The following is a 113,124-nucleotide window of genomic DNA, read 5'->3' on the forward strand; positions in this document are numbered from 1 at the left end:
GGAGTACAAAGATGGTAGACCTGGGGGCTTTTGTTTGGCCCCCCCAGGCTGCCATAGCAACCGGCCGATCTTGCCCCGCGATCAAGTATTTGAGGGGGTGCCCCCCTGATTCTAACACTTTAAATGCCGCGGTCTATTGATCGCAGCATTTAAGATGTTGTTAAAACAGGCAAAATCAAAGTGAACTTTGATTCCGCTCATTGCAGGGAGGTTTCGGCTGCGTGTAACATACTTCCCCTTAACCCTCATCACATGTGATTTTGCGTGATGGGGTTAATGACTAGGTACAAGATCAGAAAGAGATGACCTCACAATTGCTTTTTATCTATGTGATAGTAAACATTCTACACTTGTAAATAAATGTGCACATAATAAAAAACAAAATATTTATTTTAAATTAAATACATATATTTTAAAATTACATCTCTACTTTAGGAACACAAAAATCCAGGACAAAGAAACCTGATATTTGGTAAGAGGTTTTTTTTTTTTTTTTATGTTGCATACTTAAAAACAACCAAAAAGAGTCCCACATGCAGGCTAAAAAATAAAAATTACATATTTCTACAGTACATATTTAGAATGCAGAGCTCAGATGATTCTGGTTGGTGCAAATGCAGGAGTTAAGCACAGAGAATCAATCTCCCAGCCACAGGACATGGGTGCACAAATGGTTTCCTTCTCTTCAACTTGATGTAATCCTCCTTTCTGTAGCAGTTGAACAGCCTCCCTGAAAAAGAAAATATCAGGTTCAAGTTTTAGGTTCCTGTGGTGTTTTGTTTCAATAAAGGTGCACTAACACATTTGTATTTCCACAGTGTGAAGCTACACGAAGTCTGAGAAAAACATTCTGAACACACAGATTTCTCTAGTTCTTAGGTTGCAGAATTTTTTTTGCCCATAGGCACACATTGTAAAGTTTACAATATAACTACGCCTTGTGTGAGCGCACCTGCACCCTGTAACTTCATCTCTTCTAAAGGTAAATGTGATTTTGTGACTACATTACTCTGCAAACAACTCTACGCCAGCAGCAACAGGCTATTGAAATAGTGTAAGCTTCAGGGGGATTGAAAATGTATCAAAGATGGGGGAATATAGTTATAACAAAAGGCAAGTATAATTAATTTTTGCTAAGATACCTTTAATATCTACTAATGACACAAAAAAAAAAAAAAAAAAAAAAAGTTAACAGTTCTATTGTCTACTGTGGATGTCTTAACCTTACCAGGCAGCACGTGGCATTGCATAGTGTATGCGGGATTGCTGAAAGCCATTGAATGTAGAGGATGCTGCCACTGTGTAAGCCCCCATGTTATCAAACAGGAGCCAGTCACCAACTTGAAGCTCCGGTAGCTGAAGGTGCTCAGCAATCCGATCTAAGCCATCACATGTTGGTCCCCACAAGCTACTATCGTATAATGGCTGATCTGGGTGAAGTTTCTGAAGGGAAAAAAATTATTATTTTTTTTTTTTTTATTGGGCTATAACATCAGTCTGAAGAAACAGGTTCTCTCATGAACATAATATCCCCTTTTGAAATAGCCGATTGGCACAGATCTGGTTTGGGAAACAGGCCAGATGAAGCTACAGTAAGGCCGAATTCAGACTAGCGTACATCTTGTCTGTGTGATGGCCGTTACAACAACGGCTGTCACACGGGTGCATGTATTTCAATGGGGCCGTTCTTTTAACGGACCGTGTGAAGGGTCCACTGCGTAATAGAACAGGTCCTATTTTCATTCCTCGATAGACTCAAGTCTATGGGGATCAGTGAATCCTTCGGGTGAATCTGGCCTTAGCCAAACATTTTCCCTGCAGCATCCCTTCATGTAAAACTGGCACCATACTAACTTTTTTTTTTTTTTTTACTCATTCGAATAGGAATATCAATTTTAAAGAAGGGGCACGGTTAATGGCTCAGAATTATTGAGACATTGATAGTGGAAAGTAATCTTGATAGAAGTGGTAGCAATGTACATCAGTAAAACAGTCGTTATACATAGTGTTTATTTATAGGTTAACCATGTGCAAAAAAGATTTGTGACTATTTTGCATAGATGGGATTTCTACACCAACTGTACCTTATGAAGAATAGGTTTAGGATGAGCATGGTCAAAGAAGATACAGTTGAAGGACCCATAAACGCCATCATTAACATAATACATAACGTTCTTGTTAGGACAGGTTTCTTCATCTAAAAAGATAATACAAAAAAAAAAAAAAATGACAACTGCATTTTACATAAATCTTAAATTATCACACACAAAACACGTGAAAATATATAAGAGATGGGCAAAGGCAGGACCATGTGGTACGGTCAATTAGAAGACACGCAGTAAGAGAAGGACAAGAAAATTTGTTCTAGATGTATCTCATTGGCACTTTTCCAGAAGAATAGTGTTAGGCTCAAAGTTTCTTTTGTAAAACTTCAAGGAATTGTCCAGTTTCGGACCCCTAAGATAGCTAGAATTTTTTTTATTTTTTTTTACACTCCAGCTATTTTGAAACTACAACTCCTTGCATGCCCTGACAGCCAAAGGCTTTATTCCAGCCAAAGGCTGCCCAGGCATGCTGGGAATTGTAGTTCCACAACAGCTGAAGGTTGCCAACCACTGCACTACAATTTAAGCACTTTGCAAGGTATATTTTTGCAAGGGTATGGGTGCAATTCTATATCCGTGTATCAAGATTGTATAATCAAACTCCTAATATAAATAAAAAGGGTATTAAAAGTTGAGGTATTTACAAAAAAATAAAAACTATACACCATTAAGGCTCTCTTCACATCTGTATCATGGCTTCTGTTCATACCGGAAGCCACAACGCCGTACCAGATCCGTTGAATGACTGATAACACTGGCGCCTGACGGACTCCATTGTAGGTTTTGGGATTCTGTTTTGATGGAAAGAATAGCACTGCATACAGTGCTATTCCTTCTGTCAAATCTGATGGAATTTGCACAGAGCCTCCGACACAAGTGTGAACATAGCCTAACAGAGCAAGCATGGGTGCATGATGCCTCATAATATTTTACAATACAATCATACGTTTCTGCACATATTTAGAGGGCAATAATGCAGGTGTCCTATGCCTTCTATTTTATATATTAACAAGAGGAATGTAAAAGTGCTTAGCCATTTCCAGTTTGAAAGCTTTTGTATCAAGTCAATATTTGAAGATGGGACATACCATCTGATCCAGAGCTGTCCAAGTGCAATTCCTTCTTAGCAATGATGTTTACAGCCAGAGAGAAAGCAGATGCTACGTAGTATCTTCCAGGTTCAGCAATGATCTCCACAGCGGAGCCTTCTGGGAAATATAGGTCTAGTGCCGGGTTTATTACAGCTGAAATCTATATGACAAAAACCACGTTCAGTTAGTTCTCACCAAATTGGTTCATCTAGAGCTATAGCTAAACCACACGTAATATTTTTACCTCTTCAAAACGAATTCTTGTGTCATCTGTCCCAGGAAAGCCACCACCAATATCCAACAGCCACATCTTGTAGCCAAACTCTGAAGCCATTTCAAAAACCAGCCTGGCATCTGAAATGGATTGCAAATACGCCTTGGGATCGCTACAGCCACTCCCCACATGGAAACTGAAATAAAACATTCAAACTTTAGTTAGAGAACAAAAAAAAAACAAACAAAACAAAAAAACAATGGCACTTGTATTCAGGTGGTGTCTTCTACATAGAATTTTGCAATAGAAGCTAGTTATTGGTCAGAGTACAAGCCTAATGTACAGATCTTTAAGTTTTAAATGACACGATCACTGAAAATATATTCACAGCCTAGTTAGCAGTAGTAATATTAGTAGATCAAATACACAAACTGTTCTCCTGGAAATACAGCTTACCTAACACCTATAACATCCACGTTCAGATTCTTAGCCATTTCAAGAAGGCGCCTGCATGATTTTAAGGGAGCCCCAAATTTCACACTAAGTTGGGAAGAAGACTTGGAGTCATCTGTAGCTATGCGAAGTACCATCCTATGAACAGAAATCAGTTAGATGCCGGAAGTTTAACAGATTTCATATAAAATTAGGTAGCCTCTACATATAATCTCGGTCTCCATAGAAACAGGTACATACTTAGCATTTGGGTGGCTTCGAGACACCTTGGATAGCTCCACTTCATTGTCAAAAGTCATCATCTGGACTCCATTCTTGGCAGCAGACTTAATCTGGGATATCTGCTTACATGGGTTGGCATAAATTATATTTTCTGCCTTCACACCTATGCTTTGGACTAATTCAATTTCTGCCTGCAAAAAAACAAAGAATAGTGCGTTAAGCACACAGCTACAGATAGCTTTCCAGAATCATTCCAGATCACAGCACAGTAAAGAGATTGCATGTCTGCCATTACCTTGCTGGCACAGTCAAATCCTGCCCCTAGTTCTGCCAGGATCTGAACCACACCTCTGCTGCTATTACACTTCACGGCATAGAAAGGCTTTACACGTGGCAGAGCTTTGAGAAAACGCAGATGCTTCCTCACAACATCCCCCAAATCCGCAACAAAGAAAGCATCTCTTTCATCCTGAAAAAAACAAAAAAACACTTAAACAGGTATATTTTCCACACACATTTTACTTATTCTTTTAGCCATTCGTAGATTGAGAAATAGTAAAATAGGTTTTTCAAGAGGAATTACAAGCCAATGGGCTAATCAGGATCGAAAAGAGGTTCTCAGGGACTGTGGCTTGGTGAGGGGCAGCGGTGTCTGCGGATGTTGCCATCCCTCTACCTACTGTTTGACTGACAGTTGTAAAGGGAATTGTTAGATTATATAAATCACACATATGCCATGGGAAATTGCGCCAGGTATACTGGATAGAATACAGCTGGCTTCCTGCCAGCTGTCCAGTTTAACAGGCATGGAGTAACAGATGATCGATCGCCTTTGATCCGTCTCCTCCACAGCAAGGGAGCCACAGTATCGTCAGGAGAAATATCCTGTGCCGAAATCATACAGGCGCCTGGCCCCACGGGTGAGCTCAGTAACGTCATATCAACACGCCAACCTGTGGGAACCATGCACAGGCCGACACGATTGTACACGCAACTGGCTCGGAGCGAGTGCACCTGCTGGGCTTAAATAGCCAGTGAACTCAACAGATCACCGACACCATCAGAACACGGACCTCTCATCACCAGCCCCTCCACTTTGGACTCCCCTCTGCCTCTCTGCAATAATCTACTCGTCTGGTGAGCAGCTCATCTTGACAACGAGCATTTGTCTGGCTGAGTATACCTTCCCCTAGGCAACGAGCAGTATATATTGTATGCCATTAGCCCTTGGGTAAAACACCCTAGAAAACGAGATATAGATATATATATTCTCCTATGCACTCTTCCAGTTCCCCGCTATAAGCGATATATATGTTATAGACATATAGCATACCACCCCATACCCTATATTTTTCTTGCCCTACTCTTATAGCCCAGATCTTTGCTAATCACTCCTAACCCTATAAACCTCCAGCCATAGCCCACAACCTCCCATATCCCTAAAGCCCCTTTTAGACCTTATACAAAGCCCCCATTACACCAACCCTATATCCCCAAACAGCTCCCCTTACAAATAGACATTCCAGTGTCTATATCCCACGGCCCTTACCCTATACAAGCCTTTATCCCCTTGCAGGTCCCGTCTCATAGCCCCTATAGCCCTTTGATCCTTGTAACCACCTTGTTTAAACTATTACTGTCCCTTTTAACTGACTAAAATATTTGGTGTCAGCAGCACATCTCTCCGTGTAAACAAGGGAAGTACTGCCAACAGTGATGAAAACCGATGGGGACCGAACTATTGTATTAACGATAGTTCATCCCTATACAGTATAGAATCGGCCCATGTAAATAGCCTGTTAACAAGCGACTTGTTATATCAGAGATTGACGCTCATTATGGGCAGAAATCTGCCCATGTAAAACCACCTTTAGAGCCTGGTGGGGGCTGTTATAAGTGAGGGAGTATTTTATATGTAGGTACATGGGCTGGTAATATAGTGTACCAGTATTGGGATTGTTGGTGTGATGCCATGTATAGTATTCATAACCTTATTACATGTTGATGGTTATATGTATTGAAGTATACTGATACTATACGGGTTAAGGTTAGTGAATAAAAGTTATTTTTACCATACCATTGTGTCGTGAATCACTGAGTACACACAGAGTTATTAAGAGGTAATAGAAAGATAATACAAGGGAAAAAGGAGGAAAAAAAAAAAAGTCATGGAAACCATAGTGCAAAATGAGTTACTGATATTAACGTGACAGTATTCAGTGAATATTCGATTTTACAACAGTGTTAGCGCAGTACGGAAACGCTCAGTCTATTAATTTAAGATCCCTGAAGGTGAAATTCCGCATGGTGTTACAAGGTACTTACAGTCTGTGAGACGTCATTAATGATTTCCTCCATCAAGTCTCTGGCCACAAAGCCTTCCTCCACCATGATAAAGTCAGACTCCTGGATGTGCTTTGACATGGTTAGGTTTTATTGGGGTCCCTCTAACCGTTCCAAAATACGTTGTTTAAAAGTATGCAACAAGCTGAAATTAAAGAAGGCAAATATGATTAAAAATACAGGACATACACTAAATAATACATGAAAGTCCCATATCAGAGTCGCAATGGGAAATATTACACTTTCAACATTAAAACTTTATGTATATTCCTACACGCAGCAGATTAGTTACAAAAATGACTGCGCCTGTTCCATACATATGAACGTGCTTGCAGAAATCCACATGCATGCTGCAGAAACAACCCCATGAACGGTACAGATTTTTAATTGCAGAAATTTATGTAACTAATCTGACGTGTGAACAAACCATCACATTGAACTTTTTCAGCTGGAAACTTTGCCGCAAATACAATAGATGTGAAATCTGCTTCTTAAAACGCCATTCACACATCTGGTACTGCAAATCCACAGCTGTAAGCTCACTCTTAGGACTTATTCACACAGGCATGTCCGATTTGCATCAGCAGAAAACAGGCAGTTTGGCCTAGTTCACATCTGCATTGAAGGCTCGGTTAGGGGAAAACAATGGAAACCACAGACACCCTGATGGAAAACATCAAACTCAATAAGTTCCGTAGGCCGCTGGTGGTGTCCGAGATGCAACGGAAGTGGCGCTTCTGGTTATTGGCTTGTTCTGCTCCACTGAGAGCAGAAAAACTGAAAATCGAACGCAGACGTGAACATAGCCTTTCATTCATAAGAACGTCCTTGTTGTCATTCATTTTTCTCCTCCGCAAGCATTTCCTGTTTGTTCTTTTTTCCTTCTGCACGCCTTAGCAACTGATATAGATGTTGTCCGGTTCTTTTCCACGCACCCATAGACTATTACACAAATCTGGTCTGTAGAACAGAGAATGCTGTGAGATACCCACAACAGACACACGCTCCATGGGTTAAAAAAAATGAATACACACAAATGTGGGAATAACCCCATTGACTCATATAGGTCAGTGTGCAGTCAGTTGTTAAAACGAGAAATACGTTTGTGTGAAGGCCTCAGGGTTACAAAACACCACAATCAGAATTACACGTTGACCACAACAAAGTTAAAAGCAGGCAAAACAAACGAGGCGCACAGGCAGGTGAAGGCCCACTATGGCGCACAGGCAGGCGAGGACGCCGGCCAGAGGCGCACAGGCAGGTGAAGGCCCACTATGGCGCACAGCAGGCGAGGACGCCGGCCAGAGGCGCACAGGCAGGTGAAGGCCCACTATGGCGCACAGGCAGGCGAGGACGCCGGCCAGAGGCGCACAGGCAGGCGAGGACGCCGGCCAGAGGCGCACAGGCAGGCGAGGGCGCCGGCTTTAGGACGCAGCTGTAGCTCTTCCAGAGCAGATATTGGGTAAGTCACCCTCCAAGTGACTATATGTCAGTGCTAGTAGAAAACATCATGTCTACAGTAATACGGCCCACTGGCAGGCTCTATACACAGTCCTTACCTCTTATCAGAAGGCCCAGGGAGGCGCTGCTCTCAGCCCCGGACTTGCGTCGTCGCCGTTGCAGGCGTCTTGTAATATCTGCAGGAAGAACATACAGCAATGAGAATGAGCATTGCGGCTGAAGACAGCAACGTAGCATCCGCAGGCACAAGAGACTCCACCACCTCCTGTGAAGCGCGCCCTCACCTTAATAACACGCATTTACACGGCCGCTTCCCATGCGTGGTAAAAGTAAGAATGACCCGGACACAAGCCCTCACCGCAATGCGCTTCTAGCTCTCTACAACTTACAGCAGCGAACCTCCCTAATATAGTGGCCGAGCCTACCCGTGATGTCATGTTTCCAGGCAACACTGCATTCTTCGAATCCAGTCTTTTCCCCGCCCATAGCCACGGCCACGCCCAGCTTCATTACCTCATGACACAATGGAGTCCTGGGTTCTGGGAATATCCCTGTTCTCATAGAATGAGCTAAAGGTGGAGCACGTGATTATGACTAATGACGCCGGAAGCAATGAAATGTCTCGTGATTTTAGTATTGTGGTGTCATCCAGTGTATTAGGAAGCAGGGCGGAGATCCTTTACTGTAACATACTAGAGAATTGCGTCACTACCTATTACCAGATCCACTGATATATAACACAATAGCTTTGTCTGGTCAGACAGTAGAGGACATTTCAAAGTCTCTGTGGCCCCTTATTTGCAGAGTATGTATCACTGTAATTGCTAATCGGTAGCCTGCTGACAGAAAATTTTGATAGCAATGGGATATTTATGGACAAAACGTCACCACAGCGGCTTGTGATTGGCTACTGACGTCACGTGATGTTATGGACGTCATTCCGCTTATTACAAAACTGGACAGATGACCGTTAAAAAGTGGATTCTTTTTACGCTATCTGAAAACCATTGTTACAACCTGGAATATCCGTTAAACATCATCTTGCTTTTATCTACACCATGATATTTAAAGAGGCTCTGTCACGAGATTTTCAAACCCCTATCTCCTATTGCAGCAGATCGGCGCTGCAATATAGATTACAGTAACGTTTTTGTTTTTTTCAAAAACGAGCATTTTTGGCCAAGTTATGAGCATTTTTATATTTATGCAAATGAGCCTTTCTTAAGTACAACTGGGCGTGTTTAAAGTTATGTACAAGTGGGCGTGTATTGTGTGTGTAATATCTGGGCGTTTTTACTTGTTTTACTAGCTGGGCGTTGTGAATGGAAGTGTATGATGCTGATGAATCAGCATCATCCACTTCTCTTCGTTACCACCCAGCTTCTGGCAGTGCACAGACACACAGCGTGTCCTCGCGAGATCACGCTGTGACGTCACTTCCTGCCCCAGGTCCTGCATCGTGTCGGACGAGCGAGGACACATCGGCACCAGGCGACAGAGGCTACATCGACTTACCTGCAAACGCCGATGCTGCTGCAGAATCAACTGTAGCCTCTGTCGCCTGGTGCCGATGTGTCCTCGCTCGTCCGACACGATGCAGGACCTGGGGCAGGAAGTGACGTCACAGCGTGATCTCTGGAGAACACGCTGTGTGTCTGTGCACTCCCAGGAGCTGGGTGTTAACGAAGAGAAGTGGATGATGCTGATTCGTCAGCATCATACACTTCTATTCACAACGCCCAGCTAGTAAAACAAGTAAAAACGCCCAGATGTACACACACACAATACACGCCCACTTGTACTTAACTTTAAACACGCCCAGTTGTACTTAAGAAAGGCTCATTTGCATAAATATAAAAATGCTCATAACTTGGCCAAAAATGCTCGTTTTTGAAAAAAACAAAACGTTACTGTAATCTACATTGCAGCGCCGACCTGCTGCAATACGAGATAGGGGTTTGAAAATCTCGTGACAGAGCCTCTTTAAGGCAGGGACGTAGCTAGGGGGCGGGGCATGTGCTCCGGGCGCAACTAATAGGGAAGGTGGGGGGGCGCCAGGGCCACACCGTCCATGACGGTGACCTGCTGCCTCTCTAAGGGGGCGGTGGCGGCGCCACTGAAACCAGCCGCCACCACCCCCTCATGCACTTTAATTGCACCTGCGTATTTCAACGACGCAAGCGGCTTGATTACTTCTTTGCGACACTTGCATAGTTAAAAGGCGCTGATAGGACAAATTATTCTGCCCTGCCAATCAGCACCTTTCATAGACGCAAGCAGCGTGATGACGTCATTGCGCTGCTTGCGTCTATGAAAGGCGCTGATTGGCAGGGCAGAATGACTTGCCCTGTCAATCAGCGCCTTTCAACAACGCAAGCGGCACGATTACGTCATTGCGCCACTTGCGTCTTTCAACCCCAGCAGACCTGCTCAGAAGAGAGCAGATCTGCATTGCCACCAGACGGTGCAGGAACAGCAATAAGGTGAGTATGTTAAAAAATATATATATTTTAATCCTAATAAAAATGTGAGTGGCATTATCTACATGGGGGACTCTATCTACAGGGGGGCTATATGTGGAGCACTATAGGGGGAGCTATATATATGAGGCACTATATACAGGGTTGGGCTATATGTGGAGCACTATTTATAGGGGGAGATATATGTAAGGGCACTATCTACAGGGGTGGGCTATATGTGGGGCACTATATAAAGGGGTGGGCTATATCTACAGAGGGCTATATACAGGGGTGGGCAATATGTGGAGCACTATAGGGAGAGCTATATATGAGGCACTATATACAGGGTTGAGCTATATGTGGAGCACTATTTATAGGGGGAGATATATATAGGGCACTATCTACAGGGGTGGGCTATATGTGGGGCACTATATACAGGGGGAGCTACATGTGGGGTGCTATATACAGGGGGAGCTACATGTGAGGCACTATATATAGGGGTGGGCTATATGTGCAGCACTATCTACAGGGGGAGCTATATGTGGGGCACTATATACAGGAGGGCTATATGTAGAGCACTATAGGGAGAGCTATATGTAGGGCACTATCTACAGGGGTGGGCTATATGTTGGACACTACAGGGGTGGGCTATATGTGGGGCACTATATACAGGGGGAACTACATGTGGGGCACTATATACAGGGGGAGCTATATGTAGGGCACTATCTAAAGGGGTGGGCTGTATGTTGGACACTATATACGGGGTTGGGCTATATGTGGAGCACTATCTACAGGGGTGGGCTATATGTGGGGCACTATATACAGGGGGAGTAACATGTGGGGCACTATATACAGGGGGAGCTATATGTGGGGCACTATATACAGGGGTGGGCTATATGTGGAGCACTATTTATATGGGGAGATATATGTAGGGCACTATCTACAGGGGTGGGCTATATGTTGGACACTATATACAGGGGTGGGCTATATGTGGAGCACTATAGGGGGAGCTATATGTTAGACACTATCTACAGGGGTGGGCTGTATGTTGGACACTATATACGGGGGTGGGCTATATGTGGAGCACTATCTACATGGCTGGGCTATAAGTGGAGCACTATCTACAGGGGGAGCTATATGTGGGGCACTATATACAGGGGAGCTATATGTGGGGCACTATATACAGGGGGGCTATATGTGGAGCACTATCTACAGGGGTGGGCTATATGTGGGGCACTATCTACAGGGGGAGCTATATGTGGGGCAATATATATGTGGGGCACTATATACAGGGGGGCTATATGTAGGGCACTATCTACAGGGGGGCTATATGTGGGCACTATCTACAGGGGAAGCTATATGTGGGCACTATCTACAGGGGTGGCTATATGTGGGGCACTATCTACAGGGGGCTGTATGTGGGGCACTATCTACAGGAGCTCTATGGGGGTCACTATCTACAGGGGGATCTATGTGCGACACTACAGGGGGCACGGTGTGTGTGTGTGTGTGTGTGTGTGTGTGTGTGACACAGTGTATGGCGCTATTATATTTATGTCTGGCACCATGGGGTGGGCTATATGTGGGGCACTATATACAGGGGGAGGTACATGTGGGGCACTATATACAGGGGGGCTATATGTGGAGCACTATCTACAGGGGTGGGCTATATGTGGGGCACTATATACAGGGGGGCTATATGTAGGGCACTATCTACAGGGGGGCTATATGTGGGTACTATATACAGGGGGAGCTATATGTGGGGCACTATATACAGGGAGGCTATATGTGGAGCACTTTATATGGGGAGATATATGTAGGGCACTATCTACAGGTGTGGGCTATATTTTGGACACTATATACAGGGGTGGGCTATATGTGGAGCACTATAAGGGGAGCTATATGTAAGACACTATCTACAGGGGTGGGCTGTATGTTGGACACTATATACAGGGATGGGCTATATGTGGAGCACTATCTACAGGGCTGGGCTATATGTGGAGCACTATCTACAGGGGGAGCTATATGTGGGGCACTATATACAGGGGGGCTATATGTGGAGCACTATCTACAGGGGTGGGCTATATGTGGGGCACTATCTACAGGGGGAGCTATATGTGGGGCACTATATTTGTGGGGCACTATATACAAGGGGGCTATGTGTAGGGCACTATCTACAGCGGGGCTAGTTGTGGGCACTATCTACAGGGAAAGCTATATGTGGGCACTATCTACAGGGGTGGGTATATGTGGGGCACTATCTACAGGGGGCTGTATGTGGGGCACTATCTACAGGGGGATCTATGTGGTACACTAAAGGGGGCACGGTGTGTGTGTGTGTGTGTGTGTGTGTGTGTGTGTGTGTGTGTGTGTGTGACACAGTATATGGCGCTATTAATTTTAGGGGCACAGTGTCTGGCACCATGAGAACTTTTTCTGCGTTTATAGGTTCAGAAATGTTTGAAAAGTGAGCCGCTGAAGACATCTGAGTGGCAAACTGCAGAGATGGGCTGTGGCCGGGAGAAGTCGTCATAGAGGTCTGGACCAGATGGAGAAGAAAAGAATAACTAGAATCTGACGTCACCTGTGAGTCACTTAATGTAAAGGATAATTCTACCTCTAATCTAAAGTGTAGTCACTGTATGAGCTGCAGCAAGATGATGAGTGGTATGATTTTTTTTTTGTGAAACAGCATCGCCCAGCATATTCTTAACAGTGTTCGGGCCATGCTTGGAGCTGTATACAATTTATTGCAAACCTATATGGCAGGGGTTTCACTAAATTGAGCTGTATTTGTGCTGGTGTTGTATTTATGTACTGAGCTTGGTTCTGGTGTTGTATTTATGTACTGAGCTTGGTTCTGGTGTTGTATATATGTACTGAGCTTGGTTCTTGTGCAGTATTTATGTACTGAGCTTTGTTCTGGTGCTGTATATATGTAATGAGCTTGGCTCTGGTGTTGTATATAGAACTATATTGCTTGTAAAATGTACAAATGGTTTTATGCTCGAGTTACACAAAAAAAAATTGAAAGAAAAAATTACACCTCATTGATTGGTAGAGAAAGCAAACATGGCGAGGAGGGGGAAGGAGATGTCGGGAAAGACGTTCGGGGGGGGGGGGGCTCCAAACGGAATCTTTGCCCTGGGTGCTGGAAAACCTAGCTACGCTTCTCATACACCATAGATAGATGTTGACCGAACGCTCATTCGACTGACAGCTATTGCTCCCGATACCCTCGGCAGAGCATGCATGTGTTCTCAATGTGGAGAGGGGAGTAATTTGCTGCCAGATATTTTTGGCGGCTTATCTACCTTGAAAACAAAGGATTGGGCATGTTAAAATCCAACTGCCCTAGCCTCCTCTCTCTCTGACATCTGCCATCGAGGGAGAGTTGGGAAACCTCCCTACATATTAAATAGTTGTCCGCTCCTGCCAACTGGTTATGCCAACGTTCAACAAATGTGGTAGTCACACACACTCCCTGCATCTACGTACTACATACACCAAATCTTGCTCCATAACAGAGCATCTGACAGAGAATGCTGTGTTTTATTTCTGTCAGATTGGTAAGGAATCCAACAGACAAAACCTCTATATGTCTCTGAATGAAATTATAGGTATACGGAGTTACAGTGGAGCGCCATAGGTGCCGTATTATAGCCCCTTTGTGCGCGAGCTCTAATTGGAACGTTATTTCTGCTGCTAAGAAACAGATGTTAACATCCTTGGATTTAGTGTATATGTTTCCAAAATAATGCGAGACACTTTTTATTAAAGTTGACCTTTATTCACTTTATTGACCAACCACAGAAAACGTACTTCTTGGAGGAGTCTCTGATCCCGGCCCTTTAACATTTTGATCGCCGCAGTTAGTGACCGCGGTAGGATTAAAAAGGACTCCCCTCTTTGATTGCGTCACCAGATTTCCCTGTAATGCGATCAGAGACTGGGAAACCTCTGCAGTAAGCCCTGGGGACCTAGAAAGGACCCCAGGGCTGTCTGCTCGGTAAGCCTGCTGTTAGGGCATACTAATGTTGCCCTAATAGCAGCCTGTGTCATAGTGACGCAGTATAATGTATAAGCACATTAGTATGCTAACACATTATAAGTATAAAAAAAGTTATAAAATAGTGTTTTTTAATGGAATTTAAAAAATTAAATAAAAACATTAATAAAAAATAGTTTGCAACAATAAATTACTAAAAATTTTTGATTATTTAGTGTAAAATACATTTTATTGTGAATACCAGATATTAAAGTGTAAAAACCTACACAGATTAGGCATCCACATGACCGTAATAACCTAAGGAATTCATTTACCAGCTTATTTAGCGTTCAACGTGAACAGTGTAAAAAATAAATAAACAATGCCGAAAATAGCTTTTTTCTCTATTCACGCCGAAAAACAAATGATATAAATGACATAGTAGTTTATATGTACTCCCAAGCAGCGCCGAAAAAATGTATCCCGCATAAAACAAAGTGTTATACATCCACGTCAATAAAAAAATAAAAGCAAAAAAATTTAGCTGGACATTAAGGCCCTTCAGGCCTGGTCATTAAGAGGTTAAGAACAGCTTGATCTGATTTCCAAGCACACAAGCTCCAAACAAGTAGTAGGCTATGTCTAGACATGACAGGCTTTTGTCTGATCTGCAAGTCCTTTCTTACCATTACTGGTCACATCCAGTTCTGACAAGTGAAATCATCATGGCTGTCAACTTGTAAATGATCTTTATTACCATGCACTGAATGCAGGTATATTGACTGACATGTTTTTGTGTAATAACAGTACTTCTCTAAAAAGTCAGGTATGTATCATTCATACCCAAGGACAGACTGGACCCCAGGCAACAAGGCTCTTATATCACATTTGAGCAGGGTTTTTTTTTTATTGTAAAAGATAGAAAGGATCCCAGAGATAAGATACAGATTCTGCTCTGCTCCCAACATATATACCTCTGATGGAAGCAAGGTCGGACATGGGAGAACTAGAGGATCCTCCGCTGGGCCCAGGCTATAACACAATGATGGGTCTTAAAGGTCCAGCAGAAAACAACCCCATTTGGAGCTCTTTGGAGCCAATCCTTTGCCACTGGGATCTATGTTTTTACGGGATGATTCACAAATTACCTATTAGACCTTATTAATGATATGTACTCTGTGTACAATGATAACCACAAGGACTATGATGAAATGAAAAGTGGACAAGTACATGTTCTATATAGATGGATGGCGGGCCCTCAGAATCATCGTCTATGGTGGGCCCAAGGAACCCCAGTCCAACGCTGGATGGAAGCCTCCATTGACTCCTATTATATTATCTTTTGGTCTGTTATTGCTGAGGCAAACTGCTGATGCTTTACACCACATCCATTAAAGTTAAAGACGCACTCCAGTGTTTTTCTGCCCCTTTTCCCTCGTTTATATATGTGATAACATGTAGTTAAACATCGTGTAGCAACTTATTCACGAGCAGCCTCTCAGTTCCAAGCCTCCGCTGTGTTGTTAGAAAAAAAAGGGGACGGGAACATAAAAAATCTCCAGCAGCAAAAAAGAATACAGTATAAGTAATACGGTGCCACCAGGATATTGAATATATAGACAAAGGACCAACGATAAACCTGGTAAATAAAAAGCACTCGACTCTTTGCTTAAAAATATATATATCATTCTTTTTTCATACATAAATATAAAAAAGAGAGACAAATCGCGTCTAGGGTGATTCTATATCAGAATACAAAAACACACGCCTGGCCAGGAGACAGATACAAGTTAAAGAGGCTCTGTCACCAGATTTTGCAACCCCTATCTCCTATTGCAGCAGATAGGCGCTGCAATGTAGATTACAGTAACGTTTTTATTTTTTAAAAACGAGCATTTTTGGCCAAGTTATGACCATTTTTGTATTTATGCAAATGAGGCTTGCAAAAGTACAACTGGGCGTGTTGAAAAGTAAAAGTCCAACTGGGCGTGTATTATGTGCATACATCGGGCGTTTTTACTACTTTTACTAGCTGGGCGTTCTGACGAGAAGTATCATCCACTTCTCTTCAGAACGCCCAGCTTCTGGCAGTGCAGACACACAGCGTGTTCTCGAGAGATCACGCTGTGACGTCACTTCCCCAGGTCCTGCATCGTGTCAGACGAGCGAGGACACATCGGCACCAGAGGCTACAGATGATTCTGCAGCAGCATCAGCGTTTGCAGGTAAATCGATGTAGCTACTTACCTGCAAACGCTGATGCTGCTGCAGAATCAACTGTAGCCTCTTGTGCCGATGTGGCTGACACGATGCAGGACCTGTGAGTGACGTCACAGCGTGATCTCTCGAGAACACGCTGTGTGTCTGCACTGCCAGAAGCTGGGCGTTGTGAAGAGAAGTGGATGATACTTCTCGTCAGAACGCCCAGCTAGTAAAAGTAGTAAAAACGCCCCGATGTACGCACATAATACACGCCCACTTGGACTTTTACTTTTAAACACGCCCAGTTGTACTTTTGCAAGCCTCATTTGCATAAATACAAAAACGGCCATAACTTGGCCAAAAATGCTCGTTTTTTAAAAATAAAAACGTTACTGTAATCTACATTGCAGCGCCGATCTGCTGCAATAGCAGATAGGGGTTGCAAAATCTGGTGACAGAGCCTCTTTAAGTATAGTACAGAACTGAGTGGGAACAAAGTAAATGTGGTAGAACAAGACAGCCCAGTTGGACAGTTCAAATGAAGACGAGCATGTGTAGATGCAGTGTGACATAAATCAGTACGACAGCAATTAAATACTGTATAACCGTGGCTGAAATTACATAAGTCAATGACCACAAAATTTCTTTATAGCATAGAAAGGAAATGCATGCGGTAACATTCTTAATGAAGGTGATTTGCAAGAGACCATCCGCCCTGGTATAGGGTCCTAGTCAACACAATAGATTATGCGTGGAAATAATTCCCCATAGATTGAGGAGTAGATGATTCAATTAGATACCACGCTAGCATTTCAACATAGATAAGTAATATAAGTGGGTTGTTTGCTCATCCGTTGGATGTATATTCTGGTCAGGTATATATGTACCCAAGCATCAGTGTTCATCCACGTGGGCAATTAGAAAAGCTGTCATCAGTTTATGCTCAAATCCACGATATGTAAGGCCAGTTATGTCTTCTTATGTAGTGTAATCACTCGCTGGTTATCCGGATATGCTGGATTGGTGATTAATCACCTCCATGCTGTTCGCTATAATAAGCGGATAAAATGTCTCCAAAATTATGGATTTTTCTGCAAAGACGAGCAGGCACCTTTCCAGGCAGTGTTCATCCACATCCGGGGCAGCCCAGGTTAGCGCCTGGCATCCAATACCTGATGCGTGCTGGGTAGGCAGAGAGAGAAATGGCCAAACACACCAGTCCCGGGCGTGTGACGTCAAGACGTGTGCTACGCATGCTGACGCGTTTTGTCACTACGTGACTTCCTCAGAGCATTGCGTAACAAGACCAGGAAAGGGAAACTATTTAGTATATGGCCAATTAATCGGCTGCTTGGTACACAGCCAAGAATCCAATTAACTCTTACACAGATATTTTATGAATCCGGATCAACACATATAATAAAAACAAAGCATAAATCATCTCTGTCCCATTGGGCATTGCGTTTGCAAAGAAAAGAGGAAAATGTAAAGAAAACAAAAAAAAAAAAACAAGCAGAAAATAAAATAAGATGAAGCCAAGGAGTGAGCTGGGACCCAAGAGTCAGACCATGTACTGGATACAGTCGCATGGGCAGAGTCTCGGGACACAGCTCACGCCTAAAGAAACATATGCAATTTCAATTCACTGTTCAGACCGAGTGGATGAAGGGATTTCATAGTAGAGTATATATCCACATACTTTCTTTTTGAAGCAGTAGGCGGTCCAGATTGCCACCTCTATTGTGCCTCGGAAGTTGGTAGATAGCCATAAACGACAGACCATCAGGTGATTGTCCATGAAATTCTTCGAAATACATAGCAAGGGGACTTCTTTCGTCTGTGTTTTTTATGTCGCAAATTTGCTCATAAATATGCAAGTGTAGTTCTCTAATTGTTTTCCCCACATAATACTTCATACAGAAGACCAAGTATACCACCATTGTCGAACGGAATTGTTTTTTTATCAAGGGATCATAGAATATATTCGATTTCTTTACATATTGACATTGTGCGTATGTGCCACATCTAAACATCCCCTTTAGCTGATGACACAGCCAATTTGTTGTTTTTGATCACCAAAATACAGATTTCACCAGTAAGTCGTGCAGATTTGGTGCTCATCTAGATGTCATACTGGGGTAGTCACCTATCATGTCATGTATAGATTTGCATAAAGTTAGATGTGGGCAATTTTTTATTAGGATTGCCTTCATTTTGGCCAAAACGGGAAATTAATCTAACCTTACTCTTTGTATTAGATCGAATCGTGGGGTGATTGCGGTTTTAAGGGTTAATCATAATGTTTTTCTTTTTTAAGCAGAGATCTACGTTCTGCACGAAGGGCTTTGTTATATCCTGGCTTAATACTTTTGCCGGAATATCCTCTTTGTCTAAAACGGGCAACAAAATCGCGTGCTTCTTTTTTGAAGTTAGATATATCGGAACAGTTTCTGCGGAGTCGCAGGAACTGGCTCACAGGGATACTTTGTATCAAAGGCCAGGGATGATGGCTATTTGACAATAGTAGTGTGATTTACGAAATGTGCGGGTATCTATTTTACTACCATTTTTCTTTATTAATAAGTCAAGAAAGATAATTTTTTCATTACTGACTGTATAGGTAAAATGGATATTAACCCCTTCCCTCTTTAGCCACTTTTGACCTTCCTGACAGAGCCTCATTTTTCAAATCTGACGTGTCACTTTATGTGGTAATAACTCCGGAATGCTTTCACCTATCCAAGCGATTCTGAGATTGTTTTCTCGTGACACATTGGACTTTATGTTACTGGCAAAATTTGCTCGATATGTTCAGTATTTAATTGTGAAAAACACCAAAATTTAGCGAAAAATTGCAAAAATTAGCATTTTTCTCAATTTAAATGTATCTGCTTGTAAGACAGGCAGTTATAATACACAAAATTGTTGCTAATTAACATCCCCCATATGTCTACTTTAGATTGGCATCGTTTTTTGAACATCCTTTTATTTTTCTATGACCTCACAAGGCTTAGAACTTTAGCAGCAATTTCTCACATTTTCAAGAAAATTTCAAAAGGCTATTTTTACAGGGGCCAGTTCAGTTGTGAAGTGGTTTTGAGGGCCTTATATATTAGAAACCCCAAAAAAGTCACCCCATTTTAAAAACTTCACCCCTCAAAGTATTCAAAACAGCATTTAGAAAATGTCTTAACCCTTTAAACATTTCACAGGAATTAAAGCAAAGTAGAGGTGAAATTTACAAATTTCATATTTTTCTGCAGAAATACATTTTTAATACAATTTTTTTTATAACACAGAAGGTTTTACCAGAGAAATGCAACTCAATATTTGTTGCCCAGTTTTTGCAGTTTTAGGAAATATCCCACATGTGGCCGTAGCGTGCTACTGGACTGAAACACCGGCCTCAGAAGCAAAGGAGCACCTAGTGGATTTTGGGGCCTTATTTTTGTTAGAATATATTTTAGGCACCATGTCAGGTTTGAAGGGCTCTTGCGGTGCCAAAACAGTCAAAATCCCCCAAAAGTGACCCCATCTGGGAAACTAGACACCTCAAGGAAATTATCTAGGGGTGTAGTGAGCATTTTCACCGCACAGGTTTTTTACAGAAATTATTGGAAGTAGGCCGTGAAAATTAAAATCAACATTTCTTCAAAGAAAATGTAGGTTTAGCGATTTTTTTTCTCATTTCCACAAGGACTAAAGGAGAAAAAGCACCGCAAAATTTGTAAAGCAATTTCTCCCGAGTAAAACAATACCTCACATGTGGTAATAAACGGTTGTTTGGAGACACGGCGTGGCTGAGAAGGGAAAGAGCGCCATTTGGCTTTTGGAGTTCACATTTAGCAGGAATGGTTTGCGGAGGCCATGTCACATTTACAAAGCCCCTGAGGGGACAAAACAGTGAAAACCCCAAACAAGTGACCCCATTTTGGAAACTATACCCCTTGAGGAAATTATCTAGGGGTATAGTGAGCATTTTGACCCCACAGGTTTTTTGCAGAAATTTTTGCAAGTAGGCTGTGAAAATGAAAATCTACATTTTTTCAAATAAAATGTAGGTTTAGCTAATTTTTTTTCATTTCCACAAGGACTAAAGGAGAAAAATCACCATAAAATTTGTAAAGAAATTTCTCCCGAGTAAAACAATACCCCACATGTGGTAATAAACGGCTGTTTGGACACACGGCGAGGCTGAGAAGGGAAAGAGCGCCATTTGGCTTTTGGAACTCAAATTTAGCAGGAATGGTTTGCGGAGGCCATGTTACATTTACAAAGCCCCTGAGGGGACAAAACAGTGGAAACCCCCCACAAGTGACCCCATTTTGGAAACAACACCCATTGAGGAAATTATCTAGGGGTATAGTGAGCGATTTGACACCACAGTTTTTTTGCAGAAATTATTGGAAGTAGGCCCTGAAAATAATAATCTACATTTTTTCAAAGAAAATGTAGGTTTAGCTAATTTTTTCTCATTTCCAGAAGGACTAAAGGAGAAAAAGCACCACAAAATTTGTAAAGCAATTTCTCCCGAGTAAAACAATACCCCACATGTGGTAATAAACGGCTGTTTGGACACACGGCAGGGCTTAGAAGGGAAAGAGCACTATTTGACTTTTTGAGATCACATTTAGCAGGAATGATTTGCGGAGGCCAGGTCACATTTGCAAAGCCCCTGAGGGGACAAAACAATGAAAACGCCCAAAAAGGGACTCCATTTAGGAAACTACACCTCTTGAAGAATGCATCTAGGGGTGTAGTGAGCATTTTGACCCCACAGATGTTTCATAGAATTTATTAGAATTAGGCAGTGAAAATAAAAACAGTCCTTTTTCTTCAATAAGACGTAGCTTTAGCGCAAATTTTTTCATTTTCTCAACAAATAAAGGAAAAAAAGAACCCAACATTTGTAAAGCTATTTCTCCCGAGTACGGCAATACCCCATATGTGGTCATAAACTGCTGTTTGGGCAAACGGCAGGGCTCAGAAGGGAAGGACCGCCATTTGGAGTGCAGATGTTGCTGGATTGGTTTCTGGGCACCTGTGGGCCCAAAACAGTGGAAACCCCCCAGAAGTGACCCCATTTTGTAAACTACACCCCTCAATGCATTTACCAAGGGGTGTAGTAAGCATTTTAACCCTGCAGGTGTTTTGTAGAAATTAGTGTGCGCTCAATGTTGCAGAGTGAAAATGGGATTTTTTTCCATAGATATGCCAATATGTGGTGCCCGGCTTGTGCCACCATAACAAGACAGCTCTCTAATTATTATGCGGTGTTTCCCGGTTTTAGAAACACCCTACATGTGGCCCTAATCTTTTGTCTGGACATATGACAGGGCTCAGAAGTGAAGAGTACCATGCGGAGTGGAGGCCTAATTTGGCGATTTACAAAGTATTGGTTCACAACTGCAGAGGCTCAGATGTGAAATAATAAAAAGAAACCCCTGATAAGTGACCCCATTATGGAACTGCACCCCTCAAGGCATTTATTAAGGGGTGTAGTGAGCATTTTCACCCCACAGGTCTTTTCCATAAATGAATGCGCTGCGGATGGTGCAAATTAAAAATTTATATTTTTCCCTAGATATGCCATTCAGTGGCAAATATGTCATGCCCAGCTTATGACGCTGGAGACACACACCACAAAAATTGTTAAAAGGGTTCTCACGGGTATGACGGTGCCATATATGTTGAAGGAAACTGCTGTTTGGGCACGCTGTAGGGTTCAGGGCCGAGGGAGCACCATTTGGCTTTTGGAGAGCGGATTTTGCTTGGTACTATATTTGTTTGAGTATTGCTGGTGTTTTATAATGTGGGGGTACATGTAAGCGGGGCGGAGTATATAAGGGGCATAGTCAGGTGGTATAAAAAAATAAAAATAATCCATAGATGTGTGTTACGCTGTGAAGCAATCCTTTCTGCACAGGCCGGTGTCGCACTGATAAATGGTGTCATTTCTTATCCCCCTTTTGGTCCACACTCCGCGCCTTTGTAGTTTGGGGAATTTTGCTGGGAAAGTATTATCCTGGTATAATACGGGCACCGTCGCTTCCATCGGATATGATTGGGCCCTCCCTTCCTGGTTCCCTAATTTTAGGTCCTTGATAAATCGCCTCTTGAAACAGAAGAAATGTTCTCCTCGGGCACAACTGCATATTTTTTTATTTCCTGACTTATTGGAGCCATAACTAATTTTATTTTTCATAGACGTAGCGGTATGAGGGCTGGTTTGTTGCGGGACGAGCTGTAGTTATTATTGGTACCATTTTGGGGTACATGTGACTTTTTGATCACCTTTTATCCTATTTTTTGGGATGCCAGGTAAACCAAAAAACGCAATTCTGGCACAGCTTTTTTTGGTTTTTTTTTATACAGAGTTCACCACGCATTATAAACTACATGTTACCTTTATTCTGCGGGTCAGTACGATTCCGGCGATACCTCATTTATAGAACTTTTTTATGTTTTACAACTTTTTGCACAATAAAATTACTTTTGTAAAAAGAATGTATTTTTTCTGTCGCCAAGTTGTGAGAACCATAACGTTTTAATTTTTTTGTCGACGGAGTTGTATGAGGGCTTGTTTTTTGCGGGACGAGCTATAGTTTTTATAGGTACCATTTTTGGATACGTGCGACTTTTTGATCACTTTTTATTGTAATATTTGTAGGGCAAAGTGACTAAAAAACAGAAACTCTGGTAACGTTTTTTACGGGTTTTTTTTACGCTGTTCACCGCGTGCAATAAATAATATAATATTTTGATACCTCCGGTCGTTACGGTCGTGGCGATACCAAATACATATGGTTTATTATTATTTTTCAATAATAAAGGACTTGATAAGAGTAAAAGGGGGATTGTGTGTTATTTGATTACTTGAAACTTTTATTGTTTTCAAACTTTTATTTTTTGCACTTTTTTTTACACTTTTTTATACTTTTTTTACACTTTTTCTCAAGTCCCACTAGGGGACTTGAAGGTCCAACGGTCAGATTTTTTTTTTTCTAATACATTGCACTACCTATGTAGTGCAATGTATTAGATCTGTCAGTCATTCACTGACAGCAAGCCGTTTAGGCTTCGCCTCCCGGCGGGGCCTAAATCGGCTTCCGTAATGGCAGAGCAGGAGACCATTGTGTCTCCTGTTGCCATAACAGCAGTCGCCAGTCCCGATTGCCTGTCAGGGCTGGCGATCTGCTTGTAACCGCTACGATGCAGCAATCGCTTTCGATTGCTGCATCGAAGGGGTTAATGGCAGGGATCGGAGCTAGCTCCGGTTCCTGCCGTTACAGGTGGATGTCAGCTGTACAGTACAGCTGACTTCCACCGCTGATGACGCCGGATCAGCTCCTGACCCGGCGCCATCTTGCCGGCAGCTACGGAGGCCGATCAGGCTCCGCCGCCGGGCGGATCTTGACCGGCTTCGGTGCTAGGCAGACCGGGAGGCCAGTATTAGGCCTCCGGTTGCCATTGCAGCCACCGGAACCCCGGCAATTTCATTACTGGGGTTCCGATGAGCTGCAAACACCTTAAGTGCAGCGATCGCGTTTGAGCGCTGCACTTAAGGGGTTAATGGCGGGGATCGAAGCTAATTTCGGTCCCCGCCGTTACAGTCGGATGTCAGCTGTAAGATACAGCTGAGATCCGGTGATGATGGGACCGGCTCAGCTTCTGAGCCGGTGCCAAACGTTTGACGTACATGTACGGCAAGATGCGGGAAGTCAGTACTTTCCATGACGTACATGTACGTCAAATGTCGGGAAGGGGTTAAGTTCATTGCAATTAAGACAACATACAAATTCGTCTAGTTGGTTACCCGTACCATCGATATAGCAGAGCCAACAAGAGATGAATTTTTTAAATGATTCACAAGAATAGACAGCAGCCAACTCCCAGTATCCCAGATGGAGACAGGCATACTACAGAGTACAAGATGACCCCATGGCAGTACCCTTCAATTGCAAATAATATTTGCCATCAAAACAAAAACAGATATGGGTCAACACAAATTCCAACGTGTCTACAATGAATGATGTGCATAGTCAAATTGATATCTAGCCAAGTAGAAGGTTACTGCTCGTGTGCCTGCCCAATGCGTAATAGAGGTATAGAGTGATCCTACGTCTAGTCCCACAAGAAAACAATCAGAGGATATAGTAAGATCATATAGTTTAGACAACATGTCACCAGTGTCTAGGACAAATGACGGTTACAAAGGAACAAGGGACTTAAAGGGAATGTGTCGCAAATTAAACCTTTTTTTTTTAAGTAAGTTACTTATTTCTATTATATTTTTTACGTTTTTTGCTGTATTTTTTTTTTCTTCCACATAGTGTAAAGTATTAAAAATGAAATAATAATTTGACATGTTTTCCTATGTTGGCCACCAGAGGGAGCACTTCCCAGAATTACAGCAAGGTGAATAAGGCAAAGCAACATGACTCACAGCTTCCGTAAATGTGGGAGGGAATCTCACCCCCCCCCCCACCCTCGACAAACAAGGAAAAGGTGTCTTCAAATTGCTAAGCAGTGTCCGGCTGCCATTTTGGGTGTGATTGTTGAAATGCAGCTCGCAGAAGCTATAGGACACACCAAAAGGCTAAGGGTATGTTCACACGCTTACTAAACAAAGGGAAAACAGCTCCTGATTTTCAGCCATTTTTTAATCAAACGCGTTTTTGCCGGCGTTTTTTACGGCCGTTTTTGGAGCTGTTGTTCTATAGAGTCAATGAAAAACGGCTCCAAAGACGTCCCAAGAAGTGACATGCACTTCTTTTTGGCGGGCGTCTTTTTACGTGCCGTTTTTGGAAAATGCTTCCAATTTTTCAGCCATTTTTCGGGACGTTTACGGCCCAAAAAATGGCTGAAAACACTGCGAGTGAACATACCCTTAGATTGATGAAAGTGAAGTGAATGACTTTTCAGTTGACAGGTTCACACGGCATGTATTTGACACGTTTTTTTTGCGCATTTTACATGCCTCTCCTGCTAAATGTCTTTATCCCTCCATCCTGCTGACATTCTCCTCCAGGATCACCACCCAATACTGCTGACAGTTTCCTCCAGCGTCACCATACAATCCTGCTGACAGTCTCCTCCAGCATCACCGCCCAATACTGCAGACAGTCTCCTCCAGCGTCACCATACAATCCTGCTGACAGTCTCCTCCAGCATCACCGCCCAATCCTGCTGACAGTCTCCTCCAGCGTCACCATACAATCCTGCTGACTGTCTCCTCCAGCATTATCGCCCAATACTGCTGACAGTCTCCTCCAGCGTCACCATACAATCCTGCTGACAGTTTCCACCAGCATCACTGTCAGCAAGATTGTATGGTGACGCTGGAGGAGACTGTCAGCAGTATTGGGTGGTGATGCTGGAGGAGACTGTCAGCAAGATTGGGTGGTGATGATGGAGGAGACTGTCAGCAGGATTGTATGGTGACCCTGGAGGAGACTGTCAGCAGGATTGTATGGTGACGCTGGAGGAGACTGTGAGCAGGATTGTATGGTGGAGTTGGAGGAGACTGTCAGCAGGATTGTATGGTGATGCTGGAGGAGACTGTCAGCAGGATTGCCTGGTGATGTTGGAGGAGACTGTCAGCAGGATTTTATGGTGATGTTGGGGGAGACTGTCAGCAGGATTGTATGTTGACGCTGGAGGAGACTGTCAGCAAGATTGGGTGGTGATGATGGAGGAGACTGTCTTCAGGAATGTATGGTGACGCTGGAGGAGACTGTCAGCAGGATTGTTTGGTGAAGATGGAGGAGACTGTCAGCAAGATTGGGTGGGGAAGCATCACCATACAATCTTGCTCTCAGTCTCCTCCAGCATCACCACCCAATACTGCTGACAGTCTCCTCTGCAGTAGAGGCTGTAATCGGGAGTGTGGGGGATACTGTTGAATGAAGGGGTCAGATTCTGATGGGTAATGTAAAGGTGGGGCAATGGCAAGGAGTCAGATTAGGTAATGTGTTTTCAGGGCATGCTTAAAATGTGAATGTTTGGTACTAATCTGATTGTCTGGGGTAGCGCATTCCAGAGGACTGGTGCAGCACGAGAAAAATCTTGGAGACGGGACTAGGACGTTCCGTCTATGGATGATGTTAAACTAAGGTCGTTGGCAGAACATAGAGCATGGGTAGGGTGGTACACCACACTTTATGAGCCGTAACACGCCTGCCCCGGCCTGCCTACGCAAACCGACCGAGCCTGTCTGCCATCTGCCAGGCTGACCTTCGTAGCTACCCAGGCCGAGATCTTACCTGGGAACCTGCCGTATGGCTCATGTTCCGCCACTAGCAAAGGTTGCCCTGTCATACAGCTCGTGGCTTGCTCTTTGTGGCCAACCAAATCAATCCGCCCTTCTCAAAGCATAATGTCGCGATCCACCATCAAAAAGTAGAGCTCCCCCCCACTGCATCCTACTTTTTTTCCCCCATTGTAGACCTTGCTTGTCTCCATATTCTCCAGTGTATGATTTCCGCCCAAAACCCTCCATATCCAGCCACTGTGCTGACAGTCCACCACCACCACTTTCTGTACCAAATCCAACGTCTTTGCTTGTGATGTAGCTGCTGCCTGCCTGCATGTAATACAATGGCAACTGGGATATTGCCACCTTTTGTCATCTCCTCGATGTGAGGCCTCATCTGTGACCACCGCAAATATCCTTTTTCTGTGCCACCTTGTTTTAATCCTGTTGGTCAAACATTCCTAGCTACAGACCGTATGGTCTCCTTTTGTGCCCTCTCAGCATATCCTTATACAAAAGAATGACCGAGGATCTAGGCATTCTTACACCCTGCAGTAAACAAACTATCATTGTTAATACTGGTTTGGTATTGGTCACACATACCTCTGAAATGCCTTGGACTTCCACTTCCCTAACCTCATTATTGCCTTCTGCTCCCTGCCCCATTGCTGCTGCCCCTGATTCTCACCGTCTTGCTTTCAAAACCGCACAAACTGGAACCGGGATAAAGCTCTCCTGTTTAAAAAAAATAAATCCCTGACGCTGTTCTTCTGTCAACTATGTACCTCTGTACGCATTCAACTCGGCTCGAGTCCCCTTCCCTTAACTTTACTGTTACCCAGGTACCAACTTACCGATCTATGTTAGGGCCCATTCACACGAGTGTGAATAACGTCTGTGTGCAGCGCATGGAAATCATGCACAACACACAAACCCATTGATTTGAATGGGGCTATTCACACATGCGTGAGCGAGAGTCCGCTGCGTGAAACTCACTGCATGTCCTATATTAGCGCGTTTTCACGCACCTACACGCCCCCCGAAAAGGCTCCAAATACCCACCGATCCCGCTGCAAGTGTAAATAACCTCAACACTTGAATAGAACACGGCTCTTCCGTCCACCCTTTTACACCATTAAAACCCCTCAGGAACCTCTCCCATGTTGCCAGGTCCTCCCTCAACACCTGTATCGCTCTCACCTTGTGGTGCGGTACTCCTCTGCCGTCTCCTCCTAGACACCTTGCCCATAGGTATCACCCTACATGCCGAAACGAACACAGTAACGACTGCGATTCCTTAACCACACCTTCCTAGCCTAACCTACCCTCCCTGCCTACAAGTAAGGTTACTTCTCCTCTGTTAACTTGCCCACTCCTTCTTAAAGAGGCTCTGTCACCAGATTTTGCAACCCCTATCTGCTATTGCAGCAGATCGGCGCTGCAATGTAGATAAGAGTAACGTTTTTATTTTTAAAAAACGAGCATTTTTGGCCAAGTTATGACCATTTTTGTATTTATGCAAATGAGGCTTGCTAAAGTCCAACTGGGCGTGTTTAAAGTAAAAGTCCAACTGGGCGTGTATTATGTGTGTTACATCTGGGCGTGTTTACTACTTTTACTAGCTGGGCGTTCTGACGAGAAGTATCATCCACTTCTCTTCAGAACGCCCAGCTTCTGGCAGTGCAGACACAGCGTGTTCTCGAGAGATCACGCTGTGTCGTCACTCACTTCCTGCCCCAGGTCCTGCATCGTGTCGGCCACATCGGCACCAGAGGCTACAGTTGATTCTGACAGCTGACACTCCACTGTTGCCGATCAGTGGCTCATTGCCGCTGATTTTGTCAATTAACCTGTTAACTGTGGAGCTCAATTGCGATCTCCGCATGTAGGGGGTTTGTAGCACATCAGCAGCCCCCATGCAATTGTGGGGGCTGCTGATGCTTGTGATGGCACCCGGGGGAAATTCCCCTCCTCCCAATCATCTGATGAATTAGCTCTGACTCATCCAATTCCTGAACTCCCGCCTCCTCCGCTTGTGCAGCTTGATCCCATTCAGCTGAAATCCCACTGTTTGCTTGGTCCCCGTCACGCACAACTCTATTTCCATCCGCTGTTGGTCCACTGCTTGTTCCGATTGACCCATACCCCCAGCTTCTTTGTTCCTGAAATAGGACACACTAGGTGAGTATCCGTAATTAGACAATTACCCCTGAGGGGCTGAAATGGTACACACCCAAGCTTGCCCAGGGTGAGTGTAGCAAAATTGCCACTTTGTGGGTAGACCCGAAACTAGGCCCCCCTAACTAGATATGCGGTGGGGGGAGGCATGAAGTATGCTGTGCCAGGATACCCCCTGGGGCATGAGGGAATAGGGGCTGGCGCTGGGTGTTAATATACTGCAAGGGGGGGAATGAGGAGAGTAAGGGATACTGAGACAGTACATTGGTGGCAGGGGTAATGACCTCTCGAGCCCGGGGCTATGCTGGCTGGGGGATAAGTGGGCTGGGGCTTAGGAAATAACTTAAAAAATGAACATTGGTGGCAGTGTGATAGGGTTCCGGGTTGGGGACGGCGGGGGTCCTAGGAAGGCACCCTTAGTGGAGGGAGCTGAGGCGTAATGCATATTTGTATGCACCGTGTTGGGATATCTCACTATCCCAGCGCGATGCACTAAGTATATAACTTCTGGGCGCCACCGGAAATGACTCACGGAGACCGGAAGTGACCAGGGAGTGCGTGCGCCACATGCATGGTCCAGCATACACCTGAGCTCCCCGTCGGGGGAAGGATGCAAACGGTGGGAGAAAGGAAAGGAGGGCTGCTGGGAATGATTAAAACCCCACTATCGCTGCGGGGGGACCCTGGAAATAGGATGGAAACTGGTTGGGGGACACACACCACCCCCCCATAAAAGCTTACCGGGCTTGCCTCCGAAACGGTCTTCCGCCTGGGCCGCTCCACTTCGCCTGCCTCTGCTCCGGACTGGATCTACTGCTGGATCGTCTGCTGCTGCTGCTACATCTTCAGGTGAGTACAGTCCAGTATCTTTGCTTTCTTTCAGTATCTTTTTTTCCTTTCTTCCAGTATCTTTGCTTTCTTTCAGCAACTGACTAGCCTCTTACCTGGCCGCACCTTATCTACCACTCTTTCCCCCCCCCACACACAATTTACCTAGCCAACTAATCAATCGGCGTGCCTTTCCTGCCGAAACGCCCCTTTTTCACTACAGGTGGGCTTCCTAACCAGCCCACCTTAGACTTGTCGGCGCCACGAAATGCGGCCGCCACCATTTTAAACCCCCTAAGGACAGCTAAGGGACACGCATGGCATCCCTTATGCCTCCTTGCTCGGATTTGTTCCGAGCTCGTCGCTCTAAATAACCCCAAGACAGTGGGCAAGCTGCCTAGAAGTTATGGTAGTGCCACACACTGAGATGGAGTCATCAGGTTTAGGTAGGTTAGTAGAGGGTGGATACATAAGGAGCTCAGTTTTTGAAAGATTCAGTTTCAGATAGAGAGAGGACATGATGTTATAGACAGCGGTAAGACAATCACTAGTGTTTTGTATTAGAGCGGAGGTTATGTCACAGGAAAAGGTATATAATTGGATGTCATCAGCGTAGAGATGTTACTGGAAGCCAAATCTGCTGATGGTTTATCAAATAGGCGTTGTGTAGAGAGAAAAGAGGAGCGGACCTAGGACTGATCCCAGAGGAACACTGACAGCAAGGGGAAGAGGAGAAGAAGAAGCAAAACCAGCAAATGATACACTGAACACCGAGGTTGGAAGAAAACCAAGAGAGTCCTTAAAGGGGTTTTCCTATGGGAGACATAAATGTCAGATAGATGCGGGTTCCACATCTGGGACCCGCACCTATCTCCAGAACGAGGCCCCCCTAAATCCCGTTCTACCGCTGTGTTGCGGCTGAATTCCAACCATGGTCGAGAGTTACGAAAACAGCATATCTCGCTGAGCTACACTCATTCCGTAAGTCCCATAGAACTGAATGGTAGTTACGGAAACAGCGTAGCTCGCATGCTGCGCTGCTTCCGTAACTGCCATTCACTACTATGGGAGTTTCAGAAACAGCATAGCTCAGCGAGATACGCTGTTTTCGTAACTCCCGAGCATATAACCAGGAAGTGGTTGGGAGGCAGCGAGAACAGACAAGGGTAGAACAGGGTTTAGGGGACCCCGTTCTAGAGATAGGTGCGGGTCCCAAAGTTGGGACCCGCATCTATCTGACATTTATGACATATCCGGTGGATATGAAGCAAAGTAAAAGGTTTTGAAACAGCACAAGTCCCGAGTCTGGTGCGGTGCACGCTGTCAAGCCAGGCAAACCCACTCCGGCATGATGCAAAATTCCAAGAAAGATAGTTGAACAACAGCACACGTCTCCAGATGATCAAAGTGGTTTTATTGTCAGAACATCCACGACAAACAGGCAACGTTTCGACCCATAGTGAATGTGGGGTCTTTGTCAAGCCTAACATTATATCTAAAAACATCATCTTAAATAGGTGAATACAAATAATCACATGGTACATTTCAACGAGTGAAAATCGTGATCCCGGTCTCGCAGGTGAAACATACATTAGTCTTAATAACAACCAACAACTTGTTGCATAATAATACAAAAGTGTATAAATACGACATATAATACATCTTCAATCCACAGTTAATATTAATACATCAATCGTTACTCTTAAAGTAAAAAACGAAGAAGGAACGTTCACCACACTCCAGGTTCCAGCTCCGATCCTAGGACGTTACTGCGCATGCTCTGCAATCAGTGTATCGTAACGGCACAATGAAAGCAGGGATTTTACCAAGACGTATATTTCAATCAAGTGCCTATAGAAGACATAATATCCTCAATCTCACATTTTGTGGCTCAGATATGTCAATCCACACATTGTAATTGCAACCATATAGAAAGACGCTATAGGATATAATCTATTATGTTGTCAAGGGCGCCATTACTATGTGACGATGTGTCCAGGTGTCCAATGAGTCCATGAGAAAGGGAAAAGGTGAGTTTAACCTGCCTCTTACTGATTGTACGGATCAAAAAGTGGTGAGATCTTCAAGTCATCTACTGTGTTAGATCGCCTATATAAATTAGATCACTGAAAGTGGTCAAAAAGTAATTGCAGGGAATGCTCGTAATATGTGTCCAATGGAATAAATGGAAATTTTCCGTTTAAATTGTTGCAACTGCAACAAAATTTTGAAGGGGAATAAATTCCAGCACCAATACACTGGGAAGGTTTTTAATATCAGACATAGGTTTACATGCAACTCAGATTTCGTCGTGTATATGATCACATGTCCCTGCTCATTAATCTACATAGGAGAGACGACTATGCCCATTAAATTGAGAATCAATAAACATAAGAGCACAATCAGGAAGAAAATGACCGGTGGTATGTCATAAATGTCTCTCATGGGAAAATCCCTTTAACCCCTTAGTGACCACTAATACGCCTTTTTACGTCGGTCACTAATGGGCTTTAGGCTAGGCTGACGCCTTTTCACGTCAGCCTAGTCTAAGTCCTGCACGGGTCTCCCGTGCAGGCAGGAGCCGTGGCTCTGCTGTCTGATGACAGCTGAGCTCCTGCTCCAACGCCCGCGATCGAAGTTTACTTCGATCACGGCCGTTTAACCCGTTAAATGCCGCCGTCAATAGCGACCGCGGCATTTAACTTTGTTTACAGAGGGAGTGAGCTCCCTCTGTCACCCATCGGCGGCCTGCGAATGCAATCGCGGGTCTCCGATGGGGTGTCATGGCAGCCGGGGGCTTGATAAAAGCCCCCAGGTCTGCCCTGGACATATGCCTGTTAGGACGCGCCGGAGGCACATCCTAACAGATTGCCTGTCAGATTTACACTGACAGGCAATAATGCTCTAGTATACGAAGTATACCAGAGCATTATAGCAGCGATCGGAATATCGCACAGTAAAGTCCCCTAGTGGGACTAATAAAATAAGTAATCAAAGTGAAATAAAGATTATTAATAAAAAGTACAGTAAAAAAATAAATAAAACCATTTTTTTCCATAAAAAGTGGTTTTATTTAGTAAAAGTGTAAAAAAAAAAAAAAGTACACATATGTGGTATCGCCGCGACCGTAATGACTCCATTAATAAAGTTAATATGTCATTTAAACCGCAAAGTGAACACCGTAAAAAAAAAACGCAAAAAACCATGGCGAAATTGCAATTTTTTCCCATTGCCCCCCAAAACAGTACCATTCAAAACTACGTCTTGTCCCGCAGAAAACAAGCCTAAAAAATCACTACATTGATGGAAAAATAAAAAAATTACGGCTCTTGGAAAGCGACGATGTAAAAGCAAATAATTTTAGTTCAAAAGAGTTTTTATTGTGCAAAAGTCGTAAAACATAAAAAAACCTCTACATATGTGGTATCGCCGTAATCGTACCGACCCATAGAATAAAGGTAACCTGTTATTTACGTCGCATAATGAACGGCGTCAATTTAAAAACGCATAGAACAATGGCGGAATTTCAGGTTTTTTTTATAATCCCCCCCAAAAAGGTTAATAAAAGTTAATATAAAAATTATATGTACCCAAAAATGGTGCTATTAAAAAGCACAACTAATCCCACAAAAAACAAGTCCTCATACAGCTATGTAGACGAAAAAATAAAAAAGTTATAGCTCTTTGAATGTGACTATAGAAAAACGAATAAAATAGCTTGGTCATTAGGGCCTAAAATGGGCTGGTCACTAATAGAGTGAAGCATATTGAGTAGGAGTTGGTGGTCTACAGTAGTTTACTGTTATTTACACTTTTTTAGTCCCCTTGACTTGAACAAGCAATCGTTTGATTTCTGGTACCATAAACTGCAATACTTATACTGCAGTACTTTTAACCGACTCTTATTAAAGGGGTTTTCCAGTCATAAGAAATTGATGGCCTATCCTCAGGATAGGCCATAAATATCTGATTGTTGGGTGTCTGACTACCGACACTCATACAAGCACCGCTTTTCCTTAAAGGGAATGTGTTGCCAGAAAAACATGTTTTTTTTTTAAAAATTAAACATTTAGTGTGTGGGTGATTAAACATTGTTCAAATTTTTTTTATTTTTTTCGCGAGTCAGGAAATATTATAAATTTTTTCTAATTTATAATACTACCCATTTTTGGTCACTAGATGGAGCTAGTTCCCAAAATTGCAGCATTGCAACATTGGGTTAAAAGCCCTCGCTCTAGTGAGCTCTCAGCATCCCCCCCTCCTTTATCCTGGCTAGTGCCGGGATAAACGAGGGGTTTGAAAGGTTTAACCTCCTACACTGTGTGTCGCCATTTTTTGAGGTAACTCACAGTGTAGTAGGTTTACATACAGTAGTAAACACACACAAACACTAACATACATTGAAATCTCTTACCTGCTCCTGCCGCCGCGGCTCCCTCCGGCCCGTCCGCTCCCTTTGCTGCCGCTGTTCCATGTGCACAAGTCCGGAAGCCGCGACCGGAAGTAGTAATATTACTGTCCGGCCGCGACTTCCGGTCCACAGGAAAATGGCGCCGGACGGCGCCAATTTCGAATAGGACTGTGTAGGAGCGGCGCATGCGCAGTTCCCACACAGACGCCGTACACGGCAGTCAATGGGACGGGAGCCGTTCGCAGTCCCTATGGGACTGTGGCTGCCGTATTCCATGTCTGTGTGTGTCGTTAATCGACACACACAGAAATGGAACAAAAAATGGCAGCCCCCATAGGGAAGAAAAAGTGTAAAAATAAGAAACAGTAAAACACAAACACACAAATGAAAATAAACGTTTTTATTAAAGCACTAACATCTTTAACATATAAAAAAATTATTTGTGATGACACTGTTCCTTTAACTCCTTACCTGCTCGTTTTGTGAATAGGCGACACACATATAGCGATGGTATTACAGCTTTCTCCTGCTCAAGTAAACAGGCGGTGCAAAGTCATGCAAATTGCAGCCAAATACTACGCTGGTGCTAAACTAACGTGTCTGAACACACAACTCGTTGTTCCCAACACGAATGGCCAATAACAGCAGACGACCAGTTTGAGTGCCATGTCTAAGGGAAACAGAAAAGCAAGAGTCCAGTGGCCAAAAGAGCGTAAAAATCGGATCATAGAGCAGTGGAAAAACATTGCTTGGTCAGATGAATCCAGATTTCTGTGGCATCATGTTGATGGGAGGAACAGAATTTGACACAAGCAGCATGAATCGATGAACCCTTTCTTTCAGGTATTAACAGTTCAGGCTGGTGGAGTAATGGTGTGAGAAATGTTTTTTTGGCAGAACCTGGGTCCTCTGATACCTGTGGACGGACGTTTTAACAGTAGGGCTTACCTAAGCATTGTGGCCGGCCAAGTTCATCTCTTCTTGGCAGCTGTTTACCCTATGGCAGAAGGACACGTTAATGGCATATGCGAAAATCTAAGCTGTGTAAATGGGCCAATAGTCCTGCAGAACAAGTTTAACACCAAGTGGAATCTATGCCATCACTGCAGTTCTGAAGGCCAAAGGCGATCCCACTCGCTACTAGATGCGCGTCTCTAATAAGTCAGATGAAGTTAATCCCAGAGCGCACCACGACGCAACTTTACGTCCTGGTGGCCAGTGTCTTAGCGCACCAGGGCGTACAGCTGACACTCCACTGTTGCCGATCAGCGGCTTATCGCCACTGATTTTAGCAATTAACCCCTTAAATGCATTTTAGGGGTTTCTAGCACATTGTCAGACCCTGCGATTTCGGGTTTGCCGACAGTTGGCGTGGCACACCTATGGCTGGTCCTCATAGGCTTACTGTTAGAGTGATTGTGACGTCACACTGACAGTTGGAATACATTACACTACCTAGGTAGTGTAATGTATTCTAGCAGCGATCAGTGCTGCAGATAAAAAAAGTTAATAGAAATGTTTTATAAAAGTGTAAAAACAAAAGTTATTTTTTTTCCTAAAATAAGTATTTTATTCTAGAAAAAAAATGAAAAGGTAAAAAAAAAAGTACACATATTTGGCCCGCATTCGTAATGACCCAAACCATAAAACTACAATGTTATTTTTCCCACACGGTGAACACCGCAAAAAAATAAACGAAAAACAACGCCAGAATCACTCTTTTTTGGTCACCAACCCTCCCAAAATATACAATAACAAGTGATCAAAAATTGTCGCATGTACCCCAAAATAGTACCAATAAAAACTACAACCCGTCCCGCAAAATCAAGTCCTTAACACAGCTTTTTTGACTGAAAAATAAAAAAGTTATGGCTCTCAGAATATGGTAACGCAAAAAATTTATTATTTTATAAACAAGTGATTATATTGTGCAAACGCTGCAAAACATAAAAAAAACTATATGCATATGGTATCTCCGTAATCGTACCAACCCGCAGAATAAAGTAAAATTAAATTTATAGCGTACGGTGAACGCCGTAAGAAATAAAGAATTTGAAACACCAAAATCACTGTTTTTGGTCATCTTAGCCCTAGATAAAATGTAATAAAAAGTGATCAAAAAGTTGTATCTACCAAAAAATGGTACCAATAAAAACTACACCTCCTCCCGCCAAAAATAAGCCCTCACACTGCTCAATCGACCAAAAAATAAAAAAGTTATGGCTCACAGGATGTGTTGATACAAAACAATTTTGTTTTAAATAGTTCTTTCTTTGTAAAAGTAGTAAAATATAAAAAAAAACTATATAAATTTGGTATGAGCGTAATTGGATTGAGACGCAAAATAAAATTAAGTTGTCTTTTTTCCCGCACCGTGAAAGCGGTAAAAACAAAACCCAAAAAGCAATGGCAGAATCGCAGTTTTTTCCAATTTCACCCCACAAAGAATTTTATTTTCAGTTTTCCAGTAAATTATATGGTACTTTAAATGGTGTCAATAGAAACTACAACTCCTCCTGCAAAAAATAATCCCTTATAAGCCACTCTATTGATGGAAATTAAAAAAAGTTATGGCTCTTTGGAAGGCTGGGAGTGAAAAACTAACATAAAGGGGCGTGGCTTGGCTGCCAGACTGAATGGCCGCTTGATAACTCAACTCTGCATTGCATTAGCGACTACCAGCAACTCCTACCTCACCTGAACTCCAAATTTGTCCTACCGGACGATAACACCGCCTAGCATGCCTAGGAGATGGAAATCGGTGGCCAGACCAGCAAAATTGCTGGATTTTTACTTCCCGCATAACCGCTTGACGGACCAAGATGGCGCCTATGACTGCTCTCAAGCAGGTTCCCTTACTTCGGATCCGGGGTCTCCTCTCAGGCATGGTATTGTACCGCCTCGCAGAAGTAGCTCTGTCCCGCCATTATCACCTCATGCGCCGGCTGTCACTTATCCTTCCTCAGACCAGCATGCAACTCCGACCCTGGTGCTGCCGGAGCTTAGAGGCCGCCATCTTGTGGAACGAACACGCGGCCCTTCTTCCTCCTCACCTTCATCCCCTGACTTCAGGAGCCCTGCTAAGCAGAAACAACGCCTGCAAACTGATCAACAGTTATTGGGGACGGTAGGAGACGTTGCAAGTGCTGAATGTATGGTTTCTGTGCAAACAGACGTTTTTGCTGCTCTGCCATCTACATTTAATCCTGTCACAGAACTTACCCTTAAAACCATGCTGCAGGCTCTGCAACACTCCTTATACTCTGGGTTCGACCAATTACTCAAACCCATGTCTGAAGCAATGCACGCTGTGGAAGACAGGGTACAACATGTAGAATCCAAAATGGGTGTCTTTGCATCTTCCCATAATGTTCTCATTGATGCTCATTATGAACTTGAATCCGACCTGACACAGGTGAAAGCAAAAATCGCTGATTTAGAAGACAGATCCCGACGGAATAACGTAAAATTCCGGGGTATTCCTGAAGACATAGCGCCTAAAGATTTGACCCCCTTCATTCAAGGATTCATTAAGATCTTACTTCCTAAATGCTCTCCTAGAGATCTGATCATAGATAGAGCCCATAGGGTTCCAAGACCAAAACGCCTATCTGCAGAAATTGCGAAGGATGTATTGGCTCGCTTCCATTTCTTCCACATTAAAGATCTCTTCATGAACGCCGCCAGGCATAAAGATGCAATTCCTGCGCAATATAACATGGTTTCCGTCTATGTGGACCTCTCTGCCGTTACTCTACAACTCCGGAGACAACTATCCCCCATCACTACAGCACTCAGAGATAACAAGATCCTATACAATTGGGGTTTTCCAGTTCGTTTACTGATCACAAAGGATAATTCACTGCACATGATCAGATCTGTTCAGGATGGATCTTTATTACTACAACAATGGGGCATTTCGGTTACTTCTTCAGAGCCGGAAAAGAGAGCTCCCCCGCAATCCATCAGAGATGACTGGAGATTGAACAAACTTCGTAACTGTCCGCGACGTTGAGGTAACTCCAATGGTATATGCACTGCTGTTTTTGAGGCCTAAAATTCCGGTTCCCAAACTGACTGTTTCCCCTCACATATATCTGAACATCCCCCGTGTTCAGATCTTTTTTGTACGAAAGTATGCTTTTGTTTTGTTGTTCTCAGTTTTATTCCCGTTTTGTGCAGCTTTCTTTACATAACATCTCTCTGTACCGTAGTCATAATGTATATCTGACATTTATTTTCACATTGTATGTTCTCTTGTATGTTCTCTTAAATGATGTAGTCAACAGCACACTCTCTTTTACCAGGGCCCTTAAAATTGGATCTCTGAATGTGAATGGCCTTAATAGCCCACACAAACGTGCACATACGTGGGAAGAAGCGCAACAATTATCATGTGATGTATTTTGTATACAAGAAACACATCTTTTGAAGAAAGATGCACATCGCATGAAACATCCTCAATTTCCCCATGTTTTCCAGTCGCATCATTCCACAAAAACCCGAGGCGTGCTGGTGGCTGTAAAAAATACAGTTGCCTTTCAATTAATTGAACTGTTTGCTGATCCCAACGGTAGATATGTCCTTTTGGTGTGTTTAATTAATAATGTACGATACTCCATATTGACGCTTTATGCCCCCAATACCCACCAGCTGAAGTTCTTACATAAAATCCTCAGACTGATTTCCAAACATAAACAAGGCAAGTTAATTTTATGTGGGGATTTTTATTCTATTATGGATGTTGACATGGACACCTCTTCACATTCTCGCCACTTACACACTAACCTTGGTGACTTGTTTTGGAGGGAAGAGATGCACGATGTTTGGCGTATGCAACATGGTTCAGAGAGAGATTTTTCATTTCATTCTCAGGTGCATAACAGCTATTCGAGGATTGATATGTTCCTTGTATATAGGGAAACACTTTTTCTGTCACAATCCATGACTATCGGAAGTATTCATTGGTCTGATCATGCTCCAATTACTCTGACGATTGCAGAAACGTACAATACTCCTCCAGATTATCTTTGGAGATGCAACTCTTTTCTTTTATCCCATCCTACTTATAAAAAAGATATAGAAAGGGACCTTCATGAAGATTTTCAACATAATGATACGCCGGATGTCGGCATCTCCTCCTTGTGGAACGCTCCTAAGGCATATATTAGGGGTACTTTCATCCGTCTGAGTCACACACTTCGAAAAAAGAGATTAGCTGAGGTTTCTTTATTGACAAACGAGATCCACCTTTTAGATAACAAAAATAAATTGTCGCCTTCGAACGAATGGGCCTCACAGTTGCTCCTCCTGAGACAACGTCTCCGTCTCTGTTTGTTGTCTGATTATGAGAAAAATCTTAGGAAAACCAAAGGTCGATACTATTCACCAAATAATAAGGCTTGGAAATTATTAGCGGCTCGTCTAAAATCTCAACACCAGAAATCTAGGATTCCGTATTTGATAGATCCTACTAATCAAAAGAAGATTCTTGACCCTAGAGCCATAGCAGATCAGTTTCGCAAATACTACTCCTCCCTATATAATTTAAAAGATGACCCCTTTACAGATTGCCCTAATCCTCCTGCCATACTGGAATTTTTCCAGAAAGCTTCTCTGCCTAAATTATCCTCGTAACAACTGGAATCTTTAAATGCCCCTGTTACAGCACAAGAACGCCGATGCTGCTGCAGAATCAACTGTAGCCTCTGTCGCCTGGTGCCGATGTGTCCTCGCTCGTCCGACACGATGCAGGACCTGGGGCAGGAAGTGACGGCACAGCGTGATCTCTCGAGAACACGCTGTGCCTATGCACTGCCAGATGTCACGGGCACAGGGTATGTGGACCCACTAGGCCGCTCCGCCATAGCGGGGAGGCAGCTGACCAGGTCACAGTCTAAGCAGAAGTAAATGGCAGACAGTATGCTTGGGTACCTGAAATAGTCCGGGCGGTGGCTGTGGCTTCAGCACGGATGGAGGCAGGTGCGGCAAGTGGCGCCAGACGTGGCGGGCAGTATTCGATGATACTTGGCGTGGCAGATGGCACTTGACGTGGCAGATGGCACTTGACGTGGCAGAAGACTCTTGACGTGGCAGATGGCACTTGACGTGGCAGATGGCACTTGACGTGGCAGAAGACACTTGACGTGGCAGATGGCACTTGACGTGGCAGATGACACTTGAACGCGGGTAGGCACAGGAACAACACGGAATACAGGAACGGTAACAGGGCACGGGTAACAGCTGGAACGGGAGACACTACGGAACCATTTGCGAGACAGACTGGGAAAGACTAACAACGCTCAGGCAAGGATTAGAAGGCCAGGGGCCTTCTTATAGACCAGGAAATCGTGGCATTTGATGGTGATGACGATTTCCTAATTGCGCGCGCTGGTCCTTTAAGGCCGGGCGCGAGCGTGCACGCGCACCCTACGGGATCCAGCCGAACGGAGCGGAAGTGAGCGCTGGCATCTCCTAGGAGGGAGACGGAGGCCAGCGCTCACAGATCCATGGCTGCGGGCGGCGGGAGGTGAGTAAACCCGACGGCCCGCGGCCATGGGCGCTACAGTATCCCCCCTCTTATGCCCCCTCTTCTTGGGGCCAGAGTGAGAGAGGAACATTTTAATAAGAGCAGGAGCACTGAGGTTCTCTTCTGGCTCCCAGGACCTCTCCTCAGGACCAAACCCTCTCCAGTTCACCAAATAGAAAGTCCTTCCTCCTACTCTCTTGCGGTCCAGGATCTCCTTTACCTCAAATACATCAGAAGGACCGCTGGGAGCAACTGTGGAACTAGAGGTCTTGCTGTAGCGGTTCAGGACCACTGGTTTCAAGAGGGACACATGGAAGGAGTTAGGGATTCAGAGGGTAGGAGGCAGCCGCAGCTTATAGGAGACAGGGTTAATTTGTTGCAGGACCTTGAAAGGACCAAGGAACCTGGGAGCGAACTTGTATGAGGGCACCCTCAAGCGAATGTTCCGAGAGGACAGCCAGACTTTAGTCCCCGGAAGATACTGAGGCGGCTCTCTTCTCCTAGTATCTGCCTTTCGCTTCATGCGTTCGACCGCCAGCAAAATAGAGGACCGGGTCTGTTGCCAGATTTGCAGGAAGTCCCCATATGCAGAGTCAGCAGCGGGTACCTGAGATGAAGTCGACACAGGAAGAGGGACTCTGGGATGTTGACTGTACACGATGTGAAACGGAGTGGAAGTGGTGGACTCACTTGTGTGGTTGTATGAAAACTCCGCCCATGGAAGAAGCTGTACCCAGTTATCGTGCTGTGAAGAGATGAAGTGGCGGAGGTAATTTTCCATGACCTGGTTGATCCTCTCAACTTGCCCATTGGACTGGGGGTGATAGGCAGAGGAAAAGTCCAAACTCACATCCAGGAGTTTACAGAGGGCTCTCCAGAACTTGGAGGTAAACTGAACCCCCCGGTCGGACACAATGTGAAGAGGCAAGCCATGCAAGCGGAAGATGTGCAGAATGAAGAGACTTGCCAGTCGAGGAGCAGAGGGTAGGCCGGTCAGCGGGATAAAATGTGCCATCTTAGAGAACCGGTCCACCACCACCCAGATGGTGTTGCATCCTGCTGAGAGAGGAAGGTCCGTGACGAAGTCCATAGCAATGTGCTGCCAGGGGGCACTGGGTACAGGCAGGGGTTGAAGCAGGCCGGCAGGCTTGCTGTGAGTCACTTTGTTGGAGGCACACACCGTGCAAGCAGAGACAAAGTCCAGAACATCCTTAGGTAGCGTGGGCCACCAGAAGTGACGAGCGACCAGGTCTTGGGTTTTACGGACACCAGCGTGCCCAGCCAGTTTAGAACAGTGTCCCCAGCGGAGAATTCTTTTTCGGTCTGCCAACCGAACAAAAGTTCTCCCCGGAGGGATATCTCTAAGCTGCAGAGGATTGGCAGTGACAACGCAGGATGGGTCTATGATCGTCTGAAGGGACTCCACCGTGTCTTCCGTCTCAAATGATCTGGACAGGGCATCGGCCCTCACATTCTTGTCAGCGGGACGGTAGTGGAGCAGAAATTGGAAACGGGTGAAGAACAGTGACCACCTGGCTTGACGGGGATTCAGTCGTTGAGCAGACTGAAGGTAAGTAAGATTCTTGTGGTCGGTGAAGATCAGGATGGGGTGAGCAGCGCCCTCCAGAAGGTGTCTCCACTCCTCCAGGGCCAATTTGATAGCCAGTAGCTCCCGATCTCCAATGGAATAGTTGCGCTCAGCAGAGGAAAACAGTCTTGAGTAGTAGCCACATACTACTGTCTTTCCTTTGGAGCTCCTCTGGAACAGAAGTGCGCCTGCACCAACAGAGGAAGCGTCCACTTCCAGTGAAAACTGCCGAGATACGTCAGGGTGATGGAGGATTGAAGCTGAGGTGAAGGCTTTCTTGAGGCTAATGAATGCGGACTCTGCCTCTGGAGTCCACACCTTGGCGTTCACGCCCTTCTTGGTAAGGGTAGAGATGGGGGCCGTCAGAGAACAAAAGTTCGGAATAAACTGCCGGTAGAAGTTGGCGAAACCCAGGAACCGCTGTATGGCCCTTAGGCCTTGAGGACGTGGCCATTCCAGGACAGACTTTAGCTTCTCAGGGTCCATCTTAAGGCCTTGATCCGAGATGACCTCTTTTCAAAGGTGCATTTCTCTAACTTGGCATACAAGCGATTCTCTCTTAGTCGCAGAAGAACTTGACGAACATGCCTCCGATGGGTCATCAGATCTGGGGAGAAAATTAGAATATCATCGAGATAAACTACAACACACGTATAGAGGAGATCTCGGAAGATGTCATTAACGAACTCCTGAAATACTGCGGGAGCGTTACACAGTCCGAAGGGCATCACTAGGTATTCGTAGTGCCCATCGCGGGTGTTAAATGTCGTCTTCCATTCGTCACCCCGGCGAATCCGGATTAGATTATAGGCCCCCCGCAGATCTAGCTTGGAAAAAATTTTGGCTTCTCGTATGCGATCAAACAGCTCGGAAATGAGTGGCAACGGGTACTTGTTCTTGACCGTGATCTGATTGAGACCACGGTAATCAATGCAGGGTCGGAGAGATCCATCTCTCTTTTTAACGAAGAAGAATCCTGCCCCGGCCGGGGAGGAAGATTTTCGAATAAAACCCCTCTCCAAGTTCTCCTTGATATAGGCTGACATCGATAAAGTCTCGGGCAAGGAGAGAGGATATACTCGTCCACGGGGAAGAGAAGCATTGGGAACCAGTTCAATGGGACAGTCGTAATTCCGATGTGGAGGCAACGTCTCAGCCTCTCGTTTGCAAAAGACATCCGCAAAACTGGCATACTGAGAAGGTAGATCGGAGAGTGACTGAGGCAGAGGAGGCACAACAGGACGGACTTGTGACAGGCAATGGCTATGGCATCTGGAACCCCATTGAAGAACTTCTCCAGAACTCCAGTCGAGTGTCGGGGCGTGTAGACGGAGCCATGGCAGACCCAGCAGGATAGGATTGATAGCCTTGGGTAGTACCAGGAAGGAGATCTGTTCTGAGTGAAGAGCTCCGACCCGTAGTGTCAACGGCTCAGTGATGAGCATGATCGGATCAGGCAACGGTAGACCATTCACAGAAGCAACTGCCAGGGGTCTCTCCAGAGGGACTGTGGGTAGGTGAAACCGGTCCACTAGATCCTGGTGGATAAAATTAGCAGCCGCTCCAGAGTCAAGATAGGCGGAGGAAGGATGTGATGCCTGTCCGGTGACGATGGCCACAGGTATCGACAATTTGGAAGAGGTTTTAACGTTTGGAGACGTTCCACCTAGAGTTGCCTCTCCAATCAACCCTAGGTACTGGAGTTTCCCGGTTTCTGTGAGCATTGGCGCACAAAATGACCCTTGGGGCCACAATACATACAAAGTCCAGAGGAGCGTCTGCGCTGCTTCTCCTGTTCAGATAACCGGACTCTGTCTACCTGCATGGGTTCCTCAGGTAGCGCACTAGGAGTGGACAATAGTGGTCTCTGGGCAGAGGGTGCTGGTCTGTGGGCCCGGCTCTCCTGACGAACCTCTTGAGAGCGCTCCCGGATTCTCATGTCAACCCGGGTGGCTAACAGGATGAGGGCATCCAAGGTAGAAGGAAGGTCGCGGGCTGCCAGTTCGTCCTTGATGTGAGAGGACAGTCCCTGCCAGAAGGTCGCCACCAGTGCCTCATTGTTCCATGCCAGCTCGGCTGCTAAGGTACGGAAGGAGATAGCATACTCCCCTACTGTGGAGCCCTCTTGCTTGAGGGTCAGCAGAGTGGCTGCGGCAGAGGATGTTCGACCTGGCTCCTCGAACACGGCACGAAAGGACTGCAGGAACAAGGATAGGTCCGCGGATACAGGTCCTTGTTGCTCCAAAATTGGGTTTGCCCATGCGAGGGCCTTGCCAGCGAGGAGGGAGATAATAAATGCCACTTTGGCCTCCTCGGAGGGGAAGAGATGAGGCCGTAGCCTAAAATGCACTGTGCATTGGTTGAGAAATCCTCTACATGCTCTGGGATCACCGTCGTAGAGAGCAGGAAGAGGCAGAGGAACTGAGGATCCGGAACAAACAGGGGGAGCAACAGGCAGTGGCACGGCAACAGCTTCAGGGGGAAGAACCGGGGGTGGAACAGCGAGTAGATCCAGGCGGACCAGGATAGAATTCACCGCCTCAAGGAGTTGATCCTGACGTGTGCGGAGGTCCTGCATCTCTGTCTAAATCTTCTGTACTGGGGTCTTGGGCTGGCCAGCGGGTTCCATGGCCTGAGCGTACTGTCACGGGCACAGGGTATGTGGACCCACTAGGCCGCTCCGCCGTAGCGGGGAGGCAGCTGACCAGGTCACAGTCTAAGCAGAAGTAAATGGCAGACAGTATGCTTGGGTACCTGAAATAGTCCGGGCGGAGGCTGTGGCTTCAGCACGGATGGAGGCAGGTGCGGCAAGTGGCGGGCAGTATCCGATGACACTTGGCGTGGCAGATGGCACTTGACGTGGCAGATGGCACTTGACGTGGCAGATGGCACTTGACGTGGCAGAAGACACTTAACGTGGCAGATGGCACTTGACGTGGCAGATGGCACTTGACGTAGCAGAAGACACTTTACGTGGCAGATGGCACTTGACGTGGCAGATGACACTTGAACGCGGGTAGGCACAGGAACAACACGGAATACAGGAACGGTAACAGGGCACGGGTAACAGCTGGAACGGGAGACACTACGGAACCATTTGCGAGACAGACTGGGAAAGACTAACAACGCTCAGGCAAGGCAGGGGCCTTCTTATAGACCAGGAAATCGTGGCAGTTGATGGTGATGACGATTTCCTAATTGATCCTACGGGATCCAGCCGAACGGAGCGGAAGTGAGCGCTGGAATCTCATAGGAGGGAGACGGAGGCCAGCGCTCACAGATCCATGGCTGCGGGCGTCGGGAGGTGAGTAAACCCGACGGCCCGCGGCCATGGGCGCTACACCAGAAGCTGGGTGTTAACGAAGAGAAGTGGATGATGCTGATTCGTCAGCATCATACACTTCTATTCACAACGCCCAGCTAGTAAAACAAGTAAAAACGCCCAGATGTACACACACAATACACGCCCACTTGGACTTAACTTTAAACACGCCCAGTTGTACTTAAGAAAGGCTCATTTGCATAACTATAAAAATGCTCATAACTTGGCTAAAAATGCTCGTTTTTGAAAAAAAAAAAACGTTACTCTAATCTACATTGCAGCGCCGATCTGCTGCAATACGAGATAGGGGTTTGAAAATCTGGTGACAGAGCCTCTTTAACACAACTTATGCTTATGAAAGACTCTTAGTCTTAGGTAATTCCTCGTTCTCTAAATTTAACCTCCTGTGGGACCCTTGTTCTCAAAGTGTTTTCTATAAAAATGAATGTGTCTGCTTTCTGTCATTATGATCTACATTATCATATTTTACATGTACTGCCCTACGGTATGTGTATGTATACCATATGTTGTATCCATATCTATGTATAGATTAAGTGTGTACTTTCTACTTTTGCTGCACCAATTGTTGGTATTTGTTTGTTTTTGTTTCTCAGATCTTTACTGTGATTTCTACGAGTTCATAATGTAGTCGCTTCTTCTGCGTTAAGGAGACGTGTGTGATTGTACTTCGTGTATTCCATGCATACTATATTTGTACCTCCCTTATATATAAAAACTCAATAAAAAAACTAAAAATACTATTGAAACGAAAAACTAACATAAAAAAGCAAAAAAAAGGATCAGTCCTGAAAGGGTTACCGTAATTAATTTCTAATAAAAAAAAAACATTTATGACAACATGTGGGGTATTGCCGTATTCGAAAGAAATTACTTTACAAATGTTGGGTGGCTTTTTTTCCTTTATCCCTTGTGAAAATGAAAAAATTAAACATTTTAGTGGGCAAAAATTTTGATATTCATTTTCACGGCCTAATTCCACTAAATTCTGCAAAAAACCTGTGGGGTCAAAATGCTAACTATACCCTAGAAAATTCCTTGAGGGGTGTAGTTTCCAAAATGGGGTCACTTTTGGGGAGCTTCCACTGTTTTGGTCCCTCCAGTGCATTGCAAACGCGACACGGCACTGAAAACCGTTCCAGCAAAATCTGCTCTCCAAAATCCAAATGGCACTCCTTCCCTTCTGAAATCTGTTGTGGGTCCAAACAGCAGTTTGTTACCACATATTGGGTATTTCAGCTTTACAAATGTTGTGGTGCATTTTCTTCTTTAATCCTTGTAAATATTAAAAATGTCTATGTTTTTTCAGAAAAAAAGTAGATTGTCACTTTCACAGACTAACTTCAATAAATATAGCAAAAGACCTTTGGGGTCAAAATGTTAAGTATCCCCCTTTATAACTTCCTTGAGGGGTGTAGTTTCCAAAATGGAGTCACTTTTGGGGGTTTCCACTGTTTTGGCACCACAAGACCTCTTCAAACCTGACATGTATTAAAATACATTCTAAAAAAAGAAGGCCCCAAAATCCACTAGGTGCTCCTTTGCTTCTGAGGCCTGTGTTTCAGTCCATTAGCAAACTAGGACCACATGTAGGATATTTCTAAAAACTGCAGAATCTGTGCAATAATTATTGAGTTGTGTTTCTCTGGTAAAACCTTCTGTGTTACAGAAAAAAATGTATTGCAAATGAATTTCGGGAAAAAAATTAAATTAGTAAATTTCCTCTCTACTTTACTTTATTTCCTGTGGAACGCCTGAAGGGTTTAAAAAACTTTCTGAATGCTGTTTTGAATACTTTGAGGGGTGCAGTTATTAAAGGGGTGATTTATTGGGGGTTTCTAATATATAAGACCCTCAAAACCACTTCAGAAGTGAAGTGGTCCCTGTAAACATAGCCTTTTGAAATTTTCTTGAAAATATGAGAAATTGCTGCTAAAGTTCTAAACCTTGTAAGTAGACATATGGTAAATGTTAACTAGTAACTATTTTGCGTGGTATTACTGACTGTGTGCATGCCATCATTGTATGATCGGGCTAGGGTGGATTATGACACTATTAATGTAAATAACATAACCGACAACTAAATAGAATTTTAAATGTGGGTTGACACGAGTGTCGGACACAGCTTTATTAATATTTATTTATTTGTATATTTTCAAATAAACCAATTAAACCATAACAATTTGTTTACCATTATTACCCGAATGTCAGCCCGTCTAAGGAAGGGCATGTGGGTCATACCTTTTACCAGACAATACCGCCACGAGGAGGGTGGGCATCCTCAACTGCACACACCTCCTCCCCCCCGAACCCCGGTCAACCGAAACAAAGCCTCCTCCATACCATCCTTGAATCCTGATAAAAATATGTACAAACCAATGTCCATGAGGTGCACACCATCCTGCAGAAGCAAACACCTGTTCTCACACTCCAACTGCCTGTGCCTGATAACCACACCGCCACCAGCCCTGACGTACCTGGAGAAGACGCCTGCCCCTTTCAATTGCATTTACATCACGGGCCCCTTGCCATACTGCCCTAGGAATCACCTCGGACCAAACGAGAACTAACTCATGCAAAAAAAGAAGTAAACCTTTCCAGGTCGGACTGAATTAATGCAATCAGTTCACCTAAACGAACGGAACATAGGTCGTTCCCCCAACATGGATCACCAGCACCATGGGAGTGACTCGATGCCTACTGATGGCAACTACCTCGGGCGATACCTCTATTCATCTCAGGCCTCGAAGACCGCGCCAGTGAACATCAGCTCCCAACAGACCCAGCGGGAGACCTCCCAGTCGTATGGCTGCTCTTCGTTCTCCCCTAAAAACGTACGAGTGCTCGAGGATCCATATCACGGGCGTGAACCTGGAATGAACAAAACAAAATAAATGTAAAATCAAATCTGGGCGGATATATCCAGCGAAACAATCAGATCGCCAGCGCCCGATACGGCGAACATCATCATCAGATAGGCCCAATCCACTAGCCGTAGTAGCAGCCCCAATGCGGAATGAGTGGGTTCCAAATTCCTTTGGGGGAAAACCAGCGCAAGCTAGAGCTGACCTAAAGACTGCCGAAAATTGAAACCTAGTGAGTGGTTAACCGTCCACATGGGTAAAAAATTGGGCACCCGACACACGAACCCGTGAATATAGTGTGATAGCCTGAACACGGCAGGCAGGCCCGGGTACAGGCCTTAAGGATACCCAACAACCTTTACCAAATACGTCTGTTTTGGATTTCCGTATATGGAATCGGACCCCCGAGCTGGATAATTCAACATCATTAACTAACAAACCGCCCGGATGTGCCGCGGACATGGCGATCAATTTGGAAATGCGTAAGGCTCTGAAAAACGCCAAAACAAAGGCCGCTATGAACAAGGAGACTTCAAACATGGAAGAACAAACATCCACAAGGAGCTGTAACAACTTTATGAGAATGGGAAAGGAAACTAGGCGTCTGGCTTCGCGTCTAACCGCGGATTTCTTCCATCCCTTTAATGCCTGGGCAATGAAAAAGGACTTGGTGACATCCGGCCATGCGCGTAACTTAAAGAAAAAGGCCAGACCTTAAAGACAGCGCTGCTCAACTGCCCCCGAAACCCCGCGTTCCCATAACCTAAACAGATATTCCAATACGTAAGACCGGAGGGTGGTTTCATCGGGACCCAGGGGGGTTTCATCGGGACCCAGGGGACGGACACCAACAACATCCAGCCACTCATTCCAAGCCTTACCGTACGTAGCCCAGGTGGATGGAGCAAGGGATGATCTGACGACGGGGACCAGCTGAGATCCAGCACCCTCCACAGTGCATCCGGGCAGTGCATCGTGGGCAGAGCGAACGGAAAACCTGCCAATTAAAACGTGATAATGCATCAGCCACTTTATTTTGAATACCTGGAATATGGTGAGCCCTAAACTGTATGTTGTATTGTAGGCATCTTAATACCAAATGTCTAATCAATACAACAACCGGCACTGAGGAACAAGTTAAATGGTTAATGGCATGAAAAACACTGTAGTTATCTGACGAAAACACAACAGATGAATTAGATAACCTCTCCCCCCACAGCTCGATGGCAACTATAATTGGAAATAACTCAAGGTGCGTCAAATTTTCGCACCAGCCCCGATGGCGCCAAACCTGGGGCTAGAGGGCCGCGCTCCAGAAAGAGCCCAATATTGCTCCAAAACCAGCGCTGCCCGCTGCATCTGTGAATAGCTGTATCTCCTGATTGGACACCGTTGTTGACCTCCAGGACGTGCGCCCATTGTAGTCCGTGATGAAATTTAACCACACCTGAAAGTCACTCCTGAAATCAGAAGTTATACGTACATAATTTGTTCGTGACCGGGCGCCAGCCGTAGACAGGGACAAACGGTGTGAGAAAAAGCGGCCCATAGGCATCACTCTACTCGAAATACCAACAAGCCCAAAAGTGGTTGTACCTGGCGGAGCTGTAACTTTTTTTCAGATATGGCCGCGGACAAGTGCGACCTTAATTTTATAACTTTGTCGACCGTTAAACGGAACACCATTTCTATAGAGTCAATTTCGACAATACCGTGGTAGGGCCTTCTGTTCTTTCTTCTGAAAGGGGCACCCCAAAACGGGTGGCTAAACTACGAAAAGAATTAAGCAAAATTTGACAACGTGATGATAAAGTGGGGCCTATGAAAAGGAAATCATCCAAATAGTGTGTCGTGGAAGAACAACCCATTATTTCCCTCAACACCCACTCCAGGAAAGAACTAAAGACCTCAAAGTAAAAACAAGAAATGGAACAACCATTGGGAAGGCACATATCATAATAAAACTGTCCGGCCACCTGGCAACCGAGCAGGTGGAAGCAATCAGGATGCCCAGGCAATAACCGAAAAGCAGACTCAACATCTGACTTAACCATAAGGGCTCCAGGTCCCGCCTAACGTACTAAGTCAACCGCTTTATCAAAAGAGACGTACGAAACAGCGGATAGGTCTTTATCTATCTCGTCGTTAACCGAACCGCCTTTTGGGTAGGACAGGTGAGGAATTAATCCAAATTTGCCAGGCTCCTTTTTGGGCACTACCCCTAGGGGGGATACGCGCAGGTTAGGGAACGGTAAATCAGAAAAGGGGCCAGCCATTCGGCCAAGCTCCAATCCTTTCCCCAACTTTTCTGCAATAACAGACGGGAATTCCCTGGCTGATTTCAAGTTACCGGAAAATATGGGTGAAAGGTTATAAACGAAAGGAATAAAGAAACCGAACGAAAAACCTGTTCTAAGCAGGGCGGCTTCCCCCATCTTGGAGTACCAGTCTAGCCAAGTTAACATCTCTAGGATGCGTATTGGGGTCCTCGATCCTACCTGTATTATTGGGGCGCGGGGCCTGGGTAGCCATGGTGAGACGACCCAGTGCGTGAGCTCGCTGACCTTGAAGTCGACCTCCTATGTCGCGTGCGACGTCCACTTGACTGGCGAGATGAGCGTCGTCTAGATGAGCGCCGAGAACGGGAACGGCGTGTATGGTTGGTATCCCTGGAGCTGACTGACGAGGCCCTCTCAGTATTTCCAGCCAGCAGGTAAGCTGGGCCCAAACCTGCAGGTATGACGAGCGCAGCACTTGGAGGGGGAGCGGGGGTGGTTGCTTCACCCCGGGTATCTCCTGCTCACATGGGAAGAAGTCCTCGTCGCTGTCTCTCAACGAACAATCACCCCCATCATTCAGCAGGGGGGGTGAGGTTTCATGCCATCCCCCTGTGACGGTACCTGGGGGGAGGTGCTGTGTAGCTATGCCCCCTGCTGCATTATCTGCATTCCTCCGGAAGGCTGGTGGGAGGGGAGCCCCACTTAGAAGATCCACTGTGTGGGACGCAGCAATGGCCACCTGTGCAGTAGCGCGGATGGCTGTGCTCCTCGCGGCCCCTGGGCGAAGCCTAGCGTGACCCAGGCCGGTGGGAGACATCAGGCCAGGTGATGGAGGAATGACATCCTCGTCCAGTCCCGTAGCCGCGTCTCGCGATAGTTGCGGCGGAACTGCGCTTTGCGCATGCGCGGCTTGTCTAGCCGATGCTGAGCGAACTCTACTGTCGCTGGAAGGGGACAGAGGCACTGAAGGCCTGGAGCGCGCGAGCGGATCAGGGAGTGTGCTGGGTAAGGAAGACGCCAGTGCCACAGTCTCGTGAAGGAGAGACTGCAGCCATATGGAGCCCTCATCCTGGAGGCGGAGACAAATAATCTCCTTAAGCTCTTGCCGGTTCATCACTAAATCAGGTAAGTATACTCACGGTAAGGTAACTGACAAATCCCTGACAAGCAACGGCCAAAAGAGGAAGATGTCTTTCCGCCCTCCCCTTATAAACCCAAAATGGGGAGGGTGGGTAAGACCGCCCCAGATCACCCCAAAAACGCCCCTGTAGGTGGGTACCCTATGTCCTATAGGCCCTCTTATGTCAAATAAATCTGGAACACTGGCAAAAAAATTAGCAAAAATACAAAATGAAAGGCAGGTGGCCAAGGATAGTAAAACAAATCCCAAAAAATTCTTCAAGTATATAAATGCTAAAAAGCCAAGGTCTGAACATGTAGGACCCCTAGATAATGGTAATGGGGAGTTGATCACAGGGGATCAAGAGAAGGCAGAGTTACTAAATGGGTTCTTTAGCTCTGTATATACAACTGAAGAAAGAGCAGCTGATGTAGCCGCTGCCAGTGCTGTTAATATATCAGTTGATATACTGAATTGGATGAATGTAGATATGGTCCAAGCTAAATTAAATAAAATAAATGTGCACAAGGCCCCAGGACCAGATGGGTTACACCCTAGAATTCTTAAAGAGCTTAGTTCAGTTATTTCTGTCCCCCTTTTCATAATATTCAGAGAATCTCTAGTGACTGGTATAGTGCCAAGGGACTGGCGCAGGGCAAATGTGGTGCCTATTTTCAAAAAGGGCTCTAGGTCTTCCCCAGGTAATTATAGACCAGCAAGCTTAACATCCATCGTGGGGAAAATGTTTGAAGGGCTATTGAGGGACTATATACAGGATTATGTGACAATAAATAGCATTATAAGTGACAGCCAGCACGGTTTTACTAAGGACAGAAGTTGTCAAACTAACCTAATCTGTTTTTATGAAGAGGTGAGCAGAAGTCTAGACAGAGGGGCCGCTGTGGATTTAGTGTTTTTGGACTTTGCAAAGGCATTTGACACTGTCCCCCATAGACGCCTAATGGGTAAATTAAGGACTATAGGTTTAGAAAATATAGTTTGTAATTGGATTGAGAATTGGCTCAAGGACCGTATCCAGAGAGTTGTGGTCAATGATTCCTACTCTGAATGGTCCCCAGTTATAAGTGCTGTACCCCAGGGTTCAGTGCTGGGACCACTATTATTCAACTTATTTATTAATGATATAGAGGATGGGATTAATAGCACTATTTCTATTTTTGCAGATGACACCAAGCTATGTAATATAGTTCAGTCTATGGAAGATGTTCATGAATTACAGGCAGATTTAAACAAACTAAGTGTTTGGGCGTCCACTTGGCAGATGAAGTTTAATGTAGATAAATGTAAAGTTAGGCATCTGGGTACCAACAACCTGCATGCATCATATGTCCTAGGGGGAGCTACACTGGCGGATTCACTTGTTGAGAAGGATCTGGGTGTACTTGTAAATCATAAACTCAATAACAGCATGCAGTGTCAATCAGCTGCTTCAAAGGCCAGCAGGATATTGTCGTGTATTAAAAGAGGCATGGACTCGCGGGACAGGGATGTAATATTACCACTTTACAAAGCATTAGTGAGGCCTCATCTAGAATATGCAGTTCAGTTCTGGGCTCCAGTTCATAGAAAGGATTCCCTGGAGTTGGAAAAAATACAAAGAAGAGCAACGAAGCTAATTAGGCGCATGGAGAATTTAAGTTATGAGGAAAGATTGAAACAATTAAACCTATTTAGCCTTGAAAAAAGACGACTAAGGGGGGACATGATTAACTTATATAAATATATTAATGGCACATACAAAAAATATGGTGAAATCCTGTTCCTTGTAAAACCCCCTCAAAAAACAAGGGGGCACTCCCTCCGTCTGGAGAAAAAAAGGTTCAAGCTGCAGAGGCGACAAGGCTTCTTTACAGTGAGAACTGTGAATCTATGGAATAGCCTACCGCAGGAGCTGGTCACAGCAGGGACAGTAGATGGCTTTAAAAAAGGGTTAGATAATTTCCTAGAACAAAAAAATATTAGCTCCTATGTGTAGAAATTTTTCCTTCCCTTTTCCCTTCCCTTGGTTGAACTTGATGGACATGTGTCTTTTTTCAGCCGTACTAACTATGTAACTATGTAACAGTCCCCCTAGCAAAACATGGCTCCGTTAACCCCTTAAATGCCCCCCAGTCATGGGCACAACGGCTAATAAGCCTGAGTGCCTTCAAATCACTAATAAATATTACATTTATCGACCAAATTTTTCCACTAACATAAAGTACAATATGTCACGAGAAAATAATCTCAGAATCGCTTTGATAGGTAAAAGCATTCCCAAGTTATTACCACATAAAGCTATACACCTCAGATTTTAAAAAATCGGCTGTGTCACAAGGCCAAAACAGGCTGTGTCCTGAAGGGGTTAAGAAACCTGTTCTGTCTCACGTGATACATTTATCTTCCTTGTAACTCATATCAGTTTTCTAAATAGTAAAGTACTTGCATGTGATACAAAGCTGCCATTTACTAGCTCACAGCAGTATCTTCCCTTTGTAATGGGCTTATTGTGTCCTCATCACACAGATAAGAAATGGTGTACGTCACAGCATGTCAGTAAAAATTATTGCGTAAAGTGTACAGCTCCAGGCAGTTCCTGCTAGAAGAAATCGGCTGTACATTGTTGTTTATAACATCACAATAATCCGCTCTGTGCTGGTTTAAACTTGCTAGCTTTCAGGAACAGTGATTACGACATTTAACGTACTACACACAGAAAACACAGAACAAAAGGTTTCCATCACAACAGCCAGAATAGAGTTTAAGTACAGAGGGTGTAAAATTTGATGAAAAGTCAGAGAATTAGTTAGGCTGAGTCCACATCTGCATCGTTATTTCAGTTTTTCTGTTCCATCATAAGAGCAGAAAACCAGAATTAAAATTGAGACGGATCCGACAGACAAACTGCACCCGACGAATCCCAATGGCATGGGATTTGTCAGGTGCCAATGACAATGGGATTTGTCAAGTTCTGTTGTCGTGTCGGTCGTTTGTCCGGAAAGAAAAATGCTGCATGCTGCGCTATTTTTTCCAATCAAAGCCTCCAATGCAGATGTCAACAGAAATCTCACGACGTATTCACCAAACGGAAAGGCCCAACATATTCCACTGTATGCCCTACAGTGGCATACGTGATACATAGGCTCTCATGTTAAAAAAATATGTAAATCGTGAAGTAGATGTTTTTTTCTATGGGGGGAACAGGAGCCCATATAGTTTTTTCTAAAAAAAAACAACAACTTTTTTTAAATGACGTGGGGTCCCCCCCATTTTTTAAAACCAGCCATATACAACATAGCACCAGCAGGCTAGTATTACCAGGATAGGAAGGCCCACTTGTTTGGGCTTTCCCAGCCTAATAATACCAGCCTGCAGCCGCTTCAGTGCCCGACCATCACTAAAGATGGTCGGGTACTGGATCGCACCCGGCTCTTCCCAGTACCTCCTGGTGGTGGTGGGTATTGGGGTATTAATGGGGGTTAGTGTTAGCCTCTGCACCACCTAACACTAAGGCCGGATTCACACGAGCGTGTGCGTTTTGCACGCGCAAAAAAACGCTGCATTTTGCGCGTGCAAAAGGCACTTGACAGCTCCGTGTCAGCCCCATATGATGCGCGGCTGCGTGCTTTTCACGCAGCCTCCATCTTTATAACACTCCGTTTGGATGTTTGTAAACAGAAAAGCATGTGGTGCTTTTCTGTTTTCATTCATCCTTTTCACAGCTGTTGCGCGAATCACGCTTGTCCCACGGAAGTGCTTCCGTGGGGCATGGGTGATTTTCACGCACCCATTGACTTCAATAGGTGCGTGATGCGCGAAATACGCCCAAAGAACGGACATGTAGTGACTTTTTCGCAGCGGACTCACGCTGCGGAAAAATCCCACAACTGTCTGTACTGCCCCATAGGCTAATATAGGTCCGTTCAACGCGCGTGAGAATCGTATATCCCGTTTGCCTGAATAAGCCCTAACAATGGGCACTATCAATCAGCCAGCAGCCATTACTAAGGCGGTAGTAATAAAGTTTTAAAAAACACAGAGATAGAAAAAATATTTTATTGAAATAAAAAACCCCCACACAACCCTCGTAACCATTTTATTGAAAATGAAAAAAGACGTCATTAAAGTATTCCTCGAATCCGACGTAGTTCAACGACCGAACCTATAAAAAAAAAGCACAAACACAAAAAAACAACATTAGTAACACATGTGGTAGGCTACTGTCCGTTGGACCCCATATGTAAGCCAGGGTTGCCAACCTCCACTTCAGAAATTTCTGGACAACTGAGCTAAAATTCACGGACAGCCAACATTTTTACGGACACATTACAAAATAGTTGCCTTTGCACTGTGCAGTGTTCTAGAAGTAACTCACCAGTCACAGCTCCGCTTGTATCTTTCTTCCCGCTAAAATAGGTGATGTTTTCTCTGATTAGAGCAATTCACTTTCCCTTTTTTTCTCCATCCGGCCCAGACCACTGTGATGACTTATTCCAGCCACGACTCGTCTCTGCAGAATTTGACACACAGACATGTTGGTTTCTCGCTTTTCCAGCACCCTCCACACCTATACCCCATCCTCTAAACAAACACGTAATCCCCAGTGTCCCAGATGGTAATAATTATCTCTCAGTGCTCAACACAATAAAAGTGCCCCCTCAGTAACCGAGCCCCCTGCAGATAACACCACACACAGCTCCCCCTTGCAGACAGCCACACAGATCCCTCTTGTAAATAGACACACAGCGCCCCCTCGTAGATAGCGCCACACAGCGCCCCCTCGTAGATAGCCCACACAGCTCCCCCTTGTAGATAGCCAAACAGTGCCCCCTTGTAGATAGCCAAACAGCCCACCCTTGTAGATAGCCACACAGCTCCCCCTTGTAGATAGCCAAACAGCTCCACCTTGAAGATAGCAACACAGTTCCCCCTTGTAAATAGCCACACAGCTCCCCCTTGTAGATAGCCAAACAGCACCCCCTTGTAGATAGCCACACATCCCCTCCTTTGACACTGTAGACCACAAACTCCTACTTAAAGGAACAGTGTCATCACAAATAATTTTTTTATATGTTAAAGATGTTAGTGCTTTAATAAAAACGTTTATATTCATTTGTGTGTTTGTGTTTTACTGTTTCTTATTTTTACACTTTTTCTTCCCTATGGGGGCTGCCATTTTTTGTTCCATTTCTGTGTGTGTCGATTAACGACACACACAGACATGGAATACGGCAGCCACAGTCCCATAGGGACTGCGAACGGCTCCCGTCCCATTGACTGCCGTGTACGGCGTCTGTGTGGGAACTGCGCATGCGCCGCTCCCACACAGTCCTATTCGAAATTGGCGCCGTCCGGCGCCATTTTCCTGTGGACCTGAAGTCGCGGCCGGACAGTAATATTACTACTTCCGGTCGCGGCTTCCGGACTTGTGCACATGGAACAGCGGCAGCAAACGGAGCGGACGGGCCGGAGGGAGCCGCGGCGGCAGGAGCAGGTAAGAGATTTCAATGTATGTTAGTGTTTGTGTGTGTTTACTACTGTATGTAAACCTACTACACTGTGGGTTACCTCAAAAAATGGCGACACACAGTGTAGGAGGTTAAACCTTTCAAACCCCTCGTTTACCCCGGCACTAGCCAGGATAAAGGAGGGGGGGATGCTGAGAGCTCACTAGAGCGAGGGCTTTTAACCCAATGTTGCAATGCTGCAATTTTGGGAACTAGCTCCATCTAGTGACCAAAAATGGGTAGTATTATAAATTAGAAATAATTTATAATATTTCCTGACTCGCGAAAAAAATAAAAAAAATTTGAACAATGTTTAATCACCCACACACTAAATGTTTAATTTTTAAAAAAAAAACATGTTTTTCTGGCAACACATTCCCTTTAACATGCTCCACTCTATTGGCCTCAAGGACGCGGCTCTCTCTTGGTTTTCCTCCTATCTCTCTGACCGCTCATTCAGTGTGTCATTTGTTGGTTCCACTTCTTCTCCTCTTCCCCTTGCTATCGGGGTTCCTCAGGGATCAGTCCTAGGTCCGCTGCTCTTTTCTCTCTACACAGCTCCTATTGGACAAACCATCAGCAGATTTGGCTTCCAGTACCATCTCTACGCTGATGACACCCAATTATATACCTCTTCCCGTGACATCACCCCTGCTCTAATACAGAACACCAGTGATTGTCTGTCCGCTGTCTCTAACATCATGTCCTCTCTCTATCTGAAACTGAATCTTTCTAAAACTGAGCTCCTTGTGTTCCCACCATCTACTAACCTCCCAAAACCTGATGTCTCCATCTCAGTGTGTGGCACTATCATCACTCCTAAGCAGCACGCCCGCTGTCTCGGGGCTATTTTTGACTCAGATCTTTCCTTTACTCCTCACATACAATCACTTTCACGCTCCTGTCATTTTCACCTCAAAAACGTCTCCAGAATCCGCTCTTTTCTTACGGAGGAAACCGCCAAAACTCTCATTGTTGCTCTGATTCGCTCTCGTCTTGACTACTGTAACTCATTACTAGTCGGTCTTCCCCTCACTAAACTCTCCCCGCTCCAATCTATCCTCAATGCAGCAGCCAGGCTCATCTTTATGACCAACCGCTACACCAACGCCTCTAATCTGTGCCAGTCACTGCACTGGTTGCCCACCCCCTTCCGAATAAAATTCAAACTTATTACTCTCACCCACAAAGCTTTCCACAGTGCTGCACCTCCTTACATCTCCTCCCTCATCTCTGTCTACCACCCTACTCGAGCTCTACGTTCTGCCAACGACCTTAGATTAAAATCCTCCATAATCCGAACCTCCCACTCCCGTCTCCAGGATTTCTCTCGTGCTGCACCCGTCCTCTGGAATGTGCTACCCCAGACAATCCGATTAATTCCCAATATCCACAGTTTTAAACGTGCCCTGAAAACACATCTATTTAGACAGGCCTATAACATTCCCTAATCTGACTCCTTTCCATGGGGTACACAGTTCCCCCTTGTAAATAGGCACACAGCTCCCCCTTGTAGATAGCCAAACAGCACCCCCTTGTAGATAGCCACACATCCCCTCCTTGTATATAGTGCCACACACAGCCCCCTGTATATAGCGCCACACAGCCCCCCATGTAGATAGCCACACACAGTCCCACCCTTGTAGATAGCCACACACAGTCCCACCCTTGTAGATAGCCACACACAGTCCCACCCTTGAAGATAGCCACACAGCACCCCCTTGCAGATAGCCACACACAGCCCCCCCTTGAAGATAGCCACAGCCCTCCTGGTACATACCCAAACAGCGCTCCCCCTTCCCTTGTAAATAGCGCCCCCTTCCCTTGTAAGTAGCGCCCCCCTTCCCTTGTAAGTAGCGCCCTCCTCCTTCCCTTGTAAGTAGCGCCCCCCTTCCCTTGTAAGTAGCGCCCTCCTCCTTCCCTTGTAAGTAGTGCCCCCCTTCCCTTGTAAGTAGTGCCCCCCAGTGCAAACAGAGCGGAGAGCGGTAGTCTACCGCTACTACTCTCCGCTCTGCCTAACACAACGCACCGTCAGAAGGAGGAATTGGTCATGCGGCAAAGCGGCGGAGGATCACTTTTGAATGGGGTCGGTGATGGCAAAGGACTGGACCAGTCCAGTCATCTTACCTGAGACACCTGACCTCATGTCAGGTGACTGGATTGGTTCCCTTCCCGGCACCCATATTTGCGGACTGTTCATAAATTTATGGACGGTTGGCAACCCTGATCTAAGCCTATGTGTTATAGGCTTAGAACCGATGTGTGATCCTGTCTGCTGGGGCCCTGTATCTAAGCCTACCACATGGTAGGCTTAGATACAGGGAGTATGTGTAATACAGTCAGTTGGACCCTGTATCTAAACCTACCACAAGGTAGGCTTAGATACAGGGCCCAGCAGAGAGGATCACACATGTGTGATCCTGTCTGATGGGTTCTGTATCAAAGCCTACCCCATGGTAGGCTTAGATATAGGGACCCAGCAGGCAGTAATGTTATACTTACCCTCCTCTTCGGAGGTCCTAACGCCACCCAGTGTCACGACGTTGTGCGCGGCACACAGCGTCGTGACATCATGACGTCAAAAACATCAGGACCACCACTCCTCGGGAACGAGGAGGGTAAATATACTGTTACTATAGTAACAGGGGCCCATGTATTTTATTACGTAGCTTACAGTTACTATGAGCTCTCCTGGCTTCAGGGCCTGGTCGCAATTGCGACCGCTGCGACCCCTATATCTATGCCACTGCCTTTGCCACGGTTTATAGTACAACATAAGCAGAAGGAGCAGAGTGGGACAGTGGCAGCAGGGAAACAGACTGTTAGGGTATGTGCACACGATAACGACCATTGCGGCTGAAATTACGGAGCTGTTTTCAGGAGAAATCAGCTCCTGCATTTCAGACCTAATTGCTCGTACTCGCGTTTTGCGAGTCGTCAATTTCGGACGTAATTTGGAGCTGTTCTTCATTGGAATCAATGAAAAACGTCTCCAATTACGTACCAAGAAGTGTCCTGCACTTCTTTGCCGAGGCTGTTATTTTACGCGCCGTCTTTAGACAGCGATGCGTAACATTACAGGTCGTCGGCACAGTACATCAGCAAACCCATTCAAATAAATGGGCAGATGTTTGCCGACGTATTGGAGCCGTGTTTTCAGGCGTAAATCGAGGCGTAAAACGCCTCGTTTACGCCTGAAACTAGGTCGTGTGAACCCAGCCTTATGGTCATGACAAGTATATGATGAAGTTTATTATTGTTCTATTTTAGTCAGCTTGGTAACCAATTTCTATATCCCCCAAAAACTATTTAAATAGCTCTGCAGTGCAGGGAAAAACATTGGAAGTGGCCGCAACGCTAAACTTACGCTGTGGCCCTTACATTCTCAGGATCAGTGGGGATCCTGCTATGATAAGAAACCCCTTTAAATCTATGATTCTCAGATCAGCCAAGCATGTACAATTACTGCCATAGAAAGACACCTTTATATAATATATAGGACCTTAACCCCTTCCCTCTTTGGCCGCTTTTGACCTTTGGCCGCTTTTGAGCCTCGTTTTTCAAATCTGACATGTTTCACTTTATGTGGTAATAACTCCGGAATGCTTTTACCTATCCAAGCGATTCTGAGATTGTTTTCTCGTGACACATTGGACTTTATGATACTGGCAAAATTTGCCCGATACATTCAGTATTTAATTGTGAAAAACACCAAAATTTAGCGAAAAATTTCAAAAATTAGCATTTTTCTCAATTTAAATGTATCTGCTTGTAAGACAGGCAGTTATATCACACAAAAATGTTGCTAACTAACATCCCCCATATGTCTACTTTAGATTGGCATCGTTTTTTTATCATCATTTTATTTTTCTATGACCTCACAAGGCTTAGAACTTTAGCAGCAATTTCTCACATTTTCAAGAAAATTTCAAAATGCTATTTTTACAGGGGCCAGTTCAGTTGTGAAGTGGCTTTGAGGTCCTTAGATATTAGAAACCCCCAATAAGTCACCCTATTTTAAAAACTGCACCCCTCAAAGTATTCAAAACAGCATTTAGAAAGTTTCTTAACCCTTTAGACATTGCGCAGGAATTAAGGCAAAGTAGAGGTGAAATTTAAAAAGTTCATTATTTTTTTCCAGAAATTCATTTTGAATCCATTTTTTTTGTACCACAGAATGTTTTACCCAAGAAATGCAACTCAATATTTATTGCCCAGGTTCTGCAGTTTTAGGAAATATCCCACATATGGCCCTAGTGTGCTACTGGACTGAAGCACCGGCCTCAGAAGCAAAGGAGCACCTGGTGGATTTTGGGCCTCCTTTTTATTAGAATATATTTTAGGCACCATGTCAGCTTTGAACAGGTCTAGTGGAACTAAAACAGTGGAAACCCCCCAAAAGTGACCCCATTTGGGAAACTACACCCCTCGAGGAATTTATCTAGGGGTGTAGCAAGCATTTTGACCCCACAGTTTTTTTGCAAACATTTTTGGAACTAGGCCATGAAAATGAAAATCTAAATTTTTTCAAATAAAATGTAGGTTTAGCTAATTGTTTTTCATTTCCAAAAGAACTAAAGTAGAAAAAGCACCACAACATTTGTAGAGCAATTTCTCCCGAGTAAAACAATACCCCACATGTGGTAATAAACGGTTGTTTGGACACACGGCAGAGCTTAGAATGGAAAGTGCGCCATTTGGCTCTTGGAGCTCAAATTTAGCAGGAATGGTTTGCGGAGGCCATGTCGCATTTGCAAAGCCCCTGAGGTGACAAAACAGTGGAAACCCCCAACAAGTGACCCCATTTTGGAAACTATACCCCTCGAGGAATTTATCTAGGGGTACAATGAGCATTTTGACCGGCCAGTTTTTTTGCAAAAATTTTTGGAACTAGGTCATGAAAATGAAAATCTTAATTTTTTCAAATAAAATGTAGGTTTAGCTAATTTTTTTTCATTTCCAAGAGAACTAAAGTACAAAAAGCACCACAACATTTGTATAGCAATTTCTCCCGAGTAAAACATTACCCCACATGTGGTAATAAACGGTTGTTTGAACACACGGCAGGGCTTAGAAGGGAAAGAGCGCCATTTGGCTCTTGGAGCTCAAATTTAGCAGGAATGGTTTGCGGAGGCCATGTCACATTTGCAAAGCCCCTGAGGTGACAAAACAGTGGAAACCCCCAACAAGTGACCCCATTTTGGAAACTATACCCCTTGAGGAAATTATCTAGGGGTATAGTGAGCATTTTGACCCCACAGGTTTTTTGCAGAAATTTTTGCAAGTAGACTGTGAAAATAAAAATCTACATTTTTTCAAATAAAATGTAGGTTTAGCTAATTTTTTTTCATTTCCACAAGGACTAAAGGAGAAAAAGCACCATAAAATTTGTAAAGAAATTTCTCCCGAGTAAAACAATACCCCACATGTGGTAATAAACGGCTGTTTGGACACACGGCGAGGCTGAGAAGGGAAAGAGCGCCATTTGGCTTTTGAAACTCAAATTTAGCAGGAATGGTTTGCGGAGGCCATGTCGCATTTGCAAAGCTCCTGAGGGGACAAAACAGTGGAAACCCCCAACAAGTGACCCCATTTTGGAAACTACATCCCATGTGGAAATTATCTAGGGGTACAGTGAGCAGTTTGACCCCACAGGTGTTTTACAGAACTTATTGTAAGTAGGCCATAAAAATGAAAATCTACATTTTTTCAAAGAAAATGTAGGTTTAGGTTTTTTTTTTTTCATTTCCACAAGGACTGAAGGAGAAAAAGCACCACAACATTTGTAAAGCAACTTCTCCCGAGTAAAACAATACCCCACATGTGGTCACAAACATCTGTTTGGACACACGGTAGGGCTCAGAATGGAAGGAGCACCATTTGGATTTTGGAATGGTTTCTGGGTGTCATGTCATATTTGCTGAGCCCCTGTAGTACTAGTACAGTGGAAACACCCCAAAAGTGACTCCATTTGGGAAACTGCACCCCCTGAGGAATCATCTAGGGGTATAGTGATCCCAAAGGTTTTTTGCTGAATTAATTAGAATTAAGCCATGAAAATGAAAAATCATTTTTTTTTCCAACAAGATGTAGTTTTAGATACACATTTTTCATTTTTACAAGGAATAGAGAAGAAAAAGCATGCCAACATTTGTAAAGTAATTTCTCCCGAGTACGGTAACACCCCATATGTGGTTATAATCAGCTGTTTACGTATATGGGAGCATTCAGAAGAAAAGGAGCGGTATTTATCTTTTGGAGCGTAGATTTTGCTGGAATGGTTTGCGGACGCCATGTTGCATTTGCAAAACCCCTGATGTACCAAAGAAAAGTGACCCCGTTTTAGAAACTACACCCCTAAAGGCATTTATCAAGGGATGTAGTGAGAATTTAGACTCCACAGGTGTTTTTCAGAAATGAATACGCAGTGGATTGTGCAAAGTGAAAATTGCAATTTCTCCACTGATATGCCCATTCACCGCACAAGATGTTGTGCCCCTAGAGAATCTTACCACATAAATTGTTAAGCGGGTTCTCCCGGGTATGGTAATGCCTTACTTGTGGCCATAAATTGCTGTTTGGGCACACTGTAGGGCTAAGAAGGGAAAGACCGCCATTTTGAGCATGGATTTTGCTTGGTAATAGTTCTGTTTGGGGTTTTACTGGTATTTCCGTTTATGATGTGGTGGCATATGTAATCTGTGCGGAGTATATCAGGGGTATATGTAATCTGTGCGGAGTATATCAGGGGTATATGTAATCTGTGTGGAGTACATCAGGGCATAATAAGAGGGTATAATAATGGGGTAAATAATACAATTATCCATAGATGTGTGTTACGCTGTGAAGCGATCTGTTATGCGCAGGCCGGTGTCACACTGATAAACGGTTTTCTTTCTTATCCCCCTTTTGTAACGCTCTGCACCTTTTGGGGACTTTTTCTCCTTCATAGTTTGGGAAATATTGCTGGGAAAGTTTTGCGCTGGTATAATACGGGCACCCTCGCTTCCAGCGGATGTGCTATATCCCTTCCCTTTCCTAGTTCCTAAATACTAGGGCCCTGAAACTGAAGGAATGTTCCCCTCCGGCCTGCGCTTTGAGATGTTTTTTCATCACCGCATTACTAGTGCCGTAACTTTTTTATTTTTCAGTTGATTGAGCGGTGTGCGTGCTTGTTTTTTGCGAGATGGGCTGTAGATTTTATTGGTACCATTTTAGGACACATACGACTTTTTGATCACTTTTTATTTCATTTTTTGGTAAAGGAAATTACCAAAAACAAGCAATTCTGGAATAGATTTTTATTGTTTTTTTTATCGGCATCCACAGTGCGCCCTAAATTACATGTTAGCTTTATTCTGCGGGTCACTACGATTACGGCGATACCAAATTTATATAGTTTTTTTTATGTATTGCAGCTTTTGCACAATAAAATCACTTTTTTTATAAAATCATTTGTTTTCTGTGTCGACATTCTAAGACCCATAACTTTATTATTTTTGCGTGCACAAAGCGGTGTCAGGGATTATTTTTTGCGGCACGGATTGTCATTTTTTATTAGTTCTATTTTGGAGTAAATGTGACTTTTTGATCACTTTTTATAGCATTTTTTGGAAGGAAATGTCACCTAAAAACAAAGATTCTGGCGTTGTTTTTCATGTTTTTTTTTACGCCGTTCACCGTGCGGGATAAATTACACAATTGTTTTGTAGTTTGGGTCGTTACGTACGCGGCGATACCAATTATGTATAGGTTTTTTTATGTATTGCGGCTTTTGCACAATAAAATCACTTTTTTTATAAAATCATTTGTTTTCTGTGTCGCCATTGTCTAAGACCCATAACTTTTTTATTTTTGCGTGCACGAAATGGTGTCAGGGATTATTTTTTGCGGGACGGATTGTCGTTTTTATTAGTACTATTTTGGAGTAAATGTGACTTTTTGATCACTTTTTATAGCATTTTTTGGAAGGAGATGTGACCTAAAAACAAAGATTCTGGCGCTGTTTTTCATGTTTTTTTTTTACCGCCTTCACCGTGCGGGATAAATTACATAATAGTTTTGTAGTTTGGGTCATTACGGACGCGGCGATACCAATTATGTATAGTTTTTTTTATTTTTACGGTTTTTCCCATAATAAAAGACTTACTATGGGAAAAAAGTCAGTTTAGCTTTATTTTTATTTGAAATGTGTGTGTTTTTATTGTTTTACCACATTTTTATTTACTTTTTTTTACTTTTTTTACTTGTCCCACTAGGGGACATGAGGGCCTGATGCCCCGATCGCTACTCTAATACACTGCACTACATACGTAGTGCAGTGTATTAGCGCTGTCAGTTATTCACTGACAGCAAGCCTATGAGGACACGCCGCAGGCGGGTCCTCATCGGCTCCCGTACAAGGCAGACTCGGACGCCATTTTCTGGCGTCCGATTGCCACAGCAACCCAGCGATTGCATCACTGGGTTGCCGATCGGGTGAAAAGCTCTATTGAGCGCAGCATCTGAGGGGTTAATCTGCCGGATCGGAGAATAGCTCCGGTCATGGCAGTTGCAGGAGGGTGCCAGCTGTTTAATTCAGCTGTCACCCCTGCTTTTGAGCCCGCACCATCAATGCGCCGTACATATGCGGCGCTTTGCGGGAAGCACCTCCCGACAGCGCCGTATATATACGGCGGATGTCGGGAAGGGGTTAAAGAGTTATTCTCAACTTAGACATTTATGGCATATTCACAGGATATGCTTTAAAGCGAACCTGTCACCAGCATTTCACCTGCGAAACCAGCAATACCTGGTGGTAGTGGGTGAAAAATTATTTCTATATAACGTATAATTGTCTTCTTAGTCGGCTCTGTAGCTTTAGTATTCAGTTTTTTTAGTGTTCCCACACCGTAGGCTAATGAGCATAAAAGAGTAAAATCCTCATTTGAAAAGAGTCATATCTTCATTCCTCAAGCCTTTCCGGGTTCACCCCGCAACCTTACTTTTGATTGACAGCTCCTTGCCTTCCCCCAGCACACAAAATCCAGCGCTTGTGCATTGATGTCCTCTTCTGGGGTGTGCACACAAAGGGACACCGGATTATTACGATAAAAGGCACAAAATGTTTGCAGACCGTTATTTACAGTCGGAGGAGGAGTTTAGGAGAGGGGATAACGGCAATGAACTTTTGATAGCAGCGACCAGTGAGGGATAAGTAAAGTTCAATAGGTGAAATGCTGGTGACAGGTTCTCTTTAAATATCTATTAGAGGCGGGTCCCAGCTCTGGGACTTGCACCTACACTACCGTTCAAAAGTTTAGGGTCACTTAGAAATTTCCTTATTTTTGAAAGAAAAGCACAGTTTTTTTCAATGAAGATAACATTAAATTAATCAGAAATACACTCTATGCATTGTGAATGTGCTAAATGACTATTCTAGCTGCAAACGTCTGGTTTTTAATGCAATATCTACATAGGTGTATAGAGGCCCATTTCCAGCAACCATCACTCCAGTATTCTAATGGTACATTGTGTTTGCTTACTGTGTTAGAAGGCTAATGGATGATTAGAAAACACTTGAAAACCCTTGTGCAATTATGTTAGCACCGCTGTAAACAGTTTTTCTGTTTAGAGGAGCTATAAAACTGACCTTCCTTTGAGCTAGTTGAGAATCTGGAGCATTACATTTGTGGGTTTGATTAAACTCTCAAAATGGCTAGAAAAAGAGAGCTTTCATGTGAAACTCGACAGTCTATTCTTGTTCTTAGAAATTAAGGCTATTCCATGCGAGAAATTGCCAAGAAACTGAAGATTTCCTACAACGGTGTGTACTACTCCCTTCAGAGGACAGCACAAACAGCTCTAACCAGAGTAGAAAGAGAAGTGGGAGGCCCCGTTGCACAACTGAGCAACAAGACAAGGACATTAGAGTCTCTAGTTTGAGAAATAGACGCCTCACAGGTCCTCAACTGGCAGCTTCATTAAATAGTACCCGCAAAACGCCAGTGTCAACGTCTACAGTGAGGAGTTGACTTCGGGATGCTGGCCTTCAGGGCAGAGTGGCAAAGAAAAAGCCATATCTGAGACTGGCTAATAAAAGGAAAAGATTAATATGGGCAAAAGCACACAGACATTGGACAGAGGAAGATTGGAAAAAAAGTGTTATGGACAGACGAATCGAAGTTTGAGGTGTTTGGATCACACAGAAGAACATTTGTGAGACGCAGAACAACTGAAAAGATGCTGGAAGAGTGCCTGACGCCATCTGTCAAGCATGGTGGAGGTAATGTGATGGTCTGGGGTTGCTTTGGTGCTGGTAAAGTGGGAGATTTGTACAAGGTAAAAGGGATTTTGAATAAGGAAGGCTATCACTCCATTTTGCAACGCCATGCCATACCCTGTGGACAGCGCTTGATTGGAGCCAATTTCATCCTAGAACAGGACAATGACCCAAAGCACACCTCCAAATTATGCAAGAACTATTTAGGGAAGAAGCAGGTAGCTTGTATTCTATCTGTAATGGAGTGGCCAGCGCAGTCACCAGATCTCAACCCCATAGAGCTGTTGTGGGAGCAGCTTGACCGTATGGTACGCAAGAAGTGCCCATCAAGCCAATCCAACTTGTGGGAGGGGCTTCTGGAAGCATGGGGTGAAATTTCTCCCGATTACCTCAGCAAATTAACAGCTAGAATGCCAAAGGTCTGCAATGCTGTAATTGCTGCAAATGGAGCATTCTTTGACGAAAGCAAAGTTTGAAGGAGAAAATTATTATTTCAAATAAAAATCATTATTTCTAACCTTGTCTATGTCTTGACTATATTTTCTAGTCATTTTGCAACTCATTTGATAAATATAAGTGTGAGTTTTCATGGAAAACACAAAATTGTCTGGGTGACCCCAAACTTTTGAACGGTAGTGTATATCGAGAACAAGGGTCATTCGACCTCCACATTGCCAGCTGAGGCGGCTGCTGGCTGCAAATTCCAGGTGGGGATTAGTGGAGAGGGGGCCGCGCATGCTCTTGGCTCTTTCCACTCTGTGCTATAGGAGATACGGAAACAGACAAGCAATTGCAAAAATGCCCCTACTATCCATATGCCAAGTCAGAATTTTGCAAATGTCTCAGCCATTTACAACAGTGGGACATATATTCAATGAGTTACTGGTACCTAAAACAAAAAATTTTTGTATTTCAAAAAGGGCTTCAGGTTTAGGTAGGTTATGTAATACCCATGGAAGCAGACCGTCAGGTTTAGTCACCTCCTGACGGCCGCAGCTATGGATCAGTGATATCCACATGAGGAGATGCCAGCGCTCACTTCTGCTTCACTCTGCTGTGTCCAGTAGGGCGCGCGCACACGCTCGTGCCCGCTCTTAAAGGGCCAGCATGTGCACCTGAATTAAATAACCAAATTAGCCCATGAGCACCTTGGACTATAAGAAGGGCCCTGCCCCTTCCTGCATTGCCTGAGCATTGTTGTCGTTTACCTATGTTTGTCTCTGCAAATGGTCCCTTAGTGTTTCCTAGTTCCCAGTGTTCCCGTTCCTGCTACCTGTATCCTGTGTCCCGTGCTATCCTAGATCAAGTGTTATTTAGAGTTGGAGTCGTGTCGTGCTGTGTACTACGCCTTCCTGGTAACACCACGCCTGGTGTCCGGCTGCTGCCAAGGTCACATCCGAGCCTGTGTTCGCTACTGTTAGAGGTTACCACAGGTACACCTATCCGATCTATTGACTTTGACTTGTACCCTGTTGGCCAGCTGCTATACCGTCAAGGTGGCATGGCCCAATGGGTCCACACAGTACGCTCAGGCCATGGACCCCGCTGGTCAATCCAAGACCATGACGATGTCACACGTGATGCGGGCAGATATGCTAGATCTCCGGTCTCAACAGGACCAACTCCTCCAGGCATTGAACATTATTGCACATCGGCTGGACATGCAAGCGGCCGTTCCTCCTACTACACCTCCTGGCAGTACAGACCCTCTGACTACACCTCCTGGCAGTGCTGATCCCCGATTTTCTCTGCCGCTACCTCATCGCTATGATGGAGACGCAAAGACCTGCAGAGGATTTTTGAACCAGTGCCAGATCCAATTCGTCTGTATGCAAGAGCATTTTCTACTAATGGCGCAAGGGTCGCTTTGATCGTCTCTCTCCTCACTGGCAGGGCCCTAGCATGGGCGAACCCTATTTGGGAGAGACAAGGACCAGAGACCCGTGACTTCCAGGGGTTCCTACGGACATTTCGCACAGTGAAACCCCCTTTTTTTTCAGGAGCCTAGACGAGTCTCGTCGGCAGCTGCCTCCTTGCTGAACCTTCGGCAGGGAGACACTTCCGTGGGCGAGTACACCATCCACTTCCGCACCCTGGCGGGAGAGTTGTTGTGGAACAATGAGGCCTTGGTGGCTACATTCTGGCCGGGACTGTCTCCTGAGATTAAGGATGAGCTTGCTGCCCGAGATCTGCCACCTACCCTGAATGACCCCATCCTTCTGGCTGCCTGGAATGACATAAGGATCCGACAGCGGTTCCAAGAGGCCCGTTGTGAGGGAGGACTCCCTAGCCCGGCTCCTATTTTGCAGCAACCCCTTCTTTCCTCATCAGCTGTTCCCCCAAATGAGTCTTTGTGGATGGACCATTTCAAGCTGTCTACCCAGGAGAGACAACGCAGGCGCACTTCGGGACTCTGTCTGTATTGCGGCCTCGGAGGCCATCTTGTGCATCTGTCCCCCCAAAAGCTCCAGAGCCTAGGGTTGGTTGGAGAGACAACCCTGGGTGAAGAAGGACTGCCCTGGCTCTGACTACATGCCCCAGTTCTGGACAGGAATTCTGGAGAAGTCCTCCAGTGGGGTCCCTAGTGTCTCAACCGCTGCCTGGTACAAATTCATCCTGCTCAGCCTCCTCTGCCTCAGACCTTGGCAGGATTGCCTTGTCATTATTCTACGTTCTCAGATGTCTTCAACAATCCATTGAGAGAGCGTGGGGACTTGCATCGATCTCCAGTTTGGGGGGATGAGAAGTTTGGCCCCCGATAAGAGGTGTTTAACGAGAGTGTTTGTGGATTTACTTATTTTTGCCAATGGCAGGTTAAGAAAAATGGTAGCCGGGGGTATTTGGATTGAGATGTCACAAATTCTCGCTATATGATCTAATACAGGTATCCAATAACGTTGGATCTTAGCGCATGACCACCAGATATGGATGAAAGATCCGGTTTCCCCCAAACATCTCCAACATGTGTCTGGAATGGAAGGGTACCAGAGATGTGTTTTATCCGGTGTGGTATACCATCGTGACACTATCTTATAAGAGTTTTCTTGTGTTTTGATACACTGGGAGGGACCATGGGAATTCCTGTAAAGGATATTTGTATCTTTTTTATTTAAGGTAATGGAGAGATCCTTTTCCCAGAGTGCGATATATGATCTTTTGAAAGGGACGTTCCTATTAATTAACAATTTATAAATCTGAGAAACACATTTCCGTGGCTATTTTACTTGTCCCAGGAAGGATTCAAAGATAGTCAAGGGTCTTTCCAAGGAACCTGCTGTAAGGTATTGTAGGATTGCTTGTTTTAGGGACATATAGTGCATTAAATGGAGATTCGGAAGATTTGGATTTTCAGTCCAAGTCTGTAAGGATATGATCGTCCCATCATCTAGTATGGAGTCTAGAGTATCAGTCAATCTGACCGAAGGGTTACTAGTGTGACTTCCCAAACCCTCTTGGCATAAATCCACCAAGTCTGAGATATGTGCCAGTGGGGATGGTGTGGGAACCAGCAGGTCCCTAAAGAGAGAGAGTGATTTTATTGTTATCTTGGTCAGAACATTTTTAAATGAAAGGTTTGTTATGCTGTCTGGGTGTGCAAGTAGCAATGCTCTGATAGGAACAGGGGCTAGGAGTTCCTCAATTGAGACCCATAATTTATTCTCCGGTTTCCGAAACCAGTCTACAGTCCTGGATATCGAAGCCATGTGGTAATAGTTCTTAAAATCAGGAGCCCCAATTCCTCCCAGGGATTTAGGCAGTGAAAGCGTCTCTGCACTAATTTTGGGGTGCCTGCCATTCCAAATATATTGAAATACCATTGAGCGAAGTTTCGTGAAGTAAGATTGTGGAATGTGAATAGGTAACATTTGGAATAGGTAGTTAAATTTGGGGAGGATTAACCCCTTAATCAAGTTTTTCCTGCCCATCCAGGAAATAAAGGGAGCTAACCAGGATTCTATAATGACTTTAGTGCCGGTCAGGAGAGGAAGATAGTTTAAGGCAAAGTGGTCAGGCCAATGTTTACACAATTTGACTCCCAAGTACGTAATGCATTTTGGAGGCCACTTAATTGGATATCGGGATTCTAGTAATCGTGTCGTAGAGTTAGAAACATTGATCCCTAAGGCTTCGGATTTTTCTGCGTTGATTTTGAAATTGGACAGAGCACTAAATTTAGAAAAAATTTCGAGGACTGCCGGTATTTCTGAAATCGGGTCAGACATGATTATGAGTAAATCATCTGCAAATACTGCTGTCTTATGATGTGTAGCTTGAGTTGTGATACCTTTTATATCTGGGTGTTGTCTGATAGTTTGGATTAATGATTCCATCACAAGGACAAACAGAAGTGGCGAGAGCGGGCAGCCTTGTCTAGTTCCATTTAGGATTTGAAAGCTAGATGCATGTCTCCCTTCTGAAGCCTGTGGTCCTGAACCGCTACTCCAAGATTCCTAGTCCTGCAGTGGCTCCCAGTGGTTCATCAGATACATTTGAGGTTAAGGAGATCCTGGACACCAAGAGAGTGGGTGGAAGAACCTTTTATTTGGTGGTTTGGAATGGGTTTGGTGGTGAAGAGGGGTCCTGGGAGCCAGATGAGAACCTCAATGCTCCTACTTTCCTAAAGAAGTTTCTCTCTTGCTCTTGTCCCAAGAGGAGGGGGCGTAAGAGGGGGGATACTGTAATAACCATGGCGGCAGGCCATCAGGTTTCCTCACCTCCTGATGGCCGCAGCCAAGTATCAGTAAGCGCTGGCCCGCATTTCCTCAGGAGACACCAGCGCTCACTTCCGCTTCACTCTGCTGTGTCCTGTAGATGACCAAATTAGCCCATGAGCATGCTGGACTATAAGAAGGGCCCTGCCCCTTCCTGCATTGCCTGAGCGTTGTTGTCGTTTACCTACGTTCGTCTCTGCAAATGGTCCCTTAAGTGTTTCCTAGTTCCCAGGGTTCCCATTCCTGCTACCTCTATCCTGTGTCCCGTGCTATCCTGGATCAAGTGTTGTTTAGAGTTGGAGTCGTGTCATGCTGTGTACTACGCCTTCCTGGTCCCATCTTAGCCTGTCTTCGCTACTGTCAGAGGTTACCACAGGTACACCTATCTGAACTATTGACTTTGACTTGTACCCCGTTGGCCAGCTGCTATACCGTCAAGGCGGTACGGCCCAGTGGGTCCACGCACCCAACGTGACAGGTTAGCTGTTTTGCAATTTATTGCAATTTTAGACATCAAACGAAAATTGTTTTCTTGTGACATATTGTACTATCTGTTAGTGAAAAAAATTTGGTCGATAAATTCAATATTTATTTTTTAAAAACACCAAGATTTAGAGAAAATTAGCAAAAATTCGCATTTTTCTAGATTTAAATCTGCTTGTAAAACAGATAGTAATGCCACAAAAAATAGTTACTAGTTTACATTTCTGATATGTCTACTTTATGTTTTCATCGTTTTTTGAACATTCTTTTATTTTTCTAGGACGTTACAAGGCTTAGAACTTTAGCAGCAATTTCTCATATTTTCAAGAAAATTTCAAAAGCCTTTTTTTTCACAGACCAGTTCAGTTCTGAAGTGGCTTTGAGGGCCTTATATATTAGAAAGTCCCTATAAATCACCCCATTTTAATAACTTCACCCCTCAAAGTATTCAAAACAGCATTCAGAAAGTGTTTTAACCTGTTAGGTATTTCACAGGAATTAAAGCAAAGTAGAGGTGAAATTTACAAATTTCATTTTTGCCAAAATTAAGATTTATTGCCCAGATTCTGTAGTTTTTAGAAATATCCCACATATGGCCCTAGTGTGCTAATGGACTGAAACACAGCGCCTAGTGGATTTTGGGGCCTCTTTTTTTTTAGAATATATTTTAGGCACCATGTCAGGTTTGTGATGCCAAAACAGTAAAGACCCCCAAAAAGTGACCCCATTTTGGAAACTACACCCCTCAAGGAATTTATCTAGGGGTATAGTTAGCATTTTGAAAACACAGTTTTTTTTGCTAAAGTTATTTGAATTAGTATGTGAAGATGAAAATCTACTTTTTTTCTGAAAAAAACCTATACATTTTTAATTTTACAAGGAATAAAGGAGAAAAAAACACCCCAACATTTGTAAAGCAATTTCTTCCGATTATAGCAAACCCAGAGCAGGGCTCAGCAGAGAAGGAGCACCATTTGGATTTTGGATTTCTGATTTTGCTGGAATAGTTTTCAGTGCCGTGTCGCATTTGCAATGCACTGGAGGGACCAAAACAGTGGAAACCCCCCAAAAGTCACCCCATTTTGGAAACTACACCCCCTCAAGGAATTTTTCTAGCGGTAAAGTTAGCATTTTGACCCCACATTTGTTTTGCTGAATTTATTGGAATTAGTCTGTAAAGGTAAACTTTCTTCTGAAAAAATACATTTTTAATTTTTACAAGGAATAAAGGAGAAAAAACACCCCAACATTTGTAAAACAATTTCTCCCGATTACGTAAATACGTCATATGTGGTAATAAACTGCTGTTTGGACCCACAGCAGGGCTTAGAAGGGAAGGAGCGCTATTTGGCTTTTGGAGCTCAAATTTAGCTGAAATGGTTTTCGGGTGTCATGTCGAATTTGCAAAGCCCCCGAGGGACCAAAACAGTGGAAGCCCCCCAAAAGTAACCCCATTTTGGAAACTACACCACTTAAGGAATTTATCTAGGGGTATAGTGAGCATTTAGACCCCACAGGTCTTTTGCAGAATTTATTAGAATTAGGCCGTGAAAATTAATATACACATTATTTCCACTAAAATGTTGCATTTTTTCAATTTCACAACGGATAAAAGAGAAAAAAGCACCCCAACATTTGTAAAGCAATTTCTCCCGAGTACGGCTATACCCCACATGTGGTCATAAATGTTTTTTTCATTGAAAAGTAGTTAACCCTTTCCGGACTGATCCATGTTTTACTTTTTCTTTTTTCCCTCCCCGCGTTCCGAGAGCCATAACTTTTTCTTTTTTCGTCAATAGAGCGGTGTGAGGGCTTATTTTTTGCGGAACGAGCTGTAGTTTTTAGTGGTACAATTTTTTTGGTACATACAACTTTTTGAGCACTTTTAATAAATTTTTTGGTAGAGCCAAGGTGACCAAAAAACAGCGATTTTGCCGTTTTAAATTCTTTCTTTTTCACAGCGTTCACCGTGCGAGTTAAATAATGGTATATTGTAATAGTTTGGACTTTTTGAGACACAGCGATACCAATTTTGTGTATTTTTTACATTACTTTAGAGAAAAAAATGTGAAAAGGTTTTTTTTTGGACTTTAAATATTTATTTACATTTTTCCACTAATAATAAACTATTTGCTTTTGTTTTTACACATTTTATTAGTCCCCTCTATGGGACTTGAACCAGCAATCATTAGATCGCTGGTACAATATACTGCAATACCAATGTATTGCAGTATATTGTCATTTTTACAGGTTCCTGTAACAGCGCGATCGCTGTCCTGTCCGTTAGTCCCAGGTGTCAGCTGTAATACACAGCTGACACCCGAAGCGTATGGCGCGGGCTCAGTGCTAAGCCCGCTCCATACATCACGCCCCACACCACGACATGCTATTAAGTCGTGGTGCGCAAAGGGTTAATGCGCAGCGGATGGTGCAGAGTGAAAATTTGTCCCATTTTAGTGCACTATATGTTATGCCCAGTTTGTGCCACTGAAGACAAATACCTCATAAAATATTAACCGGAGATGAGGTGAGGGTGGATGTGGGCCTGCTACGCTAGGACCTCCAAAATTTGAGGGAGCGGATGACAGAGGTAGAGGGCCGAGTTTCCTCTTTGGAGGATCGTACTGAGAGCACGCCGGCTGCTATCCAAGACCTACACCGAAAGGTGGATTTGTGGGGACAGAAGGCAGATGACCTAGAAAATAGGTCGCAACGAAATAATCTCAGGATTGTGGGATTACCGGAGAGAGCAGAGGGGCAATGACCAGGGGAATTTGTGGAGAAATGGCTTCGGTACACCTTCCCTGAAGCCTCATTTTCGCTAGCCTTTGCGGTGGAGAGGGCACATCGTGTCCCAGCTAGACCCCCCCCCCCCCCCCCGAGACCCCTGCTAGCTCGTTTGCTGAATTGCAAGGAAGGACCGGGATACAGTTCTCCTGGAGGCCCGCAAAGGTGGAGGGATACGGTTTGACAATGCTTCGGTGTCCACGACGACTTCAGGATCTGTAGATTCCATATTCAATGGCTTACCCTGCTAGACTTCGGATTGTGGACGGAGATCGTGCATTATTCTTCATTGATCCGTCTGATGCGGATGACTGGCTCACTAAAAACAGACGCTCTCCTCGTCGCTGATCTGTATGGCTGTCCAGGTTGGGTGAATATAGCTGTCATATGGAACTCATGGATATCCCATATTGTTTGACATAATTGTACCTTCTGTTGGGTGCAAACTTATGTGCTGCTGATACTGACATGTATATTGTTATTTAATGCAGTAGGTCACGTGGAAGACCTGGTATTGGTTGCTTTGTTAGGATATCTATATTCCTCATCTTATTACTGTGGCGGAAATGTCAATAACAAATGTGGGTTGCTAATTGGGGATCAGTTATCAATATATGTCTGGCTTTTTCTGTGTAAAAGGTGCTAGCCGGGAGAGGCGTTGCGGTACTTGGATACTTTTGAGTCTTTACGGCAGAATTCCGCTAGCTGTAGAGACTACCCCCCTAAATTCTAGGCAGCGAAAAGTTCGCTCCTGTTGAGCAATGGGTCTTAAAAGATACGTTATGTGAGTTTATGGGTCAATTCAGATTACTGCAGACATGTATGCATACACATTACATTTATTGAAGATACTAAGTCATATATGCTGGATCAGAAATTTTTATGCTCAGGTGTTAGTTATTAGGGTTTTGGGATGTGATTCTCAGAGATGTAACAATACTGGGGAATGGCGGGGTTACAGTTAATGTCCTGGAATGTGCGAGGTATGGGTTCTTCTGAAAAGAGACATATGATATTTGCTGCTCTGAGGCGACACCAGCCTCATTTGACTTGTCTGCAAGAAACGCACTTGACTGCTGACACGGTACAGGCTCTGAATAAACCCTGGTTGCAATGGGTTAGTCATGCTTCTCACACATCTTACTCTAGAGTGGCTATTTTGGTGCATTCTGGGCTCAGATTCAAACTGCTCCAGTCCAACATTGATCCTAATGGGAGATTTATTTTTCTACATGCAGTAATTGATGAGTGCCCCATGTGATAATGAGTATCTACAACCCTCCACCGGCCACATTGGAGATTATTCAGGATGCAATGCGATTTGCGTCATCATATCCGGGCTCCTGTATTATATTGATGGGGGATTGGAACCTTCTCATGGATCCCTGTATGGACTGTCTTCATAGACCCATGTGTCACGAAGGGTCTGTGGACCCACTGGCCCGTACCGCCTTGGCGGTATGGCAGCTGGCCAACAGGATGCTGGACAATGTATATAGTTCAGATAGGTACCTGTGGCAGCTCGGACAGCAGTAAGGCAGGTACGGCTGGGACTAGGCAGCAGGTAGATATCAGGCGAGGTGAAGTAGGTCAGACGTGGGATACAGCACGACACGACTTTGGCACAGCGCAGTGCTCGACAAGGATGGTATGGAAAGCAAGGAACAGGAAACAGGAACACACTAGGAGGCCATCACATAGACAAACTTAGGAAACATCAACAACGCTCAGGCATAGAAGCCGTCCCAATTGAGCCTACTTATGTTAGAAATGGGCTGGATAGATTTATGGAGAGCTTCCCATATTGGTATTAGAGAGTTTACGTGTCATACTCCACAACACAATGCGTTATCTAGAATAGATTATATTATTGGCTCTCCTGACGTTCTCCGTGAAGTAGACACTATATTGCATTTACCGAGGGGGATTTCGTACCATAGTCCGGTACTGGTGAAATTGAAAAAGACGCAGGTTGGTCGAAAGGGGGGGGGGGGGTGTAAAATTCATCCTTTCTGGCTCCAACTCATCCAGCAGAATGACCGAATACCTGATCAATTGGCGGTTTTTATAGACACCCATTCTCGAATAGAGAATTGCATACTTGTGTGGGATACACTTAAGGTCTATTTGAGGGGATGTCTCCGGTCTTCCATATCGTATGTTAAACGTTCTTTGGCCCTTCAGGGGAGGACTTAGCGCACAGGTGTACACAAGCAGAGGATCCATCCCCGTCTAATAGACATGAATGGTTAGGCTTGGGAAGACAGTACCTTCAGGTTCTTAAAGATAAATCCTCACGTAGTTTGTTTTTTAGCAAGCAATCCCACTTTGCGGGTAAGATTCTTGCTCATATAGTTAGAAACAACTCTAGATCTCCACTTGTACTTGGCATTGTTGGAACGAATGATAGGTTATGTACCTCGCTGGAAGACATTCTTACTCAATTTGCACTATTTTATGATCAATTATATTCCTCTCGGGTCGACTATGAATTGGATGAGTTGAACTCGTATTTGGATGGAGTCTCTTTTCCTACTTTGACATCTGAGCAGGTGGGGATGTTGGATTCCCCTTTCACTGTGGAGGAAATATTGGGGGGGGGGTTGGCATCTATGTCTAAGGGGGAAACCTCTGGGCCGGATGGGATCCCTCTTGAAGTCTATTTACAATATGGGGAACTGCTGGCTCCTCAACTGTTGACCCTGTTTGAGTATAGTTTTTGGGAATCTGCTCTCCCGGATTCGATGTGTGATGCAACCATAGTAGTGTTATTAAAATCTGAGAAAAATTCTGAAGATTGTGGGTCTTATAGGCCAATATCGCTGTTAACAGTGGCTTACAAAATATTGACCAAGTTGTTAGCTAATCGCTTATGTACGGTGATACAGGATGTCATTCACCCGGATCAGTGCGAGTTTATACCTGGCAAATCCACTTCTGAGAATGTACGACGAGTACAGGTTGTGTCGCAGGTCGGATGGGGGGAGCAGCAGGACTGGGCCTTGGCTTCTCTAGATGCAGCCAATGCATTTGATTCGGTTGAATGGCCTTATTTACTGGCAGTGTTGCGCAGATTTGGTTTCGGGGAGAGTTTTATTAAATGGGTCTCTATGTTGTACCGGTTTCCTAGGGCTCAGTAGTTGGTGAATGGGGTGCTGTCCCCTTCTTTTTGCCTCCATAGGGGCACAAGGCAGGGGTGTCCCCTTTCGCCTCTTTGCATTGGCCATAGAACCATTAGCTATTCGAATTAGACAAGATTCCGCATATATGGGAATTAGAATAGGCCCTAGAGAGGACCGTATAGGTCTTTATGTGGACAACATGGCACTTTTTATGGCTAACCCTAATGCTACTCTTCCTAGAGCTTCAAATATTTGGGGATTAATATTGCTAGGGACAGTTCTCGATCTTATGATCTAAACATCACACCCTTGTTGCAGTATCTTAGGGATAAATTTCAAGTGTGGAAACTTCTGCCTCTGTCGGTGGCGGGACGCATACATTTATTGAAAATTATTGTTTTGCACAAGTTCTTGTACGTCCTGGAAACGTAGATGTGATTGTGCCTAAACGTTTTTTCAAAATAGTGAACTCACTGTTTGAGCCGTTTGTATGGGGGGGGGGGGATCTAAACTTAAACTTTCTACTCTTCAGAGACCTAAGGATGAGACTGGAGCTGCGTTGCCGGATGTATTTTTGTATTATCTGGAGGGCCAGCTTCGATACCTGGTGTCTTGGGTCTCTCCCCCTTGAATTCTAATGCTGAATTTCATTTGGCTCATGTCCAGGGATTGAAAACTTTGTGGCCAGTACTGGAGCCACATGACTTTAGCAACCGCTCTTTGTTACCCTTGCACAAGTTGGCCAGACATGTTTGGCAGCAAGCTAAATCTATAATGGGATTTGAGGGGGTGGTAGCTGACGTCCCACTATGGAATAATCCGAGTTTTTCCCACCTTTTTGGATTACCGGGGAAGAGTTACTGGATTTCTATGGATGTACATACCTTGTTACAAATTCTTACGGCAGATAATTCTGTAATGTCGGTGAGTGAGATTCGAGAGGCCTTTAATATACCTCTTGGAGTTACATTATATTGTATGCAATTTCATCATGCAGTAGTTACTCCGTTTCCACCGGCGTCCACCACATTTTCTAGTTATCCCCTGGTGACACTTTTGGGTACCCAGACAACGAGGGGGTACGTATCTCTTATTTACTCTCATTTACTGGATGCTAAATTGCGATTAGAACCCATGGTGATAGAGGGTAGATGGCGGGAATTAATTCCATTGATATCTGATGAGGATTGGAAGGAGGCCCGGAGATCTCATTTGTTGGTTTCTCCTGCTGCAAATAATAAATTGGTGCAATTACATATAATACATCAATGTTACTTAACGCCGATAAGACTACGACACATGGGGAGGATGGCATCATCTCATTGCCATAGATGTGGGGAGGATAGAGCTGATTTTATACATTTAATGTGGGAATGTAGGTGGATTTCTAGATTTTGGGAGGATGTAGTGGCCTTACTGAATGCAGTATTGGGGAAAGAGATTCCACACAAGCCTGAAGTGTGTGTCTGCTGGGGTTGGTATCGGAGGAACAGTGGTCGGTACATGTGAGCATTTTTCTCAGGGAATCACTCTTTATGGCAAGAAAGGCAGTGGCTATACGATGGATGGCTGATAGGAGGCCGACGATAGCTAAATGGCGTAAACTGATAAATGATATCCTTCCATTTGAGAGAATTGTATATAAACACCGTGGTCGTCCGGCTAAATTTACCTTGATCTGGGGTGGTTGGTGCTCCTCGAGTCTCACTCACTGTACGGTTCAAGGTTTAACCGATTATTTGACGCATGCTGTGATTGGGCATAGCTAGGGTGGGATGGAACATATTCACATGATTACATACTTCTAGGCCAGTACATGGGGTGTGTGTTTCATGTCTGATTTTATTTTTGTTTATATAATTTTGCTACATTTGCCTAACTTTCCTTTAACCCCTTCCCGACATTTGCCGTATGGGTATGCCATGGAAAGCCATGACTTCCCGCAAATTGCCGTATCCATACGCCAAATGTTTAGAAGCTGAGCCAGTGCCATCATCGCCGGGATCTCAGCAGTATCTTACAGCTGACATCCAGCTATAATGGGGGGGTACCAAAATTAGCTTCAATCTCCGCCATTAACCCCTTAAGTGCAGCGCTCAAACGCGATCGATGCACTTAAGGTGTTTGCAGCTCATTGGAACCGGTGGCTGCAATGCCAACCGGAGGCCTAATACTGGCCTCCAGGTCTGCCTAGCAGGGAAGCCGGTTAAGGACCCGTCCGGCGGCGGAACCTGACCGGCTTCTGTAGCCGCCGGCAAGATGGCGCCGGCTCAGGAGGCGAACCCTAATCGGCTTGCTGTCAGTGAATAACTAACAAATCTAATACATTGCACTAGTATTAGTAGTATTACTACTAGTAGTAGGTAGTGCAATGTATTAGAAAAAAACATCAGACAGTTGGACCTTCAAGTCCCCTAGTGTAAAAAAGTGTAAAAAAAGTATAGAAAAAGTGGAAAAAATAAAAGTTTGAAAACAATAAAAGTTTCAAGTAATAAAATAAAACACAGTTGCCCTTTTTCTCTTATCAAGTCCTTTATTATTGAAAAAAAATAATAAACCATACGTATTTGGTATTGCCGCGACCGCAACGCCCTGAGGTATCAAAATATTAGATTATTTATTGCACGTGGTGGACAGCGTAAAAAAACCTGTAAAAACTATACCAGAGTTTGTTTTTTGGTCACTTTGCCCTACAAATATTGGAATAAAAAGTGATCAAAAAGTCACACGTATCCAAAAATGGTACCTAGAAAAACTATAGCTTGTCTCACAAAAAACAAGTCCTCATACAGCTCCGTCGAAAAAAAAAGTTAAAAAGTTATGGTTCTCACAACTTGGCGACAGAAAAAATACATTCTTTTTACAAAAGTAATTTTAATGTGCAAAAAGTTGTAAAACATAAAAAGTTCTATAAATTTGGTATCGCCGGAACCGTACTCACCCGCAGAATAAAGTTAACATGTAATTTACAACGCATTGTGAACGCTGTATAAGAAAAAAAAAAAACTATGCCAGAATTGCGTTTTTTTGTTTACCTGGCCTCCCAAAAAATAAGATAAAAGGTGATCAAAAAGTCGCATGTACCCCAAAATGGTACCAATAATAACTACAACTCGTCCCGCAAAAAAACAGCCCTCATACCACTACGTCTATGAAAAAATAAAATTAGTTATGGCTCCAATAAGTCAGGAAATAAAAAATATGCAGTTGTGCCGGCCCGAGGGGAACATTTCTTCTGTTTCAAGAGGCGATTTATCAAGGACCTAAAATTAGGAAACCAGGAAGGGGAGGGCCCAAACATATCCGCTGGAAGCAATGGTGCCCGTATTATACCTGGACAACACTTTCCCAGCAAAATTCCCCACACTGCAAAGGTGCGGAGTGTGGACCAAAAGAGGCATAAGAAAGGACACCATATATCAGTGCGACTCCGGCCTGTGCAGAAAGGATTGCTTCACAGCGTAACACACATCTATGGATAATTTTATTGTTTTTTTTACCCCATTATTATACCACCTGACTATGCCTGTGATGTACTCTACCCGGCTTACATGTACCCCCACATTATAAATGGAAACACCAGCAATACTTAAACAAATCTACTACCAAGCAAAATCCGCTCTCCAAAAGCCAAATGGCGCTCCCTCCGCTCTGAACCCTGCAGTGTGCCCAAACAACAGTTTCCTTCCACATATATGGCATCGTCATACCCGGGAGAACCCTTTTAACAATTTTTGGGTTGTGTGTCTCCAGTGGCATAAGCTGGGCACAACATATTTGCCACTGAAATGGCATATCTAGGGAAAAATATACATTTTTAATTTGCACCATCCGCAGCGCATTCATTTATGGAAAAGACCTGTAGGGTGAAAATGCTCACTACACCCCTTAATAAATGCCTTGAGGGGTGTAGTTTTCAAATGGGGTCACTTCTCAGGGGTTTCTTTTATTATTTCACATTAAAGCCTCTGCAATTGTGAACCAATACTTTGTAAATCGCCAAATTAGGCCTCATTTTTACATGGTACGCTTTCACTCCTGAGTCTGGTCGAATGTCCGGGCAAAAGATTAGGGTCACATGTAGGGTGTTTCTAAAACCGAGAAACACTGCCTAATAATTAGAGAGCTGTCTTGTTATGGTGGCACAAGCTGGGCACCACATATTGGCATATCTATGGAAAAAAATCACTCTGCAACATCGAGTGCACACTAATTTCTACAAAACACCTGCAGGGTTAACATGCTTACTACACCACTAGGTAAATGCATTGAGGGGTGTAGTTTCCAAAATGGCGTCACTTCTGGGGGGTTTCCACTGTTTTGGTCCCACAGGCGCCCAGAAACCAATCCAGCAAAATCTGCACTCCAAATGGCGCTCCTTCCCTTCTGAGCTCTGCCGTGTGCCCAAACAGCCGTTTATGACCACATATGGGGTATTGCCGTACTCGGGATAAATTGCTTTACAAATGTTGGGTTCTTTTTTTCCTTTATTTGTTGAGAAAATGAAAAATTTTGCGCTAAAGCTGTGTCTTATTGAAGAAAAAGGATTGTTTTTATTTTCACTGCCGAATTCTAATAAATTCTATGAAACATCTATGGGGTCTAAATGCTTACTACATCCCTAGATGAATTCCTCAAGGGGTGTAGTTTCCTAAATGGAGTCACTTTTTTGGCGTTTTCATTGTTTTGTCCCCTCAGGGGCTTTGCAAATGCGACATGGCCTCCGCAAACCATTCCTGCTAAATGTGATCTCCAAAAGCCAAATAGCGCTCTTTCCCTTCTAAGCCCTGCCGTGTGTCCAAACAGCTGTTTATTACCACATGTGGGGTATTGTTTTACTCGGGAGAAATTGCTGTACAAATTTTGCTGTGCATTTTCTCCTTCAGTCCTTGTGGAAATGAGAAAAAAATTTCTAAATCTAAATTTTCTTTGAAAAAATGGAGATTTTTATATTCAGGGCCTATTTCCAATAATTTCTTCAAAAAACCTGTGTGGTCAAAACGCTCACTATACCCCTAGATAATTTCCTCAATGGGTGTAGTCTCCAAAATGGGATCACTTGTGGGGGGTTTCCACTGTTTTATCCCCTCAGGGGCTTTGTAAATGTGACATGGCCTCCGCAAACCTTTCCTGCTAAATGTGAACTCCAAAAGCCAAATGGTTCTCCATCCCTTCTAAGCCCTGCCGTGTGTCCAAACAACCGTTTATTACCACATGTGGGGTATTATTTTACTCGGGAGAAATTGCTTTACAAATTTTGTGGTGCTTTTTCTCCTTCAGTCCTTGTGCAAATGAGAAAAAATTAGCTAAACCTACATTTTCTTGGAAAAAATGTAGATTTTCATTTTCACGGCCTACTTGTGCGGTCAAAATGCTCACTATACCCCTAGATCATTTCCTTGAGGTGTGTAGCTTCCCAAATGGGGTCACTTTTGGGGGATTTCCACTGTTTAGGCACCACAAGAGCCCTTCAAACCTGAGATGGTGCCTAAAATATATTGTAATAAAAATAAGGCCCCAAAATCCTCTAGGTACTCCTTTGCTTCTAAGGCCGGTACCTCAGTCCAGTAGCACGCTACGGCCACATGTGGGATATTTTCTAAAACTGCAGAACCTGGGCAATAAATATTGAGTTGCATTTCTCTGGTAAAACTTTCTGTGTTATAAAGAAAATGGATTAAAAATAAATTTCTGCAAAAAAATATGAAATTTGTAAATTTCACCTCTACTTTGCTTTAATTAAAGGGTTAGGAAATTTTATAAATGCTGTATTGAATACTTTGAGGGGTGAAGTTTTTAAAATGGGGTGACTTATTGGGGGTTTCTAATATATAAGGCCCTCAAAGCCACTTCACAACTGAACTGGCCCCTGTAAAAATAGCCTTTTGAAATTTTCTTGAAAATGTGAGAAATTGCTGCTAAAGTTCAAAGCCTTGTAACGTCCTAGAAAAATAAAACGATGTTCAAAAAACGATGCCAATCTAAAGTAGACATATGGCGGATGTTAGTTAGCAACAATTTTGTGTGTTATAACTACCTATCTTACAAGCAGATACATTTAAGTTGAGAAAAATGCAAATTTTTGCAATTTTTTGCTAAATTTTGGTGTTTTCACAATTAAATACTGAACATATCGAGCAAATTTAGCCAGTAACATAAAGTCCAATGTGTCACGAGAAAACAATCTCAGAATCGCTTGGATAGGTAAAAGCATTCCGATGTTATTACCACATAAAGAGAAACATGTCAGATTTGAAAAATGAGGCTCTGTCACGAAGGTCAAAAGTGGCTAAAGAGGGAAGGGGTTAATTTGTATTTTTCTGTACTGATATGTGGTTTGCGTACCACTACTCTGCATTGTGTGGTTTTGTGTGCATAATAGCTGTTGTTCCTTACTGTTTTATGGAATGTTTGCTGCATATTCTTATTCTGATGTATCTGTACAATTGACTCTGTTATTTTATTTTCAATAAAACGAGTTTAAAAAAAAAAAAAATATTAACCAGGTTCTCCTGGGTCTGGCGATGACATATCGGTGCACATAAATTGCTGTTCTGGGAACGCTGTAGGGCTCAGACGGGAGGGAGCGGCATTTGGCTTCTGGAGCGCAGATTTTGGTTTCAACTGTGTTTTCATTGAAAATTGTCAAAATATACATATGGCTTAGAGCTGCATGGGAGGCCATGCAATTCACATGGCAAAACAGTAAATTTCAATAGACAAACAAGACATCAGAGAGAAGACACAGGGGAATAAAGGGGGGGAGGGATAGTCGGAGCTCAACCAACAACCTAATCTAGAGATTCCTGTATCCAATACTTGTCCCACGGGTCCCACAACACTTTGAACCTGTCCAGTTCATTGTCAATAGAGGCCGTCATATGTTCCATTGTACGTATTTCCCTAATTCTAGTTACTAAGTCGATGTGAGAGGGAGGGGTTGTCTGTCTCCATTTCCAGGCTATCAACGTCTTAGCGGCAGTGAGAAAGTGTTGAAAGAGTCGAGGTAGTGATTTCCCCAAAGAACTAGGGGGAACGTTCAGAAGGTAATGAAGAGGGTCTAGGGGAATATCCTGCTGCAACACCGCCAATGCCAAGTTCTTAACTTCCAACCAATACTGTTGTACCAATGAGCAGCTCCAGAAAATATGGAACAGATCCCCTCTCTGACTTCTACATCGCCAGCAATCCGACGGAATACCCGGATTGAAGCTATGCAGAAAGGCAGGGGTATGGTACCAAAACATAAGGATTTTATATTGGTTTTCCTTATATGCAGTGCAGATGGAGGTTTTAGCTGCTTGCGACCAGATAATCTGCTACAATGAGAGAGGGATGGATTTATTCAGTAAGGCCTCCCACTTCAACATGTATCTATGCCCAGGCGGAGGGGAACCCTCCGGGGATAGCAGTATTGCATAAATGGCTGAAATAAGCCCCCCAGTGGTGGTAGCATACCGACATAACCTTTCGAAGCTTGTAGGTGCAGTGACCCGCGTGGATCTGAAAGTTTGCTGCATGTAATGTCTGATCTGAAGATAGTGAAAAAATGCAGAGGAGGGAACATTATGGTGTCTTTGAAAGTATGAGAACGGGTGAAGCTCTTGCGTGTGGGGATCAACCATATCAGCCAAGTGAAATACCTCAATGCCCCCCGGAATAGTGGGAGTGTAGAGTACCGAAGTCAAGGGCGGGCAACCCGACGCCAAATGAAAGCGGTTTTTACAGGTTTCCCACACCTCTCTTTGAAATCTCATGGGACCCAATAAAGATGCAGTCGGCATTACCAGTGGGTCGCCCCATAACAAGGAGTTTGGGTGAACCGGGGCCATCCATAGCTTCTCTATTTCGGTCCATTTATTGTACGCCCTTAAAGACACCCAACTGGGTATGCGACGAAGATGTGCCGCCCAGTAGTACTTCACCACATCAGGGACCGATAGCCCACCCGCAGATCGACCCGATAATAAAACTGACTTCGGAATTCGATGTCTGCCGGAGTGCCATATGAACCTGAAGATAGAAGACTGCATGGCCCGCAATTCCCTCATAGGTACTGCTACCGGCAGAGTCTCAAAGTAGTACAGTAATTTAGGGAGCAAGGTCATTTTGACCGCTGCTATGCGCCCAAAAAATGACATGGGAAGAGGATCCCACCTGGCAATTAGCTGACGTAGTTCCACAAACAAAGAGGGTAAATTAGCCTTGTAAGCCGACGTATAGGAGGGAGTGAGTTGAACTCCTAAGTAGGTCAGGGAGGTTTCCTTCCAGTTGTAGGTGTAGTTGTGTTTGAGGAGCAGGAGCTCCTGGTGTGGGACATTAAGAGGGAGTGCTTCTGTTTTAGATGTATTATATAGATGTATGTCTATATCCGCCCCCTGAAGCGAACGGAGGGCAGGGACATTACCAAAGAAGTAATCTAGGCGCGTGTGAGTGTTGTGCGTATGGGAGAAGAAGGTATAGGACCTATCACCTGGATGATCCACTCGCCACAAATCATAGAGCTGGTGCTCCCTAATTAGTTGCCTAAAACGTAGAAAGTCCTGTAAGGGTGGGTGTCGGAGTAGCGTGTGTGAGAGAGACCCTGTCCATGGACGTGGAGAACGGGACATTAAAATCTCCTCCCATCAGCCATGCACCCCTAGAAAGCTTCTGGAGCTTGGAGAGGAGTCTACGTAGGAATGGAATCTGCGCGGTATTAGGGGAGTAAACGTTACATAAAACAATGGGCTGTCCAAACAAAGTCCCATCTACAATAACATATCTGCCTTTCGGATCTAAATGTGAGGTGTGAACTTGTATGGGGCAGGTTGCTGCTATCAAAATGGCCACCCCCTCCCTTTTACGACCTGACGAGGCAGAGTACACAGCAGGATACGCCCCTCGGGCAAATTGGAAAGTTCCGGAGGAATCTAAGTGTGTTTCCTGCAGAAAAGCGACCTCTGCTCCAAGCGATTTCAGCTCCCTGAGAAGTAAGCGTCTCTTCACATTGGAGTTGAGACCCTTGACATTAAAGAGGCTCTGTCACCAGATTTTGCAACCCCTATCTGCTATTGCAGCAGATAGGCGCTGCAATGTAGATTACAGTAACATTTTTATTTTTAAAAAACGAGCATTTTTGGCCAAGTTATGACCATTTTTGTATTTATGCAAATGAGGCTTGCAAAAGTCCAAGTGGGCGTGTTTAAAGTAAAAGTCCAAGTGGGCGTGTATTATGTGCGTACATCGGGGCGTTTTTACTACTTTTACTAGCTGGGCGTTCTGACGAGAAGTATCATCCACTTCTCTTCAGAACGCCCAGCTTCTGGCAGTGCAGACACAGCGTGTTCTCGAGAGATCACGCTGTGACGTCACTCACAGGTCCTGCATCGTGTCGGACGAGCGAGGACACATCGGCACCAGAGGCTACAGTTGATTCTGCAGCAGCATCAGCGTTTGCAGGTAAGTAGCTACATCGACTTACCTGCAAACGCTGATGCTGCTGCAGAATCAAATGTAGCCTCTGGTGCCGATGTGGCCGACACGATGCAGGACCTGGGGCAGGAAGTGAGTGACGTCACAGCGTGATCTCTCGAGAACACGCTGTGTGTCTGTGCACTGCCAGAAGCTGGGCGTTCTGAAGAGAAGTGGATGATACTTCTCGTCAGAACGCCCAGCTAGTAAAAGTAGTAAAAACGCCCCGATGTACGCACATAATACACGCCCACTTGGACTTTTACTTTAAACACGCCCACTTGGACTTTTGCAAGCCTCATTTGCATAAATACAAAAATGGTCATAACTTGGCCAAAAATGCTTGTTTTTTAAAAATAAAAACGTTACTGTAATCTACATTGTAGCGCCTATCTGCTGCAATAGCAGATAGGGGTTGAAAAATCTGGTTACAGAGCCTCTCTAAGCGTGACAAATTTAACCATGGTCAAAGATGTATGAAAGAGCAAAGAAGGATGTGGAAAGTGCGGATGTGTACAGCTCACATTTATGTCGGGGCCAGTCCCATGTCGGTTTCAAAGCAAGCAGTGTTCTACGGCGTCCTTCTACCTTGGAGGTTCTTGGAGGATTCACTGTCATCTCAGGTGTTATTTCGGATGAAAGTAGGAGGGAAGGGAAAGACACTGGGGTAAAGACGTACCAGGGAGAAAATACACATATCTGCAGTGAGAACAAAGAGAAATGCATGAGATCAATGTATTTCTAACAAACTCAGAAAGTACTACCAGGGAGAATACTATACCCTGGGGCGGGTGATATTAAAGCAAAAGAAAACTGGTAATACAATATTACCCTTTGCAACTCTCTCTAAAAACAGAGGGAGAACTGCAAAACAAATTACCCCTATCAAAAGAGGAGGTCGGGTCTCAACAGTCGAGGAACCTAGTACAAAAGTACATATAAATACGTACAGGGCGAAAAAACAAAAAGGGGGTGAATGAGCCATGTGCATCCAGGCCAAACGCCCCCTGCCACAATTTACATTAATGAATTAAAGAGAAGCAACATAAAACCAGAAATATATTCCTAAGTGCATTTTTAGCCTAGGATAGTGCAACTGGTGAAGGGAGCAGCTGGTATGGGTGACCAGACTCCTTCACATATATTACGGAGGTGCCGTGTAACAGCGCAGCGTCCATCAAATCAAATCAGGTCTCGGTGAACTTCGGCTAGACTGTCATCTTGGGGAGGTCCTCCGCTTGTTTCGGACCGACTGCCAGACTGGAGGCGGAGACGAAGGCGGCAAAGGAATCTCCCAATTCTGCATCTTGGGCGTTGGTATACCAAGGGAGTCACAGAAATGAGGCAAATCCCCCGGGTACCTCAGGGTTGCGGAAACGCCATCTCTTCGGGCTGTGAGGGAGAACGGGAACCCCCATCGATAAATAATATTGTGATCTCGCAAGGTAGCGAGTAGCGAACGAAGCAGACGTCTTTTCTGTAACGTAATCCAGGAGAGATCCGGGAATAGCTGAATCGGAGCACCGGCATACTCCAGATCTTTACGCTGACGGGCTTTAAGCATAATGTCCTCCTTAGTGCGGAAGTCCTGGACACAGCAGATGATATCTCTGGGTTGAGATGTAATAAACTTTGGTTTCAGTGCTCTATATGCTCTGTCAAGCGGTTAGAGGAGTGTGCTCCCAAAAGGTCGTTAAAGATAGTCTCTAACACGATGGGGAGGTCTTCAGACCCCGAGGGCTCCGGTATACCCCTAATCCGTATATTATGACGGCGACCCCTGTTATCCAAATCCTCCAGGTGCAGTTGCATATCTCTAATGGACGCCAGCTGGGAGGACACCGAAGACTGTATCACAGAGACATGGCGCCTAGTGGCATCGTGGTCATCTTCCAGGGCCTCCACCCTAGTAGCAATCTGCTGTATATGCTGAGAAACCCCCGCCAATTCTGAGCGAAAAGCTGCCTTCACTTCTTGTATCATACTCTTAAAGGAATAGTGTCACGAAAAAAAAAAATTAACATCAGTTTGATTTTAGTCTTTTATTAAAAACTTTTATATTTATTTGTGTGTTTGTGTTTTACTTTTTTTCTTTTTACACTTTTTCTTCCCTATGGGGGCTGCCATTTTTTACTCCATTTCTGTATGTGTCGATTAACGACACATACAGACATGTAGTACGGCAGCCCCAGTCCCATAGTGAATGCGAACGAGGCCCGTTCCATCCACTATGGTGTACGCCGTCCGTGTGGGAACGGCGCATGCGCCGCTCCCACACAGTCCAAGTTGAACTGCGCGCCGTCCGGCGCCATTTTCCTGTAGACCGGAAGTTGCGGCCGGACAGTAAGATTACTACTTCCGGTCGCGGCTTCCGGACTTGTGCACATGGAGCAGCGGTAGCAGACGGAGCGGACGGACCGGAGGGAGCGGCGGCGACTGGAGCAGGTAAGTGATTTCTATGTATGTAATGTTTTACTGTGTGTTTACTAGTGTATGTTAACCTACTACACTGTGTGTTAGCTCAAAAAATGGCGACACACAGTGTAGGAGGTTAGACCGTTCAATCCCCTCGTTTCTCCTGGCACTAGCCAGGATAAAGGAGGGGGGGATTCTCAGAGCTCACTAGAGCGAGTGAGTTTTTCCCAATTTTGCAGCAAAAAGCAATGTGGTTGCTTTACCACATGCAATGCTGCAATTTTGGGAATTGCTCCATCTAGTGACCAGCACTGGGAAATATTATAAATTAGAATCTAATTTATAATATTTCCTGACTCGTGAAAAAAATAAAAAAAATTAGAACAATGTTTAATCACCCACACACTAATTGTTTAACTAAAAAAATATATACATTTTTTGCTAACAACACATTCCCTTTAAAGTCCTCTTTAGTGGGCAACTGTGAGAAACATTCCCTCCACATAGGAGGCACATCTGAGGGTAGCGAGGCAGAATCCTCCAGGTCAGAATCTGAGGCATAAACAGGGGCCTGGGCATAGGGGGTCAAAGCTGGTGTATCCCCCAGATCGTCTCCCCTCCCCGGCTGCTGGATCGTGTGCCGTTGGGGTTTAAGTGCAGGCCAAACCTGCAGGGCCATTTGTGCTGAGGGCTGTGTCATTGGTGGTTCAAGCGGCTGTACTGGGTCCTCTGACTGAGCTGATGCTCCAGGGGGCATGGCCTCCATTGCCCCTGGCATAGGGGATCCCCCTCCCTGCTGTTCACAGGACGAGGTGGAAGGCAGCATAGGGGAGGCTGGGAGGGTGTATTTTAGCCATCTGGCTATTCAGCTTACCCTGTGTGTGGTGGGGAGCTGCCTCCTCTCCTGGCCCGGACATTTCCCCGTCCTGCCGACACGAGGCTGTCCAAGATGGCCGCTGCTGGAGCTGAGGGAGCGGCGTTGCTTGTCGCCAAAGAAAGTAGCCGTCTAGCGTTGGTGGAGCGGTGGCGACCTGTTGCAGTGCTGCAGGGGTGAGTCCCCTTGGGGTCTTCTTTTCCCCATATGTGGCACCTTTCACTGCTGTAGGCTGCTGGTTTTGTGTGGCAGGGCACGGAGCTCCTAGATTATGCGTCCGGCGCCATCGACTGCTGGCCACGCCCCTCTGGAGTGCAGATTTTGCTTGGTAGTAGCTCTGTTTTCCGTTTTGCTGGTATTTCAGTTTATAATGAGGGGGCATATGTAGGCTGGGCAGAGTACATCAGGGCATAATAACAGGGTCTAATAATGGGGTAAATAAATAATAATCCGCAGATGTGTGGCCAGTGTCTCACTGATAAATGGTGCCCGATCTTAACCACTTTTAGGAACACTGCACATTTTGCATCACGATATTCTGAGAGCTAGAACTTTTTCATTTTTTCACCACCGGAGCTGTGGGAGGGCTTATTTTTCGCAGCACAATCTGTAGTTTTCATTGGTACCATTTTGGGGTACATGCGATTTTTTTGATCACTTTTTATAAAAAAATTTGGCAAGCAAGGTGACCAAAAGCCATCAATTCTGACAATGTTTTTTATTCTTTTTTTTACGGCGTTCACCCGGGGCTATAAATGAACATTTTACTTTATTCTGCGAGTCGGTACAATTACGACGATACCATATGTATATTTTTTTATGTTTTGCAGCGTTTGCGCAATAAAATTACTTATTTATAAAATAAATTATTTTTTGTGTCCCCATATTCTGAGAGCCATACATTTTTTACTTTTCACTCAAAAAAGCTGTGTATGGGCTTGTTTTTTGCAGGACGGGTTGTGTTTTTATTGGTACTATTTTGGGGTAAATGCGACTTTTTGATCACTTTTTATTGTATATTTTGGGAGAGGTGCTGACCAAAAAATAGTGATTCTGGCATTGTTTTTTTACTTATTTTTTTTGCGGTGTTCACCGTGCGGGAAAAATAATATTATAGTTTTATAGTTGGGGTCGTTAAGAACGCGGTGATACCAAATATGTGTACTTTTTTTTAACGTGTTCATTTTTTTCCTATAATAAAAGACTTATTATAGGAAAAAAAAAAGCAGTTCTTGTTTATGTCACTTCTAACTTTTATTTTTACACTTTTTTAAAACATTTTTATTATCTTTTTTTTTTACTGTTTTTACTTGTCCCACTAGGGGATATTTAGACTTGCAGCTCTGATCGCTGCTAGAACACATTACACTACCTACGTAGTGTAATGTGTTCTAACTGTCATTGTGACGTAACAGTCACTCTGACAGGAAGCCCAGGAGGACCAGCCTCCAGCTGGTCCTCCTAGGCTTCTGTAGATGGCAGCCCGGAAGCCATTGTCTGGCGTCCGGTTGCCATGGATACAATCGCCAGCCCCCGCGATTTCACATGGGGGCTGCCGATCTGCATTAAACACCTTAAATGCGACAATCGCAATTGACCGCCGCATTTAAGGGGTTAACTACCATAATCAGCAGCGATGGGCCCCTGATCGGCAACAGGGAATGCAGGGCAGACGCCCTGCATAGATAACCGCTGCTGCGGTGTAGCACCGCGCGGCGGTTAACAGTCAAAGCACAGACGTAACTGCACGTCAAGGTACGCGAAGTTACTGCACACCTTGATGTGCATTAACGGCGAGGTGCAGGAAGGGGTTAGTGGGTGATTTATGGGGGTGGGGGATTGTAATATATAGACCCCTTAAAGCCACTTCAGAACCGAACTGGTCTCTTAAAAATAGATTTGGAAATTTAGAACAATAAAAGGACGTTCAAAAAGTAGACATATGGTAAATGTTAACTAGTAACTATTTTACGTAGTATTACTATCTGTCTTACAAGCAGATACATTTAAATCAAGAAAAAAGCTAATTTTTCCAAGTATTCTCTAAACTTTGGTGTTTTGTTTTTTTTACAAATAAACAATGTATCGATCAAATTTTACTACTAACATAAAGTACAATGTGTCACGAGAAAAACAGTCTCAAAATTGCTTGGATAAGTAAAACCATTCCAAATCTATTACCAGTTAAAATGACACGTCAGATTTGAAAAAAGGATCTGGGTACACAAGGCCAAAAATATCTGTGTCTCCAAGGCCTTAAAGAGGCTCTGTCACCAGATTATAAATGGCCTATCTCCTACATAATCTGATCGGCGCTGGAATGTAGATAACAGCAGTGGTTTTTATTTTGAAAAACTATCATTTTTGAGCAAGTTATGAGCAATTTTAGATTTAGTTTCTTAATGCCCAACTGGGTGGGTTTTTACTTTTGACCAAGTGGGTGTTGTAAAGAAGTGTATGAGGCTGACCAATCAGTGACCAATCAGTGTCATACACTTCTCATTGTTCCAGCACAGTGAGATTGTGCAGTGAAAGAAGCTGGGCTGGAACAATGAGATGTGTATGACACTGATTGGTCACTGATTGGTCAGCCTCATACACTTCTTTACAACTCCCACTTGGTTAAAAGTAAAAACACACCCAGTTGGGCATTAAGAAACTAAATCTAAAATTGCTCATAACTTGCTCAAAAATGATCGTTTTTCAAAAAAAAAAAACACTGCTGTAATCTACATTCCAGCGCCGATCAGATTATGTAGGAGACAGGGCACTTATAATCTGGTGACAGAGTCCCTTTAACTAAGGAAATTCTTTTACTCTAGTTCCTTATGGGCTTGCTCATTTTTTAGTCAAAACCAGGAGAAGATCCTAAATCCACTGAAAATGTCAGGACCTAAGAATACAAAGCTCAATGCTGCCATCTATCAGTAAATTGTAATAATGCAGATCATCATATCCCAAAACAGGTCTAAGGCTAGGTTTACATGGTATATGTTCAAAATGAAAAAAAAAAAACACAGGCAGAATTCAAAAGAAAACAGCTTCTAAAATCCAGGTGTTTTTAGAGCTGATTTTGAGGCGTATTCTCTAAATGTTTTTTGAAGTGTCAATGTGGAAAATCAGCTTGTAAAACGCTTCAAGAAGTGACGTCACTTCTTTTTTGCAAAACTTATTTTTATGAAGCTTTTTTTAACTTAATGTTTTTTAGCTGTAAGGGTATGTTTACACGCAGAGTCAAAAACATCTCAAAATACGGAGCTATTTTCAAGGGAAAACAGCTCCTGATTTTCAGATGTTTTTTGTGCCACTCGCGTTTTTCGCAGCGTTTTTTACGGCCGTTTTTGGAGCTTTTTTCAATAGCGTCTATGGAAAACGGACACTATAGTCGACTACGCTATTGCTTCTGGCAAAACGACGGGTCCGCTGCACAAAAGAGAGAAACGGAAACCACGGGCACCGGCTCCGTCACCATTGAAATCAATGGTGGTGGAAACGGAAACCCCTGGTTTCAGTCTGTGTCAGTTTTTGTCTGCTCAGGGTCGCATTCTGACGGAAACCTCAGACGGAACGTCAGAACGGGACCCCAACGCAGATGTGAACGAAGCCTAAGGGTATGTTCACACGGCCTATTTACGGACGTAAATCGATATATCCGTCCTCCTGCGCGAACTAGCAGCTGCAGAGGACGGATATATCCGTCCTTCGGCGTTAAGAGGTTAAAGTTTAATGTAAAATATAAAATATACTACACACAACTGCGTTTTGGTTAGTGGCGTTTTTGATTAAATTTTGTAGTCAGCAGTATTTCTGGAAAAAATTTGAAAAACTTCTGAAAAAGCGCCTTAGCCAGAGCATGTTGCGTTTGGAAAAAAACGTCACTGACCACAAAAATGCCTCAAAAACATCACAAACAAAAATACAGTTGTGTGTAGTGCTTTTTATATTTTACTATTGACTTTAACCTAACATTTGGCCACAGTAAAATTTCATTAAAAATGCTGGCGAACGCAACGAAAAACAAACAAAAATGCAACTGTTGCTGATACCACTGTGGCTGGCACTGGGGGAACTGCAGCTGCTACGGATACCTACCACTATGGCTGGCACTGGGGGCACTGCAGCTGTTCCTGGTACCTACCACTATGGCTGGCACTGGGGGCACTGCAGCTGTTACTGATAGCTAACACTATGGCCGGCACTGGGGGCACTGCAGCTGTTACTGATACCTACCACTATGGCTGGCACCGGGGGAACTGCAGCTGTTACTGATACCTACCACTATGGCTGGCACTGGGGGCACTGCAGCTGTTACTGATACCTACCACTATAGCTGGCACTGGGGGCACTGCAGCTGAGCTGAGTTTGAAATAAACATACTGGATAAATATGTCTATACTTGTTTATTTTCATAAGTCAAGGGATTTGTGTGAACCGCTTCTGTTGCACCAGTATGGAAAAGCAAAGACTATTATGCTATTTTTATCCTCAACATAAAAGGTCTACTGACGCACACCTGCCCGACAGGCCAAAAGGGACACTCTTTTGGCCTCTGTTGCATTAATGGAGCCCTATGGACACTTTTAGGCTTCATTCACATCTGTGCTAGGGTCCGTTACGACGTTCCGTCTGAGCTTTCCGTCGGAACGGAACCCTGACTGACACAAACCAAAGGTTTCCGTTTCCATCACCATTGATTTCAATGGTGATGGATCCGATGCCAATGGTTTCCGTTTGTCTCAGTTGTGCAGGGGTTCCGTCGTTTTGACTGAATCAATAGTGTACGCTTTTCGTGGCGTATGCGTAAGACAAAAACGTGTTGCGCGTAGAGCCTTAATAACAGATAGATTATATAGACATACAGATCCAGTCCTGTCATGTCCGATGCCGTATGAACAAACCCCCTCCCTGGCACATATCACGTGTACATTATTATATTTTATTTTACAAATAAGGTCATTCTGCAGCAACAAAAAAACCTCAATACAACTGACACATTTGCGGTCACTAGACCACGCCCGGTGGTAGCCACGTGTTCTGCAGCTACTAGGACACCTTCATGACCTTCCGCTTCCCGCCTTCTCAGCACAGCCCATTACCTGAATATCCTCCAATGGCCGCCTAATTGGCTAAATATGGTCAATGAGAGGCAGACATATTAGCCAATACACACAACACGTCAGGAACAGCCTACACGGCATAGCCAATCAGATATTAGAGTGGGTGTGGTATACTTTCGGTGTGAGTAGTTGGCTTGACGGCTCTGTTGCGTGAAACATGGCTCCCAGGGAAGGTACAGAACGGAGCTCAGTAATGGATGGGATCAGAGCCATCTTATTAGGGCCTCCCGGAGCCGGTAAGGGCACACAGGTAAGAAACTAAGAAGAAGCCATGTCATTGTGCTGGTTTACTTTACTACTCGTTCTCTAGCATACTGCTGGACACCAGTGGGTGTGTGTAGTGACGTATAGGCATGTGATTGGATGACAGGAAGCTCTGTGACGCGGAGTTCATAGGCTTCTCTTAGTGGACGCTAATTCTATCAAATGTGTGTACGTTGAAGCGCAGCCTGAGAGCTACTGATAGAGAGTAGCGCCGCCTGCGGTGTGACGGTGTACACCGTGGCTAGTCTTTAATAACTGCTGCTCGGGGGTGTTTTTTATAATCCCCCACATTCTGTAATAAACTTTTTTTATTCTTTTTTTAATTGCAGCAGCTTGTAATAAAGTGTGTTTTGTGAACCCATAGTAAAGGGGAATGGCATAAATAAAAAAATCTGTAATCCATAACCTATGACTCCATTCGCACACCACAAGATGTTTTCAGCAAGCTGAGCGGACTACAGGCTGTCACAAAACAGCCTGTTGTCTGCAATTCTGCTGGGTTTGTTACCTACTATACTATGTTCTGCACGTTGTAGGGGGATGGGAATGCTTTACCAGTCCTGATTGACCCGATCATGAATGACTGGCAGCCTTGTCTATATACACACTGGTATATAGAGAATTCTGTCCTTGACCGCTCGTTGATTTGCGTACGATGTCCAAGAGCATTTCTTTATGGACAGAATAAAAACACAAGCCTGCCAGGCATCTATCCCCCCTATAATGGGCTGCCCATGGGTAGGGCAGCCCTTCCGAGGTGTGTGGTAGACATCAATGTCGTGGGTTACCTATCAAGGGAAAACAGCATCTGGTTTTCAGCCATTTTTAAAGTATCAAACGATTTTTGATGCGTTATTTGGAACCGTATTTTGGAGCTGTTTTCCTATTGACCTAATGAAAAACCGCTCCAAAAATGGCTCAAGAAGTGACATGCCGTCTTTTTACGCTCCGTTTTTTCAAACCGCCGTGTATAAAAACGCCCCGTCTGAACGAAACTGTCTTTCCCATTGAAATCAATGGGCAGATGTTTGGAGGCGTTCAGCTTCCGTCTTTTTTTGTGGCATTTACGCCCCGAAAAACGTCTGAAAACACAGCGTGTGAACATAGCCTAAGTGAGCGTAAATGTGTTGGGCCATGGAAACTCCGCTCTTTCTGCTAAGCTCCACTCTTTAGCTAAACTCCACCAACTATTTTTTTCTTTTTTTTGCAGACTGCACTTTTGCTTCCGTCAAAAAAACGGAAACCTAGCGAATGGAGATAAATGGAAAGCAACTGAAACAAAATAATTACCATTGAAATCAATGGTAATTGTAACGGAACCGTTGCTTTAATCTTTCGATCCTCTCTTCCTCTGATGGAATGTGTAAACAGGGAGACACCCTGCCGGCATGATAATGGATGGGGACGAGCGATCAGCGTAACGACCGCTCGTCCCCATCCATAGCTCGGTGTGACAGGAACAAACGAGCGCCGATCAACAATGTCTCGTTGATCGGTGCTCGCTTTATTGGCCGGTGTAATAGGGCCTTTAGACAGCGGGGAAAATCTATTAAAACTAGTGAGGTGTCCACAGTAGCCAATCGGGTTACAACATTCAGTTTCCTTAGGGCCCTTGGAAATATGAGAGCTTGCATCTGATTTGTTGTTATGAGCAACTGTCCCATTTTACCTTTGCACTATATTGTATATGATGGGTATAAGCAGCTTCTGAATCTTCTGACCTGGCATGTGTAAAGTTTGTAAGGGCAAAGATACGTGCAGCAGTGCCTGTGGTAACTAGTCCAAATGTTTGACCTTTAGACGACATAACATTGAGTTCCGAGTTTCATTTGCCTTCTCAGGTTAATGCACATACTGCTGATCGTGCAATTATACAAAATCTAAATTTTAACATGAACGCTTGAGACATGCACGACGCTGACGGATTATGGACTGTTTCCAGGTCTAGTGACAGTTTTCAGTAATACAGGGTGCGCAACAAATCTTTAAAGAGGCTCTGTCACCAGTTTAAGGCCGGGTTCACACAGAGTTTTTTGCAGGTGGAAATTCTGCCTCAATATTCAAGTTGGAAGTTTGAGGCAGATTTTCCTCTCCCTGCACGCCGATTTTCACCCGCGGCCATTGAGTGCTGCAGGCATAAAACGCCGCGAAATATGCTTTCTCTGCCTCCCATTGATGTCAGAGGCGTAAACGCCCGAAGATAGGGCATGTCCCTACTTTCTCCCGCAAGGCGGTTTTACCGCTCATGGGGAAAAAGTTGCCTCCGCCTCCCGTTGAAATCAATGGAAGGCATTTTCGGCCCGTTTTTGACAAGTTGTGCGGTGCGGTTTCCGCGTCTAAACTCTGTGTGAACCCAGCCTAAAACTGCCCTATCTCCTACCTAATCTAATAAAAGCTTTGATGTAGATAAGTACTGGTTTTTGTTTTATTTAAAAAAAATAAATGTTTATAAGTGACAAAGTTCTGATCACTTTTACATTTATGTTAATTTTTTCTAAATGCCCAACTGGGAATTTTTTTACTTATTATTTTTTTTGTTTCACTAAGTGGGCGTTGTAAAGAAAAGTGTATGACGTTGACCAATCTGCGTCATAGACTTCTCTTCATTCATGTCCAGCTTTATTAACAGCCCAGCGTGATCTCGAGATCACGCTGTGACGTCACTTACTCCAGCAGTTCCAACATAGGAGCGACGGGAGAATGACCAGACATCGCCTCCAGCCGTGCCAGGACTGCTGCTGAGGAGCATAATTGTCCTGGCATGGCTGGATAATTATGAAAAAATGAGCATAAATGTAAAAATGATCAGAACGTTGTCACTAATAACACAGTAGCTATCTACATCAATGCGTTTATTAGATTAGGTAGGAGATGGAGAAGTATTAAACTGGTGACGGAGCCTCTTTAAATGGAGGAAGGTAATTTTTTAATCAATAAGCATAGAAAATGTATGATGGTACGCAACTGTTGTGAGCGATCTCAAACACCACATAGTCCTCAGGCATCCTCCGGTCGTACTACGAATGTTGAAAAGTAATTTGTTTTACTATGACAACATGGTGGTTTTTATATTTCCAGGCTCCCAAATTGGCGGAAAAATATTGCGTATGTCACCTTGCCACAGGAGATATGTTGAGGGCCATGGTGGCTTCAGGGTCTGAGTTGGGCAAACGCTTGAAGGCCACAATGGATGCTGGGAAACTGGTCAGTATGTCCAGATCCGCTATACATGTACATATATAAGTGGAATAATTGCTGTGTTTATGTGAGGGATGTGTGATTTTCTTCTCCTGTATTTAGGTCAGTGATGAAATGGTTGTAGAGCTGATTGAAAACAATCTTGATACGCCGCCGTGTAAAAAGGGATTTCTATTGGATGGATTTCCTCGCACCGTCAAGCAAGCAGAGATGGTAATTTTTGTGTGGTTGAAATGTCTTTATTCGTATCCCCTTTATACAGGTAGTTTTTACTCCCTCTTAAAGCATTATGTAGCCTGACCTGTTATACAGAAATGTTTTTCAACAAATCTCAGGTGAGTGGGTTTTTAGGAGCGTATTGGGATTGTGGAGGAAGATTTATTACTACACCTTCTTGATTAATTGCAATGATATAGAATGTATATTTTTCTCCCAGCATGGAACATTTAGATTTCTATAATAACATATTCATACAATGTGACAAATGTCTGCGCCTAATTCCATTAATAACCTGAAAATTCAAATGTGTGTTTAGGGACCCCAGTATTTCACACTCCGTCGTCCAGGAAGGTGAGGTGTGCCAGGGTTCTGACACCGGAGACCCTTTTGGCTACCAATTTATCTTTATTTATTTATAAAAAAAAATCTTAGATTAAAGAGGCTCTGTCACCAGATTTTGCAACCCCTATCTGCTATTGCAGCATATAGGCGCTGCAATGTAGATAACAGTAACGTTTTTATTTTTAAAAAACAAGCATTTTTGGCCAAGTTATGACCATTTTCGTATTTATGCAAATGAGGCTTGCAAAAGTCCAACTGGGCGTGTTGAAAAGTAAAAGTACAACTGGGCGTGTATTATGTGCGTACATCGGGGCGTGTTTACTACTTTTCAAATGAACGGCCGTTCCCCAGTCATTGTTCTATGTAAACAGGGCAACAATCCGCCAATGAACGAGCAAACGCTAGGATCTATCATGCGGCAAAAAAGAAAATGCTTGATAGTCTGCTGTAAATGCATGGGGGTAAACATTTTTCATTCACTGAACGCAAGCAGAGATCTTGGAAAAACCTGCTTTAGTTACATAAAATCATTTTAATCGTTTTCCAGCTAACAACATGTTTCTGCTCATTTAAATGTAAAGAGTTATTTACATATAGATGGCCACTCTGGCGGTCAGATGCGCCGTTCCACCCTGTATCCTGTTTATCGGCACCAGTCACCTGATTACATCTGCTCCGCCTCTTCGTTGGTAGTCAGTGGTTCCGATCACCCATCTCTATGCTAAACACACCAACAGTGGTCGGCGCGCCAGACAATACCAAATACCTCTTACTGCTTGCAAGATGGAGAGGGAGGGGTCCGGGCTCTGTGTGATGTGATTGACCCACCCATTGGCTTGCCCTCTGAAAGAACAGGGTGCCATGATCGCATTGCTGGCGCTGATTTAGTGGAATTGGGGTGGAATGATGCATCTGACCACCGGAGCAGTCGTCTATATTTGTAACATGACTTCCAGCCTCTTTCAGCAATGCACAATCTACTTGGTGAGAATAGAGCTAAGCAGGTTGTTGCGAGAGGCTATGGTGTCCAGCAAAAAGCACCAGCAGGACCCCACTGCTTTAGAAGCATATATATATTCAACTTCCCCAAACCGTACACAGAGGCCTATCTCTACTTTGTCATATTAGCTTTGGGTGACAATGTTTTCCATTTTTATATTTCTGCACAGCTTGATGATCTTCTGGAAAAACGACAGGAAAAGCTGGATTCGGTCATTGAATTTAGTGTGGATGACTCTTTACTTGTGCGCAGAATCTGTGGGAGGTGATGGCAAGAAACCTTTTTCCTTTACAGGACCTTTTCTTTAATAAATTCAATTTTATACTTATGGATTATTGATTTAAAAAATGTTGCTGTTTTTCATTCTTCATTTTGTTCATGCAGATTGATCCACTCGTCAAGTGGACGGTCCTATCACGACGAATTCAATCCTCCTAAAGAGCATATGAAAGATGATGTGAGTATTAAAGGACGAGTGTCGCGTAAAAAATTTTTGGGATATCAATTTGCATTTAGTGTTTTATTATAAAATCTTTTATTTATGTGTGTGTGTTTTGTGTTTTACTTTTTTCTTTTTTCTAACTTTTACTTCACTATGGGGGCTGCCATTTTGTTTTTCATCTCTGTATGTGTCGATTAACGACACATACAGAGATGGAATACGGCAGCTACAGTGCATAGGAGTCAATGAACGGGAGCCGTTCCATTGACTTTGCTCTATGGCTCTGTACTGCACAGACGCAGGTCAGAGTCACACAGAGCAGAGCAGCTGTTTGCAGGGAGAGAGCAGGCGCCATCTTGAAGACCAGCTGCACTGCAGGTAAGATGTGTGTCTCTGCATGTCCCACTCTCTATCTCACAGACCCCCGCTCTCGTGACCCCTAACGGCCCCCCCCCCCCCTTGTATGAAGGACACATGATGAAACTGTACTGGGAAAGCCCTGAACGATAAATCTCTAGTTGTGCTGAGACTGTTTGGGGATGTAACTAATGAACCTCTCAGTCTCCGCACAATTGGAGAGATTTATCGTTCAGGGGTCTGGGAAAGCTGGGTGACCACCATTACCCCTCCTACTGGAGTATGAGAGGTTCATTAGTCACATCCCCAAACAGTCTCAGCACAACTAGAGAGATTTACCGTTCAGGGGTCTGGGAAAGCTGGGTGACCACCATTACCCCCTCCTACTGGAGTGAGAGGTTCATTAGTCACATCCCTAAACACTCCAGTATGAGGGGTAATGGTGGTCACCCAGCTTTCCCAGACGCAGATATAACCAGGAAAGGGCTGGATGGACGGGCTGAGGGTGCACAGGGTTTTTGGTGATCCCCCTCTGTCATGTGATCGGACCTAGGTTACCGGTTCATCAGACTGGGTTCATGTGACTATAAATCTGTCCATAACAAGAGACAGTTCACTCAGGACAAGCCCTACCCTCATGCCGTAGTTGTATGGCTCTGTCTGCAGTGATGGCGGTGGGTGGCTCTGACACCCGCCTCCCCCGTCGGGTCATCTCAGGACAGAAGGGGTGTCCGGATTGGAGACACAGCGCCGCACCTGTCCTCAGGTTGTGTCTGGTATTGCAGTTCACCTCCATTGAAGTGAATAGGACAGAGCTGTAATACCACACACGACCTGAGGACAGGTGCGGCGCCATGTTTTCCTGGACGACCCCTTTAAGACTTTTCCCGTGTGTGAGTGGCAGAGCGGAGTGTGCACGGGCGCCGCTGATACTTCATAGCCGCTTATCAGCTGTTTTGAAAAATCAGCGGCGAGCACCACACACACACACAAGTGTAATCAAGCGGTTTTTATGTGGTTTTTTTTTGCACGAAAAATGTGCAAAAAAAAAAACATGTCAAATACACGGAGTGTGAACCGGTCAACTGAAAAGTCATTCACTTCACTTTCATTATTCTAAGGCTGGGTTAACACAACCTATTTTCAGGCGTAAACGAGGCGTTTTACGCCTGAAAAGACGGCTCCAATACGTCGGCAAACATCTGCCCATTCATTTGAATGGGTTTGCCGACGTACTGTGCCGACGACCTGTAATTTTACAAATTTTAAAATAACAGCCTCGGCAAAGAAGTGCAGGACACTTCTTGGGACGTAATTTGAGCCGTTTTTAATTGAATTTAATGAAGAACAGCTCCAAATTACGGCCGTAATTGACGCCACGCAAAACGCGAGTACGAGCAATTACGTCTGAAATGACGGAGCTGTTTTCTCCTGAAGATGTAAATGCAGTTAGCGTGTGCACATACCCTAAGGGTATGTTCACACACAATGTTTTCAGCTGAAAAATCGGAAGCCGAACGCCTACAAGCATCTGCCCATTGGTTTCAATGGGAAATACGGCGTTCTGTTCCGACAGGGCGTTTTTTACGTGGTAGTTTTCCAAAAACGGCGCGTAAAAAGACGCCCGACCAAAATGAAGTGCACATCACTTCTTGGGACGTTTTTGGAGCCGTTTTTCATTGACTTCATAGAAAAACCGCTCCAAAAACGGCCGTTAAAAAACGCGAGTTTGATTAAAAAATGGCTGAAAATCAGGAGCTGTTTTCCCTTTGTTTAGTAAGCGTGTGAACATACACTTAGGGTATGTTCACACGGCCTATTTACGGACGTAATTCGGGCGCTTTTGCCCCGAATTACGTCTGAAAATAGCACCTCAAAATCGCTGACAAACATCTGCCCATCTGTTCACACGAGGCGTAATTTACGCGCCGCTGTCAAAAGACGGCGCGTAAATAGACGCCTGTGTCAAAGAAGTGACATGTCACTTCTTTGGCCGTAATTAGAGCCGTTATTCATTGACTCCAATGAATAGCAGCGCTAATTACGCCCGTAATTGACGCAGCGTTCAAGCGCCTGCACATGCCGTTACGGCTGAAATTACGGGGATGTTTTCAGGCTGAAACATCCCTGTAATTTCAGCCGTTACGGACGCCCTCGTGTGAACATACCCTTAGCCTCTTGGTGTGTCCTATAACTTCTTCCAGCTGCAGAATCACACCCAATATGGCTGCCGGACACTGCTTAGCAATTTGAAGACGCCTTTACCTGGCTTGTGAGAGGGGGGGTGAGGTTCCCTCCCACATTTACAGCAGCTGTGAGTCAGGTTGCTTTGCCTTATTCACCTTGCTGTAATTCTGGGAAGTGCTCCCCCTGGTGGTCAACATTGGAAAACATGTCAAATTATTATTTCATTTTTAATACTTTACACCATACGGAAAAAAAAAAAAAATACAGCAAAAAACGTAAAAAATATAATAGAAATAAGTAACGACACTTAAAAAAAAAAAAAGGTTTAATTTGCGACACATTCCCTTTTAAAGAGGCTCTGTCACCAGATTTTGCAACCCCTATCTCCTATTGCAGCAGATCGGCGCTGCAATGGAGATAAGAGTAACGTTTTTTGTTTTGTTTTTTAAAACGAGCATTTTTGGATAAGTTATGACCATTTTTATATTTATGCAAATGAGGCTTTCTAAAGTACAACTGGGCGTGTATTGTGTGTGTACATCTGGGCGTTTTTACTTCTTTTACTAGCTGGGCGTTGTGAATAGAAGTATCATCCACTTCTCTTCACAACGCCCAGCTTCTGGCAGTGCAAAGACACACAGCGTGTTCTCGAGAGATCACGCTGTGACATCACTTCCTGCCCCAGGTCCTGCATCGTGTCGGACGAGTGAGGACACGTCGGCGCCAGAGGCTACATTTGATTCTGCAGCAGCATCGGCGTTTGCAGGTAAGTCGATGTAGCTACTTACCTGCAAACGCTGATGCTGCTACAGAATCAACTGTAGCCTCTGGCGCCGACGTGTCCTCGCTCGTCCGACACGATGCAGGATCTGGGGCAGGAAGTGACGTCACAGCGTGATCTCTCGAGAACACGCTGTGTGTTTGTGCACTGCCAGAAGCTGGGTGGTAACGAAGAGAAGTGGATGATGCTGATTCGTCCGCATCATACACTTCCATTCCTAACGCCCAGCTAGTAAAAGAAGTAAAAACGCCCAGATGTACGCACATAATACACGCCCAGTTGTACTTTTACTTTAAACATGCCCAGTTGTACTTTAGAAAGCCCCATTTGCATAAATATAAAAATGGTCATAACTTGGCCAAAAATGCTAGTTTAAAAAAAAAACAAAAACGTTACTCTTATCTCCATTGCAGCGCCGATCTGCTGCAATAGGAGATAGGGGTTGCAAAATCTGGTGACAGAGCCTCTTTGTGTATAGCTATTTGCCCTTTCATACAAACTATTAGAGGGGCCACTAAATGAAAAGTACACTTTTTTTATGGCCCTTTTACACAGGCCAATGATGGGGTGACTAACCATTTATATGAACGCTGGTTCCCGATCGTTGCCTTGTGTAAACAGGTCAGTGATCAACAAACGAGCAAACGCTCCTCCATCAGCTCGTCACATTTTTTTTGTGCGGCTAAAAAAGGACACGTCTGCAGCACATCTCCCTGTATAAATGGGATGTGTTGCTGACCACATGCAATTGTATAGGGACATCCCCATACATTCCAATCATTGCTCCATGTCAATGCACTGGTTAACCCCTCCATGACTGCCATATGGCTATATACGTTCCAACTGCAGTTGCATCGTGCAGTTGTCACGTATATAAACGTTTGCAGCCTGGAACGGGGTTTAATGAGTGCAGTGCTGCTTCAGTGTGAGCAGCGCTACACATGTCTGCCGGGGCTTTAAGAGCCCCGGAATACCCCCCCCCCCCCCCACTGTAGATGGCGCATTGTGTGGACACTGGAACTATCTACAGTGGTCAATGTGGCACTATCTACACTCCCGTGTAAAACCAACTTTTCAGTCCGCGTGTGTGTTCACGAACACTCCTTGAAATGACCTTGCCATTCGTTGCAAAGTTAGGCTGGATTCACACGAGCATATTCGGTCCGTAAAGGATGGAACGTATTTCGGCCGCAAGTCCCGGACCGAACACAGTGCAGTGAGCCGGGCTCCTAGCAATATAGTTATGTACGACGCTAGGAGTCCATGCCTCGCTGCCGGACAACTGTCCCGTACTGTAATCATGTTTTCAGTACGGGACCGTAGTTCCACGGAGAGGCAGGGACTCCTAGCGTCGTACATAACTATGATGCTAGGAGCCCGGCTCCCTGCACTGTGTTCGGTCCGGGACTTACGGCCGAAATACATTCCGTCCTTTACGGACCGAACATGCTCGTGTGAACCCAGCCTTATGATTCCTCGGTGAGCCCAGGTTTAATATCAGGTCTTTGATCCAAATTCAACCAATGGGCAAGTAGATAGTATTGGACAATGTGGTTGCAAACTTCATGTATTGACATTGGTCTGTCCTACCTATAGTGCTTTACAAATTCCTTGTTTCTCAGCAGCCAAATTGTGTCACTATCTACTTGGGCAATGTGGTGTTTTCAGGTGGCTTGGGAAAAAAAACAACAAAAATTGTGTTTTTAAAAAAAAATAAAATAATGCTAAGCAGCTCTAGACAATCTGTTATTTGTGTTAGAATATCCACCAACTTTCAACTGCACATCAGACTGAGATAAAACAGACCTTCGATTTAAGCTGTCCATACACATTAGAAATGGCAGTGAAAACAATCTGTGTATTATGGCTGCCCGACAGTCCCCTGATGTCAGCCGTTGGAGGGAGAGAAGAACCGGGGATGTTGAGTTAGGGTATGTTCACACGCATTGACTAAAAACGTCTGAAAATACGGAGCTGTTTTCAGGCAAAAACCGCTCATGATTTTCAGACTTCTTTTTGTATCTACTCGCGTTTTCCGCGGCGTATTTTACGGACGTTTATTGGAGCTGTTTTTCAATGGAGTCAATGAAAAACGTCCCAAGAAGTGACATGCACTTCTTTGACGCGGGCGTCTCTTTACACGCTGTCTTGACAGCGACGCGTAAAATGACACCTCGTGGGAAAAGAACATCGTAAAACCCATTGAAAGCAATGGGCAGGTGTTTGTAGGTGCAATGGAGCCGTTTTTTCAGGCGTAATTCGAGGCGTAAAATGCCCGAATTACGTCTGAAAACAGTGTGTGTGAACATACAATTATAACATGCCTGGTGCTTTGTTACCCCAGCAGATCTCCGCTGCCAGACACTTCTCCTTATTGATATAGTGAGCCAAGTCTGTATGTTTATGGGGAGGGGAGGGGGTTGGGAGAATGCAATATTGGTTTCCTGGTTCAAATTAAAATTTTCCTCGTTTTGTATTCGATTTTTTTTTTTTTTTTTTTTTTTTTTTTTTTTTGTTATATTCTAAAATTCCCATCATGTGCAATCATTACTACTCCACAGGTAACTGGTGAACCACTGATCAGACGCTCTGATGACAATGAGGCTACTCTGAAATCACGACTTGAGGCCTATCACACTATGACCTCACCCTTGGTGGACTACTATCAAAAACATGGAATCCACACAGCAGTGGATGCGTCACAATCTCCAGATGTCGTGTTTGCAAGCATCTTGGCAGCTTTCTCCAGAGCACACAGTAAAGACCTTGTTATGTTTCTGTGATAATCAGATGGAAATAGGATGAGGTTTACATAACCGTTCATTTATATGATGGCGATTGACTAGATTTGTTCGGCAATCTGATGGAATTGAAGCATAGAGTTGCTGTCGCTGCTTGTGTCTTTTCCTATGCTTTCTAAATAAAAGCTGTTGTACAATAACTTATAGATTTTACTGATTATAAAATTGCACCTGTTCATCTGTCAGCTTTCTGTAGATTTATGTTTGTTTTTTTGTGCTGTCCTGTGGTGTTTATTTTGGTTTTATATTACAATTCATTTTTGTCTTCATTCATTTCAGTGCACTGATTCCCAGCCATCCCAGGAGTGTTGTCTACAGGCCCCAAATCCTATTCACAAGAGTAGGGCACTGCATTATATACTGAGGACTGAGTAGACTTGACAATTCCTCTGCTGCTGTCTTGTCCTTGTGTGGTGCTCATCCTTTCTAGTAAAAGTTTACTACATCATCATGTCTTAAAGCTTCTCATCCTGCACAATGTCTAACCTCATTGAAGAGGTGTGTGACCAAATGGTCACTCCATAAGCAATGTCTACATTTTTATTCCTCAGGTACAAAAAGATTATCTGGATCTGTTGGGAACCTATGCTGCACCAATTGAAACGCACAATTGAATTTAACCAATGACTAAATGATATTTGGCGACGTTTAGAGTTTTTTTTTGTCTCGTTTTTTTTCTCCATGGACTGCATAAGTATCAGCCTAAGATCAAAACTGTGACTGCTATCACGGAATCACTAACCATAATATCTTTTTAACAAACATGTTTAAATGAACAACCAACATCTCAGAGAAAGACCCCGATTTAAAAAAAAAACAAACAGAAAAACATTTGGACCCCAACTGGATTGCTTTATTCTACTCTTGATCCTTTTTTTTTTTTTTTTTTTTTTTTTTTTTTTTAAATCTCTTACTTGCAGATCCACACACAGTGCCTTATATCAATAACATAGCAATAAAGGGTGTGCAGGAGTCAACTGTTCTTTGGATTTTTGTTTTTTTTCTGGTATTAGAAGTTCTTGATAGTAATTGTAGGGGTATGGTAGAAAGTGTTGCATGTTACGTGAAGAAGTTACAGTCACTGTCTACATAGTCTCTCATTGTAGCCAAAAGGATTCCGGGATGGTTATGCAAAAATTAAGGGAATGGGTGGCAATGGCTAGCTTTTCTTAGAAGTGAACTGGATACTGCATATAAAATAAAAATGTAGTCAGATCACCAATACATGCAGCAGGAAGATCACGGGACTGGAGACACATTCCCAGCAGGCACATTTTAAAACCGCAGAAAAAAAAATCCAGCACCAAGAGAATTTACAAATGAAATCCAAGGGTTTATTTGTTGCAATGTATATATAAAATCCATAGAAGGAAACCTGCTCAGCTTACGCGTTTTAGACTAAAGCTAGATTCACACGACTGAGTGCAAACTCGGATGTGAAACCGGCTGACTCACGTCCGAGTTGCACCTGTGCGTGACCCGTTTTCACGGATCCCTCATAGACTTGAGTCTATTGAGGGACCTGTGGAAGCGGAAGAAAATAGGACATGTTCTATTTTTCTATGGACCCGTCACACGGTCCGTCAAAACAGCCGTGTGAATGGCCCCATTGAAATACATGCGTCCGTGTGACGGCTGATGTTTTTAACGGACGTATACTATGGTCGTGTGAGTAAGCCAATGTCAGTAGCTGATCTAAAATCATGATCGCATGACCAAAAAGTTTAATAGTGAACCAGTTAATGCAAATAGTAACCGGTATCTATGTAGCATGGTTACAGTAATCTAACCCCCAGACATCACCAATGATGTGAGGTTTTGCCGTGTATTGAAATCTTTAGGTTGTCTTGATCCTAACATTAAAATCCAATACGTTTTCTCTGTTTAGAATATTTTTTTATGGGTTTAACGCAGATGCATCTCAACCATTTGTGTCTCTAAGGGTATGTTCCCACAGACAGAGTACGCTGCAGATTTTCTGCAGCAGAAAATCTGTAGCGGCATCTAAAAAAAAACAGGTAGTTCAATCACAAATCAGCCCAAAATACTGCGTTTCTGCTGCGCATATTGCTGCGGGAACGCTGTGGGTTTTTCCTGTGCATTTAGCATCATGCAATTCAACCAATGAGTACGTAGATAGTACTGGACAAAGACCTGATATGAAACCTGGGATCACAGAAGAATCTTAACTTTGCAACAAATGGCAAGGTCATTCCAAGGTGTGCTACTGAATACACATGCGGAAAGGTGGTTTTATATGGGCAGATATTCACAGTGTTAGATCAGCACCAATCGACAATAAAGCGTGTCGATCTGTGCTTGTTTGTTTGATTTAAACAGCAATGATAGCAAGTATGGAGATGAACGATGGTAAAGCTGTGTTCACATGAGCACGTTACGTTCGTAAAGGACGGAACGTATTTCGGCCGCAAGTACCGGACCGAACACACTGCAGGGAGCCGGGCTCCTAGAATCATACTTCTGTACGACGCTAGGAGTCCCTGCCTTGCTGCCGGACAACTGTCCCGTACTGTAATCATGTTTTCAGTACGGGACAGCAGTTCCACGGAGAGGCAGGGACTCCTAGAATCGTACATAACTATGATTCTAGGAGCCCGGCTCCCTGCAGTGTGTTCGGTCCGGGACATGCGGCCGAAATACGTTCCGTCCTTTTACGGACGTAACGTGCTCGTGTGAACATAGCTTTACTACGATCATTCGTCTCCATGCGTTTGAATCAAGTTGGCAGCACATCTTAATGGTCTATTCACACAGTGCGAAAAAAATCACGGTTTATTGCAGCAATTACAGTGAAAAGCTGCAGTTTTATCGCTATTTTGCAAAAAACGCTGCATCTAAGTTTTACAATAGCATTGGACGCAAAAAAAGTTTCAGACCAGCTAAGTTCTGTAGTGCTCCAAATCAGAAGGAATCCATAAGTTGTGATCAGTTCAGCGTAAGGGTATGTTCACATGACCTCTTTTCAGACATAATGGAGGTGTTTTATGCCTGAAAAGACGGCTCCAATACGTCGGCAAACATCTGCCCATTGCTTGCAATGGGTCTTGGGTTGTTCTGTGCAGACGAGCTGTCATTTTATGCGTCACTGTCAAAATACGGCACGTAAAATGACGGCTCGTCAAAAGAAGTGCAGGACACTTCTTGGGACGCTTTTGGAGCCGTTTTCTCATAGACTATTGAAAACCGCTCTAAATACGCCGTGAAAAATGCGAGTTGCTCAAAAAAGTCTGAAAATCAGGAGTTGTTTTCCCTTGAAAACAGCCCCGTATTTTCAGACGTTTTTTGTTAATCGTGTGATCATAGCCCAAGGCCGTTTCACCCTCTGCATTGCGCAATACATTTTAGGTCAGGTTCCTACACGGTGTAAACATTGAAATTTCCGCAACAGAATTCTGTGCAGAAATTCTGCAGCGGTTACAGCAAAGTTAGGGCTTATTCAGACAAACAGGATATACGTCCGTGCAACGCGCGTAATTTTCACGCGCGTCGCACGGACCTATATTAGTCTATGGTGCCGTGCAGACAGGTGCGTGATTTTTACGCTGCATGAGTCTGCAGCAAAAAAGTCACGACATGTCCGTTCTTTGGGCGTATTTCGCGCATCACGCACCCATTGAAGTCAATGGGTGCGTGAAAATCACGCATGCCCCACGGAAGCACTTCCGTGGGACGCGCGTGATTCGCGCAACAGCTGTGAAAAGGATGAATGAAAACAGAAAAGCACCACGTGCTTTTCTGTTTAAAAACATCCAAACGGAGTGTCATAATGATGGCGGCTGTGCGAAAAGCACGCAGCCGCGCATCATACGGGGCTGTCAAGTGCCTTTCGCAAGCGTAAAACGCCGCATTTTTTGCGCGCGCAAACGCACACGCTCGTGTGAATCCGGCCTAAATGAGATTTAGCAAATCTCATCCACACACTGCAGGAAAAAAAACTGCAGTAATGTGCAAAAGTGTTCTGCTGTGACTTAATTCCGCAGAATGTCCGTTTATGCTGCAGGTTCTGTGCGAGGATGCTGAGTGTTTGGCCCATAGATTTGATTATGAGGAGATATTCCGCAACAGATTAGTCTTGTGGCTTGTACAGCATTTACGCAGAAAAAAATGCTGGAAATCCACAGGTGAACATGTAGTTTGCTATAATCAATGCATGATGCTAAATCTACAGGAAAAACCACAGCGTTTCCTTTCTACAGGAAAAACACGCAGTGTTTTTGGCGGATTTCGGTGATTGAATTACAGAACTTTTACTATTGCAAAAAATCGGCAGCGTATTTTGCCTGTGGGAACATACCCTTAGGGACACAAATGGTTGAGATGCATCTGCGTTTTCGTTTCTGGGTATAGAACAAGTATTTAAACCCATAGGACCATTTTAATGTTAGAATCAAGACAACCTAAAGATTTCAATACACTACAAAATCAAACAGCATTGGTAATGTCTGGGGGTTAGATTACTGTAACCATGCTACATAGATACCAGTTACTATTTGCATTAACTGGTTTATTATTAAACTTTTTGGTCATGTGATCATGATTTTAGATCAGCTACTGACATTGACTTAGGGCTTACACACACGAACATAGTATACGTCCGTTAATAACAACGGCCATCACACGGACGCATGTATTTCAATGTCCGTTCACACATCCGTGGAAAAATAGGACATGTCCTATTTTCTTTCGTTTTCACGGGTCCCTCAATAGACTCAAGTCTATGAGGGATCCTTAAAAATGGGTCACGCACGGGTGCAACTTGGACGTGAGAGACGGCCGTTTTTCACGTCCGAGTTTGCACTCAGTCGTGCGAATCTAGCCTTAGTCTAAAACGCGTAAGCTGAGCAGATTTCC

The 113,124-nt window shown here is 44.2% G+C and overlaps 2 protein-coding genes across 5 annotated transcripts; one reads left to right on the forward strand and one right to left on the reverse strand.

Annotated features, from left to right (window-relative positions):
* Positions 1 to 372: 372 nt before the first annotated feature.
* On the reverse strand, positions 373 to 8,319 carry AZIN2 (antizyme inhibitor 2). 2 transcript variants are annotated; one of them, XM_075853098.1, is made up of 11 exons: positions 8,174 to 8,317; positions 7,988 to 8,065; positions 6,411 to 6,573; positions 4,381 to 4,554; positions 4,104 to 4,276; positions 3,867 to 4,001; positions 3,441 to 3,606; positions 3,194 to 3,356; positions 2,085 to 2,197; positions 1,229 to 1,443; positions 373 to 730 (listed from the first exon to the last, which is right to left on the reverse strand). In XM_075853098.1, the coding sequence occupies exons 3-11, from the start codon at positions 6,507 to 6,509 to the stop codon at positions 592 to 594; spliced, it is 1,377 nt and encodes a 458-aa protein (XP_075709213.1). In that variant the 5' UTR covers positions 6,510 to 6,573; positions 7,988 to 8,065; positions 8,174 to 8,317; the 3' UTR covers positions 373 to 591. The 2 variants fall into 2 exon arrangements, with proteins under 2 accessions (XP_075709213.1, XP_075709214.1); XM_075853099.1 differs by lacking the exon at positions 1,229 to 1,443 and having other exon boundaries at positions 583 to 730; positions 8,174 to 8,319.
* AK2 (adenylate kinase 2) lies at positions 7,801 to 109,234 on the forward strand. 3 transcript variants are annotated; one of them, XM_075853101.1, is made up of 7 exons: positions 96,750 to 96,911; positions 100,004 to 100,129; positions 100,226 to 100,336; positions 101,854 to 101,948; positions 102,069 to 102,141; positions 108,013 to 108,208; positions 108,532 to 109,234. In XM_075853101.1, the coding sequence occupies exons 1-7, from the start codon at positions 96,819 to 96,821 to the stop codon at positions 108,537 to 108,539; spliced, it is 702 nt and encodes a 233-aa protein (XP_075709216.1). In that variant the 5' UTR covers positions 96,750 to 96,818; the 3' UTR covers positions 108,540 to 109,234. The 3 variants fall into 3 exon arrangements, with proteins under 3 accessions (XP_075709217.1, XP_075709216.1, XP_075709215.1); XM_075853102.1 differs by lacking the exons at positions 96,750 to 96,911; positions 108,532 to 109,234 and adding an exon at positions 7,801 to 7,890 and having other exon boundaries at positions 108,013 to 108,437; XM_075853100.1 differs by lacking the exon at positions 108,532 to 109,234 and having other exon boundaries at positions 108,013 to 108,437.
* The last annotated feature ends 3,890 nt before the right edge of the window (positions 109,235 to 113,124 follow it).

The sequence above is a fragment of the Rhinoderma darwinii genome, chromosome 2, assembly GCF_050947455.1.
Source record: "Rhinoderma darwinii isolate aRhiDar2 chromosome 2, aRhiDar2.hap1, whole genome shotgun sequence".
NCBI lineage: Eukaryota > Metazoa > Chordata > Amphibia > Anura > Rhinodermatidae > Rhinoderma > Rhinoderma darwinii.

Excerpts from the sequence above, each read along its gene's own strand:
- AZIN2 (XM_075853098.1), bottom strand. The coding sequence starts at position 6,509 with ATGTCAAAGCACATCCAGGAGTCTGACTTTATCATGGTGGAGGAAGGC. Across the intron at positions 4,002-4,103 it reads CGAAGCCACCCAAATGCTAA|GATGGTACTTCGCATAGCTA; the intron begins GTATGTACCTGT and ends TTCTGTTCATAG. Across the intron at positions 3,607-3,866 it reads GTGGATGTTATAGGTGTTAG|TTTCCATGTGGGGAGTGGCT; the intron begins GTAAGCTGTATT and ends GTTTTATTTCAG.
- AK2 (XM_075853100.1), top strand. The coding sequence starts at position 96,819 with ATGGCTCCCAGGGAAGGTACAGAACGGAGCTCAGTAATGGATGGGATC. Across the intron at positions 100,337-101,853 it reads CCGTCAAGCAAGCAGAGATG|CTTGATGATCTTCTGGAAAA; the intron begins GTAATTTTTGTG and ends ATTTCTGCACAG. Across the intron at positions 102,142-108,012 it reads AAGAGCATATGAAAGATGAT|GTAACTGGTGAACCACTGAT; the intron begins GTGAGTATTAAA and ends ACTACTCCACAG.